Below are 144,179 nucleotides of genomic sequence, written 5' to 3' on the forward strand. Positions count from 1 at the left end.
CGGCGACGGGTCGACGGAGTGATGACTGGTCAACAGAAACACAGCAGCAGCTCGGCGCCGGGGGGCGAGCTTAACGGCAGACAGGTCGGGTCACGGTGCAGCAACTTGATGGCGACTTAGAGACCGACAAGGCGGCTTACAGCAGGGGCTTGATCCGGCGGCGGTTCAAGGGAGCATGCGGCCGGAGTGGAGGTGGCAACGGGGAAGCCGGAGCCGGCCAATCAGGGGCGCGAGCCAGTGCGGTGATCCGGCGATGCGAAGATGGCAAATTAGCGGCAACGCGGCTGACAGGTGACGCAGGGCGTGCGGTAGCTGCAGCAACACCTCGCCTCCTCGCCTGGCAGCGCAACACGGCGGGTTAGTACGCCGGTGAAGGGGACTCCTGGTGCGGCACGAGGCCTTGGCGAATCGAAGACGGGTTGAGCTTTTGAACCGGCGGGTGCGGTTGACGGAGTGAGGCGGCGCTTGGCAGCTCGTCTCACAGTGGTAATTGCAGTAGAGGGCTGGCTCGGGGCTCAACAGCCGGCGGCGACGATGTAGGCGACTCTCCGGCGGTGGCGACTCGCGTCCAAAACCGAGGCGGTGACTCGGCGAAGGCAGGCGAGCGGCGGAAAGCCATGGCGGCTCAACCGCGGTGGAGATCAGGAGGCGACTCAATGGAGGCGGACGAGACGGAGATGGCGGAGATGAGCCGATGCGACGGCTCATAGTAGTTCTGCGAGGACGGCGACTTGAGGCCGGCGGTCTGAGGTTGTGGCGACTTGCGACACAAGCAGGCGGGTCGTGGCACTTGGCGGTTTGGGGACGCATCCAGGATGGCCCCGCGCCGGTTCATTGGCAGCGAGACGAGCAGGGCCGGCTCACGGGGCTCAGGAGCCGGGTCGTCTGAATGGAGGCGCGGCGCAGAGGACCACGGCGGTCTGCGCGTCGAGGGTTAAGAAGCCGGTGCAGAGCAAACCGGCGCCGTGGCAGAACAACAGAGGTCGGCGGCGGTTCAAGGGCGGTTCGTCCGGCCTGCAGGTGACGGCCGGGGCACGTGCACGACCCGCCGGTGTGGTGAAGCGGAGGCGATTCAAGCGCGGAGACCCGGCAGGATGCTGGAGGTCGAGCGCGGAGGCGATTCAGGCGCGGAGACCCGGCAGGGCGCTGGAGGTCGAGCGCGGGGCGGAGGCGCGAGGCCAGCCGCGGCCAGAGACGGCTGCGCGACCGGGCGGCTCACCGGCGGAACGGCTCAGGCGCGGAGAACCGGCAGGGCGCTGGAGGCCGAGCGCGGAGGCGGAGGCGCGAGGCCAGCCGCGGCCAGAGACGGCTGCGCGACCGGGCGGCTCACCGGCGGAACGGCTCAGGCGCGGAGAACCGGCAGGGCGCTGGAGGCCGAGCGCGGAGGCGGAGGCGCGAGGCCAGCCGCGGCCAAAGACGGCTGCGCGACCGGGCGGCTCACCGGCGGAACGGCTCAGGCGCGGAGAACCGGCGACTCACGGCGGCTCACTTGCGGTGGAGACAAGGCCGTCCGACGGCGGGCGGGTCAAGGCGACCCCAGCAGAGGCAAAGCAGCGGCGCAGCAACGACCCGGCGGGTTGGATGCGCGAACCGGCGACGGCGGGGGCGCAGTGGGTCGATGAGCCTGATGTTGGAGGAGTCCAAGCCCGTGGATCACCCGGGTCCGGGTCGCTGACTGATTTTGTTAATAGAGATGATGGTTACTGCCCATAAAATTTCTGATCTCAATCCAGTGAACTCGAAGTTGATGCAGATCCCTCCAAAAAATTGGTCTTTTCTTTATCCAGACGCGAACTTCTCAATCCCTAAGATGAAATCCCTTCAAGGACTCAACACCACCGTGCGCGAGCCCCACGGTGGGCGCCAACTGTCGTGGAATTAACACGTCAGATGTCCTTAGTGTTAGGAATTAGTCGTGAGGCCAATGCATCTATGTGGTAGCTTGAGAGGGGTTGAGCGGAATTGAGAGACGCAACACAAGACAAGGATTTAGACAGCTTCGGGCCCCGGGAAACATCATCCGGTAACAACCCTACATGCTGTTTGAGGCTAGGTCTCATTATGATCACGGGAGAGTCGCCGGGAACCGGCTCTCGGTGTTTAGCCCTATCGATTGTTTTTCGTCCCCTCTTGGGGTGCCCTGCCCCTCCTTATATAAGTTAGAGGGGCGGGTTACATGTGGAGTCCTAGTAGGACTAGGACTAGTCTATCTTCTCTTACAAGTTAATTACAAGTCCGGGTCTTGCTTCCTCATAAAGGAAATATTCGTCATCCCTTTCTTCTTAAGCCGGCCCATCATAAACGTGAGCCGGCCTTCTGGGCCTTGGGCCTTGTCTTCTATCTGACCCGCCGTTGAGGTTATCAGTAAGTCACCAAATACTCGCCGGGTCTCTGTGAGCCGCCAAGTTCGGCCGGGTCATACCGCATGGTATATCCCTGACACCTACTTCAGGGGACCTTGCCAGGCAAGGAGGAAGACACGGAGCGCGTGGCTCGACAGGCCACTGCCTACTGCATTTAGGATAGTGAGCTTTATCGAAAACGGCAAAACGATGTTTCTCTGCGATGCATCTCCAGGGAGGAGGGATACGAGCTGTTAGCCGACGTACACGGCCGGGAGTGCGGGCATCACTCGTCATCGTGCACCCTCGCGGGCAAGGCGTTCCGCAGTGGATTCTACTGGCCCACGGCGCTCAACGATGCCACCGAGCTGATGAGATCCTGTGAAGCCTGCCAGTACCATGCCAAGCAAATCCACCAGCCCGCTCAGGGTCTCTAGACCATCCCGCTCTCATGGCCATTCGCGGTCTGGGGGCTGGACATCTTGGGCCCATTCCTCGAGCGCCCGGGTGTCAGTGTCAAAACCGGCCGATCTCGGGTAGGGTGTCCCGAACTGTGCGTCTGAGGATCGAAGGTATCAAGAGACAATGGGGACACGATGTTTACCCAGGTTTGGGCCCTCTTAATGGAGGTAAAACCCTACTTCTTGCTAGATTGTCTTTGATGAATATAGGGGTTACAAGAGTTGATCTACCTCGAGACCGTAATGGCTAAACCCTAGAAGTCTAGCCTATATGAATTCTGATAGCCTCTATTTTATATAGACAATGGAGGGGCCTAGGGTTGTACAGAGTCGGCTTGCAGAAGAAGGAAATTACATATCCGGACGCCAATCTTGCCATCTGTGACGCCCGGGTAATTAGGCTACAATAATCCCACGCTAATGATGCCACATCACCACGGTTACTGTTGTTAACCTCACGATGATTCAGAACCGTTTAAAAATTCAAATTTAAAATCAAACAAACAATAGAAATTTTTAATTATTAAAACTAAAATGTTCGGAGAGAACCAAATATCCCATAGGTAATTATGGTGGAGAAACGACACTTTTATAGGATGCTTAAATACTCTAAGATGAATAAAACAGAAGAAAAAACTATTATTTAAATACTTTTAAATAATAATTAATTACAAACCTATTTTTCTTTGGGTAGAAAAATAAATGTGGCAATGGCATAATTGGTGACATCCATTTAGGTGCCACTTTGGTATATGGTTAACACTAGAATAAACAACAACTAAAGGAAACAGAAAAGGAATAAAACAAACAAAAGGAAAACGAAAAGGTTAAAAAAAGGAAAAGGAGACATTGTGCACTAGGCCCAGCTGGCCCAACCCCGGGCCATCCCCTTCCTCCCCCTGTTCACCGTCACAGTGGACGCCGCACCCGCATCCATGGCGCGGATGGCCACACGTCGGCCATCCCGCGGTCGTCCCCGTCACCCCCGTCGACCTACAAGGGCACCCATGCCTTGGTTGAACTTAGCTGCCCTCCAGATCCCCCCTTTCTTCGCCCTTCTCCCACATGCCCGAGCTCGTCGGCGCTGCCGTCGCCATACTGCCGATGTAGGCGCGGCCACCGGCCTCTCGGCACCATCGGAGAATGCCCAGGAGCTCCGCCAGCCACGCCTTCTTCTACCTCGCCACTGGATCGGGGTCGGGGAGCTACAACCACGACAACCCCTTCGTCTCCGTCTCCATCGGCCGCCGTGAGCTCCGCCCGGTCCGCCGCCGTTCTGCAGCTTCTAAGCCATCGACGGGCCTCCGTGCGCCTGCTAGGTGAGCCCCGCGCCTTCCCTTCCCTCTCCGGCAACGCTTCCCCCGTAGCTCGCTCGCCGCTGCTGCCGAAGCTTGGCCCGCCGCGGAGCCCTTCTTCATCGCAACCGACGTCGTCGAGCTCAACCGAGCCTCGCGTCGCAGTCAGGGCCTCGCGGCAAAGCCGCCCGCGCCCTTAAATGTCTTGCCGCGCGCTGCATCGTTGACCCCGTTGAACGGCCGAAGGCGCCGCCGCTGCAGCTAGTCGCCGGCGCCCTTCCCCGCCTCTCCAGCTGCTGCCGCGGCCATCCCTAGACGCAGCTCGTCGCCCCCTTTCGAACGCGCCCTTCCGCGCGTCAGATGGACGCTGGGGGGATGAATCCCGCCCGGCTCCGTCGTAGATCCGCCGCGGAAGAGGCTCACCGGAGCTCTCTCCGGCGCCACGCCGACGTGGCACCTGGGGCCACCCCACTGGGTCACTGACCAGTGGGCCCGGCCCTCCTGTTGACCAGTTGACTAAGTCAACTATGATGACTGGGCGGGCCCTGTCTATGACATGTGGGTCCCGCCTATTAAAATGATTTTTCATAAATAACTAAATCTGTTAATTAATTAAATTAATTAGTTGAAACACTTATTACCCACTGACCAGTAGGCCACCCCACTAATTAGATTAATTAGATTAAACTAACTCAGCTAATTAAACCACTGCCAATGACATGTGGGTCCCACTGGACCCACGGGTCAGTTTTGACTCTGGTCAGCGGACTGTTGACCGCTGATGTAACCTCTATGTCATGCTGACGTCACCAGACACTGTTCTGGATAATGCTGATTTGAAATAAATAAATAAATTCCAGAAATGTTTAAAATCTTTAGAAATTAATATAAAATAATCTATAACTTGGATGAAAATGTTTTATACATGAAAGTTGCTCAGAAAAATCCAACGAATCCGAATACGCGGTCTGTTCATCTATCACATGTCCCTAGCATGCTGAACATGGAACCGTCCCCTCTCTTTCGTTTGTCCGGAATCCGTCTAACGTGGGGAAATCATCCTCGGATGTTTCCCCCCTCCATCTACAACGTGTAGCACTACGTTAGGGCACACCCAGCACCGCGTATTGCCATGTTGCTTTGTGATGCTTTGATTGCTCTGTTATTTATTGTGTTCCCCCTCTGTTACTCCTTTCCGGTAGACCCCGAGGCTGCCGACGATCCCCAGTTCGACTACGGTGTTGACGACCCGTCCTTCTTGCCAGAGCAACCAGGCAAGCCTATTCCTTCTCTATACTGCTTGCATTAGAGTAGCGTAGCATGTTACTGCTTTCCGTTAATCCTATTCTGCTGCATAGCCTGTGATTGTTGCTACAGTTGTTACCCTTACCTGCAATCCTAAATGCTTAGTATAGGATGTTAGTATTCCATCAGTGGCCCTACACTCTTGTCCATCTGCCATGCTATACTACTGGGCCGTGATCACTTCGGGAGGTGATCACGGGCATATGATATATACTTTATACTGTTACATTACTTATGATACTGTTCGGAGATGGGGGCTGAAGGGGCAGGTGGTTCCATCCCGGTAGAGGTGGGCCTGGATTCCCGACGGCCCCCGACTGTTACTTTGTGGCGGAGCGACAGGGCAGGTTGAGACCACCTACGAGAGAGGTGGGCCTGGCCCTGGTCGGCGTCCGCGGATACATAAAAATAACACGCTTAACGACTTCTTGGTATTTGATCTGAGTCTGGCCATTTGGTCTATACACACTAACCAACTACGTGGGAAAGATATGGGAACTCGACGTCGTGGTATCAGCCGAAGCCTTTGTGACGTCAGCGAGTGAGCGGCGCGCGCCAGATTGGACCACGTAACGTGACTTCCTTTGTAATGGAGGTTGTTAGGTCTACTTCCGGCCGCCCACGCAACGTGTAGGTGTGCAATGGGCGATGGGCCCAGACCCCTGCGCGCTTAGGATTAGACCGGCGTGCTGACCTCTCCGTTGTGCCTAGGTAGGGCTGCGACGTGTTGATCTTCCGAGGCCGGGCATGACCCAGAAAAGTGTGTCCGGCCAAATGGGATCGAGCGTGTTGGGTTATGTGGTGCACCCCTGCAGGGAAGTTTATCTATTCGAATAGCCGTGTCCCTCGGTAAAAGGACGACCCGGAGTTGTACCTTGACCTTATGACAACTAGAACCGGATACTTAATAAAACACACCCTTCCAAGTGCCAGATATAACCCGGTGATCGCTCTCTAACAGGGCGGCGAGGAGGGGATCGCCGGGTAGGATTATGCTATGCGATGCTACTTGGTGAACTTACCATGTACTCTCTTCTACATGCTGCAAGATGGAGGTGGCCAGAAGCGTAGTCTTCGACAGGACTAGCTATCCCCGTCTTATTCTGGCATTCTACAGTTCAGTCCACCGATATTGCCCCTTTACACAGATACCCATGCATATGTAGTGTAGCTCCTTGCTTGCGAGTACTTTGGATGAGTACTCACGGTTGCTTTTCTCCCTCTTTTCCCCCTTTCCCTTCTACCTGGTTGTCGCAACCAGATGCTGGAGCCCAGGAGCCAGACGCCACCGTCGACGACGACTCCTACTACACCGGAGGTGCCTACTACTATGTTTAGGCCGCTGACGACGACCAAGAGTAGTTTAGGAGGATCCAAGGCAGGAGGCCTGCGCCTCTTTCGATCGGTATCCCAGTTTGTGCTAGCCATCTTATGGCAACTTGTTTAACTTATGTCTGTACTTAGATATTGTTGCTTCTGCTGACTCGTCTATGATCGAGCACTTGTATTCGAGCCCTCGAGGCCCCTGGCTTGTATTATGATGCTTGTATGACTTATTTATGTTTTAGAGTTGTGTTGTGATATCTTCCCGTGAGTCCCTGATCTTGATCGTACACGTTTGCATGCATGATTAGTGTACGATTGAATCGGGGGCGCCACAAGTTGGTATGAGAGCCGACTGCCTGTAGGAATCCCCCTTCCACACTCCTTGGCCGAAGTTGAGTCTAGACATTGAAAAACTTTTACCAACATGGCTGTGCGGCTTATGGGCCCACGTCGCCATTGCGTGGTATTAGGATCTTTTATTCCTTATCTATACTCTTTGACTCTTATCTCTCTTCTACTCGGGTTAAATGACTTTGCTAACTCTAACTCTAGGTTCTCGTAAATATTTTCTGCCGGAGAGCCCCCTTATTACAGATGATCGCCTGCTGCACCAGAAGATTCCGAAGATACTCTCCGATGTTTTTCCGAGACCCTTGTGCCCTTCGCCCTTGCAATCCCTTCCATCGATAAATCCTTATGGATAAATACTTACACCTGTCCTTCTTACTTTCATTCCCAGCTGCTCTTGTTATTACAAGATGCATCGGATTATTCTTCGACTTTTAATAATCTCTTCAGCCACCGCCTTACAGATCTTTCCACATGAATACCCCTACGGATAAATTCCTCGCATTTATCGAGTATTCGCTCATTCCCAGTTGTTCAGGTGTTTCACAAAAGTCTTCGAAATACTACCCGATCTTCCGGTAGTCCTTCTGCAAATACTTGTCTGCTTGCAGTTTGGACAATTCCATTTGACTAACAATAACCATTAAAATCCTTGTGATTGACATTCTGATCGTGTTGATTCAACATGTGTGTAAATGCACACAATCATCAGTTATTCCCTGGAAATTTCCTTCCAGCTCAGACATCATTTTAAACGTGAGCTGGTTCTCAAGCAATCCAATTGCCGTCGATTGTACCCTAAGCCTACTCAACTTATCCATCCTTAATCAGAGTTTTTGCCTCTGAGCCCTTGATTTGGAAATTATGATTCTTTGCCTTTGAGCTTTGAGTTAGTCAGTTGTTTCTATAATCTAAGGCCCTTGCCTTGATTCTTCCTCTGGTTGTGTGCCGATGCTCACATCAGCTCCGTTATGAACCATCAAGTCCTTTGTTGAATTATCATCTGACAGTGTCCTTCGTATACAAAAACCTCGAGAAGTTCTTTTCGGGATACATAACACCATTGGTAAATCCCGTTCTATGATTTGGCCAACCATGCTCTACTTTCGAGCTGGTGTTATTTACTATTGAAGCTTGTGGTATATGTTTCCATGATACCCTGACGGGTTGAACCTATGCCTTCCTTAATATGTGTGAACCGGAAAGTTTTCACAGGTTATACTCCTCTGGTAATTCACCAGGTAGGTTTTGACACTGAAATCATCTTTATCTAGAGCAGTGAATGAAAGGTTATGCATTGAAGAAGTGGGAGTCGACCTTGAACTTTGTGTTCATGCCCATGGACACGATGTAGATCTTATCATGAAAGCTTCTCTTAAATTAATTATTCCCTTGGTATAAGTTCATCTTATATCTGGGATCTGGCCTTTTGCAATAGTGGTTCCGACCATGTTCTCCTTTAAATACCATTTCTCGTGCAAGTGTAAGCACTTGTCTTCTATAGAGCAATACCCCAGTCCAACCTCTACTTTGATCTATCGTCGAGTATTACCCCCTGGTATCTCGAGGTTATCACGGAACATCATATCTTCTTATGAGTTCTTCATCAAGCACTACATTCTCACCAATTTCAATTTTTCCTGGGTTCTGAGTGGTTAGTCACTCGAGTACACCGATAACTAAATTGAGTCCGCATCGCGATTAGACAACTCTTAGTAATCTTCTTTACTTATGAGTTTGTACACGATCATGTTATTCCTAGCCGGATCGGCTATATCATTATCGTGCTGATTTTAACTCTGCTACCTGGTCCTTATTCCCGGAGCATAACTTTCTACGCTGAGCTAAGCTTACGTCGATCTTCCTCGCCTTATCATTCACCTCGAACATCAAGCTTGATTTCGAGTTGGTGTCATATCCATGGATCCAATAATCTATCACTGCATCAGTCCTTAAACTTGATGCCATCGCCGATCGATTACATCTTCATGAAATCTCTCGACAAATGTGTCGTGATCATCTTCAGCATTCGGAGTTCTTCCAGGACACCAATTGAATTCATGAAGAGAAATACCATCCTTGCCCTCGATGAGTTGTCTTATCATCGTCCACTTTATTGCCTTCCCTCCAACACAAAATTGTTTGTGTTTTGTGTTATACCTTGAGTTCCTTGCTACCCAACATTGTTCTTCTTTACCTTGGAGTATTACCACCTTTTATGTCAAGAATGTCATGGGAATTTCACCACCTCTTAAGAATTCTTGGTATAGTGATACTTCTCACCATCACCATTCTTTCTTGGTCCTCGTGTTGATTTCAACCGGGGTACCAACAAGTGAACGATGCTGTTTGGATTTTGCCCTTCTAGCAACCTTATTGCTTTGAAGTTAATGGTCGACATTCCATTCTTAGACCATCGGTTATCAAATCACCATTCTAACATCGGTGATGCTACCTGAGCCCATATTTCGGGTGCACCTTTCAACCAATGTTTAACTGTGTATGTTTTCCTCGAGCATACATCATCATATCATTTGATCTGACTAATGTTATCTCCTTGTTCACATAACTGTGGAAACCCATCTTTTGAAGTCTCGATGAATTGTCGCTGAGTTCATCAGCTACCTCCTTATCTCTTCATTGTTTTAATGATGAGCTTTTGTTTCGGAACTCGCTTCCGTAGTAAATTTCCCGAGAATCTTACAATGTCGTCTCGTCAATTTGTTTTGCACCTTTTCTTCTTAGGCATCCTGAGTCTGAGGTATCCAAACACCGACCAGATCTGAATCTCGGTCATATATGATGGTTGGAACATTTTTCCAAGAGTTATAACACTGATCTTTTATGACCCGGTAAGGTGATGGCATGCCCAGCACACCTGGCGGGATGACCTGTTGTTATAGTTTCCTTATTAGCAAGGTTATCCATTCTTCCATGGGAAAATTGTAAGACTTATTCTACAAGTTTTTCCTGATGGATCCTTCCTGTATCCAAAGTCTCATCTTTGCTTGAAGACCATGTCAATGCTATCTCGAAGCATGTCTGTGGTACTCCGATTTTCAATAAGAGCATTTGAAGAACAATGCTAAATTTTCTTTGTCCATTATCCAAACACCGTTGTATGGGTGATGTCATGAAATTTCTCTCCCCTTACCTAAAGGGTTTTCTACTTCTATCCAATCATGGATATGATGCTCTGCTTACTCTTGGGAAGGACATACCCCTGAAATATGTGTTTAAACACATTTCCTTTCCATTGTTCTATTAATTTGATAAACACCTTTTCCTTTCCATTGTTTTCTTTAACCTTTCTGGTGATCATTATGATCTAAGCAGTATTAATTCCCTCCTTATGTGAACACCTCGGTGTACAACCCTGTCAGTAAGACCCCGTTACTTTTGTTGATGACATTTCGGTAACCGCCGATGGACGAGAACTTTGCCTACTGGTCCGCCTCGTTTCAACGAGCAGGAAAATGGTTCTCTTCGTCCCTCGCCCTTGGTACCGACATTGTTGCCGACATAACTGATAGGCTACCCTCTGACATGTCTTGCTGTCATGACCGTGCAAGATGTCAATGCCCTTCCTACTTTTAACCACATGGTGGGCCCATAACCCACAGTTCCACAGGGTCGAATCCTAACTCTCCTGTACACCCCTGTTCCCAAAGTTATTCCTCCCGCGTGGCCTCGTATGTAATTCACGAGCCACCTTCCGATAAGATCATCAATTCTGGTATTAGACACAACACTTATTTCCATTACTCTGAACCCCTTCACGCCCTTTTTCAGGCATCGAACGATTGCCTATGCGCTTGAAACTTCTACTTTGCACCTTCTTACTTTGCTCCCGATAATTTCTTAAGTTTCAATCCGAGAGTTCCTTTTCGCCACGTTCCCTAATGATTATCTACTGGATAAGCAACCACGTAGAGTTCCATTCTTCCGGTATACCCCCTTATTCTTTCGTAAGTACGATGGAGTTTCCAAAGAGAGGATGCCAACTTCATCATGAGAACCTGAAGTAGAGAAATGAAGACATCAAGGTTATGGATCGGCCTTTTCGAGAAGAGCAACCAAGACCGGGAACACTCACTAGAAATTCGTAACCAGAACCTTCTCCCTCTACTCCGCCTCTTAAATCTCGGGACGAGATTTCTTGTAGTGGAGGAGATTTGTGACGCCCGGGTAATTAAGCTACAGTAATCCCACGCTAATGATGCCACGTCACCACGGTTACTGTTGTCAACCTTGCGATGATTCAGAACCGTTTCAAAATTCAAATTCAAAATCAAGCAAACAATAGAAGTTTTTAAATATTAAAACTAAAATGTTCGGAGAGAACCAAATATCCCATAGGTAATTATGGTGGAGAAACAACACTTTTATAGGATGCTTAAATACTCTAAGATGAATAAAACAGTAGCAAAAACTATTATTTAAATACTTTTAAAAAATAATTAATTACAAAACTATTTTTCTTTGGGTAGAAAAATAAATGTGGCAGTGGCATAATTGGTGACATCCATTTAGGTGCCACTTTGGTATATGGTTAACACTAGAATAAACAGCAACTAAAGGTAACAGAAAAGGAATAAAACAAACAAAGGGAAAACAAAAAGGTTAAAAAAAGGAAAAGGGGACATTGTGCACTAGGCCTAGTGCACAGTGCCGGCCCAACTGGCCCAGCTGGCCCAACCCTGGGCCATCCCCTTCCTCCCCCTGTTCACCGTCGCGGTGGACGCCGCACCCGCGTCCATGGCGCGAATGGCCGCGCGTCGGCCATCCCGCGGCTGTCCACGTCGCCCCCCGTCGACCTACAAGGGCACCCATGCCCTGGTTGAACCCTAGCTGCCCTCCAGATCCCCCCTCTCTTCGCCCCTCTCCCACACGCCCGAGCTCGTCGGCGCTGCCGTCGCCATACCGCCGACGTTGGCGCGGCCACCGGCCTCTCGGCACCATCGGAGAATGCCTAGGAGCTCCGCCAGCCATGCCTTCTTCTACCTCGCCACTTGATCGGGGTCGGGGAGCTACAACCACGACAACCCCTTCGTCTCCGTCTCCGTCGGCCGCCGCGAGCTCCGCCCGGTCCGCCGCCGTTCTGCAGCTTCTAAGCCATCGATGGGCCTCCGTGCGCCTGCTAGGTGAGCCCCGCGCCTTCCCTTCCCTCTCCGGCAACGCTTCCCCCGTAGCTCGCTCGCCGCTGCTGCCGAAGCTTGGCCCCGCCGCGGAGCCCCTCTTCATCGCTACCGACGTCGTCGAGCTCAACCGAGTCTCGCGTCGCACACAGGGCCTCGCGGCGAAGCCCCCCGCGCCCTTAAATGTCTTGCCGCACGCTGCGACGTCGACCCCGTCGAACGGCCGAAGGCGCCGCCGCTGCAGCTAGTCGCCGGCGCCCTTCCCCGCCTCTCCAGCTCCTGCCGCGGCCATCCCTAGACGCGGCTCGTCGCCCCCTTTCGAATGCGCCCTTCCGCGCATTAGATGGACGCTGGGGGGACGAATCCCGCCCGGCTCCGTCGTAGATCCGCCGCGGAAGAGGCTCGCCGGAGCTCTCTCCGGCGCCACGCCGACGTGACCACCTGGGGCCACCCCACTGGGTCACTGACCAGTGGGCCCGGCCCCCCTGTTGACCAGTTGACTAAGTCAACTATGATGACTGGGCGGGCCCTGTCTATGACATGTGGGTCCCGCCTGTTAAAATGATTTTTTCATAAATAACTAAATCTGTTAATTAATTAAATTAATTAGTTGAAACACTAATTACCCACTGACCAGTAGGCCACCCCACTAATTAGATTAATTAGATTAAACTAACTCAGCTAATTAAACCACTGTCAATGACATATGGGTCCCACTGGACCCACGGGTCAGTTTTGACTCCGGTCAGCGGACTGTTGACCGCTGACGTCTCCTCTATGTCATGCTGACGTCACCAGACACTGTTCTGGATAATGCTGATTTGAAATAAATAAATAAATTCTAGAAATGTTTAAAATCTTTAGAAATTAATCCGTATACGCGGTCCGTTCATCTGTCACATGTCCCTAGCATGCTGAACATGGAACCGTCCCCTCTCTTTCGTCTGTCCGGAATCCGTCTAACATGGGGAAATCATCCTCAGATATTTCCCCCCTCCATCTACAACGTGTAGCACTACGTTAGGGCACACGTAGCACCGCGTATTGCCATGTTATGCTTTGTGATGCTTTGATTGCTCTGTTATTTATTGTGTTCCCCCTCCGTTACTTCTTTCCGGTAGACCCCGAGGCTGCTGACGACCCCCAGTTCGACTACGGTGTTGACGACCCGCCCTTCTTGCCAGAGCTACCAGGCAAGCCCCCCCCTTGATCACCAGATATCGCCTATTCCTTCTCTATAATGCTTGCATTAGAGTAGCGTAGCATGTTACTGCTTTTCGTTAATCCTATTATGCTGCATAGCCTGTCATTGTTGCTACAGTTGTTACCCTTACCTGCAACCTTAAATGCTTAGTATAGGACGCTAGTATTCCATCAGTGGCCCTACACTCTTGTCCATCTGCCATGCTATACTACTGGGCCGTGATCACTTCGGGAGGTGATCACGTGCATATGATATATACTTTATACTGTTACATTACTTATGATACTGTTCGGTGATGGGGACTGAAGGGGCAGGTGGATCCGTCCCTGTAGAGGTGGGCCTGGGTTCCCGACGCCCCCCGACTGTTACTTTGTGGCGGAGCGGCAGGGCAGGTTGAGACCACCTAGGAGAGAGGTGGGCCTGGCCCTGGTCGGCGTCCGCGAATACTTAAAAATAACACGCTTAACGAGTTCTTGGTATTTGATCTGAGTCTGGCCATTTGGTCTATACGCACTAACCAACTACGTGGGAAAGATATGGGCACTCGACGTCGTGGTATCAGCCGAAGCCTTCGTGACGTCAGCGACTGAGCGGCGCGCGCCAGATTGGACCGCGTAACGTGACTTCCTTTGTAATGGAGGTTGTTAGGTCTGCTTCCGGCCGCCCACGCAATGTGCAGGTGAGCAATGGGCGATGGGCCTAGACCCCTGCGTGCTTAGGGTTAGACCGGCGTGCTATCCTCTCTGTTGTGCCTAGGTAGGGCTGCGACGTGTTGATCTTCCGAGGCCGGGCATGACCCAGAAAAGTGTGTTCGGCCAAATGGGATCGAGCGTGTTGGGTTATGTGGTGCACCCCTGCAGGGAAGTTTATCTATTCGAATAGCCGTGTCCCTCGGTAAAAGGACGACCCGGAGTTGTACCTTGACCTTATGACAACTAGAACCGGATACTTAATAAAACACACCCTTCCAAGTGCCAGATATAACCCGGTGATCGCTCTCTAACAGGGCGACGAGGAGGGGATCGCCGGGTAGGATTATGCTATGCGATGCTACTTGGTGAACTTACCATCTACTCTCTTCTACATGCTGCAAGATGGAGGTGGCCAGAAGTGTAGTCTTCGACATGACTAGCTATCCCCCTCTTATTCTGGCATTCTGTAGTTCAGTCCACCGATATTGCCCCTTTACACAGATACCCATGCATATGTAGTGTAGCTCCTTGCTTGCGAGTACTTTGGATGAGTACTCACGGTTGCTTTTCTCCCTCTTTTCCCCCTTTCCCTTCTACCTGGTTGTCGCAACCAGATGCTGGAGCCCAGGAGCCAGACGCCACCGTCGATGACGACTCCTACTACACCGGAGGTGCCTACTACTACGTTCAGGCCGCTGACGACGACCAGGAGTAGTTTAGGAGGATCCCAGGCAGGAGGCCTGCGCCTCTTTTGATCGGTATCCCAGTTTGTGCTAGCCATCTTATGGCAACTTGTTGAACTTATGTCTGTACTCAGTTATTGTTGCTTCCGCTGACTCGCCTATGATCGAGCACTTGTATTCGAGCCCTCGAGGCCCCTGGCTTGTATTATGATGCTTGTATGACTTATTTATGTTTTAGAGTTGTGTTGTGATATCTTCCCGTGAGTCCCTGATTTTGATCGTACACATTTGCGTGCATGATTATTGTACGATTGAATCGGGGGCGCCACACCATCCACGCATAGGAGAGTCCTATCCGGACACGGGAAAAGGTCTTCTACCTTGTATCTTCATGGCCCATCAGTCCGGCCCATATCACATAGCCCAGACACCCGAGGACCCCCTAATCTAGGACTCCCTCACCGGGGGCTACCGCTACCTCTACGTCGCCATCGACAAGTTCACCAAGTGGGCGGAGGTGGAGGCTGTCTGCACCATCCCAGCCGGCTCGGCAGTCAAGTTCATCAAGGGCCTTGTTAGCCGGTTCGGGGTCCCTAATCGTATCATCACCGACAACGGCTCGCAGTTCACTAGCAACCTCTTCAAAACATATTGTGCTAACCTTGGAACGCAGATATGCTACGCCTCAGTGGCACACCCCAGGAGCAACGGCCAGGCCGAGTGCACCAACGCGGAGGTCCTTTGAGGCCTCAAGACAAGAACCTTCAAGAAGAAGCTCGAGGCCTGCGGCAGGGGCTGGCTCGATGAGCTCCAGTCTATGCTGTGGTTCATCCGCACCACCACGACCAAGCCGATGGGCGAGACTCCATTCTTCCTCTTCTACGGAGCCGAAGCGGTTCTCCCTCACGAGGTCAAGCATCGCTCCACGCGGGTCTTCGCGTTTGACGAGGCATGCCAGGATGCCACACGGGGGATGGACCTCGTGCTGGGTGAGGAACGCTGCTGTCAAGCCTCGCTCCGAGCGGCAAGGTACGAGCAGGTGCTGCGGCGGTACCACTTCCGCAACATCCGCTCCAGGACGCTCGAGGTGAGTGATCTCGTCCTGAGGTGGGTGCTCTCTAGGGAGGGGCTGCATAAGCTCTCACCCATGTGGGAGGGCCCATTCAGGATAGCCCGTGTCTCCAAGCCCGCGCCGCACGCCTGGAGACGCAGGACGGGGTCCCCATCCAGAACGCCTGGAACATCCAGCACCTCCGGAAGTTCTACCCATGAAGCAAGGCTCCGTGCCTGTGAAGGTCTCCGCTCGTGACACTCTCACGTAATAATGAGTGGGGTTGTACACGCCCCGGAGTCACCTGAGTGTCGCCCGCGGGCCTCACGGGGGCTCCCTCCCACGTCCTAGTGGCAGCACTTAGCTCGACGCTGGTGAGAAGACTAGACTAGGTGCCGGACGCGGCTGTTCATTTGCTTGCTTTCTGTAGCTGGTTTGCAACTTCTTAATGGAATTTGGAGTTCTAGCGTTTCTCGATTGCCAAGTTGGATTTTCTCTTTTTGCTTCGCTCGCCTTTTTGTCCTGGCTCAGGGAGAGCAGTAGTTGCCCGTCGCTCCTCGTCGCGCGCCTCATGCGAGGGCTGGGCAGGTGTGCATGTGTTGGGCTTGCCCGCGCCGCGAACACACCTCGCCAAAGCCCTGTCGCCCTAGAGCTTCGGCTTCCTTGATCTTCGCGAGGCGCCCTCTAATGAGCTCGTGGATATGCGCACCCTCTGAAGTCCGTGCCCCCCCGGGTAGCGCAACGCGGTGCACTAAGCCACGACTAGCCCATGCCTGAGGGCTCGCACAAGGAAGAACAAGGCACCCGTCAAGTTTTCTAACAACTCTGCAGCTTTACGATGTATCCTGAGGCTAATGGCTCCTAAGTCGGCAGCAAGGGGGCTTCACCAGATGCCGAGGGGCGCGCCCTCGCAAGGTGGGAAACTACCGCGAGCGTATCAAGCTAAGTTATCCTACCGCACCTACTCGGAACATGGATATCACGACATAACATCAGAACAATAAGCATAGCATGGTGGCATAAGTACCATGGTTCATTACACGCCCCTGCAGGGCCCTCTACTTTTTTCAAAATGCAGGAGAAAGGAAAGGTTAAACAAAATCAGCCCGCACGACCACAGCAGCTCCCGAGGCCTGGCTCCGGTAGCCCCTGGGCTCAGCCCGAGCCTTCCTCCCGCTTCACTGAAGCGCGGCGACGGGACAACCCGCCACCTTCCCCGATGCGAGCCTGGCGTTGTGGCGGCTGGTCGTAGCCCTTGCTGCTCGTGCTCTCGCCGGAGGAGGAGCCGCCACTGTTGGAGGAAGCGCGACCGTCGCCAAGGGCAACCTCACCCTCAGCGTCGTCGCAATTGTCGTCAAGGCCAAGCTCATCGTCGCCGCTGCCGTCTTCGGGGTAGCATCCTGCATGGCGGCCGTCTTCCCCTAACACCCTCACATAGAGAGTCACGAGGCCATCATACTTGAAGTGGAGGGTGCACCTCCTGCTCAGGCCACACGCGCGGGCAAACGCCTGCCAGCCACAGGCCAAGGACACGTTTCCGGCGGTGGCAACCTTGACCCCAACCCATGAAGCCTTGCTGCAGCAGCCGTCAGCCTGAAGCCAGAGTCCGTTAAGCCCCGCGGCCAGCAGCTCACCCACAAAGAAGAGCGGGAGCGGGGGCCAGGTGCCGGCCGGCCTCTCCGACCACACGACGAACTCCGGGAGCACCTCCGCCGAGTGGAAGCACGACAGGGGAGGCCGGGCAACCATGGCATGCCTCCCCTCGTCGTAGGAGCTGCCTCGCCCTTGGCGGCTCCCACCTCGAGAAGAAGCACCACCGCGGCCGCCCAAAGCGATGCCGCCCCCCAAAGGATTGCGCCCGCGCCCCTGAGGAGCCACCGCAGGGGTCGCAGCGTGCTTGCGGGGGCGGCCTCGCCCTCTCTTGGGCGCGGCAAGCCGGGTCCCTCCTTGGGGTGATAACCCACAAGTATAGGGGATCGCAACAGTTTTCGAGGGTAGAGTATTCAACCCAAATTTATTGATTCGACACAAGGGGAGCCAAAGAATATTCTCAAGTATTAGCAGTTGAGTTGTCAATTCAACCACACCTGGATAACTTAATATCTGCAGCAAAATATTTAGTAGCAAAGTAGTATGATATCAGCTAAGCATTGACTAGCAAACTTAGTAGGAGGGATTTCAGCTTTATCATATCTATAGAGAGAATTTACCTTTACTACCTGTGTCGGGTTATCAAGACCATGTGTTTCTTCAATAGGTGATAAATTAAGACCATGTATTTCTTCAACAGGAGGTAAATTCTTAACATCTTCCGCTTTTATACCCTTTTCTTTCATAGATTTCTTTGCCTCTTGCATATCTTCAGGACTGAGAAATAGAACATCCCTTTTCTTCGGAGTTGGCTTAGGAGTTGGTTCAGGAAGTGTCCAATTATTTTCATTTGTCAACATATTATTCAATAGAATTTCAGCTTCATCAGCTGTTCTTTCCCTGAAAACACAACCAGCACAACTATCTAGGTGGTCTCTGGAAGCATCGGTTAGTCCATTATAAAAGATATCAAGTACTTCATTTTTCTTGAGAGGATGATTAGGAAAAGCATTAAGTAATTGGAGAAGCCTCCCCCAAGCTTGTGGGAGACTCTCTTCTTTAATTTGCACAAAATTATATATTTCCTTTAAAGCAGCTTGTTTCTTATGAGCGGGGAAATATTTAGCAGAGAAGTAATAAATCATATCCTGGGGACTACGCACACAACCAGGATCAAGAGAATTAAGCCATATCTTAGCATCACCCTTTAATGAGAACGGAAATAATTTAAGGATATAATAGTAGCGAGTTTTCTCATCATTAGTGAACAGGGTGTCTATGTCATTTAATTTAGTAAGATGTGCCACAACAGTTTCAGATTCATAGCCATAAAAAGGATCAGATTCAACCAAAGTAATTATCTCAGTATCAACAGAGAAATCAAAATCGTTATCAGTAACAAAAATAGGTGAAGTAGCATAAGCAGGGTCATATTCATTCTAGCATTCAGAGATTTTTCTTTCAGCTTAGCTAATAATTTCTTAAGATCACTTCTATCATTGCAAGCAAGAAAGTCTCTAGCAGTTTCTTCATCCATAACATAACCCTCAGGCACAACAGGCAATTCATATCTAGGGGGAGAATCTTCATCATCACTTTCATCAATATTATCAGTTTCAATAATTTCATTCTCTCTAGCCCTAGCAAGTTGTTCATCAAGAAATTCACCAAGTGGCACAGCAGTATCAAGCATAGAAGTAGTTTCATCATAAGTATCATGCATAGCAGAAGTGGCATCATCAATAACATGCGACATATCAGAATTAATAGCAGAAGCAGGTTTAGATGTCGCAAGCTTACTCAAAACAGAAGGTGAATCAAGTGGCGAGCTAGATGGAAGTTCCTTACCTCCCCTCGTAGTTGAGGATAAATTTTGGTTTTCTCGTCTTTCAAGTTCCTCATAGTGACCAGCAGATATAAATCCCAAGTGACTCAAAGAATAGAGCTATGCTCCCCGACAACGGCGCCAGAAAATAGTCTTGATAACCCACAAGTATAGGGGATCGCAACAGTTTTCGAGGGTAGAGTATTCAACCCAAATTTATTGATTCGACACAAGGGGAGCCAAAGAATATTCTCAAGTATTAGCAGTTGAGTTGTCAATTCAACCACACCTGGATAACTTAATATCTGCAGCAAAATATTTAGTAGCAAAGTAGTATGACAGTAGCGTAACGGTGACAAAAGTAACAGTGATAGTTTTGTAGTGATTGTAACAGTAGCAACGGTAAAGTAACTAAGCGAAGAACAATATGTGAAAAGCTTGTAGGCATTGGATTGGTGATGGAGAATTATGTCGGATACGATTATTCATGCAACAGTTATAACATAGGGTGACACAGAACTAGCTCCAATTCATCAATGTAATGTAGGCATGTATTCCGAATATAGTCATACGTGCTTATGGAAAAGAACTTGCATGACATCTTTTATCCTACCCCCCCCCCCCGGTGGCACCGGGGTCCTATTGGAAACGAAGGGATATTAAGGCCTCCTTTTAATAGAGTACCGGACCAAAGCATTAACACTTAGTGAATACATGAACTCCTCAAACTACGGTCATCACCGGGAGTGGTCCCGATTATTGTCACTTCGGGGTTGCCAGATCATAACACATAGTAGGTGACTATTGACTTGCAAGATATGATCAAGAACTCACATATATTCATGAAAACATAATAGGTTCAGATCTGAAATCATGGCACTCAGGCCCTAGTGACAAGCATTAAGCATGGCAAAGTCATAGCAACATCAATCTCAGAACATAGTGGATACAAGGGATCAAACCCTAACAAAACTAACTCGATTACATGATAAATCTCATCCAACCCATCACCGTCCAGCAAGCCTATGATGGAATTACTCACACACAGCGTGAGCATCATGAAATTGGTGATGGAGGATGGTTGATGATGACGACGGCGACGGATTCCCCTCTCCGGAGCCCCGAACGAGCTCCAGATCAGCGCTCCCGAGAGAGTTTAGGGCTTGGCGGCGGCTCCGTATCGTAAAACGTGATGGATCCTTCCCTCTGATTTTTTCTCCCTGAACGTGAATATAGAGTTGGAGTTGAGGTCGGTGGAGCACCAGGGGGCCCATGAGGTAGGGGACGCGCCTAGGGGGGTAGGCGCGCCCCCACCCTCGTGGACAGGGTGTGGGCCCCCTGGCCTTGATTCTTTCACCAGTATTTTTTATTATTTCCAAAAATAATCTCCATGAAGTTTCAGGTCATTCCGAGAACTTTTGTTTCTGCACAAAAATAACACCATGGCAATTCTGCTGAAAACAGCGTCAGTCCGGGTTAGTTCCATTCAAATCATGCAAGTTAGAGTCCAAAACAAGGGCAAAAGTGTTTGGAAAAGAAGATACGATGGAGACGTATCAGGGGGCCTTCCCCTTCTCGGCGGTGGAGAACTTTCTCGTTGGCGCCATGAGAACTACAACAAGATGGCAAGGCAAAGAGGAAGAAGAAGGAGCGGGTGGCGAGAAGATACAGATGAGCGAAGGGGGCTCCGCCCCTCTCCTCATTTATAGCCGGAGGGAGGCCAACCGCCGGCCTCCATGACCCCGCACAATGATGGTTTTCTTCTGCATGCAGCAGAGTCTCGTCAAGTCAAACAGATGCCGAGGCAGCGTGGGAAAGCGGAGACACCCATGTCCCATCGATCACCACACGTCGACCGAGGCTGCGGGCGGTTAGGACTCGCGGCGCTCCGCACTTGCCCTTTGGTTTGCCTCGAAGCGAAGTCCGAGCGCGCCTTGGGCCCGGGGGCTACTGTCGGCCTTCTGGGAACGGGGGTACCCAGACTTGCCTGCCTGCGGCCCACGGCGTGGCTCCATCGACGGCCTGGTACGGCCCAGCTTCAACATCAACAGCTCAAGACCCTCGCAAGGGGCCAAGCCTCGCGAGGCGGACGACATCAAGACCTCCACGAGGGGCGGCCTACTTAGGCTGGCTCTCGAGTATCGGAGATCTCTATGCAAGGCTCACCTCGTGAGGTCCAGATGACATGAGCCATGACGACCAAGGCTAGGCGGGCACCAGCGAGCGCAGTGTACCAGTTTCCTCTTTGGTGGTAAGGAGGCAAGCGCAGGCGCGGAGTCCCGAGGGATCAGCCAAAGGTTTCCATTCTGGTGCAACAAGACCAAGACCGCCAGGACGGCAGGACGGAGGTCATCGCCGAGCCGACCATGGCGTCACGACCAGAGGCTTTTGTAGGTGAAGACTACTTTTGTCAGGATAGCATGTACTAGCTGTCCCCCTTCGAATTTGGTCGTTGTGGGATCCCTTCCCGTCTACATTTGGGAAGAGGACCAAGGCGACTATAAATAGGACGTAGCCACCACCATGGAGAAGGACGGATCATTCAGATCATCCTCGCACCCACCAGCTCATCCATCACAAGAACACCTCTCCTCCTGAGGTTGTTCTCCCACTGTACTAGTTCACCCTCAGCCCCTCGAGGCCAATCCACCACAAAGCAGGAGTAGGGTTTTACACTGCAAGGTGGGCCGAACTTGGGTAAACTGATGTGTCCCTTTTCCATTCAGTTCGTTGAGCTAGGCCGTGAGATTAGCGAGCAGGCAGACTGGGGACGATGAGTTCTTCGCACGCACCCTAGAGTTCGAACCTCTCAAGGGTTTGCGGAACCCGAAATCCGACAACAAGGCCTGAATCAAGATGGCATGGTTTATCACTGAACTGAATGCTTCAATGGAACTTTGATTCCAGGTGATAACATGAATAAATACTTTTTATGGTTTGGCTAGATGGTCCGTCTAGATTTTGTTTGATTGTGTATAAATAGTTGGGCTATGATTACCAAATTCTTATATTTTCGACCGTGGCAGTTACTACCTTAAACAAAGCTGATTTTTTATAGTACTACAGGTGTTGCCTACTGCCGCCGCGTCCGTTAAGCTAGTGCATCACATCTGCCACTTCTCCTCCATGGTGCTTAGCATAGGTAGCACGGGGGTTGTGCCTACGTGAGCCACGACGGCGCTGCTCACACCCCTGCCTCATTCGTGAGCATTACCTCACCCCTGCCCAATTTGCAAGGTAGACACTTTGTGGGAGGAAGGAGAGCTCTTCCGCTGTGGGAGCCATCGGGAATTGTTCGCTTGCCGGGTGTTGGCCACTTACCCGGTGGCTCCAACTAAGTTGAGGTGAGCAGACTAATCGAGGTTTTCTTCCACTTTTGGCGCATCGGATCTAGAGTCTTCCTTTCCTATTTCAGTTTTCTTGGATGGTAAGATGTCATGCTCGGATTTGAAGAGACTTACCTCCAAAGATTTGAGATCTTATAGAAATTAGAACCGAGGGTCTTTTAAAATGAATTATGCATAATAGTATTGCTCGGTGATGCATAATTTGTTGTTTGTCTCATAAGCTATAGTGCTAATTTACATATTGATTTCATCGTGATATGACTTGATTCTTAGACTAATTTGTTTTGTTTCAGCTGCAGAATATACCATATAGTTACATACAAATGGTTGGTTTAATTCTGGTTAAAAGTGTGAGGCTTTGGTGAAATTTTGGTTCCACCACTAGATGATTTTATTGTTAAGGTAGTGGTGGCCCTGATTATTTTAGCGGCACATGATGTTGTACTTGCTATTCCCTACGAGTTGTTGTTATTGTGTACACTTACAGGCTTCCAGACGCAAGTAACTACAATTCATATAGGAAATTATAGTTGTTGACGCAGTTGGAGCGCTTGGTGCCACGTCGAGTTCATCTTATTATGTATAATTGTTGGCATGCTTAGTTGATCCTATTGTGGTTACCCGATTGTTTTGGGTTGTGGACCCGGAACAAAGTGGAGTTATATTCTGTTTTTTTCCTACAACTCACATGAAAAATTGGAGTTTTGTTCATTTTCTGGATTTTGTTTCCCCATGTTATTTTTCTTACTCTTCTTTCTTTTGTTTTTCTTTGCTTCGCCTTCACCTGATTTATAATGTTGTTTATCTGTTTATTGTTTTGCAGGTGCTGGTTTTCATGTGAGCTGCTGGTGGTGGTTGCGCATTGATAGGTGGATGATCTTTTTGTTCATGCACAACCTTTGTGCCTACTTCCGCTGGTTACGATTTATGTGCCTATTTTGTGTATTTTTGTTTCTAGTAGTAATTATTCAAGTGGAGGTCAGATGTAGTGACATAGATGGCTGAGCAATATACGTGTTGCGCTGCTGCTGAATTAGGAGAAAAATAAATGTTGCTGGTAGTGGAATTATTTGTTTTGCTTTTGGCAACATATCCGATAGTCCCGTGTCCAGGCTATTCATAGAGTGTGGTCTAGGTGGTCTTCTGGGTGCATTTAGAAAGGTGCTCTATCTAAAAATAGGGAATGGTATCTAGATAAGTGTTTCCATAAATAATGTCACATTTCTTTTGCTAAAACACATATAAGAACATATTCACTGTCACATCTTTATAGCATCGATGTTCGTTCGTTAACACAAGTCCTTATTGTCAAATTTGTTGCTTAGTGTAATATTAATCATATTTTGAATCTCGTGAAGCAAGAAGAGTATTTTGGTGGAGCACAATTTATGAAGGTATTTGTGTGATTAAAAAACCTGAAACTTCCTAATAGTTACTCCCTCTGTAAATTAATATAAGATCACCTAAATCATTACTTTAGTGATATAAAAGATTTTATATTAGCTTACAGAGGGAGTACTCAATTATTATGTAACACTTGATTTTCTCCATCTACGACTCTGTTCTGTTTTCTAACACCAGTGTAGTTTTTTTCTTATTCATCCTTGCACAAAATTTAGTCTTTAATGATTTGGTATAACCAATGTGCATACTATTCGATGTAGGCATTTAATTCGTTTTATTTTTTGTTCCATGATGAGATGATGGATTGTAACAGGGTAGCCATTTCCTTCTCTTTATAACTCTTCGAAAACAAAATGGTCTTGGTTATGTGGTTTATATCGATGCACTCTCGAGGATTAAGGATCTTTGCAATGCCAGCCTTTTGAATTCTTGTCTTAGTTTGATATAATTTAATTGCAATTATGTACAGATGTTTCATTTGGTCCGATATAAAAAGTACAATATGAGTGTCCATTGAACAATCCGAACTTAGATATGAGCATTGAGTTGCTGAATATGTCTATCTGAACTATACTTCTATTAAAATTAGAGTACTCTTAAATTATCTCAATGTTTCGTTTGGGTGTTTTTCTTCAGGAGCAACCTGGTTGGGTGGTGACGTTTCTGAGTGGCCAAGCAATAGCTACTTTTTGTCTACTACCTCTGCAGTGGCTACTTCTGCTATAATGCGCATCAACACCAGAACCACGTTCCCTATCATGGTATGAGGCTTAGCATCATCATCTGCTTCCAAAAGTTTGTGTTTTCAAATGCTACCTCATTTTGGGCTGAACGGCTTTCGATCTTCGGAATGCATCACTTTCTATGTACATGACTTGCTCTAATCTTGATCTATTAAACGTTTCTTTTGGTCTATTCCTTTGTGCCGAGCTTGATGTGAGTCAATTGTATTCTGTGATATTTATTTTGATTGGAAAATTCATGAGGTTAAAGATTTGGTGCATTGTTTTTGGTGTTGAACCGTGCATTGATTGCATACTACACTGAGTTGAATTTTACGTCTGGACCAGACAATGCGGCGCACACTTCCTATCTATGTCTACAATTTTGGTTTCAAAGTTCCTATCGAATGGCTGCAATTTTGGTTTAGAAATTCCTGTCGAGTGGCTATTTTTTGTGGTCTTATAAACACATTGAAAGTGATTATGCCTTATAGCCTCATACGGGTATTAAATATCATGATGTCATACTTGTATCACAATTGAATGTTTCTTCTTCATTGTACTATTATTCTGTATGAATGCATATGGAAAACCTGGATTAACACTGACTTAGCATTATTTGCTTTACCAACGTTTGGACCGGCACCCCGCGTGAAGGCGCGATCCTGATCTAGTATATAATGTCTTGCAACAAGATGGCATTGCATCATTCACGTATAGGGTAATTAGACACTAAACAGGTGGCATTCACACAAAGCATGTCTAAACTAAGCAAATGACATAACAATGCAAGACACCATACGCACGATATGAGCAACATAACCCTGCCAAGTTAGAGCATACACCTCGGGGGGGGGGGGGGTAGGACTGGTCATCTGTCTCTGAATCCTTCTCTGAGGAGCTATCCGTAACCAGCAAGATATCCGCTTCGTCAGATAGCATTGTCTGCTCTAGAGACCTTGTTTTCACTCCAGATTTTTCCATCACCGTGTCAAATGGCTAATGCACAGGAAGAGTAGTTGAATGTACTAACATTGTTGACAAATGTAATTTTTAATGAAAAACTGATGGCGTGATATAATTCACATATAAGATGACTGGATAAGCAGGATGGCATTGCAAAATTCACATATATGATGCCTGGCTAAACAAGATGGCATTGCATAATTCACATATACGATATAGAAACTAAACAGATGGCATTCACACGAAGCATGTCTAAACTAACCAGATGACATATTTCATGTATAAAGTAAGGAATATAAGGCACCATATGCATGATATGACCAACATCAACATGCCAAGTTAGAGCAAAGAGCTCAGGGGGTAAATAGGAGTGGCCTGCTCATTCTGAATACCCCTCTGAACAGTTATCTTCCTCTTGATTACAATCTGGAATGGGGGGAGGGGGGCTGCCTTTGCGCACACCATGGAGCGACGTCTGCATGAAATTTTATTGCCACGCAAGGCTCGTCTCTTTTGCTCTACATGTTCAGTACCATTGTGTACAATAACTGACATGCATAGGAATAAAACATAGTGAGATTATGTAAGGAGTGCATACAGAAATCCAAAGTGATGGTAGCAACCTGTGGATAGACCCAAAACCAATGATATCAGGCAGATAATAGCTTCAGTGAAAAAATACAGATAATGGCTCCTTTACTGTTTGTTTCCCACCCACCCGAGATTAACCAGATAGTAGACATGTATTATTCATTGCTTCCCCGTTATGTACCCCACAACCATTTAACATAATCAAGTTTGAGAATTAGTTTGGACCAAACTCAGAGTATAAGAGGTGAACACGACGATAAAGTAGCAGGTAATATTAAGCAATGCATAACGTAAGCAGACACGAAAGAGTGTGTCCTCTCTTGCGGAACCGTGTAGTCCTCAAGGTCATCTGCGCAGTTGATGATGGTAATGCAATTGTGGTGGTTGCCGGCAGCGGGGAAGAAGATCTGAGGCAACAAAAGACAGTCTGGAGGGCGGATCCCTGCAGTGGTGGACCCTTCCGTCATTGGAGCAGCTGAGCTGGGGTGAACGACGGCGCGGCAGGAGCGGGACAAATCACACAAGGTTTTCTTTGACACCTATCTGTAACAGAAGAATTCTGTAAGGGCTCGTTTGAATTGGAGGATTCTAACAACACAGGGATAGGAAATACACAGTAATAGGATAGGAATGCACGTGCAAAACAGAGAATTTAGCAAAATAGAGAATTTATAAAAATGAGATTTCTGTAAATCAGGGTGTTTGGTTCCCAGGAATTGGAAGATCACAGGAATGCAAAGAAGCATAGTGAAGAAAATGTACATTTATAATGCTATTATGCTACTATCACTTAGTCTTGTTCTTCATGAATAGGAATTTGAAAAGGAGGGCCAAGTGGATATTAGAATTCCTACATTTTTTCTTTGAAAGAGACACTAAAGAAACAAATCTTACAGTTTTGCTTTGCTCCTTTCCTTTGAACCAAATGCATGAATAGTAGTACCATAGGAAAGTTTACAATTCCTATGTTTTTCCTTCACTATTCCTTTCAACAAATGGCGATTCTAGTAGGCGGGCTTGAATAGGCAAAAGCCTACACTCCAAAATATTTTTGTGCTACTTCTAATACTTTGGGCCCATGCCACTGCCCTACTAGCTCAACTTCCAGGCCCATCTACACATGCACAGCTCCAACACGTAGAAATAAATAATGATGGCTTTCGAGAGAGTCCATCAGGATAGCTAACTTGCCCAGTACCTCACTGCTTGTCATATAGGAGAAACTAATCGTATTTCTCATTACTACGCGTGCTTAGTGGACAATATATATAACATGTAGAGTAAAAAGTGATGAAGCAAGTGTACAACCTCTTTGGTGAAGCCATGTCGATATCAACATCATTGGGTTGGTCGCTGAGGATGTTGCGGTTGATGTGGCTGTCGGAGGAGGGGAAGAAGATCCTAGGCATCTGGAGATGGAGCCAAGGGTACTGCTCCACTGTCATGGATGGTTTGGTCGTTGGAGCAGCTTCGGTGAGGTGTACGACGGTGAGGCTGAAGCGGGACAAGAGAGACAACGTTAAGCTCATCTCTAAACTTAACTGTCGAAACAGAATTTTACTGTCGAAACTCAATTTTGCTATCGTAACTGAATTTTTCTATCAAAACTGAACGCACTAGTAGCAGAAAAGCAATGCACTAATAGTTTTGGCTGCTCGAGCAATAGTGGCAGAGTAACAGTGATCTAAATCTGTAGCCGCTCCAGCAGGGAACGTACTACCAGAGAGCAGTCGGGGCAGCTAGTCATGCAACAGCAGCTGCGCCCGGAGCAACAACGCGTGCGAGAGCCGGGGCAGCTGGTCGTGTAGCAGCATCTCGGGTAGCAGCAGCAGGGGCTCAAGCGAGAGACGAAGCTGCTACTCGTGCAGCAGTAGGGGCTCGAGCGAGAGCCAGAGCTGCTGCTCATGCAGCAGCAGCGGGAGCAAGAGTAGAGCAGCAGCGCAAGCAAGAGCAAGAGCAAGAGCAAGAGCAGCAGCACGAGCAAGAGCAAGAGCAGACGATGCAGGGGACCGAGAGCAAGAGGAGAGAAGCAGCATGAGCGAGAGCCGAAGCAGCAGCAGGGAAAGCGAGAGCCGGAGCAGCAGCAACGACTCCTACTGATGTGGACGTCGCCGCTGGGGGAGCGACGTCATGAAGGAAGTGGCCTGCCACGCTGCCGTAGATGGAGCCGCGCCATGCCAGCTCGGGACTTAGCGCTGATACATCCATTTTGCATCATGCTTTTATATTGATATTTATTGCATTATGGGCTGTTATTACACATTATGGTACAATACTTATGCCTTTTCTCACTTACTTTACAAGATTTACATGAAGAGGGAGAATGACGGTAGGTGGAATTCTGGACCAGAAAGGAGCAAATCTGAGAGACCTATTCTGCACAACTCCAAAAGTCCTAAAAATTTACGGAGAATTATTTTGGAATAAATAAGAAATATTGGGCGAAGAAGTTACCAGAGGGGACCCACTAGGAGGCCACAAGCCTGGGGGGCACCCTATCCCGTGGGCGTGCCCCTAGGGCTTGTGGGCCCCTTGGCTGGCCTCCGGTGCCCATCTTCTGCTATTGACCTGGAAAAAATCATAAGAAAGCTTTCGGGATGAAGCGCCGCCGTCTCGAGGCGGAACCTGAGCAGAAGCAATCTAGGGCCTTGTTTGGTTATAGGGACTAGACTAGAAAAAGTCCCTTTTAGTCCCTATGTAACCAAACAGGAGGGCTTTTTTAGGGACTAGAAAAAGACTCTACTGGAGGGTCTTTTTCTTTAGTCCGTGGGACTAAAAAAAAGTCTAGTCCCTTGTAACCAAACACCCCCTAGGGCTCCGGCGGAGCTGTTCTGCCGGGGAAACTTCCCTCCTGGAAATGGAAATCGAAGCCATCGTCATCGCCAACGATCCTCTCATCGAGAGGGGGTCAATATCCATCAACATCTTCACCAACACCATCTCCTCTCAAATCCTAGTTCATATCTTGTATCCGATCTTTGTCTCAAAACCTCAGATTGGTATCCGTGGGTTGCTAGTAGTGTTGATTACTCCTTGTAGTTGATGCTAGTTAGTTTATTCGATGGAAGATCATATGTTCAGATCTTTAATGCTATTTAATACCCTCTCTGATAATGAATATGAATATGCTTTGTGAGTAGTTATGTTTGTTCCTGGGGACATGGGAGAAGTCTTGTTATAAGTAATCATGTGAATTTGTTATTCGTTCGATATCTTGATGAGATGCATGTTGTCTTTCCTCTAGTGGTGTTATGTGAATGTCAACTACATGAAACTTCACCATGATTTGGGCCTAGGGGAAGGCATTGGGAAGTAATAAGTTGATGATGGGTTGCTAGAGTGACAGAATCTTAAACCCTAGTTTATGCGTTGCTTCGCAAGGGCTGATTTGGATCCACATGTTTAATGCCATGGTTAGATTTATCTTAATTCTTCTTTCATAGTTGCGGATGCTCGCGAGAGGGGTTAATCATAAGTGGGAGGCTTGTCCAAGTAAGGACATCACCCAAGCACTGGTCCACCAACATATCAAATTATCAAAGTAACGAACGTGAATCATATGAGCATGATGAAAACTAACTTGACAATAATTCACACGTGTCCTCGGGAGCGCTTTGCTTTATATAAGAATTTGTCCAGGCCTGTCCTTTGCTACAAAAAGGATTAGGCAACCTTGCTGCACCGTAGTTACATTTGTTACTTCTTACCCGTTATGAATTATCTTATCACACAACTATCTGTTACCGATAATTTCAGTGCTTGCACAGAATACCATGCCGAAAACCGCTTGTCATTTCCTTCTGCTCCTCGTTGGGTTCGACACTTTTACTTATCGAAAGGACTATGATAGATCCCCTATACTCGTGGGTCATCAAGACTCTTTTCTGGTGCTGTTGCCAGGGAGTGAAGCGCCTTTGGTGAATGGAATTTGGTAAGGAAACATTAATATTACGTGTTGAAATTTACTGTCACTATGGAAAATAATCCTTTGAGGGGCTTGTTCGGGGTATCTTCACCCCGACTAGTAGAGCAAGAAGTTGCTCCTCAACCTACTGAACCTACTGAAAATATTTATTATGAAATTCCTTCGGGTATGATAGAGAAACTGCTAGCTAATCCTTATGCAGGAGATGGAACATTACATCCTGATATGCATCTAATCTATGTGGATGAAGTTTGTGGATTATTTAAGCTTGCAGGTTTGCCCGAGGATGAAGTCAAGAAGAAGGCCTTCCCTTTATCTTTGTAGGAGAAGGCATTGACATGGTATAGGCTATGCGATGATATTGGGACTTGGAATTACAACCGATTGAAATTGGAATTTCATCAGAAGTTTTATCCTATGCATCTGGTTCATCATGATCGGAATTATATATATAAGTTTGGGGGAGGCTTAAGTCAATGCTATATTCATGCCCCAATCATGAGCTCTCAAGATAAATTATTGTTCAGATTTTTTACGCTCGGCTTTCTCGTAATGATCAATCCATGCTCGATACTTCTTGTACTGGTTCTTTTATGAAGAAGACTATTGAATTTAAATGGGATTTATTGGAAAGAATTAAATGCAACTCTAAAGGTTGGGAACTCGACGAAGGTAAGGAGTCAGGTATAAACCTTAAGTTTGACTGTGTTAAATCTTTTATGGACACCGATGCTTTTCGTGAATTTAGCATGAAATATGGGCTTGACTCTGAGATAGTAGCTTCTTTCTTTGCTACTCACGTTGATATCCCTAAGGAGAAGTGGTTTAAATATCATCCTCCCATTGAAGTGAAAGTAGTTGAACCTATTAAAGTTTAAGAAGAAACTATCACTTATAATGTTGATCCTGTTATCCCTACTGCTTACATTGAGAAACCACCATTTCCTGTTAGGATAAAAGATCATGCTAAAGCTTCAACTGTTTTTCGTAAGAGTTATACTAGAACACCTACACCCCTTGAACAAATTTGAGTTGAACCTAGTATTGCTATGGTTAAAGATCTCTTGGTCGATGGGCATGTTATTTATTTCTATGATGAGGCTGCTAGAATTGCTAGACCCGATAATAAAGATAAACATAGACATGTTGTTGGCATGCCTGTTGTTTCCGTTAAAATAGGAGATCTTTGTTATCATGGCTTATGTTATTTGGGTGCTAGTGTGAGTGCAATTCCCTTTACCTTATACCAAGAAATTATGAATGATATTGCACCTGCTGAAATAGAATATATTGATGTTATTATTAAGCTTACCAATAGAGATACTATATCACCAATTGGGATTGTTAGAGATGTTGAAGTCTTGTGTGGGAAAATAAAATACCGTACTGATTTTCTTGTTCTTGGTTCCCCACAAGATGATTTTTGTCCCATTATATTTGGTAGACCTTTCTTGAACACTCTAAATGCTAAGATAGATTGCGAGAAAGAAATTGTTAGTGTAAGTTTTGGGGATGTGTCTCATGAGTTTAATTTCTCCAATTTTCGTAGACAACCCCACGATAAAGAATTGCCTAGTAAAGATGAAATTATTGGTCTTGCTTCTATTGTCGTGCCTCCTATTGATCCTTTAGAACAATATTCACTAGACCATGAAAACGATATGTTCATGAATGAAAGAAGGGAATTAGATGAAATATTCTTTAAACAAATGCCTGTCTTGAAACACAATTTGCCTGTTGAGACTCTTGGAGATCCTCAAACACTCAAGAGTGATGTTGTGTTTGATCTTAAGCAATTACCCGATACTTTGAAATATGCTTATCTTGATGAAAAGAAGATATATCCTGTTATTATTAGTGCTAACCTTTCAGAGCATGAAGAAAAGAAATTATTGAAAACTCTGAAGAAGCACCATGCCGCTATTGGATATACTCTTGATGATCTGAAGGGCATTAGTCCCACTCTATGTCAGCACAAAATTAATATGGATCCTGATGCTAAACCGGCTGTTGATCATCAGCGACGGTTAAATCCTAAGATGAAGGAAGTGGTAAGAAATGAAATATTAAAGCTTCTGGAAGCAGGTATAATTTATCCTATTGCTGATAGTAGATGGGTAAGTCCTGTTCATTGTGTCCCTAAGAAGGGAGGTATTACTGTTGTTCCTAATGATAAGAATGAATTAATCCCACAAAGAATTGTTACAGGTTATAGAATGGTAATTGATTTTCGCAAATTAAACAAAGCTACTAGGAAAGATCATTACCCTCTACCTTATATTGATCAAATGCTAGAAAGACTATCAAAACATACACACTTTTGCTTTCTAGATGCTTATTCTGTTTTTTTCTCAAATACCTGTGTCATAAGAGGATCAAGAACAGACTACCTTTACTTGCCCTTTTGGTACTTTTGCTTATAGACGTATGCCTTTTGGTTTATGCAATGCACCTGCTACCTTTCAAAGATGTATGACTGCTATATTCTCTGACTTCTGTGAAAAGATTGTTGAGGTTTTCATGGATGATTTCTTCGTTTACGAAACTTCTTTTGACGATTGCTTAAGCAACCTTGATCGAGTTTTGCAGAGATGTGAGGAAACTAATCTTGTCTTGAATTGGGAGAAGTGCCACTTTATGGTTAATGAAGGTATTGTCTTGGGGCATAAAATTTCGGAAAGAGGTATTGGAGTTGATAAAGCTAAAGTTGATGCTATTGAAAAGATGTTGTGCCCTTAAGAAATCACACTAGAAAAAAATACACTTCCGTGATGATACGTGTTTGTCACAGTAGGTCACTTTTTTTGTCATGCATGTACATCCATGATGATTTTATGATAGAATCAAGATAGTCATACCTATGCTGTCGTAGAAGTGTTCCATGACAATACCAAAATTATCATCATGGAAGTGTCCACTTCCATGATGAAACATGGCGCGTCATGGAAGTGCTTTCATCAAGGGTAACCGGCATGTGGGATCCACCGTAACGGGTCGCTATTAGGCTATCGGGTCTAGTTTTGGATCCGATAACCCGTTAACAGCCCGGACCAAAGGGGATTTTCCACGTGTAAAATTTTCATTGGCCGAAGGAAACATGTGTCAGCTCATCATTGGGTCAGATAGGCACCTATGATATGTCGACACATGCGACGGCCCAACACTGGCCCATTTAGCTTACAAAGGCAGGCCCATTTGACTTGGTCAAAAACCAGTGGGCCGGCCCATGAAAAGCCTGTTAACGGTCTGTTCGCATATAGCCCATTTTACGGCCCGGTAACTCACGGCCTGTTAGGGCCTTCCCGAAATCGGCCCAACAACATCATGTGAGCCCTCGAATATAACACCAGCCCATTCACTTTTCGCCCATTTATGGCCCACGACATCTTCCGGCCCATATGAGGCCTCTCGTATCTTTAGGCCCTTTAGTGGCCCACGGTGACTCTGGCCCGTAATGAATAGTAAATTTCTTTGTACCCGTTAACGGCCCATGATTCACATGGGCCATTTCCAGCCCGTGTTAGCTTTCGGCCTATTGACGACCAATACATTCTTGGTCTCCTTTCCGGCCCTCGATTACTTCTGGCCCGTTACTAGCCTATTCCCCTAATGGGCCAAATTAGGCTCGTGGTTAGAATCGGCCCATTTGTGGCTTCTTATCCCGTTGTGCCGTTTCCAGCCCGTCCTATATTCTGGCCCATTAACGACCCATTATGCCTGTGATAGAATTAAGCCTTTGCTGTCTTCTGGCCTGTTAACGCCCGTTACCGTGCTAGCCCGATACTAATTACTCTCGTTTATGGCCCATGTGGGCCCATTTATCCGACGACCCGAGACTGATTCTACGGCCCGTTGGAGGCCCATTTATCTGATGGCTCGTAGGAGGCCCATGGATCCTACGGCCTATAGCAGGCTCAAGGTTACCATGGTCCGTATATGGCCCATGGTTGTTGCGACCACTAGCAAACCAAGGAAAAAGAAGACTAGGAAATAAATAAGCCAGAAACTAACGCTAGGCTATTAAGGCGATTGCACAGATTACATTCACTGGGCATCAAAGTGCACCACCAGTGCAAATATAGGGAACACCCTACACTATACAAAAATGGCTTGCTGTTTTCTTCATCCGGTGGCTGCACGTTAAGAACAAATTTTGTATCGAAACAAAACAAATTACAACCATAAAACAAATGGAAGGTTGGCATAAAAGTTAAAAGTCTGGTAGATAAATGCACCACCAGAAGTTCAGAAGCTCAGTTCATTTGACCTGACTATTATCTTTTCATGTTGTACTGTCCGATGGAGCACCGTAACCTTCGCCTTCATTTCTCCTAGGCTTCTGAACAACACAACAAATGTCTAATAGTCTGGTTTCAAAACCATGCATATCTTGACGACATCGAACAATGGCTGTCCTTGTTTCACAAAGGGTCTCTGTTAGGGAATGGACTTGTGTCTGAGCGCAAATATAACATTGTTTTGAGCTTGCATATCTTGATCATGAGGCAGTTTTGACAAGATTGCCTTAACAACCAACCCAGTATTATGCAGAATTGTGCTTTTGGCACTATTAGTGGACAGGTACTGACCCACTGCAGCAAGAGGTGACATTGCGGTTATAGTTGCCTCCTCACCTTCAGAAGCTGGCGGTTCCACCATTTGTTCCATAGCTTGTTGAAAAGTTGAGCTTTTACATTAGTAGTACCAAAACAGAAGATATTAAGGAGGCAGCAAAACCAAACAAAATAGCTTTGGTCTATATACAGAACTTATTCTGGTGAACCCGTGTAAAATATTAGTTGTATTTTACTGCAAAGTACATAATAAAACCAGGTTCCAAACATATGACCATGTACCATGGCTAATGTATTGTCTATTTCTTCACATTGTATTGACAACTAAGGATAAAGAGACAAAGTTTATAATACGGTAAGCATAGTATGACATCATTCATATCACAAAACAACTGAGAATAGACAAACATGCAATTGTAACATTGTGTGGGCAAGTCCAACACGGAACTAGATTACAGATCAAGATCAAGGAACACCACTCCTCTCTTTTAAACCTTGTAAGGTGCAATGATACGCTAAGAATATTGTGTATAAAATTGAAAAGAGTAATAGACATTGGCTGCAAACCATGCAGTTCAATGCACAAGTCAGAGTAAGTAGTAGTTAAAAGGCATGAGGATTAAGGACTTACAACAGAGGCTTTTACTGGTGTAGCCATGCCCTTCGTCTTGCTGGTGTGACAGTCCTTGAAGATTTCCACATCATTTGGTTCAGGTACTTTTTGGTCCTTGCGGGCTTTCCTCTGCATTTGGAACAAGTCAATATAGATCTGATAATATGGCACAACAAAAAGAGTGCAAAAGTAGCTAACTACAAGAGCCTCACGGTGTGCAATATAGCTACGAGATCCCGTCGTCTGTTGGAATTTCACTTTCGTACGGTTGGCATTGTTCTTTGAATGATTCACCTACAAGAAGATAGATTTGTGAGGCACTTGCGTAAATAGGAGTTCAACATGTGATCTGATCAGACCAATGTTTAACGAGGCCTCTCCGGTCTTCATCCGATATATTTCCCACTAGAGATGTTTGGGCAAGTTCACTGTTAGGCTTGCCTTCAAAGTGAGTTTTCCTCAAGTTATACCGATACTGTCGCAGAGCAGACTTGAAAACATGGGTGCAAGCTTGTCTGGTTGCATCATCTTGGCTATCCAACTTGAACCTCATCTGTTGAAAATTATGGGAGTCTCATTATCAACAACCTAGAAAGTATGGGACAGAGCAAGACGATATTACTAGTTTCCATACATAACCATACTTATAGATAAATGGTTGAGCAAGGTGTTGAACTGGGTTTCATCTTTGTCATTCCTGTACTGAATCCATGTTGGGAGGATACGTGCATGACACCTAACGGCAACCGCCGCCTCTAATACTAACTTGGCTCACTCTGTAGCATCACGTGGCCTTTTTAATCCTGCCTCAAAACGGATCTCCATTGTTCCTCCTCTAGATTTAGTTAACCTATTGAGCATTATCCCTGATGTTTGTTTCCTCTTGCGCCTAGGTGCTAGTCCAACAACGAACATAGGAAGTGTTAGTGCACATCAAACTGTGAGACTACATATACATAAGCATGCAACTGTAACTTGACTCCAGCAACTACCTTCTTGCTGTTGAATCTCACAAGGTTCATCTGATCTTGCCAACTCGTCTTGTGTCAAGAGTGCTTCAGAAGTAGTGTCTGGTGGCAAGGGAGCTTGGGAACGTGCTACTAGCTGAGTTGACAAACGAGTAACTCATGCAGCTGGTGGTACTGTGGAAGGTGTTGCAACAACTAGGGCTGTCGCTGCTTGTTTGGTGGCAGCTATTAGTTTCTGTTTGGCTTGTTTTGCAACTCGTGTAGCACGGGATACCGCGTTTGTACAATTTCCCGGTGGACTTTGACCTTCTGTTGCACCATCAGTACCAGCAGAATCTGCATAATTCTTTCGTTTCCATTTCTGTGTGTCCTTGGTACGAACACCATCCCCTGCCATTCTGTGTTCCTTCCTCTTTCTTTGTGTCATGTCAAGTCAAGCCGACAAGAAAAAGGAATAAAAATTTAGTTCTTCAGAACAAATTGATCCGTGATACAGACGTACTGAACTTTGATGTTAGACAACCACATGGTAGGAGGATGTAATATGTACAAAAAACAGGACGGCATGAGATAATCAGAACTATGATGTGTAAACTAAGCAGAAGGCATTTCAATGAATTAGAAGCAATGCAATGGAAGGTAGAAACCATATGAAAGATGCTACAAATATCGCTCTGCCAAGTTAACAGTGTCTCGTCATAGCTGGCATTTAAACAAATGTGAAGCAGTACAAGAAATAAATCATATGCAAGATGCAAACAACATCACACTACCAAGTTAAAGGTCTCTCGTCATTAGTTCCATTGCATATTCACAGCTTTGCATATTCACAGCTTATGATGTGTAAACTAAGCAGAAGGCATTTCAACAAATTAGAAGCAATTAAAGCTAGACACCTGTAACATCCCAAAATTCTAAATTTTGGAATGTTATAATAAATAGATAGATTTGATTGATTGCTGAAAGTGAGTAAATTCGAAACTTTTTGAAAGTTAAATGAGAGGGAATAAAAGGACTTTCCCAAACTTTCATCTTTGCTTTCTGATCTCCATGAATTCAAATTCTTTTCATCACAAAACCCTGGAGAGAAGATGACATGACTTCTTCCATTTATTTAAATGAAAAGGGGTGTTGAAAATATTTGAATATCAGTTGAAAATATTTCCAATTCAGAAACTTCAAGCAACTCAATGATTTTCATGAGAGAAGATAAAATGACTTCTTCAAAACATATGAAATATGAGTTGGAAGTTTAAAAGGATCAAATTTAAAATCCTTTTGAAATTATTTTCAATCTGGAGTTATTTCTTTTTATTCAAATTATTTTTCTCCAAAAATAAAATATATGGAAAATAGGGTAACATGATTCCCTACAATAGAAAATTGGAGATAAATAAATTTGACATCATTTTGGTATTTTTTAAATGATTTTTACTTGATTTTAGTAGGGCAGTAGCACTCTTTGAATTATTTGAATTTTTCTCGATTTTATTTGACTTCACAAAAATGTCCACGTTGTAGAAAATCTTTTTCAGAAAATTTTGATATATTATATACCTATATAATATTTTGTTTTAATTTTCCTTTGTTTTTACTGTGTTTGTCTGTGTTTTAAAAACACAAAAAAAATCTCTCTTCCGCCGACTGGGCCGGCCCAGCTCCAATCGGGCCAGGCCAAGGCCCAGCCCAGCCGCGCCGCTCGTCCGCGAGCTCGGGACGGAGTCCCGAGCCGCCACGCCGCCGCGCCGCCATGAGAGGCCGTGCCGCCTCCGGCCTCCTCCTGTCCCCTTCTTCAAGCCTCGCGCAGGCCCCCCTCATAAAGCCGTCGCCCGGGACCCCCCCTCTACTTTTCGCATCTCCGCCGCGCTCGCCGGAAGCCGCCGCCGCCGGCGAGATCCGTTGCCCTGCCCCGCACTCCACCGCCGCCGGCGCCACCATCGACTCCGCCGCACCGCGCCGCCCCTCCCCGACTGCTCCGCTGCCCTCCTCGACCACCGAAGCCGCCTCCCCGCACGCAGCCCACGCTGTCGCCGCCATCTTCCACGTCGCCGGCGATCGCCGTGGTAACCGCCGCCTCCCGTCCGTTGGATCTGGATCGAACGATCCAGATTTCGTTTTGTTTTTTAAACGTTTTTTTATTTGATGAATGTTCGTTAGTTAGGGTTTGCACCGAACGGTTTTTCGTTCGTTAGCGTTCTTTAGCAAACGTTTGTTAGATAGCCTTTTCGTTTTATTTTATTTCTGCCAGGGACCCATCTATGAATAATTTATTTACAGATTAGCCCCTGATCTTCAAACGTCTACAACTTTTTACTCGTTTATCCAAATCCAACGAAACCAATGCCCACTTCTCCATTATGATCTCCTCTATCCAGTAATCCAACTCAAACATGTTTTTGAAATTTTAAAATTTGAATTAGATCAGATTTGAATTTTAATCTTCTTTTGATCGTAACTTGAGTTTCGTAACTCCGATTTAGTTGATTCTTTTTGCAAATTAAAGATCTTGACCTAAACTTGACAAATTCACATAATTTTGGTACTGTTAGAAATTGTTTTGTGTTGCAAGAGTTATTTTCTTGGTTTTGATGTTTTCCGAAGTATCTTCTTTCTGATCTTTTGAGTGATTGCTTATGTGTGGTTACTATTGCTTGCTCATGATAGATTGAACGGAGTGTGACGAGTAGAACTATCAAGAATCATCTTCATCAACATTGCAGGCAAGTTCACACTTTGATCATACCTCTTTACCACCCAGTTTTATTGCATTAGATCAATCCTCAAACAATTGCATGATTAGGATCTGATTAATATGTGGGTTTTGGGAAGTAGATGAGGTAGTACCTATTGCCCTGTTTATTATCAAACCTTTGGGAGTTACTTCTACGTTTGCTTATATTGCTATGCTATGCTCGTAGACGTGGATTGGGTTTGAGTGAATTTCCATGACAGATGTGAGATTGTTAATTAATAGTTCAACTTAAGGTGGCTACTTAAATAAACATCTGGGTGGATTGAGGCACCTGGAGAACCCAGTGTTGCCTGTATTTTTGGATATCCAAGAGTACCCGTGTGATCATCCTATGGACCGCCACCCAGACTCAAAGGGATCATAAGATTATTCATGCTAGAAACTTCCGTGTGCAGCCACAAGGCATTATGGGCTCTGGCATAGTTGAGTAAGTTGTGTGAGCTCTTGAAGAGGTGGACTAGCAGATGTAGGGGGATTGTAGGTGTAACGGTCTGCCCGGAGTAGAGAGTAAATTCTTCTGAAAGACTGTGTCTCAATCATCCGTTTCTCAAACACCAAGTAGTGCGAGAAATCCAACGGAGGAGATCGAGTCTTGTGGGGAAAAGTGCGCAAACCTCTGCAGAGTGTACAAACTAATCATGATTAGCCGTGTCCCCGGTTATGGACATCTTGAGTATCTAGTTCTTGGATTATCATGTGAATCTCATCATCATGTTACTTTAATTAATTTTGTTGGGTTAATGATGATACTTAATTGGGATTGAGATGCTGTCAACCATCTCAATGTTTCACAACCACCATGATAGTTAAATAAAATTTATTCCTTTGCAGTAGGGAAAAATTGGCTTTTCGCAAAAACATTATAACCATAGAGCTTTTCCACCAGCCATATATGCATGTAGTGATAGCCTTTGTTCATCATTTCTCTATGGTGTGAATTTGCCAGTACATTCAATGTACTGACCCTTTGTGGCTGCAACGTCTCATGTTGCAGGATATCTTACGACGAGTAAGTGATACGTTAGGGTTACGATTTCTACACTCAACTTTGCCGTTGGTGTTGATGGGAATCCACAACCTTGTTACTTCCGCTATTTGGATTGAGGTAATAGTATTTACGTTACTTTATACATGTAATTTACCTCTATTATAAATCCTCGAGTACTGTGTGTGTCAGCATATCGATCCAGGGATGACACTTAAGCATAGAGACTTGACCGTCTGAGGTCGGGTCGCTACAAGATGGTATCAGAGCACATGTTGACTGTAGGACGTGACCCTAGAAACTGGCAAGCCCATAGGAAGGATTTTCTCTAAAACCTTCTTTTTCAAAAAGATCTTTTACCTCTTTTCTTGTCTGAGCTTATTCAAACATTCCCTTTAGTGAGACCATATCCCTTTCCCCTTTTGACCACTCGAAGATTCGACTGATGAGACCACTCCAAGAAGTACCAGATATCGGACAACTAAGATCACTTCGGAATGAAGAGGATTTTACCGTGTATTCTAATAATGGGAACTACAACTGTTGAAGACTCTGAAGACTAGGAGAATTGGAGACTCTGAAGAATTCCCAGATTTTTATGACCTAGGAAGGCTACCCTTATGGAACTTGGCAGACTATGGAAGATGTCAATACCCTAGATCAAGTTGTATCGGAGAAAGACCGGAGCATGGAGAGTTAAAAACTCAAAGTTCTGTCAAGGAAAACCCTAAGGCAGGAGATATCAACTATGGAGAGATATCTCATGGAAATGACAAGAGCAGAAACACAGCTATCCATGATGTTATCGCCCGCTTATGCTATTGCCACCGTGCTGAGTTAAGCATGCAGTTCGTCGTAAGGATTGGATGGTAGAGGGCTGATGGAGCACCTATCAGCAAGATGAAGTTTTAACCTTAGCCGGTGTATCACCAGGATCTGGAGTATTACATCAAGAAGTTAAGATGGACCTGCAGGAAACAGTATTTGATAAGGAAGTGTTTCGTGAAGAACTCAGGACCCAGAAGCTGAAAGTAGCCAAGCTAGAGGAGCAAAACCTTGAGACATCAAAGACTCGTCAGGAACTGAAGGACAGTAGTACCATGGTTCATGCCAAGGATGTTGAGACCCAGAAGTTTGGAACACAATTATTAAAGGACGTCACGAGAGACTTCGCGTCAACAGAGATGATCTGGCAAAAGAACTTGGGAAAGACAAGCATGATCGGAAGAAGCCATCGGAGACATGAACAAGACTTGAAGAGTTTGACGATTTTGAAGATTTATTGACCTTTAGAAGACCAAACCCCTGTTATATACCTACGTTAGATGCGACGATTGTGAGCTGTCACTTGTTTGATGTTTTTCCGACAGCCACAAATAAAACCTGTCTTTTCAAAACTATTGTTTGTATTGTGTGCATCCCTCTCTATCTCTCTTATCCCACCCCAAACCCATGGACCCAATAGAGGATGAATGGAGATGAGCTTATATTTTCTGGACCAATGACTCAATTGGAGACGGACTGATGGATTCAGAACATGGTGGATCACATGGAGAATAACCCTATAGCCGGGAAGGATATGACCCAGCATGCTCTTGAGTGCTTTGAAAGAGGTGCCACTACCTGGTAGAGGATGTACCAAACCATCAATGGATGGCAAGGAGTAACCACTTGGAAAGAATTTAAGTTGAATTTACCAAAGTCTCGAGTTGTGCCCCAGAAATTGAAGCCTTATGGAAGTTCAGTCTACATTGTTGGGAAAGATCCGTGAAGCTCAGAAGGATGACAAAGAGATTGCTGAGATAAAAGTAAAAATGAGCAAAGGAAAGGCCAATGGTTTTCGTAAGGATGAGCACGACACCTTATGGTTCGAGGACCGTGTATATGTTCCCAATAATGCAAAGATCAGGAAGTAAATACTTCAGGAGGCTCATGACTCACCATACTCGATTCGCCCTGGAAACACCAAGATGTATTTGGATTTGAAGGAGCGTGTCTGGTGGACTGGTATGAAGAAGGATATTGCGGAGTATGTAGTCGTAGGTGATGTATGCCAGAGAGTAAAGGCAGAGTATCAGAAGCCAGCCGGATTACTACAGCCTATGCCGATACCCGAATGGAAGTAGGATAAGCTTGGCATGGATTCCATTACCGGATTTTCCAGAACCCGACCGGGATATGATTTTATCTGGGTAGTAGTTGATTCGCTTGACCAAAGTGGCTCCCTTTATCCCAGTGAAAACCACATATACAAGTGCGAAGTTGGCCAAGATATATATGACCAGGACCGTATGTCTGCATGGAGTTCTGAGGACCATCGTATCAGATAGAGGAACACAGTTACCTCAAAGTTTTGGAATTAGCTGCACCAGACTTTGGGTACTAGGCTAGAGTTCAGTACAGCCTTTCATCCGCAGACAGATGGATAGACCGAGAGAGTCAATCAGATTCTGGAGGACATGTTGAGAGCGTGTGCGCTAGATTATGGATCTAGTAGGGATGATAATCCACCTTACGCGGAGTTCTCATACAACAACAGTTACCAAGCCAGTTTGAAGATGGCCCCTTTTGAAGCTTTGTATGGGAGAAGGAGCCAGACACCGTTGATGTGGGATGAGGTTGGAGACCATCAGTTGTTTGGACCAAATGTGATCAAGGAGTCATAAGAGAATGTTAAGTTGATTCAAGATAGACTGAAGGTAGCTCAGTCCAGGCAGAAGAGTTATGCAGACTCAAAAACGCAAGGAGGTAGTCTATGAAATTGGAGACAGAGCATGTCTTCGTGTGTCCCCTCTGCGAGGAATTAAACGATTTGGAGTTAAGGGAAAGTTAGCCCCGAGATTTGTAGGACCATACCGAGTTTTGGGGCGTATGGGAGAAGTGGCCAACAAGTTGGAGTCACCCGAAGGACTGTCAGGAGTTCATGATGTGTTTCATGTTTCCCAGTTGAAGAAGTGCCATGCAGAGATGACCAATATTCCCCTATAAGGACGCTTGACCCTGGAAAGGATAATGATGTTCCACGAAGTGGAGTATGGACTTCATAAGTATAAGTTTTTTATCTCGGTATGTGGGATATTCCCCGAGGATGAAGAGATGAATTACTATTCGATATAAAGGAGGTATGATGTTGGAAATATGGATCAATGGAAATTCCATAATGAGTCTGAGTAATCATGTCCTAGTTTGGTGCCAATAGAAGGAAGGAAGATAGTACAATTGGATGGATTTAAGAATACTAGGAAGTTGGATGTAGGATTAAGGATCAGTTTCCCCAATGATGAGTTCAAGGTTTACCAGTGATGAGATGGGCCATAACCCACAGGCCCCAGGACCTGCCAGGAAGCAAGCACCCTCTTGCTAAAGGAGAAACCTTGGAAGAAGATACGACTTTATCAGCAGACGATTTCATAGGAGTAACGCAAAACCTGAGAGTTGTGAAGGAACGATAGATGTTTGTTTGGCTTGCAGAATCCACGGATTATCCGAACTTGGTTCGTCGACAAGAGAAATTCTGCAATGCTTGTGAGGATGACCGAGTGTTAGAATGCGAGATTCGCTAAACCATATACAAGGTAATGATTTGGGTGCGGGATGGATTGATCACCATACCGACTTACTCTTATTGTTCACCTTGCTATACGGGATGGTAAATCTGAGTGACTTGCCTATAGTGGAGAGACAATGATCAAAACCTTGTTTGAACCTTAGAATGGTATAAGTATTTTTCCCTTGTACAAGGCAGTTTTTGCCAACCGTAGGTTATACGGTGAGGATCAACCAGACCCATTTCCTACAGGAGAAACCATAAATCGTTGACCACCATGAGATATCGATAGTTGTTTAGTTTTGGCGCCAGACCCGTCAGCTATGAAGACCCAGTCTTGGAATAACCTTACCAAGATGAAAGGACAGAAGAATTGAGAAAAAGGTTATGCCACTACCTGAAGAGCCAGAGAAGGAATTATCTCAAGAATCTGAGAAGACCGGCCCTGTCAAGAATCAGGATGGAGTATATGAGTATTGATGGGACCGTAACAATGTTTCTAAGGGTGGTAGCACCCCAGACCCCCTGGGATGATCGATGGATTTTGAGGAGACCCCAAACCTAACCGATTTCTTGCTAGCCTCTCCGAATCTCGAGGACGAGATTCATTTTAAGGGTGGTAGGTTTGTAACATCCCAAAATTCTAAATTTTGGAATGTTATAATAAATAGATAGATTTGATTGATTGTTTGATTGATTGTCTGAAAGTGAGTAAATTCGAAACTTTTTGAAAGTTAAATGAGAGGGAATAAAAGGACTTTCCCAAACTTTCATCTTTGCTTTCTGATATCCATGAATTCAAATTCTTTTCATCACAAAACCCTGGAGAGAAGATGACATGACTTCTTCCATTTATTTAAATGAAAACGGGTGTTGAAAATATTTGTATATCATTTGAAAATATTTCCAACTCAGAAACTTCAAGCAACTCAATGATTTTCATGAGAGAAGATAAAATGACTTCTTCAAAACATATGAAATATGAGTTGGAAGTTAAAAGGATCAAATTTAAAATCCTTTTGAAATTATTTTCAATCTGGAGTTATTTGATTTTTATTCAAATTAGTTTTCTCCAAAAATAAAATATATGGAAAATAGGGTAACATGATTCCCTACAATAGAAAATTGGAGATAAATAAATTTGACATAATTTTGGTATTTTTTTAAAATGATTTTTACTGGATTTTAGTAGGGCAGTAGCACTCTTTGAATTATTTGAATTTTTCTCGATTTTATTTGACTTCACAGAATGTCCACGTTGTAGAAAATCTTTTTCTGAAGATTTTGATATATTATATACCTATATAATATTTTGTTTTAATTTTCCTTTGTTTTTACTGTGTTTGTTTGTGTTTTAGAAAAAAATCTCTCTTCCGCCGACTGGGCCGGCCCAGCTCCAATCGGGCCAGGCCAAGGCCCAGCCCAGCCGCGCCGCTCGTCCCCGAACTCGGGACGGAGTCCCGAGCCGCCACGCCGCCGCGCCGCCATGGGAGGCCGTGCCGCCTCCTCCTGTCCCCTTCTCCAAGCCTCGCGCAGGCCCCCCCTCTCCTTTTCACATCTCCGCCACGCTCGTCGGAAGCCGCCGCCGCCGGCGAGATCCGTTGCCCTGCCCCGCACTCCACCGCCGCCGCCGACCGCCGCCGGTGCCACCATCGACTCCGCCGCACCGCGCCGCCCCTTCCCGACTGCTCCGCTGCCCTCCTCGACTACCGGAGCCGCCTCCCCGCGCGCAGCCGACGTTGTCGCCGCCATCTTCCACGTCGCCGGTGATCGCCGTGGTAACCGCCGCTTCCCGTCCGTTGGATCTGGATCGAACGATCCAGATTTCGTTTTGTTTTTTTAAACGTTTTTTAATTTGATGAACGTTCATTAGTTAGGGTTTGCACCGAACGGTTTTTCATTCGTTTAGATAGCCTTTTCGTTTTATTTTATTTCTGCCAGGGACCCATCTGTGAATAATTTATTTACAGATTAGCCCCTGATCTTCAAACGTCTACAACTTTTTACTCGTTTATCCAAATCCAACGAAACCAACGCCCGCTTCTTCGTTATGATCTCCTCTATCCAGTAATCCAACTCAAACATGTTTTTGAAATTTTAAAATTAGAATTAGATCAGATTTTAATTTGAATCTTCTTTTGATCGTAACTTGAGTTTCGTAACTCCGATTTAGTTGATTCTTTTTGCAAATTAAAGCTCTTGACCTAAACTTTCTGATAAAGCAAAATTCACATAATTTTGGTACTGTTAGAAATTGTTTTATGTTGCAGGAGTTATTTTCTTGGTTTTGATGTTTTGCGAAGTATCTTCTTCATTCTTTCTGATCTTTTGAGTGATTGCTTATGTGTGGTTACTATTGCTTGCTCACGATAGATTGAACGGAGTGTGACGAGTAGAACTATCAAGAGTTTTGAGTGCGAATCATCTTCATCAACATTGCAGGCAAGTTCACACTTTGATCATACCTCTTTACCACCCAGTTTTATTGCATTAGATCAATCCTCAAACAATTGCATGATTAGGATCTGATTAATACGTGGGTTTTGGGAAGTAGATGAGGTAGTACCTATTGCCCTGTTTATTATCAAACCTTTGGGAGTTACTTCTACGTTTGCTTATATTGCTATGCTATGCTCGTAGACGTGGATTGGGTTTGAGTGAATTTCCATGACAGATGTGAGATTGTTAATTAATGGTTCAACTTAAGGTGGCTACTTAAATAAACATCTGGGTGGATTGAGGCACCTGGAGAACCCAGTGTTGCCTGTATTTTTGGATATCCCGGAGTACCCGTGTGATCATCCTATGGACCGCCACCCAGACTATAAGGGGTCATAAGATTATTCATGCTAGAAACTTCCGTGCGCAGCCACAAGCCATTATGGGCTCTGGCATAGTTGAGTAAGTTGTGTGAGCTCTTGAAGAGGTGGACTAGCAGATGTAGGGGGATTGTAGGTGTAACGGTCTGCCCGGAGTAGAGAGTAAATGCTTCTAAAAGACTGTGTCTCGATCATCCGTTTCTCAAACACCAAGTAGTGCGAGAAATCCAACGGAGGAGATCGAGTCTTGTGGGGAAAAGTGCGCAAACCTCTACAGAGTGTACAAACTAGTCATGATTAGCCGTGTCCCCGGTTATGGACATCTTGAGTATCTAGTTCTTGGATTATCATGTGAATCTCATCATCATGTTACTTTAATTAATTTTGTTGGGTTAATGATGATACTTAATTGGGATTGAGATGCTGTCAACCATCTCAATGTTTCACAACCACCATGATAGTTAAATAAAATTTATTCCTTTGCAGTAGGGAAAAATTGGCTTTTCGCAAAAACATTATAACCATAGAGCTTTTCCACCAGCCATATATGCATGTAGCACTACAGGAAACAGCTACTTTGCCGTCTGCCACGGCGGACGGCAAAGGCTCGAAAGGCGGACGGCAAAGACCTTTGCCGTCAGCCGCGGACGGCAAAAGGCTCCGGCAAAGAAGGCTCCGTCATGTCGGTCTCGGGGTGCCGTGTCGGGGTCGGGGTCTCGGGGTCGGGGTGCCGGGTCGGGGTCGGGGTGCCGTGTCGGTGTCGGGGTCGGGGTGTCGGGTCAGGCTCGGGGTCGGGGTGTCGGGGTCGGGGTCGGGGTCGGGGTCGGGGTCTCGAGGTCGGGGTGCCGTGTCGGTGTCGGGGTCGGGGTGTCGGGTCAGGCTCGGGGTCGGGGTGTCGGGGTCGGGGTCGGGGTCGGGGTCTCGGGGTCGGGGTGTCGGGGTGTCGGGGGTGTCGTGTCGGGGGTCGGGGTGTCGTGTCGGTCTCGGGGTGCCGTGTCGGGGTCGGGGTGTCGTGTCGGTCTCGGGGTGCCTTGTCGGGGTCGGGGTCTCGGGGCCGGGGTGTCGGGTCGGGGTGCCGGGTCGGGGTCGGGGTGCCGTGTCGGTGTCGGGGTCGGGGTGTCGGGGTCGGGGTGTCGGGGTCGGGGTCGGGGTGTCGGGGGTGTCGTGTCGGGGGTCGGGGTGTCGTGTCGGTGTCGGGGTGCCGTGTCGGTGTCGGGGTGCCGTGTCGGGGTCGGGGTGCTGTTTCGGGGTCGGGGCTTCGGGGTGTCGTGTCGGGGTCAGGAGGTTAGGGGGTCGGGGGGTCGGGGTGTCGTGTCGGGGTCAGGGGGTTAGGGGGTCGGGTGTCGGGGTGGAGTCGGGGTCTTCTTCTTCTTCTCCTCCTCCTCCTCCTCCTCTTCTTCTTCTTCTTCTTCCCCCTTCTACTTAACCTAAACCTAAACTAAAAACCTAAACTAATTAAAACTAAACTATTTAAACTAATTAAACCTAAACTAATTAAACTAAATAACCTACACTAATTAATTCTAAACTGAAAAAAACTTAAACTAAAAAACCTTATCTAAACAGAAAAAAACAAAAAAACAGGAAAAAAAATGGGATCGAGGGGCTCACCGTGGGGGGCGGCGACGGGTCGGGGAGGGGCCGGCGACGGGGGGCCGGGGCGGGGCGGTGGAGGAGGCGGGGCGGCGGGGGCCCGGGCGGCGGGGGGCCGGGGCGGCGGGGGGCCGGGGCGGGGCGGTGGAGGAGGCGGGGCGGCAGGGGCCCGGCCGGCGGGGGGCCGGGGCGGGGCGGTGGAGGAGGCGGCGGGGGGCGCGGGGCGGCTGTGGGCCGGGGCGGCGGTGGGGCGCGGGGCGGCGGGGGGCCGGGGCGGGGGGGCGACGGGGCGGTGGGGCGGTGGGGCGGCGGGGAGCCGGGGCGGCGGGGAGCCGGGGCGGCGGGGCGACGGGGCGGCGGGGGCGACGGGGTGGCGGGCGGCGGCGGCGGCGGCGGGGTCGGAGGAGAAGGGCGCGCGAGGACGAAGTGAGTAACGGGCGGGGGGGGTACTTGCCGTTAGTCAAGTGCCCTCTTTGCCGTCCGCCAGCCTTTGCCGTCCGCCTTTTTGCCTCTTTGCCGTCTGCTAGCGGACGGCAAAGAGGTGGGCCGTTAACATTTTTTCAAATGAGCGGGGGGTGGGGGCCACCACACTCTTTGCCGTCTGCCAGCGGACGGCAAAGATTCTTTGCCGTCTGCTGGCAGACGGCAAAGAGCTGGCAGATGGCAAAGAGCTTCTTTGCCGTCAGCCTTTTCTTTGCCGTCTGCTTATGCGTAGCTGATGGCAAAGAGCTGCTTTGCCGTCAGCTAGCAGACGGCAAAGAGCTGGCAGATGGCAAATTAGCTGATTCCAGTAGTGTAGTGATAGCCTTTGTTCATCATTTCTCTATGGTGTGAATTTGCCAGTACATTCAATGTACTGACCCTTTGTGGCTGCAACGTCTCATGTTGCAGGATATCTTACGACGAGTAAGTGATACGTTAGGGTTACGATTTCTACACTCAACTTTGCCGTTGGTGTTGATGGGAATCCACAACCTTGTTACTTCCGTTATTTGGATTGAGGTAATAGTATTTACGTTACTTTATACATGTGATTTACCTCTGTTATAAATCCTCGAGTACTGTGTGTGTCAGCATACCGATCCAGGGATGACACTTAAGCACAGAGACTTAACCGTCTGAGGTCGGGTCGCTACAACACCATATGTAAGACGCAACGAATATCACTCTACCAAGTTAAAACTGGCTCGTCATTAGTGCCATTTCAACAAATTAGTAGTACAAGCTAGAAAATAATGCGAGATGTAAATTATATCAGACTCCCAAGTTAAAGGTGTCTTGTGAAAAGTGATTGTTGCAGGTTACACAATAGTAGTACTTTGATGTAAGAACATGGTGTGATAGATAGATATTGTATGTTCTAGAAACAGGAACACGTGTCTTATTCACAAGTATAATGTGTAAAGTAAGTAGATGGAATTCAACAAAATTAGAAGGCATACAAGCTAGACATCATACATAACATGCAACCACATATAACAGTGCCATGTTAGTGGGAGCACATGTGATGGTGGACAAGGGGGGACATGCTCATCATCAACACAACTACGTTGAGTGTCTATGCATGTGTTGTCTTCCAAATCTTGTTGGGGGATGGCAGAGTAGAATGTGTAGAGGCCCTCCGTTTAGAAGAAGCACCTTTATCCACTGCCTTGCTAATTTCCTTCTGCTTTATTGATTTTGCATTGTCAAGTAAAACTGACAAGAAAAAGCAATAAAATTCACTCTTCAGAACTTATTCATGCATGATACTGACAATCACTACCTTGATGTGAGGCAAACACATGATACGAGGATGGAATATGTACGAAAAACTGGACGACATGGCATATTCACAACTATTTGTGTAAACTAAGCAGAAGTAATTTAATCAAATTACAAGCAATACAAGCTAGACACCGTATGCAACATGCAAGATGATACGTCTCCAACGTATCTATAATTTTTGATTGTTCCATGCTATTATATTATCCATCTAGGATGTTTTATATGCATTTATATGCTATTATATATTATTTTTGGGACTAACCTATTAACCTAGAGCCCAGTGCCAGTTTCTGTTTTTTCCTTGTTTTTGAGTTTTACATAAAAGGAATACCAAACGGAGTCCAATTGACGTGCCAATTTTTGATGATTTTTTATGGACCAAAAGAAGCCCCCGGAGTAAAAGAGTTGGGCTAGAAGAGTCCCGAGCCGTCCACGAGAGTGGGGGGCGCGCCCTACCCCCCTGGGCGCGTCCCCCTATCTCGTGGACGACTCAGAGACCCCCCTGATGTGAGACCTACGCCAAAAATTCCTATAAATACAGAAACCTCCAGAAAATAATCTAGATCGGGAGTTCCGCCGCCGCAAGCCTCTATAGCCACCAAAACCAATCGGGACCCTGTTCCGGCACCCTGCCGGAGGGGGGATCCATCACCGGTGGCCATCTTCATCATCCCGACGCTCTCCATGATGAGGAGGGAGTAGTTCACCCTCGGGGCTGAGGGTATGTACCATTAGCTATGGGTTTGATCTCTCTCTCCCGCGTTCTTGATTCGGCACAATCTTGATGTGTCGCGAGCTTTGCTATTATAGTTGGATCTTATGATGTTTCTCCCCCTCTACTCTCTTGTAATGGATTGAGTTGTCCCTTTGAATTATCTTATCGGATTGAGTCTTTAAGGATTTGAGAACACTTGATGTATGTCTTGCATGTGCTTATCTGTGGTACAATGGGATATTCACGTGATCTACTTGATGTATGTTTTGGTGATCAACTTGCGGGTTCAGTGACCTTGTGAACTTATGCATGGGGGTTGGCACACGTTTTCGTCTTGACTCTCCGGTAGAAACTTTGGGGCACTCTTTGAAGTTCTTTGTGTTGGTTGAATAGATGAATCTGAGATTGTGTGATGCATATCGTATAATCATACCCACGGATACTTGAGGTGACATTGGAGTATCTAGGTGACATTAGGGTTTTGGTTGATTTGTGTCTTAAGGTGTTATTCTAGTACGAACTCTAGGATAGATCAAATGGAAAGAATAGCTTCGTGTTATTTTACTACGGACTCTTGAATAGATCGATCAGAAAGAATAACTTTGAGGTGGTTTCGTACCCTACAATAATTTCTTCGTTTGTTCTCCGCTATTAGTGACTTTGGAGTGACTCTTTGTTGCATGTTGAGGGATAGTTATATGATCCAATTATGTTATTATTGTTGAGAGAACTTGCACTAGTGAAAGTATGAACCCTAGGCCTTGTTTCAACTCATTGCAATACCATTTACGCTCACTTTTACCACTTGCTACCTTGCTGTTTTTATATTTTCAGATTACACTTACCCATATCTATCATCCATATTGCACTTGTATCACCATCTCTTCGCCGAACTAGTGCACCTATACAATTTACCATTGTATTGGGTGTGTTGGGGAGACAAGAGACTCTTTGTTATTTGGTTGCAGGGTTGTTTGAGAGATACCATCTTCATCCTACGCCTCCCACGGATTGATAAACCTTAGGTCATCCACTTGAGGGAAATTTGCTACTGTCCTACAAACCTCTGCACTTGGAGGCCCAATAACGTCTATAAGAAGAAGGTTGCGTAGTAGACATCACAAGACAATATCACACGGCTAAGCTAGAGAAAGCACATGGGATGCCGGTTTCGCTGAAAGACCGCCATCAGTCCCTGCCATATTTTTCCTTACTCTTTCTTAATTGTATTGCCTTGTCAAGTCAAACCCATAAGAAAAATGAATAAAAATTCGTTTTTCAGAACTCCTTGATGCAGGATGCTGACGAGCACTACTTTAATGTAAGGCGACCACATGATAGGACGATTGACTGTGTAAGAAAAAAGGACAGCACTGCATATTCACATCTATGATGTGTAAACTAAGCAGAAGGCATTTCAACAAATTAGAAGCAATGAAAGCTAGACACCATATGGAAGATGCAACAAATATCACTCTACCAAGTTAAAACTGTCTCGTCATAAGTGCCATTTCAACAAATTAGAAGTAGTGCAAGCTAGAAAAGAATGCGAGATGTAACCTATATCACACTCCCAAGTTAAATGTGTCTTATGGTAAGTGATTGTTGCAGGTTACACAACAGTAGTACTTTGATGTAAGAACATGGTGCGATAGACAGATAGTGTATGTTCTAGAAACAGGAACACATGTCTTATTCACAAGTATAATGTGTAAATTAAGAAGATGGAATTCAACAAAATTAGAAGCAATACAAGCTAGACATCATACATAACATGCAACCACATATAAAAGTGCCAAGTTAGAGGGAGCACCTGTGATGGTGCACTAGGGGAGACGTGCTCATCATCAACACAACTACGTTGAGTGTCTATGCATGTGTTGTCTTCCAAATCTTCTTAGGGGGTGGCAGAGTAAAATCTGTAGAGGCCCTCCGTTTGAAAGGAGCACCTTTATCCACTGCCTTGCTAATTTCCTTCCGCTTTATTGATTTTGAATTATCAAGTAAAACCAACAAGAAAAAGCAATAAAATTCACTCTTCAGAACTCATTCATGCATGATACTGACAATCACTACCTTGATGTAAGGCAAACACATGATACGAGGATGGAATATGTATGAAAAACAGGATTGCATGGCATATTCACAACTATTTGTGTAAACTAAGTAGAAGTAATTTAATCAAATTATAAGCAATACAAGCTAGACACCTTATGCAACATGCAAGACAATATCACACTGCTAAGCTAGAAAAAGCACCTTGGATGCCGGTTTCGCCGGAAGACCGCCATCAGTCCCTGCCTTATCTTTTTCCTTCCTCTTTCTTAATTGTATTTCCATGTCAAGTGAAACCCACAAGAAAAATGAAAAAGTTTCGCTTTTCAGAACTCATTGATGTAGGATGCTGACGAGCACTACTTTAATGTAAGGCGACCGCATGATAGGACGATTGAATGTGTAAGAAAAAAGGACAACATTGCATATTCACAACTATGATGTGTAAACTAAGCAGAAGGCATTTCAACAAATTAGAAGCAATGAAAGCTAGACACCATATGAAAGATGCAACGAATATCACTCTACCAAGTTAAAACTGTCGGCGTCCTGGGAACGGAGGTCCCCAGACTTGCCTGCCTATGGCCCACGACGCGGCTCCATCAACGGCCTGGTACGGCCCATCTTCATCGGCAACCACTCAAGACCCTCGCTAGGGGCCAAGCCTCGCAAGGCGGACGACACCAAGACCTCCTGGGGGGCGGCCTCACTAGGCTGGCTCCCGAGGAGCGGAGATATCTATGCAAGGGGCACCTCATGAGGTGCGCGTGACGTGAGCCGTGATGATCAAGGCCAGGTGGGCGCCAGCGGGCGCAGAGTAATAGTTGCCTCTTTGGTGCTAAAGGGGCAAGCGCAGGCGAGGAGTCTCATGGCATCCGGCAAAGGTTTCCATATCGGTGCAACGAGACCAAGACCAGCAGGACGGCAGGACGGAGGTCACCGCGGAGCCCACGACGGCGTCACCACCAGAGCCTTTGGCAGGCGAAGACCACCTTTTGTGAGGATAGCTTGTACTAGTTGTCTCCCTTCAAACTTGGCCATTGTGGGATCCCTTCCCGCCTAACATTTGGGAAGAGGACCAGGGCCTCTACAAATAGGACTAGCCACCGCCATGGGGAGGCACCTTATCTTGGATTGGACTCATTCCGCCAAGGCCAACTCAGCAGCTCACCGAGCTCTAGAACACCTCTCCTCAGGAGGCTGTGCTTAGCTTGTACTGTTCATCCTCAGCCTACAAGGCAATTGACCACACCACACTGGAGTAGGGTATTACACCGCAACGGTCGCCTGAACCAGTATAAACCCTCGTGTCTCTTGTTCTTTGGGTTCGTCGAGCTAGGCCTTGAGATTGTTGCGAGAGCGAGCTAGGGACAGAGAGATCTTCGTGCACACCCCTTTGTTCGAACCTCAAGGGTTTGCCGGAACCCGTAATCCAACATTTGGCGCGCCAGGTAGGGGTGCGCTGAAGCCTTTCTTCCGTCAACTGACCCACCAACACCCCGTGGTTCCGATGTCTGGTGACCCAAGGACCAACGGCGACCATTGGGCTGCTTGGCCCATCAGGACGGCACCATCTGCCCAAGGAGACCTCAACTCTGCACTCTAGGTGGTCCGCACACCGCCGAACGCCGCAGGACACGGGCGGCGCGGACCGACGCCTTCCACCCTCACACCGCGGCGCGTGCGGGCCGCCGCAAGATCCTCAAGCTACATAGCGGCGACGGCGCCACACACCCGACGGGAACAAATGAACATGCGAGTCGCGCTCATAGTGGCGCGGGAGCTGCTGCGGTGCCGGCTGGCGGAGAGCGGCCGCGACGCGTTGCTGGAGCGTGTCACTGAGCTGTTGGAAGCTGCATCCAGGGGTATGCCGCCTTTCTGCTCCTTACCTACGTCTCAAGTTGTGGAATGATCGCACGGCGGGCCTCGTCGCACCCGTGTGCTCCCAGGCGCACCAGGAGGGTTCATCGGCGTCAGCACGGCCAACGGTGCCGAACATCGGGCCGTGCCTGCGCTTCCCCCGGGTGGCGCAGGTACGGGCGTTGCCCCATGTGGCCATAATGGGGCGCCACCCTACAGCCACCAGGGGGACGCGCTGGGCCCGGCGGCGCGGGGTGCAGGGCGCCTCGGCGGGGGTTCCGGAGCGACGACTCCGGAAGCCTATGTGCCCCGCATGGTGGATCGGGAGTACACGCCGGAGGATGGCCCCTACTCGTTTCTCGAGCCGGGCTGGGAAGAAGAGATGCTGGAAGTTGAGGCCTTCCACGAGCCACCCAGGAGCCTCGCCGACCCCGCCAACGAAAACAACCGCAGGGTACCACGGATATCTCAGGAGTAGGCTTACGCTAACCATGGGTCGCAGGTGGACCAGGCCACAGCGATGGACGAAGACCCCAGCGCGGCAGCCCTGCTCCAACCAGGGGTAGTGCATTGGGGGCTGCACAGGAGGGGTCTGGAGCTAGGCCCTCCCCCGTGTCACACAGAACAAGGCGTCGTCCGGAAGTCGGTCCTCTGCCGGGGAGACGCCGGCAAGCCCTCCCCCCGGCAGAGGGCCCGTGCGCCGAGGGTGCCGCTAGTGTCCCCTTTGCCCCTTGGCACCGTCCTGGTTTCCGGACGCCCCAATGGTGGTCGAGGGTGGCGCAGGGCGGACCCCTCGTTTGGCGATATGAAGCAAGGCTCACGTCTGTGAAGGTCTCCGCCCGCGACCCTCTCGCGTAACAATGAGTGGGGCTGTACATGCCCCGGAGTCTCCGGAGAGCCGCCCTCGGGCCTCGGGGGCTCCCGCCCACGTCCTAGTGGAAGCACCATGCTCCACGCTGGCCGTCGACACTGTCCCCCAATCTATGCTCACAGCCAGTGAAAGCACTTAGCTCCGCGCTGGTGGGAAGACAAGAAGCCTAGCTAGGTGCTGGACGCGGCCATTTGCCTTCAACCCCTTTTCTGTAGCTCGATTTGCCGCCTTTTGGATTTGAACTTGAAGTTGCATTTTTGTTGGCAAGTGTGGGGGGCATCTTTTCTCGTTCGTGTCAATTTTTCGAGTTTTCTGGTTCCGTGCCTTACTACAAGGCCCACGCCTGCTACCCCTTCCCTTGCGATCACCTCACGAGCAGGGGCTGGGCGTGGTATGTGCGCGCTACGCGCACATCCTGCCATGATCTGGCGCTCGCTTCTCGCGAGGCCCTCTCGAGTGGACTAGCAGGCTCCTCAGAAGCCCAAAACCTCGCGAGCCCGCGAAGGGCTCCCCTCGAGAGAAATGCACATCGGCGACTACAAGACCAGTTCGAGGCCTGCCTGGACTAAGGTAAGTTACAGCAGCAAGCCCGCGAAAGAGCTTGTGGGCTCGCAAAAGTGCGTTTCAAGTATGGCTTGAGGAATAAAACAGTAGTCTGATTACATGAGGGGCTCCCCCTCCCAAAACTGCTCTTACACCTTGAGGGACCGTGCCCAAGCTTTTGCGTGTAGGTTCAAAGCAAAGGAGTGTGGGCTCAATCGGACATGTCGCTCGCAGCATCTTCTGAATCACTCCCAGACATGCTGCTGGCGCTGTCACCGGCGTCGTCTTCACCGTCATCAGTCGCGCCGCCTTCATCCGCCACGACCACCACCGCGTCGTCCTCGGAAGCGAAAGCCCTGACCAGAGCATCTACATTATCGTCCACCCAGCGCGCCAGGTTGTCCTCGATGGCTCCGGGCACTGGGGCGATGGCAGCGTCGAAGTTGAAGTGGGGATCAATGTTCTGAAGATGATTGAAGACACGGGAAAACGCGTGCCCAAGGAGGCCTCGGCGGCCCGGTCCTCCAGGCGCGTCACGACATCGGTGAAGAAGCGGAGATGGCTGGCATAGTCTTCTGCGTGGGGATGAGGGGCGTGTTCGTCGCAGATGGCACCCAGCGCCTGGTTGGCCCTCACCCTAAGGGCCCGGAGCATGGGAGTGTGCTCGCGTAGTAACGTCTGCCGGCGGAGCGCTTCCTCCCTGCTCCGCTGCGCGAGGGACTCAGCATCGGTGACCCGCCGCTAAAGCGGGAGCAATTCGGCATGGGCGGAGGCCAACTCGGCCTAGACAGAGATCAGGGCCACCGCAGCGGCCTTCTCGCACTGCTCCGCTTCATCCAGTCTTGACCTGAGGGCGGTGGTTCTACCCTCAGCTTCGGCTTCCATGAGCTTCAGCTTCAGGTCATGCCTGTTGGCGAGATCTGCACGAGCCTCCACCACTCTGCGGTCAACTTCCTCCTCGATCCTGGCCTCGCGCGCACTGGCGGCATCCTCCACCTAGGCGACCTAACGCTCCCTCGTTTCCAACCGTTCAAGATCGAGGCTGCGCTCCGTGGCCTCCAGCATCAGCACCTCCTCGCGCTTCAAGATCTCCCCCTCTTCGGAAGGCGCCCCCTTCATCGACGCCAAGGCAGCCCTGCGCGCCTCGACCTGCCGCTCCAGGGAGGCGTTCAGAGCTAGGAGCTCCCCTTCGCGCTTCTCTACGGCCTCGTGGCAGTGGTCAGCCTACCTGGCCTCCTCCAAGGCCTGGGCTGGCCTCGCGTGAGGTAGCAAGGGATGCCTCGGCCTTCGTGCTGGCGCGTTCGCGCTAGAGACGCCTGAATTCGATGGCCACCTTTAGCTGATGCCATTCGTCCGCCAGCCAAAGGCCTTCGGTTTCAAGGTGGGCGTCAACATCCACGAGCTTTTCCCCGAGCCGGCTCAGCGCGCCCATTGCCTCCCGAAAGAGCTCATGGCGGACGGCGCCGCACTCGCGTGCAAGCTTGAACGCGCGGCCATGTCCGTCCTCCGCACCAAGGGTTGTTGGAGAAGTTCGAAGTGGCGCGCCCGCTCTCGGCAGGGGGCTGGAGGCCGGCGCCTTTCCGGCCACCCTTCGGGCATCGGCGGAGGCCCGGTGGGGCGGGGCCTTGTTGCTCGAAGGAGAGGCCAGGGCCGAGGTCGCCCAGCCGCGGGCAAGGACCAGTGGTGGGGCCCTTGGCACACTCTCCGCACCCTAGGCAGGACCACGAACGAGGGATGACAAGAGCGCAGGTTCAAGACGCCAGGCCGGCGCGTCCGCCTCCCCGGCAGGCCTTGCACTGCGCGCGACAGGTCGACATGAGGCGCTCAGGGTCAGCGGAGAGCCCGAAGCAGGCGGAGGTTGCTTCTCGGGAGACTTCATCGCCCTAGCGGAAAGGACCCTAAGGAACTGCGGTAAGGAGGAGAAGCTGTGCTCAATAAATTACAAAGATAAGGTACTCACTCGTCAATAGCGATGTACTTCCTCTGCTTCAATGGCCGGAAGGCGTCGCCGCTGTAGCTTGGAGACCCCTTCCTCTTGCGAAGCGCTTCGAAGTTCGGTCAGAGCCGACCGAAGCCCTGGGTGCGGTCACCAATGCCGGGCGCGGCTGGTGTGGGTCCTGAGGAGGCAACCTCACGGGTGCTGGGCTGCGTGGAGTCCTCGGTCTCCGCCTCGTGGCGACTCACCGGGGCCTCGGGGGCTTCAGCCTCAGGAGTATCGGACTGTGTCGTCCCCCCAGCCGCTTCCTCAGGACGGCTCTCTCGGGCCCCGGCGGACGACACTTCAGGAGCCCCGAGTGACGCCGGTTCGTCAGCAGCAGCGCCTCCATTGTTCGACAGCGACCGCCCCCTGCGCCCACTTCTGGGACGAGCATCGCGCTGGCGGCGGGCAAGGGGCCACAAAGACAAGGCCCTCACGAGGCCCTTCAAGGCCAACCGGGCGCAGTCCCCATTCGTCAAAGGGGGGCATCTGCTTCGCAAACTCCACCTTGTTCGAGCAGCAGTACAGAAGGCAGCCCTCCTCTGGCAGGTTGGCTGGCATCGGGTCGCCCGTCAGGAGCTCGAGCACCGTGCGCTGCGCCTCAGGGGGAAGAGCCGGCACCTGAAGCCTCATGCGGTCCCCGTAGCCAGAGAAGGTCCACATCGGCCGGGAGTGGCGCTGAAGCGGAGCAATGCGACACCGGATGTACTCCTTCACCACCTTAGGCGCCGTCACCCCGAGGCCCTTCAGCCTGGCCAGCCGGTGCCAGACATGGGCGAGCCACCGGTCGGTGAGCTTTGCGTGCCCCCGGCCAGAGCTTAGGGCAGCCGGAATCCGCGGGAGCAGCAGCAGGGGGCTATGCACACCAACATCCACAAACACCCACCGCTTCCGAAAATCTCCGACGACCAACGAGAGCTCGAAATCGATCCCCGAGCCGGCCGTCACCGCAACAGCCTGAAGGGATACACACCCAGAGCGCTGGAGAGCATCTGTCAGATGCAGCGAGAAGAAGTGGCGAAGCAAGGCCACGGAAGGAGCAATTCCCACCATGGCTTCGTAGACGAAGGCAAAGACAGCAAGGAGGATGATGGATTGGGGATCGAGGTGCAGTGCATTGATCTGATAATGCGAGAGCAACGCATTGAAGAAGTCGGATAAGGGAGGAATAGGACCAGCCCAGAGGGCATGAAGATGGATGGGGACCTCAGTGGCCGTCCTGTCAATTGCAGTGCGGGAAGCAGGCCAAGCCATGGTCGCCCCCCACTCATTGGAATCAAGGGAGAGCGCTGGGCTCACCTTGCCCATAGCTTCCTAGTTGAGCACCACCGACCGCTTGATGGCGGGCTAGAAGACCGATAGCGTGGGGGCCGAGGTACGAGACTCCTTCTTCCCCTTCTTCTTCTTCTTCCGGCTTGGTGCCATCACGGCGGGGAGAGTTGGTGTCAGATCGGACCGGGGGAAGGGATCCGCTGTCTTCCGAAAGATGAGGGAGCTATGGAGCGCGTTGCCTGTAATGGAGGCATAGCTGTGTAGACGACAGTGGCTGCCTAGCCAGGTGGAAATAGAGGCTGCGTGGGGAAGTGGAGGCGCCCACGTCCCGTCAACCGCCACACGTCAATCAAGGCCGCAGGCTGTTGGGGCCCGTGGCCCTCCGCACATGCCCTTCGGCTTCGCCTCGAAGCCAAGTCCGAGCGCACCTTGGGCCCAGGGGCTACTATCGGTGTCCTGGGAACGGGGTCCCCAGACTTGCCTGCCTGTGGCCCACGACGCGGCTCCATCAATGGCCTAGTACGGCCCATCTTCATCAGCAACCACTCAAGACCCTCGCGAGGGGCCAAGCCTCACAGGGCGGACAACACCAAGACCTCCTGGGGGGGCTCACTAGGCTGGCTCCCGAGGAGCAGAGATATCTATGCAAGGGGCACCTCGTGAGGTGCGCGTGACGTGAGCCGTGACGACCAAGGCCAGGCGGGCGCCAGCAGGCGCAGAGTACCAGTTGCCTCTTTGGTGATAAAGGGGCAAGCGCAGGCGAGGAGTCCCGAGGCATCAGGCAAAGGTTTCCATATCGGTGCAACGAGACCAAGACCAGCAGGACGGCAGGACGGAGGTCACCGCGGAGCCCATGGCGGCGTCACCACGAGATCCTTTGACAGGCGAAGACCACCTTTTGTCAGGACAGCTTGTACTAGTTGTCTGCCTTCAAACTTGGCCGTTGTGGGATCCCTTCCCGCCTAACATTTGGGAAGAGGACCAGGGCCTCCATAAATAGGACTAGCCACCGCCATGGGGAGGCACCTTATCTTGGATTGGACTTATTCCGCCAAGGCCAACTCAGCAGCTCACCGAGCTCTAGAACACCTCTCCTCAGGAGGCTGTTCTTACCTTGTACTGTTCATCCTCAGCCTACAAGGCAATCCGCCACACCACACGGGAGTAGGGTATTACACCGCAACGGTGGCCCGAACTAGTATAAACCCTTGTGTCTCTTGTTCTTTGGATTCGTCGAGCTAGGCCTTGAAATCGTTGCGAGAGCGAGCTAGGGAGAGAGAGAGATCTTCGTGCGCACCCAGTGTTCGAACCTCAATGGTTTGCCGGAACCCGTAATCCGACAAAAACTGTCTCGTCATAAGTGCTATTTCAACAAATTAGAAGTAGTGCAAGCTAGAAAAGAATGTGAGATGTAACCTATATCACACTCCCAAGTTAAATGTGTCTTATGATAATTGATTGTTGCAGGTTACACAATAGTAGTACTGTCGGCGTCCTGGGAACAGGGGTACCCAGACTTGCCTGCCTGCGGCACAGGGCGTGGCTCCACCAACAGCCTGGTACGGCCCATCTTCATCAACAACCACTCAAGACCCTCGTGAGGGGCCAAGCCTCGCGAGGCGGACGATGCAAGACCGCCTCAGGGGCGGCCTCCCTAGGCTGGCTCCCGAGGAGCGGAGATATCTATGCAAGGGGCACCTCGCAAGGGTCGCATGACGTGAGCCATGACGACCAAGGCCAGGCGGGCACCAGCGGGCGCAGTGTACTGGTTGCTCTTTGGTGCTAAAGGGGCAAGCGCAAGCGAGGAGTCTCGAGGCATCAGGAAAAGGTTTCCGTATTGGTGCAACGAGACCGAGACCAGCAGGACAGCAGGATGGAGGTCATCACGGAGCCCACGACGGCGTCACCACCAGAGTCTTTGGCAGGCGAAGACCACCTTTTGTCAGGATAACTTGTACTAGTTGTCCCCCTTCAAATTGGCCGTTGTGGGATCCCTTCCCGCCTAATATTTGGGAAGAGGACCCGGGCCTCTATAAATAGGACTAGCCACCACAGTGGGCATCTCATCTTGGACCGGATCCATTCCACCAAGGCTAGCTCATAGGCTCCCTGCTCAAGAACACCTCTCCTCGGGAGGCTGTTCTTCCCTTGTACTTGTTCATCCTCAGCCTACAAGGCAATCCACCACACCACACTGGAGTAGGGTAATACACCACAACGGTGGCCCGAACCAGTATAAACCCTTGTGTCACTTGTTCTTTGGGTTCGGCGAGTTAGGCCTTGAGATCATTGCAAGAGAGAGATAGAGAGAGATATCTTCATGCGCACCCCAGTGTTCGAACCTCAAGGGTTTGCCGGAACCCATAATCCAACATTTGGCGCGCCAGGTAGGGGTGCGCTGAAGCCTTTCTTCTGTCGATCCGCGCTCCGCTGCTCCGCCGGATCCGTGGCTGACGCTCACCGAGTTCGTGCCGAGCGCCGCGGTGCCCTTGCGCCCGCGTCACTCAGACGGCTCCCGTCGGCGGGCCTCCCCGACGTTCTCCATCATCTGCTACCAACGCCGCTACTGGCTCGACAGGGAATGAGCAGCAAGCTTCATCGCTGCACCCTTCAGTGCGGCGGGATAGACGCACCGCCACCCCGTTCCTGACTCCGGCCGGCTCGTCGTACCACACTCGTCGCGCGCCCACTGACGCGCAGGCTACTCTGCTCATGTCATCGTTGGTTCAGCAAGACCGAAGAAGAGTTCCTCTTAAATCTTACCCGTTCTTCCAAAGATTCATAGTTCTAGCTTATGCCATCCTCTCATAATTATTTTCGATTGTGAGAATTCCTTTCATACCCACCCGAAGCATTTCATGAGTTGTTTTCATTTCTTGATCATCCAAAGGCCATCATTTCAGAAGATTTCTTTGTTCTAAGTTTTCAGCCTCGTTCTCCAATTATTCTAAATTGATGTCTCTTCGTGCATCTCCATATTCTTATCGGTGCATCGTTCAAGTATCCTCTAATCAATTCACGATCTCTTCGTTCTCATGTATCTAAATTCCCTCAAGTATCTTCATTCATTTTCTAATTCTTCCTGGTGTTTCTTTATCTTTTCTTCGTTCATTTTCAATTCTTACGGTGGTTCGTTCAAGAGTTCTCTTCCTTCATTATCATATAGATTCATTCGTTCTTTCCAATCCTACCGGTGGTTCGTTGAAGACCTTCCCAAGTTTGCGCAAGATCTATCTTAATCCTTTCTACGAGAATAAGTAGTATGCAAATCCGTTGCTTGTCATCAATCTAAATTGGTGAAGGCTAAGCATAATGTAATTCTTATTCTTGTTTCATCCAAGTGATTAATTCCTTATTCCGGAGATTCATCAAAATTCTTGATCTCATTTGTTCATTTTTCTTTCCAGAGCTCCAAGTTATTTCAATTATATCATTTCAAAGCTTCATCTAATCACTGCAAGGCTTCTCCCGGAGTTCTTTTCAACTTTCCCTTTCGTTTGATCATTCTTTTATTATCGGAGTTCGTCATGGAGGATCAACATGGTGGCTCATCAAGGATTCCTTTCATTCTTCAATTGTTCTTCAAGAATTCTCTCGAAGTTATGATCCGCCAAGCTATACTCAAAGATAAACATGGTGTTCTACACATGTTTTGTTTTGAGGAGTTCAAGCATTCTTCATCTTGCATTCCGAAGTGCAATTCTTCCTACCTTATCTTTTGAGGTGGTGTTATGTCCTTCTTGACAATTTCCATCCATGTTCCATGTTTCACATGTTGTCAAGAATGAGGTATATTAAATCCTTTAATCTCTTTGTTGGAGTTATGTTGTGTCATATTTCACCTAAAGCCTTCCCTAAGGAATGTTGCTATTATGGTGCTTATCAATGATCCAAGTTTTCTCATAACCTCTTGGTGAAAGAAGTTTTTCATCTCGTAGGTGTTATCAGTTATATTAGTTGTTTCCGTAGTGGCAGAATTTCGCCTCTATCTTGAGAAGTTTTCCATGAGCCCACTACAAGCTTATTCGTTTCGTTGTTGGTTTTCCAACAACTCCGTTCTAACCTTCTTGGAAGGGTGCTTTCCAAGCGCATTTGTGGCAGAATTTGGCATTTTCTTCTCCATTCCTTTATTCCAATGATCTATCTTATATTTTCTTCCGGAGGCATGGTGATGTTGCTATCTTCACTCATCATCTCGATTTGTGAGGATCGTTTTCTTTTCATGCTTACCATTTAACCGGAGTGTTGTGTCATCTCTTCAAGTTCTTTTCATCTTATCAAGTTTTCCTTCTTCTTTCAGTCGGAATGCTGCCCAAATTATATCAATCTTATTCCTTCTCTACCTAATTTTAACTGGAGTCTCATCCAAGTGCTTTCATTTTGCCAAATTCAAATTCTATTCTTTTCATTTCCAATCGGAGCGTTATCGTAATTGATCCTTATCGTTCCTTGTAAATCTCGTTTCAACCGGAGTGCTTGCATGTACTTCTCGTCCATTGTTCTCGTCATTCATAGCTTTGCAAACTCCAAGGTTCACATGGTGTTCCTTGTTTCTCTTTTCTACCGGTGTGCTTTCATATTCCTTTTGATCCGTTAAGCTCTTGTTCCATATTCTTCAACCTACAAAGGTTCTCGCAATGTTCCTTGTTCCTCTTTGATAATGGAGTGTTTTCAACTTTGTTCGTCTTTGTTGTATTCTTTCTTTCAATCTGTTCAATCTCTCAAGGTTCGTGGTTTCACTCGTTTGTCGAAGAAGCAACTTTGTTTTACCTCTTCCTCTTCCGCTTTTCTCCGGTGCCATCCTAGATCTCGGGACGAGATCCTCTTGTAGTGGTGGAGTGTTGTAACGCTCCGAGACCGACGCTCCAGAAGCCTTCAATGTTCTTCGTTGTTGCCGTGTATTTTATTTTATTTGTTGCATTCATCATTGCATCATCCGCATTGCATCCGCATGTTTTCTTAAAACTCTTAGTTCGTTCGTAGTTGCCGCGTCTCTCTGTTGTCCGTTCCGAGACCAACCGGGTTTTTCGAGTCCCTCTTGTTTGGCCGCTTAATCTCTTTGCTCAGTGCTCAAACCCCTCGCGTGCGCGTCCGAAACTTCTCCGAACCCGACCCGAGCTGTCGTTACCGATGTGTCCGGATCATCCCCAAACATCTATAAAAAATCTCTGGTTTCTTATTCGAACTCCCTAGCCTATTTTATCTCGAACATCCGATTTCGATCGGATGATCCAAACCCCCTCTCTTTTCCCTATATATAGTCAAACCTTAATACATTTGAGACCAAACCCTAAAATCTAGGGGAGCTGTCCCATCTTCCCCGTCGTCCGCCGCCACCCCTGTCCAAATCCTCCTCGGAGTCCACATCGAGCCAACCATAGCCACCAACCTTCCTCCTCGTCCAGCCACCACCCAACCTCCAGAACCATCCATCTGGACCCTTGGATAGAGATACAACGTCCAGGAGGTGCTCCCTGCAACTCCCGCAAGCCCCCTCCTTCCATGGTTCCGCTCCACGCCCGAGCTCGTCCTCGAGCACGACGCCGCCCTTGCCGACCCCCGTCGACCAGGCCAGTGCTCCGCCGTCCTGCGCCCTTCCCTCTCCTTCCTTTTCCCCATCTTGTTTCTTCTCCCCCTCTCATGGTCTCTCTCCCGTGGATCACAGGGACCCTGCCGCCACCGTTCGAGCTCTCCCGCCGGATCTCCCTCTCTACCGCCGGGAACGAGCTCCCCACGCCCGGATTCGCTCCTCCTTCGCCGCGCCAAGTACTGGAGCTGCACGTTGCCACCAGGGAGCTGTCGCCCCGCCAAGTTCGCTGCCGTCCTCTGCTTCGCCCGCACGATCCCGCTGTTGCCTGCTTTGCTCCATCGAGCAGTGCCACCACCGGAGTTCCTCGTCGCCGGGAACCGCCTCCCCGACCCTCGGACTGCCCGGATCCGCCGCGCCCGTGGGTCCCCTGCCTCTGCATCGCGCCTCTGCCCGTCTTCTGCATCGCCGTGTTCTGCTGCTGCTTCAGTTGGAAACGAGCAGTGCCAGCTCGCACGTTCGCCCGCGCCTTGCGTTGACCGCGACCACCTCCGCGCGCCTGGGCCATCTCCGCTTCACCCGGCCCCTCCAGCCTCTGCACCGAACTGGGCCTGGCCCATGGTGAGCGCCCCAGCAACCTGCAGATTCGGCCCGATGCATTTTTTTTCCTCTGGACGATTTTAGCTATTAATCCAGAGAACGTCGGTTTTACAGAAAAGTCCCTGGTCTTCATGCATATAATAACTCATTAACCGTGCATCGGTTTGAAAAACTTCATATATGAAAAATGTTAAGAAATCTGTCTAGTTTCATAATATGCTGCTTGCATCCTTGTTTAAAATGTTTAAATTGCTGCTTGCATTTAATTTGCTAAATGCCATGTTAAAATGATTTATTTCTTAACTAAATAACCGTAGCTCGGATTTAAATGAACTTTAGATGTAAATGGGGTGGAAAAATGCATAGATTAACATGGTGCGCTTTCTTATACTGTTTAATAACATTAAAATTGTGTTTATGGCAGAACAGTACCAAATCTAAAATATGCACATGGGGATTTCCCGGAATTGTCGCTTGTTGTTTCCGGCCTCATTTAAACTTGCATAGATAGATAGTTTATATATGTTTCACCTCTTGCCATGTTAATCAACATTTAATATTGTTGGGTACATAACCGAGAGAGAACTAAATAATTGATGTGGTGTCTCGTCAATATGCAACTCGTTGCATATTGAGCTCCATTTAATTTGTAGTGTTGTTTGTTGCACTTTGCCATGCCATGCTCATTAAAACGGACATGCATCATACTTGTTTGTGCATCATGCCATGTGTATGTGATGGTTGTTTACTATGTAGTTTGTTTCTTTCCGGGTTGCTTCTCTCATTAGCTTCGGTTTCGTTCCGGAGTTGTGAGGATTCGTTCGACTACATCCGTTTGTCTTCTTCATGGACTCGTTCTTCTTCCTTGCGGGATCTCAGGCAAGATGATCATACCCTCGAAATCACTTCTATCTTTTCTTGCTAGTTGTTCGCTCTGTCACTATGCTTGCGCTACCTACCACTTGTTTATCAAGCCTCCCAAATTGCCATGATAGCCTCTAACCTTTTTCACCCTTCCTAGCAAACCGTTGTTTGGCTATGTTACCGCTTTTGCTCAGCCCCTCTTATAGCGTTGCTAGTTGCAGGTGAAGATGAAGTTTGTTCCATGTTGGAACATGGATATGTTGGGATATCACAATATCTCTTATTTAATTAATGCATCTATATACTTGGAAAAGGGTGGAAGGCTCGGCCTTATGCCTGGTGTTTTGTTCCACTCTTGCCGCCCTAGTTTCCATCATACCGGTGTTATGTTCCTTGATTTTGCATTCCTTACGCGGTTGGGTGATTTATGGGACTCCCTTGACAGTTCGCTTTGAATAAAACTCCTCCAGCAAGGCCCAACCTTGGTTTTAACATTTGCCACCTAAGCCTTTTTCCCTTGGGTTCTGCAGACTCAAGGGTCATCTTTATTTTAAACCCCCGGGCCAGTGCTCCTTCGAGTGTTGGTCCAACCTGTCAGCCGCCGGTGGCCACCAGGGGCAACTCTGGGCTCGCCTACCGGAAGTTTGGACAATCCGATGTGCCCTGAGAACGAGATATGTGCAGCTCCTATCAGGATTTGTCGGCACATTCGGGCGGCTTTGTTGGTCTTGTTTTACCATTGTCGAAATGTCTTGTAAACCGGGATTCCAAGACTGATCGGGTCTTCCCGGGAGAAGGAATATCCTTCGTTGACCGTGAGAGCTTATAATGGGCTAAGTTGGGACACCCCTGCAAGGTATAAACTTTCGAGAGCCGTGCCCGCGGTTATGTGGTAGATGGGAATTTGTTAATATCCGGTTGTAGAGAACTTGACACTTGACTTAATTAAAATACATCAACCGCGTGTGTAGCCGTGATGGTCTCTTTTCGGCGGAGTCCGGGAAGAGAACACGGCTTTTGGGTTATGTTTGACGTAAGTAGGAGTTCAGGATCACTTCTTGATCATTACTAGTTGACGATCGTTCCGTTGCTCCTCTTCTCGCTCTTATTTGCGTATGTTAGCCACCATATATGCTAGTGCTTGCTGCAGCTCCAATACTTGGCGCGGCGAAGGAGGAGCGGATCCGGGCGTGGGGAGCTCGTTCCTGGCGGCAGAGAGGGAGATCCGGCGGGAGAGCTCGAACGGTGGCGGCGGGGTCCCTGTGATCCACGGGAAAGAGACCATGAGAGGGGGAGAAGAAACGAGATGGGGAAAAGGAAGGAGAGGGAAGGGCGCGGGACGGCGGAGCACTGGACTAGTCGACGGGGGTCGGCAAGGGCGGCGTCGTGCTCGAGGACGAGCTCGGGCGTGGAGCGGAACCATGGAAGGAGGGGGCTTGCGGGAGTTGCAGGGAGCACCTCCTGGACGTTGGATCTCTATCCAAGGGTCCAGATGGATGGATCTGGAGGTTGGGTGGTGGCTGGACGAGGAGGAAGGTTGGTGGCTGTGGTTGGCTCGATGTGGACTCCGAGGAGGATTTGGACAGGGGTGGCGGCGGACGACGGGGAAGATGGGACAGCTCCCCTAGATTTTAGGGTTTGGTCTCAAATGGATTAAGGTTTGACTATATGTAGGGAAAAGAGAGGGGGTTTGGATCATCCGATCGAAATCGGATGTTCGAGATAAAATAGGCTAGGGAGTTCAAATAAGAAACCGGAGATGTTTTATAGATGTTTGGGGATGATCCGGACACATCGATAACGACAGCTCGGGTCGGGTTCGGAGAAGTTTCGGACGCGCACGCGAGGGGTTTGAGCACTGAGAAAAGAGATTAAGCGGCCAAACAAGAGGGACTCGAAAAACCCGGTTGGTCTCGGAACGGACAACAGAGAGACGCGGCAACTACGAACGAACTAAGAGTTTTAAGAAAACATGCGGATGCAATGCGGATGATGCAATGATGAATGCAACAAATAAAATAAAACACACGGCGACAACGAAGAACATTGAAGGCTTCTGGAGCGTCGGTCTCGGGGCGTTACACGCAGTGTCGTCTGGCCCGGCAAGTTCAAGCCGGACCTGCCTCCGCACTACGACGGCACCCCCGACCCCACAGAGTTCCTACAGCTCTATGAGCTAAGTATCGAGGCGGCCAATGACGGCGAGAAGGTCATGGCGAATTGGTTCCCTATGGCCCTCAAGGATGGCGCGCACTCGTGGCTCCTGAACCTGCCTGCGGGATCGATCTCCTCCTAGGGCGAGATGCACGAGCATTTCGTCGCCAACTTCCAGGGCACTCGCGACCGCCCGCCAGCCGCGGGTGACTTGCTGCGCATCAAGCAGCAGCCAGGGGAAACCCTGCAGAAGTACATCCAACGCTTCAACAATGTCCGCCTCAAGATCCCCAAGGTGACGGACGAAGCAATCATCTCCGCGTTCTTCGATGGCGTCCGCGACGTCAAGATGAAGGAGGAGCTCGCCATCCACGAGGAGCTATGCACGGCCCTGGAAATGTTTAACATGGCGACCAAGTGCGCGAGAGCTGAGGAGGGGCGCCTTTCCCTCCTCGAGCTCCCAGCTACCGACTAGGAGGACAAGAAGGCCAAGATCAAGGATGTGAAGCGCAAGGGGGTTGCCGTGCTTACGGAAGAGCCAAAGATGAAGCGCGACGGCGACCACCCCGAGTCGTCCAAGACCAACTGTGACAGCCTGGTTTTTGCCCTCTCTTCTTTTCCTGATTTTATTTGGTTTTGATTTGAATTTGGAGTTTTGAATCTCTTCAGTTGGACTTAAACACTTGGGCACCAACTTGACTTTCACCCAAGTGACTCATTTCTCTCTCTAGCCATCATTTCTTCTCTGTTCAACCTCAAAATAATATTATGAATATATTTCTTAAATGGAGAATATTCATTTTTCCCCTCTAAAACCCTAACCAGCCACTTGTGCTCCAAAGCAACCCCAATTTTTCTTGCCCACAAAAATCTGGGAAAATTCCCAAATATTCTTTGAACCCTAGGACACCTTCCTGAGAAAAAATATTGCATCACTTTTTGGAATATTTTTGGTACAGAAAATATTTTCTGCTCTGGACTGAAATGGTAGTTTCTACAGCAACTACCATTTTACTTGCTCCAATGCTGCTGAATTTTCTTGTGCATCACTACTCTCCTAGATGATTGCTAACCTCCAAAGCTCAGCTCCCAACTCTTAGTATTTTGACCACAGTAAGCTCTCAAACTTACTGTCGAGAAACTTACCTTGTAGTGAAACTCCATCTTACTGCACCTGAGCTCGACTCCAAGCATTAGCTCTACCCAAAACACTAAGGACTACACGCCAGACATGAAATTAGGGCCAGTCGTGGCTCTATGCCGAAGTTCATGCGGTGACCACGCGTGTGCACGGTGCCAACCTGCTTGTCGCCATGCTCTGGGTGCCGCCGAGCGCCCTGTTCGGTGCATGCTCGCTTCCCCGCCTGCCGCACCTCGCCAAACCTCGCCACCATCCCCGTCTCTACTCACTTGACTCTCTCCTAGCGCTCGCTGATGCCGGAGCACGCTGCAACGAGCACGGGTGCGGTCCGGCCAACCCAACAGTGCGCCGCGCACTATGTTCGTCGCCACCCTCTCGCTCCTGTGCTCGTCTCCGCCCGCCCACAGTGCTTGCGTGAGCTGCGTCGCCTTCCCCCTCGCTCACTGACGCCGTTCGTCGCCGGGCGCCGTGTCCAGGTGTCCTCCGGCGGAGCCCGAACCCCTCACCTCGCTCGGCTATAAATACAGCCCTCCCCAGCCCTCTCGAGCATCACCAAGCCCTCTCGCGCACTCCATAAACTAGTAGGAAGCCGTAGCCCAGCCGGGCAGGCGTCGGGCCACCGTCCCCGAGCTCGAGCTCGCCGGTGATCCCCTCGGGTTGTCCCCGCAGCTCTAGCCCTTCCCAAGCTCGGGCCACTCTTCCAGAGCCTTTGTCGTGTGTTAGTGGTACTGTCCGACCCGGTTGGGGCCACTGGTGCAGCCTCTGGTCGCCGTCATCTCCAACTCCGGCGACCTTCGCCCTCTGTCACCGCTAGAGAGGCCCGTTCTGACGCCGTCCGACCACCCCTAGCTAATCTACGGGTACGGGTAGGTGCGCCTTCATCTTCTCTTTCGATCCATCCCTTTAGCTTGGGCCAAGACGCCCTCCTCGCCGGCGTGAGCTCCGGAGAAGCTCCGCCAAGCGATATTTCGCTCTCACCTGACTAGCAGGGCCCGCTAGTCAGCCACTCTAGCCGCGCCCGAAGCGGTACGAGTGGAGGCGCCCCGTGGGTTGACGCCTTCGACGTCACCCCCCCAGTTCTTGTGACCGTTATACAAGAAGTATTATCGGATGCCTTCGTCAGAATTAGTGGAGCTAAAGAAACAGCTTGATGAGATGCTCCAGAAAGGGTATATCCGTCCCAGCTCTTCACCATGGGGATCACCTGCTATATTCGTGGATACGAAAGATGGTAGTCTCCGTATGTGTGTGGATTACCGTCAGCTGAATGATGTCACCATCAAAAACAAATATCCACCGCCCAGGATCGATGACTTATTTGATCAACTCAGTGGGGCAAAGGTATTCTCCAAAATTGACTTAAGGACAGGGTACCACCAACTCAAAATTAAAAAGGAGGATATTCCTAAGACCGCGTTCACTACCCGGTACGGTCTTTATGAATATACCGTTATGTCCTTCGGCCTCACCAATGCCCCTGCTTTCTTCATGCATATGATGAACAAGGTGTTCATGGACTTCCTAGATAAATTTGTGGTGGTCTTCATCGATGACATTCTCATATACTCAAAAGGTGAAGAAGAGCACAAAGGACACCTCAGAGCTATACTGCAACGACTCTGCGACCATCAGCTGTACGCCAAATTCAGTAAATGCGAGTTCTGCATCAAGCGAGTTGGATTTCTTGGGCATGTGCTGTCCGCAGAAGGCATAGCCGTGGACCCGAGCAAAGTAAAGGACGTGCTCGATTGGTTGGCACCCACAACAGTACCCAATTCCAGAGTTTCCTTGGATTAGCTGGATACTACTGTCGTTTCATTGAAGGTTTCTCAAAGATTGCCAAACCAATGACGGAATTTCTCAAGAAAGATAAGAAGTTTGAATGGACTGAGGACTGTGAGAAAAATTTCAATGAGCTAAAAATCCGGCTGACAACAACACCTATGTTGACTCTTCCAGACATCTACCGCGGCTTTGATGTGTATTGTGACGCTTCCAGACAGGGCCTTGGATGCGTACTTATGCAAGATGGCAAGGTGGTAGCATATGCATCGTGACAGCTACGACCCCACGAAGGAAACTATCATACTCATGATCTAGAGTTAGCCGCGGTGGTTCATGCTCAAAAAATTTGGAGGCACTACCTCATTGGGAAGAGGTGCCAAATATTTACTGACCACAAAAGTCTCAAGTACATATTTACTCAGCCAGATTTAAATCTCCGCCAACGAAGATGGCTTGAGTTAGTCAAGGACTATGATCTTGGAATTAATTACCACCCGGGTAAGGCCAACATGGTTGCCGATGCACTCAGCCGAAAGCCTGTCAGCCTGAATATATTAATGGAATCCTTGCCTCCTGAACTTCAAGAAGAGATTGCTCAGCTCAACCTGGTCATAGTTGGTGCTGGTCTTGCTAATATTATTGAAGTTACTCCTACCCTCGAGGAAGAGATCCGCAAGGCCCAGCCACATGACACAGTCCTACAGAAACATGCCAGGAGTATGTTAGCAGGACAGACCTCAGATTTTTCTAAGGATCAACAAGGTACACTGCGATTCCGTGGAAGGATTTGTGTACCCAGGCAAGAATATTTAAGGAAGAGAATACTGTCAGAAGCACATGAATCTTCATATTCTATTCACCCCGGAGGTACTAAAATGTACGAAGACCTTCGACAAATATTCTGGTGGGATGGAATGAAGAAGGACATTGCCTCCTTTGTGGCCTGTTGCGACATATGCAACAAAGTGAAGGCAGAACACCAGAAACCAGCCGGACTCCTCCAACCATTGCTTGTTCCACAATGGAAGTGGGATGATGTTTGCATGGATTTTGTCACAGGGCTACCAAAGACTCAGCGAGGCAATGACGCAGTATGGGTCATAGTGGACACCTTAACCAAGGTAGCTCACTTTAGCCCCATCAAAACCACATACCGATCCGATCAGCTCACACAACTGTATGTGTCCAGAATAGTCAGTCTGCATGGAGTACCACGAACAATCACTTCCGACCGGGGGTCACTTTTTACCTCCACTTTCTGGTCACATCTCCACCAAGCCTTGGGGACATCACTAAAATATAGTACCGCTTATCATCCTCAGAACGATGGACAGACTGAGCATGTAAACCAAATACTCGAATATATGCTTCGGCCATGTGCCTTGGCCCAAGGACCTAAATGGGAAGACTGTCTGCCGTATGCCGAGTTCTCCTACAACAACAGTTTCCAGACCAGTCTAAAGATGTCACCCTATGAGGCTTTGTATGGCCGTAAGTGCCGCACTCCGTTGAATTGGTCTCAAACTGGAGATAGCCGTATTTTCGGAACGGATCTCATGATGGAAGCTGAAAAGCAAGCCAAGGAAATCCGAGACAGATTGCAATTGGCTAAATCTCGACAGAAGAGTTATTATGATGCAAAGCACCGACAGATCGGTTTTGAACCCGGAGAACATGTATACCTGCGAGTCACTCCTGTGAAAGGAGTCAAGAGATTCCAAACTCGCGGAAAATTGGCACCCAGGTTTATTGGTCCATTCCTAGTTATGTCCAGGGTGGGTACTGTTGCATATTAGTTGGAACTGCCCCCAGAATTGTCAGAAGTGCACAATGTGTTCCATGTCTCACAGTTGAGGCGATGTATATCGCCGCCCGAGAAAAAGACTGCTATGACAGAAATAGAGTTGGCTAAGGATTTAACATATGAAGAGAGACCGTTCAGAATTTTGGATGTGATGGAAAGGGTCACTCGTAGTAAAACAAGAAAGTTTTACAAGGTTCAGTGGGGGCATCACACACAGGCAGAAGCCACTTGGGAACGAGAAGAATTTCTAAAGGCACATTATCCAGAATTGTTTTCCCGAGCAACCGAATCTCGAGGACGAGATTCATCCTAAGTGGGGGAGGTTTGTGATAGCCTGGTTTTTGCCCTCTCTTCTTTTTCTGATTTTATTTGGTTTTGATTTGAATTTGGAGTTTTGAATCTCTTCAGTTGGACTTAAACACTTGGGCACCACCTTGACTTTCACCCAAGTGACTCATTTCTCTCAGTAGCCACCATTTCTTCTCTGTTCAACCTCAAAATAATATTATGAATATTTTTCTTAAATGGAAAATATTCATTTTCCCCTCTAAAACCCTAACCAGCCACTTGTGCTCCAAAGCAACCCCAATTTTTCCTGCCCACAAAAATCTGGGAAAATTCCCAAATATTCTTTGAACCCTAGGACACCTTCCTGCGCAAAAATATTGCATCACTTTTTGGAATATTTTTTCTACAGAAAATATTTTATGTTCTTGACAGAAATGGTAGTTTCTACAGCAACTACCATTTTACTTGCTCCAATGCTGCTGAATTTTCTTGTGCATCACGACCCTCCTAGATGATTGCTAACCTCCAAAGCTCAACTCCCAACTCTTAGTATTTTGACCATAGTAAGCTCTCAAAGTTACTGTCCAGAAACTTACCATGTAGTGAAACTCCATCTTACTGCACCTGAGCTCGACTCCATGCATTGGCTCTACCCAAAACACTAAGGACTACACGCCAGACATGAAATTAGGGCCAGCCGTGGCTCTATGCCGAAGTTCACGTGGTGACCACGCGTGTGCACGGTGCGAACCTGCTTGTCGCCGCGCTCTGAGTGCCGCCGAGCGCTCTGTTCGGTGCGTGCTCGCTTCCCCGCCTGCCACACCTCGCCACCATCCCCGTCTCTACTCACTTAACTCTCTCCTGGTGCTCGCCGACGCCGGAGCTCGCCGCAGCGAGCACAGGCGCGGTCCGGCCAACCCAACAGTGCGCCGCGCACTGTGTTCGTCGCCACCCCCTCGCTCCTGTGCTCGTCTCCGCCCGCCCATAGTGCTCGAGTGAGCTGCGTCGCCTTCCCCCTCGCTCACTGACGCCGTTCGTCGCTGGGCGCCGTGTCCAGGTGTCCTCCGGCGGAGCCCGAACCCCTCACCTCGCTCTACTATAAATACAGCCCTCCCCAGCCCTCTCGAGCATCACCAAGCCTTCTCGCACACTCCACAGACCAGTAGGAAGCCGCAGCCCGGCCGGGTAGGCCTCGGGCCGCCGTCACCGAGCTCGAGCTCGCCGGCGATCCCATCGGGTCGTCCCCGCAACTCCAGCCCTTTCCAAGCTCGGGCCACTCTTCCAGAGCCTCTGCCGTGTGTTAGTGGTGTCGTCCGACCCGGTTGGGGCCACTGGTGCAGCCTCTGGTCGCCGTCATCTCCAACTCCGGCAACCTCCGGCCCCTGTCGCCACTAGAGAGGCTCATTCCGACGCCGTCCGACCACCCATAGCTAATCTACGGGTACGGGCAGGTGCGCCTTCGTCTTCTCTTTTGATCCATCCCTTTAGCTCGGGCCAAGACGGGCTCCTCGCCGGCGTGAGCTCCGGCGAAGCTCCGCCATGCTCTGTTTCCCTCTCCCCCTCCCTCTCACCTGACTAGCGGGGCCCGCTAGTCAGCCACTCTGGCCGCGCCCGAAGCGGTACGAGTGGAGGCGCCCCGCGGGTTGACGCCTTCGACGTCACCCCCCCAGTTCTGTTTTTTTATTTAATTCAAATTCAAATTATTCAGAGAGCTTCAAACAATCACAACTTTTTAACCATAAGTCCAAATGAATTGATTCTTTTTGCATTGTGTTCTTAATGAAAAGATCCAGCAGCTCACCAAAACTGAGATTTTTCTATGATGTCTAGATTTTCTGGTGAATTTTAGAGTGGTTCTTGATATTTTCTTTTTGTATTTATAATTGTTTTCAGAAGATGAAGCTTGTCTTGAGGATCACCAGGAGGAGTGTGAACCTCATCTGCACTAAGGCAAGCTAAAGGAACATTTTCGTGGTGTCATTGCAATATTTGTGATTTTTCAACTTGAAAAAATGATTTAATACATGCATTTAAATCACTAAAATATATATATATATTCTGTTGGATGCTTGTTTAAGTTGAAATGGTTAGGTTACAGAAGTGTAAAACTAACTAAGCTAGTTTAAGACATTAGAAGTAATATTTGCTTATGAAGAAGTAATTTGTTTATGAAAAAGAATTAGTTGGCTTAATATTTTCTTGAGTAAGGAAAGAATTTTGCTAAGATATTGTCATGGTTAATTTGCTAAGTAAACATAACCAGAGAGGTGTTATGAGTTATTGATATCTATGCTTAGTACTTGATGAGGTTGACCCAGTTATTTCCGATGATGTGTGGTGCATATTTTGTTAGTGTTGCATTCTCATGGCATATCATGACACCGATTACTTTCACTTTAAGTTGAACGTGACATTAACTCAACTTGAACATATCGTTGATCGGTTCATGGTGCCACTGAATCGAGTTTTCCCCCAGTGCAACCACATTTGCCTTTGTGGGAAGGCCTTTATTCGGTCCGTTGTCATGCCTCTGGTCGGTGCCTCCAACGAGGGAAGGTTATGGGCGTGCGTTACCCTGGCCCGATAAGCAGACATAACCTTGTGTGCCCGTTGTTGTTATGGTACCTTATCCCCGTTTGGGACGGTTTATGTTTTGCCATGACGATGGTCGTTGGTGTCTTTGGTAGGCACGGGGCCACCTAGGACTTAGCCCAGTGGGGAGTGAGTCGGAGTGGCCGGGAGAGTGTCATGGCAATGGAGGGGTTCTGTCGGAATGCCGTTGGTCCACCCGAATGGGAGTGCGAGGCCGTGGGTTCCATGGTGTGGGTACCGTGCGCTACCTCTGCAGAGTGTATTAAATCTATCGATAGCCGAGTCCACGGTTACGGACACACTCGAAAGTAGGTCACACCATGGGTCAACATTTAAATAAATTTTGCACACTAAGATAATAACTTTGCACTGTTGGAAGGGATGGTTGAGAAATCATCTTGAAGTTGGAGGCCAAGTTTTTTGTCAGATTGTGATCCAAGTAAGATCACCGTTTGGTTACGAGGTAACCCGATTAAAGACCAAGATGTTGGTCCGTTTGTGATCAAAGAGAGATCACCATTTGGTAAGCAAGTCCGAGAGACTTAAGGCACGAGATTATGAGCACTGCATCCCTAGTATGATTTTGCATTAATGAGTTAATTGGTTAATTATCATGATATTGTTTGTCATTATGTTTATGCTTGTTGTGAGCTTGCAAGTACATTCAATGTACTGACCTGGCGTGTCATGCCAGCTTTCAGGAAAGTCTCGTTGGAAAGGAGTGTTGTCCGAGTCTAGATCGTGTCCACATCGGTGTCCCTGTGCTATGGAGTTCCGCTTCGTCGCCGTTCCGCTGCCGCGTAGTTGTCACGATCGAGGCCCCTTTATGTTCACTAAATAATGTACATATTGTTCACCCGCACCTTGTGTGCCGCTTGGCCTTGCAACTCGTTGTAATATGAACCATGTTCCGCTAGTATCAATAAAGCGGTTGCTTTCTGTACCAAGATGTTGTGTGTTGCCAGAAGACATGGTCTCTGGGCTGGCAATACAAGGTAAACCGGTTGCTCTGAGCCGGGGTGCCACACCAACTGCCCGTTCTGCGCCTTCCACAATGTTCACAGCCACAACACCAGCGACTGTCAGGAGCTCAGGGCCATTCGTGATGGACGCTTCGGTCGACGCCCTGAGCACAACGACCGGGGCTACGACCGGGAGGAGGACGAAGTGGGGGACGCTAGGACGACCGCGGCCCTCACCAAGAATGGCGCGACCGGCATCGTGAGGACCACTGGCAGGACCAGCCTCACGAGGGCGCCTGGAGAGACCAGCCTCGTGAGGACCGCCCTCAGGGCAACACCGGGCTCCCTCCACTGCCGCCACCGCCAAGGAGGAACGACGACCATCACGAGGGCGAGGGGGCTGGGGGCTTCCAAGAGCCTCGTGCCATCGCATGCATCTTGGGTGGCGCACAAGCCCCAGCCTCTCAGCGTATCTTCAAGCAGTTTGCTCGAGCGGTGAACGCGGCCATTCCCAGGCTCGAAGCCACGCGCCCACTCAGGTGGTCCAAATGCGCCATCACCTTCAGCTCATCAGAGCAGCTCAAGTGCGTGGCAACAACTGGCGCCCTCCCGATGCTCTGCTCACCCGTCATCAGCAACGTCCAAGTCACCAAGACCCTCATCGACGGCGGCACAGGGATCAATGTCCTATTCGTCGAGACATTCGACAGTCTTCAAGTGCCATACGATCAACTGCAGCCTACCAAGCCCTTCTCAGGAGTGACCGATGGCTCCACCACCCCAATAGGGCGGGTCCGCCTCCCTGTCACCTTCGGCCAGCGTGACAACTACCGCACCAAACTCATCGACTTCGACGTCGCCCACATCCGCCTGCCGTACAACGCCATCCTTGGGTATCCAGCCTTGGCCAAGTTTATGGCAGTGAACCACCACGCTACAACGTCCTCAAGATGCCTGGTAGCGGCGGCATCATCACGGTTCCATGTGAAGAAAGAGATGTGGTGTGCTCCCTTGCGCGCGCCTACCAGGCTGCGGCATTCGAAAACCCCGACAACGAAGACATCATGTACCCTCCTGAGGCCATTCCCAAGAAGAAGAAGAAGTTGTTCCACCCAGGACCTCATGAGAATGGCGTTTCCAGCGGCACCATCTCAGGATCTGCGCCTGCTGCCTGGGCGCCTCCCTCCCTCGCATAGGAAGGCGCGCCCAGCGCCCTCCTCAGGCTGGGATCGGGGGCTCTCTTCTGGAGGGCCTCAGACCTAGCCAACGTCACGAGGGAGGCGCTCAGGCACCACGTGGAGGCGTGCTTCGCTGCACGTTTCCCTCAATAGGGCACGAGGCGTGGAGCGCCTAGTGCTTGGGAGTTCATCACCAAGGCGATCCAGGAGCTTCAAGAAGCAAGGACCATACGCAGCGACCGCCGCCCACCACCCGGTGCAGCTCCCCATCCTGACAATGACGGCGGGCTGCGCGTCTACATCGATATTCCAGGGCTCAACAGGGTTGCATCTCAGGGACGTTTCTGGCCTTCGCGCATTGGACGGTGCGTGGGTCCACCTCACAACTATGGTCGCATGCCATTCGACTTGCCGAACCCGACTGTCACCTTCCAGCGCCATCTGCGGAGCATCCTAGCGGCTCAGGAGGCCAGACATCACACCATCCTGGAGGAGATCATGACGGTTCTCCAGGAGCCACCAGGGTCCGCGGAGCCTCCCGAGGCTCAGGACCCTGGTAGCTCGTGAGGAACAACTCTTCGGCATGCATCTTCGGCTACTCCAACGTCGATTCGGCTACGGTATCAGGTGACTCTTTCCAGTTCATTCAGTTGGGGGCGCCCCTCGGGCAACATTATCCCCAAGTCGCACGGGTCTGTCCCTGCAACGTGTATCCTTTTGCATCTTTAGCTTATTCTGCTGGGAGCGCCCCTCGGGCTGCATCTTCCCCAAGCCGGTCGGGTCCGTCCCAGTGGCATATATCGTTCTTGCATCTATCTGAGCTAACCTGCCTCTTTGCTTAAGTCATTTCACGGTTGTCACCTGCTTGATTGTTACCCATCACGGCCACCCGCGTTGCCGATCGGCCTCCTGCTCATCCCGCAACGAGGGCTACTCATGCTGGCACGGCGCTTGTGCTCGGGTCCATCCCCGCAACACTGACAAATCTAAGCGGTCGAGGTCTGGCTCGCGGCACGCCCCGCGCACGTCACCTCACCAGGCCCTTAGTGCCATCATCTTCTTGCGGAACGACCAACAGCACACCGGCAAGTGCGGTGGAGACCCGCATTTCTCCCTCGCGCTAACCTGCAGGAACCTTTGGAGGCTGGTGACGGGCGGCACCGCAGGCTCCTTATTTTTTCACGCAATTCGCTTGCGCGTTAAAGGGGGGCTCCTGAGCATCGCGACTCAGGAGATCTTACTGGCTCTCCAGCCCTCACCCCTTGGCCTTGACCATGGCATCGCGACCTGGCATACCAGCGGCGGCTGAGCTCGCTTAGGGGCCAGGACCCGAGGACGTAGAGGACACAGAAGAGCGTGAAGAAGAGGGGGAGGCTCACCTGGGCCTAACCCGGCTACGCCATGGCTATTGGCGCGCGAATCTGGCGCTGCACAAGGGATCGACTCAGGATCGCTAAGATAAGTCTCGCACTCGAATCGGCCAAGCGCTGCGACAGCACAGGATTCCCATCTCTTGCAGCCTTGCCACGGCGATGCCACCTTCCTTTCCTAGCTTCAGGTAGTTGCTTGCACGCTAAAGGGGACCTCTTGAGCATCGTGCCTCAGGAGCTCTTACTGGAACACGGGCCGCTCACCTCCAGGCCTTGACCATGGCATCGCGACGTGGCATACTAGCAACGGCCGCAGCCTGCCTGGGGACCGGGACCTGTGGGCGTAGAGCACCAAGCTACCGCGAGGTTGGAAAGGGGGGACTGAGCCGAAGCAAGACACACAATCGTAAATCTTCTTAATAAGGATAATATTAACAAAATACACTACAGATCCTTTACACGCCCCCACAGGGTTCATCTCGACTCCTCGCGGGGAACGAAAGAAGAAGGTTTCTAGGAGCCTTATCTACAAGCATCACTGCCGGCGCCATCATCAACAGTGGGCCACCGAGGGCCGGCGCCAACCCCATCGAGATCAACGGCGGCGACGGGTGGGCGCCGCTTCTACGCTCCGGGCACGGCGAGAGCTCGGGGGCACGTAGCTGTCGTCGCTCGTCTCCGGAGTCTCGTAGGGCTTGGGAGAGTCGTTGGACTCCCAAGCGCCGTCGCTGTTGTCGGTGGAGCTGCCAACGAAGCCAGTGGCGGGCCCGGCTCCTGCCGCTGCACCGTCCCGACGGCCCTTCCAGGGCAGCACGCCAGGCGGCGGCCTTCCCCGTCGAAGGCCTTGAAGAACATCGTGGAGGCGCCGTCATATTCGAAGTGGATGGCGAGGGCACCCTCCGTGCGGCAAGCTCGGGCGACCTCGCCCCATCCGCGGGTCATGAAGATCTTGCCCGGGGAGACGACCTCGACCTCCACCCATGTTGCCTGAGCGTCACACTCGGCGTGCTGCAGCTACAGCTCGAGTGGCCCCCTCGGCGGCATCTCGGCGGAGAAGAACTGCGGGAAGCGGATCCAAGAGCGTGGTGGCATCGCCGCCCACACCACAAGCTCACGAGAAGAGCCCTCGGCGTGGGTTCCCGGGGCGGCAACGTGCACCGCCGCGGCACGGCCACCGCGGCCACGGCGTGGTCGGCGCCGGTTGTCGCCTCCTCCTCCGGAGCCCTCTGCCTGGGCGTACAGAGGCAGCGGATAGCCGGGGGGAGGCTGTTCATGCCAAGGCCTTGTCACCTCCTGCCTCACGACGACATCGCGGGAGCGGGCCAGCCTCTTCTTCGGCGGGAGTGGCACCGGCTCTTCGCGGGGGGCTTTCCCCTTTTCAGCGGCAGAGAACCTCCGTATCGGCACCATGAGTGTCGTGGCAAGAACGAAGAAGAAGAAGCAGGTGGAATGGAGGAAGAGATGAGCGACGGGGGCTCTGCCCCTCTCCTCATTTATAGCCACAGGGAGGCCAACCGCCGGCCTCCACGATCGCAGGTAATGATGGTTTTTCTACATGCAGCAGGGACTCATCAAGTCGGGCAGTTGCCGAGGCAGCGTGGGGAAGCGGAGACGCCAACTTCCTGTTGATTGCCACGTGTCAATCAAGGCCACAGGCTATTGGGGCCCGCGGCGCTCCGCACCTGACCTTTGGCTTCGCCTCGAAGCCAAGTCTGAGCGCGCCTTGGGCCCGGGGGCTACTGTTGGCGTCCTGGGAATGGGGGTAGCCAGACTTTCCTACCTGTGGCCCAGGGCATAGCTCCACCAGCGGCCTAGTACGGCCCATCTTCATCAACAACCACTCAAGACCCTCGCAAGGGGCCAAGCCTCGCGAGGCGGACGACACAAGACCCCCTCAGGGGCGGCCTCCCTAGGCTGGCTCCCGAGGAGCGAAGATATCTATGCAAGGGGCACCTCGCGAGGCTCGCGTGACGTGAGCCATGACGACCAAGGCCAGGCGGGCGCCAGTGGGCACAGTGTACTGGTTGCCTCTTTGGTGCTAAACGGGCAAGCGCAGGTGACGAGTCCCGAGGCATCAGGCAAAGGTTTCCATATTGGTGCAACGAGACCGAGACCAGCAGGACGGCAGGACAGAGGTCATCACGGAGCCCACGACGGCGTCACCACCAGAGTCTTTGCAGGCGAAGACCACCTTTTGTCGGGATAACTTGTACTAGTTGTGCCCCTTCAAATTGGCCATTGCGGGATCACTTCCCGCCTAATATTTGGGAAGAGGACCCGGGCCTCTATAAATAGGACTAGCCACCACCCAGTGGGCATCTCATCTTGGACCGGATCCATTCCACCAAGGCTAGCTCATAGGCTCCCCGAGCTCAAGAACACCTCTCCTCGGGAGGTTGTTCTTCCCTTGTACTTGTTCATCCTCAGCCTACAAGGCAATCCACCACACCACACTGGAGTAGGGTATTACACCACAACAGTGGCCCGAACCAGTATAAACCCTTGTGTCACTTATTCTTTGGGTTCGGCGAGTTAGGCATTGGGATCATTGCGAGAGCGAGCTAGAGAGAGAGATCTTCATGCGCACCCCAGTGTTCGAACCTCAAGGGTTTGCCGGAACCCATAATCCGACAAGTACTTTGATGTAAGAACATGGTGTGATAGACATATACTGTATGTTCTAGAAACAGGAACACGTGTCTTATTCACAAGTATAATGTGTAAATTAAGCAGATGGAATTCAACAAAATTAGAAGCAATAGAAGCTATACATCATACATAACATGCAACCGCATATAACAGTGCCAAGTTAGAGGGAGCACCTGTGATGGTGCATTAGGGAAGACGTGCTCATCATCAACACAGCTACATTGAGTGTCTATGCATGTGTTTTCCTGCAAATCTTCTTGGGGTGGTGGAGTAGAATCTGCAGAGGCCCTCCGTTCGGAAGGAGCACCTTTATCCACTGCCTTGCTAATTTCCTTCTGCTTTATTGATTTTGAATTGTCAAGTAAAACCGACAAGAAAAAGCAATAAAATTCACTCTTCAGAACTCATTCATGCATGATATTGACAATCACTACTTTTATGTAAGGCAAACACATGATACCATGATGGAATATGTACGAAAAACAGGACATCATGGCATATTCACAACTATTTGTGTAAACTAAGCAGAAGCCATTTCAACAAATAAGAAGAATGCAAGCTAGACACCACATGAAAGATGCAACCAATATGACTCTGCCAAGTTAAAAGCGTCCCAACATAAATGGCGTTTCAACAAATTAGAAGTTGCGCATGCTATAAATCATATGAAAGATGCAACCAATATCACACAGCATACACTAAAGGTGTCTCGTCATATTGATTGATGCGGGATACAAAAATAGTAGTTTTATGTAAGGACATGCTTAATAGACAGATGTACTATGTACTAAAAACAGGAAAGCATGTCACGTTAACAGGTATAATGTATAAACTAAGCAGAATAGCACATGCTATTTGACCAGATTGGAAGAATTACAATCTACACACCATATGCAACATGCAACCACATATGACGCTGCCAAGTTAGAGCAAGAACCTGCGATGGTGGTGTAGGGGAAATGCGGTCATCAACTATAGAGCTACATTCACTATCTTAATCTAGCCTTGCTGATTCTTGAGAATCATGTGGGGAGGCTGACACGGCATTCTTTAAAAGAGGATCTTTTCTCACAGTAACCCACTGGGTGACTGTCTCATCATAAGTGATTGATGTGGGATACACAAGAACATTAGTTTGATGTAAGAACATGGTTAATAGACAGATGTACTAGTATGTACCAAAAACATGAAGGCATATAATATTCGAAAGTATAATGTGTAAGCTAAGCAGATGCAATTTAACCAAATTGGAAGCAATACAAGCTAGACATCCAGCTGGAGTGGGGAGCATGATCATCGAGGACCTAAGAGCCTGGTGGGAGGCGGGCTGCTTCACCACCATCGTGGCTTTTTAGTTGGCTTCCAGGTGATGCCTGTCTGTGCTGGGCTTGTCACTAGCTCGGCCAGTCCACTGACTAGCTATTTGTCTTCTGGTGCTCCCGGGATGGAGGTTCATGTAAAAAATATCTTTCCTTATCTTAATAAAGACCGACTTTGGCCTTTCGAATATAAGATAGACACCATATGCAGCATGCAACCACATATGACATCGCAAAGTTAAAGCAAGCACCTGGGATGGTGGTTCATGGCGAGCGAGATCATCAACTCTAGAGCTAACTTTACCATCTCCATCTGCTGACACTGCACCCTTTATAGCAAAGAAATGTGTCTTGCCTAAGCCCAAAGAAAGCTGGAGCTGCTTCTCTCTTTTATTTTGTGCTTCTATCAACCGGTTGGCAGAGGCTGAAACAACTATGCATAAAAAACAATAGTGAGAGTATGAGTGAAGTGTGTGCAGAACTAGTGCGCTGTAAAAGTAGCAGATAGCAGGTGGCTGAAAAATAAATGACAGGAGACATATGATAGCTATACAACATTACATGGCAAACAAAATTAGATTCTACTCCGCATGATTTCGTAATATATGAGCACAGGGATGGCTGGGAAATGCAGGTACTCCTCCAGCACACCACCACATGTGGTCCTATCAAAATAACAGTCGACTGAAAATAAATAGGCCAGTCAATTTTTTTATGAACCGTCCGATCTACAAGGAATGGGCAGATGGCCTTCGTCTACCTCCCGCCAGTCACTGTTGACGATCTTCCTCGAACCACCAATGACCACCGGCCCAGACCCCTGCCTCCGCCACCCCGCCCTCCCCTCGACCTCACACCACCGCCGTGCTTGGCAGCGCCCCCCGACCATCCCTTTAAGCCCGGCCGACATCCAGATCGGGCGCCAGCAGCCCCTAGGCCCCACACACCCCTAAGATAAACACCGAGGTGTTGCTTCCCTGGCGTAATAGGTGGACTAGCGCCTGTTATGCTGGGGAATGCTTCCTTTAATTGGCAATCAACTGACCAGGAATTGAAATCCAAGGAGGCGACAAACCTCTAGTTAAGGTGAAATAGTATATGAGGAGAAACCTTGTGCATCCTGAGTTACTAAGAACATCTAATATCAGGAAGAAGGTGTAGGAAGAAGTGGTCAACTAGTGGCTTCTGTGGGATGAATACCGTGCAAGCAGACACGTAAGATTTGCACGAATAATGGAATAGGAGTACCATTTCCGGTTGCTAGTGCTGTGTCCTCATGATATCGCGGCGATGTTCTTCTTTTTATCGGGGGAACCAATGTTTTGGAGGAGGGTGGAGCCTTGGATGAACCCATGGCCAAATTGTTGACTGTGTTGCGGTGGCCGTCTGTTGGCGGAGGGGAAGCAGATCCGAGGTGGCGAAGGACAGCGTAGCAGGGAGAACTCTGGTGCGGTGGACGGTGGCGACGTTGGAGCGGCAGCGGTGAGGTGCAGGACGGCATGGTGGAACTGGCTCGGGTATGGCGCACGTCGGCGTCCTGGAGGTAGCTCGGCCTCGACTTCAACTACTAGCAGTGGAGGGCGTTGTGGTTGCGGTTGTGGTGGACAACGACGTCGGGGTATCGGCTCCGGCGTGATGGAGGAGGGCGGCGGTTGATGGGTGGGATGGGGTGGCGGACGGAGGACGCCGGGGTTTCACGGCTGGTGTTGAGGTAGTTTTGGCGCCCACGGAGTACGAATGGGGAATCGGACGGGGGGGAGCTAAGGGGGAACCATGTTTCGGTCTAGGACGCGCTTGTTTTTTTTCAACAGATGGGACGCGCTTGTTTGAAATTTGGGGAAAGTACAAACTTTGCCCCCTCTTAAATTTCGGACCTACTGCGTGTCATGCCCAATATGCGATACTATCCTAAAGAGACTCGAAGGTCCCACCAAGGATAGAACCGCATATTGACATGCTTTTGCGAGGTGGATATCATTACATTGATCCATTACATAAATAGTTGGGGATACATACAAGGCATACGAATGCCGCAAGAATACATCAATACATCATACATAGAACAACATCCGGCTACGGATGAAACACAAACAGAAACTCAAACGACATCCACCCTGCTAGCCCAGGCTGCCGACCAGGAACCTAATCCAAGATCGACGAAGAAGGACTCCAAAACAATTAAACATCGCCCTCACGTCATGACCATCACATTACCTGTACCTGCAACTGTTGTTGTAGTAATCTGTGAGCCACGAGGGCTCAGCAATCCCATTACCATGGGTATCAAGACTAGCAAAGCTTAATGGGTATGGAAAGGATAAGTGGTGAGGTTGGAGCAACGGCTAAGCAAAGTATGATGGCTAACTTACGAGTACAAGAGTAAGATGAGAATCTACGCAAGCGGTCCCAGTCTAGTAATGATCACTAAGTGACCCTGAACTACTTACGTTCAAACATAACCCGACTGTGTTCTCCTCTCGAACTTCCCCGAAAAGAGACAATCACTGCTACGCAACGCGGTTGGTGTATTTTAATTAAGTTTACTTCAAGTCCTCTACAACCGGATATTAACAAATTCCCATCTGCCACATAACCGTGGGCACGGCTTTCGAAAGATTAAACCCTGCAGGGGTGTCCCAACTTAGCCCATGACAAGCTCACGATCCGCGGAGACAATCCTCCATCGCGGGAACCTCCGATCATACTCGGAATCCCGGTGCACAAGACATTTCGACAATGGTAAAACAAGTCCAACAAGACCTTCTGGCGTGCCGACACCCTGATAGTAGCCGCGCGTATCTCGTCTCAGGCCACGACCGGATGAGCACAGCGTACAGCAACTGAGACCCGAGTTTCCCCGGGGGAAGCCACACACGACTCTAGTTTGGACCAGCACCATCAGCACTGCCCCCCTGTATGTAGAAAAGAAACCTCGGGGACGCGACCCCCTATGCTAATTAATTAATTATCAGGTTTAGTTATTATGTTGAGCAAATGGTAAAACAAATGTTGGGCCTTGCTGGAAAAGTTTGATTCAAAGCGAAATGTCGAGAGGGTCCCATACCCCTCATCGTGTTAGGGACGCAAAATCAAGGAACATAACACCGGTATGATGGAAACTAGGGCGGCAAGTGGAACAAAACACCAGGCGTCAGGCCGAGCCTTCCACCCTTTACCAAATATATATGATGCATTAATTAAATAAAAGATATTGTGATATCCCATGATATCCATGAAATCCATGTCCCAACATGGAACAACCTGCAACCGCACCTGCAACTAGCAATGCTATAAGAGGGGCTGAGCAAAGCGGTAACATAGCCAAACAATGGTTTGCTATGAAGTGTGAAAAGGTTAGAGGCTATCATGGCAATTTGGGAGGCTTGATAAACAAGTGGTAGGTAGCGTGACATAGCGATAGCATCGAGACAACTAGCATAGCAATGATAGTAGTGAGATCCAAGGTGACGGTCATCTTGCCTGAAATCCCGCTATGAAGAAGATCGGGTCCTTGAAGAAGACAAACCAACATAATCGAACGAATCCTCACAATCGCAACGTTACCGGAACTATCCAGAAGAAGCAACACCGGAAAGAAGCAAACAACATGGTAAACAACCATCACATAAACATGGCATGATGCACAATCAAGTATGATGCATGTCCGGTTCAATGATTCATGGCATGGCAAAGTGCAACAAACAATACTACAAAATAAGTGGAGCTCAATATGCAATGAGTTGCATATCGACGGAACCCCACATTCCAAATATTTATTTCTCTCCCATTTATGTAACCAACAATATTAAATGTTGTTAACCATGGCAAGAGGTGAAACATAAGTAAACTAACTATTTAGGCAAGTTTAAATGAGGCTGGAACAACAACAACAATCCGGAAAATCCCCATATGAAATTTAGCAATTTTAATGCAACCAACAATTTTAAACATTTTAAATGTTGTTATCATGATGCGGATGCCATACACAAGTTTTATGCAATATTTATGAAAATGTTGACATGAGCATGATATGAGTCATTCATCGCCATGGCGGAAGGAAAAAGGGTGCCACAGCAACATATTAGTTCCGATAACTCGATTGAGATACCGATGCAAAAGAGAAGTGTGCGGATGTGCGGAACATGCTAGAAATGGTGGGGTGATCCCGGTTACCGGGTGTCCCACATGACGGTGGCAAGGAAACGAGTGACAACGTGCAACGAACAAGTCGGGCACGGTGCAAACGCGAGCAACTCATACAACACATGCATTCGTTCACGGGCGGTCGTTCTCGACCGTTATACCTTTGAAGTGTGCATTTTGGGGGGAGGGGGGTCGAGTTCGGCGGTAGAGGTACACGTGTCGAAGGGGAAGTAGTTGTTCACAGGGTCGTCGTGGGAAGTAGTCGTTCTTGCGACGGTAGTGGTACACGGTCGTCGTGGAAGTAGTTGTACACATTGTCTTGTCGAATCCACGGCGACGGTAGTGGTTCACTCGACGGTCTTTGGCAACGGCCGCCGTACACGGTTCGTAGACGTTCGGGTGACGCATCCCGGATGTGTAGTCGTACACGCGCGTAGATGAATTTGACGGCTCCCGTGAGTAGTCATACTCGGCGAATCCGCGTAGTTATACATATCTTTGTGTTGTTGCCGACTTTATGAAAAACCCACGACGACGGTAGATGTACACGGTCGGCTTGATGGAGCTTGGCGAAACCAAAACGTTTGGTCTTGGCGTACAGTGGCAGCAGCAGGCATCCCAGGAGTCAACGGGCGCGGTCGTCACTGGACTTGCGAAACAGGGAAGGAGCTGGGGGCTGCAGCGGGAGCGGCTGAAGATGGTTGCGGGTGCGGGTGCTCGCGGAGGTCGGGGCGACGCTTGGGGCTCGAGGTGGCGCTGGGAACGGACCCGAAGAGGAGAAGGGAGGGGCGGAGCAGAGCAGCTCGGACGCGGAGGCAGCGCACGCCGGAGTTGATGGCCAGCGCGGCGGCAAGTGAAGGAGGAGTGGGAGAGGAGGTGGCTGTGGTGTGGAGGAGGAGCAGCGACTCGGGGCTGGAGGAAGGCCATGGCAGAGGCGGTCCGGCGAAGTAGGCATGGCTCCGGCGGAGCTGCTCGCTGGCGGCGGTCGGAGGCAGAGGCGGGGGCGATCCAGCGATGGGGTGCAGGAGAGGGAGGCGCGAGGAAGGAGGGGCCGGCGCGGGATCCGGGCAGCAGAGGGAGGAGGGCCATGGAGGAGGCACAGGGGTCCTACCAGCGAGGAGAAGCAGAGGCGGCAAGGCGACGCAAGGGGGCCATGGATCGGGAGGCGCGGGCGTGCGGTCCTCTTCGTCTCTCCTCCTGGCGGCGCGAGGAGGAACGAGAGGATAGAGACGAGGGGGGTGGAGAGGCTGCAAGGTTTGCTAGGGTTAGAATATGAGGGGGGGTCGGCTGGGCCTTGGCCTTGGGTCGTGAAGAAAGATGGGCCGGCCTGGCTGTTGGCCTTTCTACTCTTCTAAAAACCTCTTCCAAAAACAGAAAAACAAAGAAAGAAAAGAGAGAGAAAGAAATGAGTGGACAAGAATTTGGGCATGGGGATGATTTTCCCAGACTCAGAAAAATATGAGGAATTTGACAAAATGGCCTGAGGACTTTTAGAGGAAGTAAAATCCACACGCATTGGATTTAACTCGGCAAGTTTGAATTTTGAAACCCATTCAAATGAGCTCTAAATGGGTTGAAACTATAGGAGGTGACCCTACACAGCAGATGTGATTTATGGGAAGATTTGGAACATTTATGGAGAAGTAAAATTGCAACTCAATTTTACTAAAAAGGCCCCAAAGGAAGAATTGAAGTTGAGTTGGATAATGAAATTTGAAGAACAGAGCAAATGTGTTATGGGTGATTCCAAGCCAATGGAATGGTTTAGTATAGCTCCCTAAGTATTGGGAGGATATGTAATAAAGAGAAATCACCATGTGAATTCCCTCGATTTAAATGGATCGAAGATCCATACGGTTTATTTAGTTGAGCTTTCAAAAGGGGTTGCATGATGGCATGATGCAATGCAAATGATGCAATGATGAAAGCAACGAACAAAACAAATCACACGACGAATCTCGGAATCCATGGAAGGCATCTGGAGCGCCGGTCTTGGGGCGTCACAACTCTCCTCCACTTATAAGAGATCCCGACCTGAGATCTTAAGATGGCACCGGGGAGAAACGGAAGAGGAAGAGGTAAGACAAAGTTGCTTCTTTGACAAACAAGTGAAACCAATGAACCTTGAGAGGTTGAAAACTTGAAAGAAGAACACAACAGAGTTGAACGCAATTGAGAGCACTCCGGTAGAAAAGAGAAACAAGGAACAAATGTTATTCACAATGCCTCCGGAACAAATGTTAGATTGGAATCAAAAGAATGGAGAAGAAAACAACATGTTCTTCCTCAGATAAATTTGAGAGAGCATCCTTAAAAAGAAGGATTGAACGGAGTTGTTTGAAGATCAATACGAAAGGATATGATCCTCGTGGGCTTATGGAGACATCTCAAAATTTATGAGGTGACAACCAGCCACTACCAAAAGATTGATTAGCTGAGAGGAACGAAGAGATGGAGAAACTTCTTTCAGCGCGAGAATAGGAGGAAACTTGGATCATTGATAAACACCATAAATAGCAACATTCCCAATGGAAGGCTTTAGGTGAAATCTATACCAAGATAGCTCCAAGGAAGAAAATGATGGGTCTAAATATCTCATTCCTGACAACTTTTGAAATCATGAAACATGAAGGAAATTGTCAAAAATGACATAACACCACCTCCAAAGATAATGTAAAAGAATTGCACTTTGGAATGCAAGTTGAAGAATGCTTGAACTCCTCAAAACAAAACATGTGTTGAACACCATGTTTATTTTTTTAGTATAGCTTGGCGGTTCTTAACTCCGAGAGAAATCTTGAAGAACAATTGAAGAATGAAATGAATCTTGACGAACCACCATGTTGAGCCTTCGTGAGAACTCCGGTAATAAAAGAATGATAGAAAGGAAGAGAAGTTGAAAGAACAAGGTGAGCCTTGCAATGATTTAGATGGAGCTTCGCGCGAGTTAAGTGAGAGAGATTGGAACCCCGGAAACAAAAGATGAACAACCTAGCACTGACAAATTGATATCACGAATGAACTCCAAAAGAGGGGATTAAACACTTGGATGAAAGAAGAAATAAGAATTATGTTATGCTTATCCTTGATCAACTTAAATTGATGACTAATAATGGATTTTTGCACACCACTTATTCTCGTCGAAAAGGGTTAAGGAGAGATATAGCGCGAACTTGGGAAGGTCTTCAACAAACCACCGGTAGGATTTGGAAACAACGAATGAATGAATTGATATGAAAACAAAGGAATAGGAATCTTGAACGAACCACCGTAAGAATTAAAAAGAACGGACGAATATCCATAAGGGAATTCAGATACGGGAGAACGAAGAGATCATGAACTGATTAGAGGATACTTGAGCGAAGCAAGAGGCATCAATTTCGAATAATTGGAGAACGAAGCCGAATGAGAAGGGAGAGAAATCTTAAATGCAACACTAGAAGAATTGGAGAACAAGAGCTAAAAGCTGAGAATGGGTAATATTCAGAAATGATGGCCTTCGGATGATCGAGAAAGGAAAGCAACTCCTGAAATGCGTCGGATGGGTGAAAATAATTCTCACAATCGAAAACAATTATGAGAGGATGGCATCAATCTTGAACTACGCATCTTTGGAAGAACGGGTAAGGATTTAAGAGGAACTCTTCTTCGGTCTTCAAAATCCGAGAATGACGACGAGAAACACCACCATGATTTATTGAGACACTCCGGAATGAAGAATAGAAAGGTTGAACCAACGATGAAAAGAATTTGGAAGCGATCTTGGAGAAGGCATATGACTGATGGAATCCATTCTTACGTCACATTTTTTAAAAGAATTTGGGAATCGCTCCGGATAAATTAGAAGAGTCAGGTAAGATCCTGGAAAAGACCTGTGGGTTAGGGCCCACACAAGAGAAACAGCGTTGAAATTATTTTGAAAAGAGATGCACCGGTTGAATTAAGTGACTTGAATGAGATAATAATCTCCAAATGGCTTGAACGGATTAAGAATGGAAACGCGAATCTTCTGAGATATCTTGAGCACTCCGGAATAATTGAATAGCAAGCGGGAAATGATTAAGAGGTGCACCAGCATGAAAAAGCATTTGAAACAATGAAAGGAATGTGATCAACACTGAAGGCTTGAATTTGAATCCGCCGAAGAAGAAACAAGAACGAAGGACGATGAACTTGAAACTGTTGCGCATCTTCACGAGAAATCACCGGATAAGAGCATTGAAAGAAAAGAATGAAGAGACTTCTCACAAATAAAAGGATACATGATTAAGAAATCTGAGTCCTTGAAGAAAAAGGGTGGGAGGGCAGGAAAAACAAAGGCAACTTGGGGCGGATGAAACAGACCACGTTGAGAAAACTTAAAATTGATCTTGCAGATGTTGAAATGATCAGATCCACTTGAAGAGAAGCACGCCGATTGGAAAAGAATTAACATGACCATTCTGCATGATCAAAAGGATTAGTATTCCCATAGAAATATGGGAACACCGCTTAGGAAAAGTATGGATTCAACACTTGACATCAAAGCAACTCGAATACCACAACAAAAACAAAACAAGGATTTGGCTTGCAGAATAAGCGGGAAACAAACATATGATAGAGATTTCGCCCAAAGTGTTCCGATGAGGCCCCATGGGCACGACGTACAGCGGACGTCATGAATGACAAACAAGACGTCCCCGAATCAGCATAGCCAAGGATTCTTTAAGACGCCTCGTGACCACTGTAAATCGACCGTGAAAAACTAACCACTAGACGTTGGACCCCAATCTCAAATCATGCATCTGTCGGAAAGATATCCTAGGTAACTACTTGAATTCTCACCTATTAACTCCTGAAACTTTCTGGTTATGCAATCTGGTGTTGGGGATACAGGGGAAGCACAATATCTCACCCAACTAACAATCCCTACATCCAGCTGTATCCATCCGTCAACACATAACCAAGAAAACTCCGAAAATCATGTACCTCAACCTTCGAAAAGCATCCGATATACGAGTTGTGGCAATACCCCCGAACTCCCGCCCCAGCACTGGGTGGCGTCGAGGTTATCTCACCACTAACTGCATATAAGAGATTTTCGATGTCGGTAAAAGCTCAGGTATACCGGAACTGCAACGATAAAATTGTGACGACAATACCTCGGAGCTCAACTCCCGGGGACACTGCCACAACCCCTAAATGTCAGGGGGCACCAAGAACAATGTTCTCTTTACAAGAATATCGGAATGATCCCAAGATACCCGCGTGATCCTAATTTTTTTTAGTGAAAATGAGGAGAGGAAAGAATAAACATCTACGTGAGGAGACCTCACCAGAGCGACGAAGGGGACTGAGGAGTAAAAAGAATCCTACTCTCCGATATATATATTCCTAAGACTCAAAATAGTTTTGTTCTAGACTCAACAACGCCAGCGATCAATCAAGGGGGCTCCTATGGTCAGTCGAGGCTCTGATACCAACTTGTCACGTCCAATATGCGATACTATCCTAAAGAGACTCGAAGGTCCCACCAAGGATAGAACCGCATATTGACACGCTTTTGCAAGGTGGATATCATTACATCGATTCATTATATAAATAGTTGGGGATACATACAAGGCATACAAATGCCGCAAGAATACATCAATACATCATACATGGAAAAACATCCGGCTACGTATGAAACACAAACATAAACTCAAACGACATCCACCCTGCTAGCCCAGGCTGCTGACCAGGAACCTAACCCAAGATCGACGACGAAGAAGGACTCCAAAACAAGTAAACATCACCCTCACGTCATGATCATCACATTACCTGTACCTGCAACTGTTGTTGTAGTAATCTGTGAGCCACGAGGACTCAGCAATCCCATTACCATGGGTATCAAGACTAACAAAGCTTAATGGGTATGGAAAGGATAAGTGGTGAGGTTGCAGCAGCGGCTAAGCAAAGTATGATGGCTAACTTACGAGTACAAGAGTAAGATGAGAATCTATGCAAGCGGTCGCAGTCTAGTAATTATCACTAAGTGACCCTGAACTACTTACGTTCAAACATAACCCAATCGTGTTCTCCTCTTGAACTTCCCCGAAAAGAGACAATCATGGCTACGCAACGCGGTTGGTGTATTTTAATTAAGTTTACTTCAAGTCCTCTACAACCAGATATTAACAAATTCCCATGTGCCACATAACCGCGGGCACGGCTTTCGAAAGATTAAACCCTGCAGGGGTGTCCCAACTTAGCCCATGACAAGCTCACGATCCGCGGAGACAATCCTCCATCGCGGGAATCTCCACTCAGACTCGGAATCTCGGTGCACAAGACATTTCGACAATGGTAAAACAAGTCCAGCAAGACCTCCCGGCGTGCCAACACCCTGATAGTAGCCGCGCGTATCTCGTCTCAGGCCACGACCGGATGAGCACAGCGTACAGCAACTGAGACCCGAGTTTCCCCGGGGGAAGCTGCACACGACTCTAGTTTGGACCAGCACTGGCCCCCCTGTATGTAGAAAAGAAACCTCGGGGACGCGACCCCCTATTCTAATTAATTAATTATCAGGTTTAGTTATTATGTTGAGCAAATGGTAAAACCAATGTTGGGCCTTGCTGGAAAAGTTTTATTCAAAGCGAAACGTCAAGAGGCTCCCATACCCCTCATCGTGTTAGGGACGCAAAATCAAGGAACATAACACCGGTATGACGAAAACTAGGGCGACAAGAGTGGAACAAAACACCAGGCATAAGGCCGAGCCTTCCACCCTTTGCCAAGTATATATGATGTATTAATTAAATAAGAGATATTGTGATATCCCATGATATCCATGAAATCCATGTCCCAACATGGAACAACCTGCAACTGCACCTGCAACTAGCAATGCTATAAGAGGGGCTGAGCAAACCGGTAACATAGCCAAACAACGGTTTGCTAGGAAATGTGAAAAGGTTAGAGGCTATCTGTAACGCCCGGATAATCATGCTACAGTAATCTCACGTTAATGATGGCACGTCACCTCTGTCACTGAAATTAATCTCGGGTTAATTCAAAACCGTTTCAAATTTAAATCCTAAATAAGTCAAACGACAAAAGTTTTCAAATATTATAATAAAAATGTTCGGGCCATGTCAATTATTGCATCGGTAATTATGGTGAAGTAATCACATTTTTATAAAATGCCTAAATGCTTTTAAATGAATTAAAACAGAAAAGAAAATAAATAAATAAAGAGAAAACAGAACAAAAAGAAAAAGAAAACAAACAAGAAAAGGAACCCCCCTTCCCCCACTGGACCCTGGCCCAACTGGGCCGACCCCAGGCCCAGCCGGCCTGGCCCACCTCGCTCGACCGTGCCCTCCCCTTCCCTGTTCCCCCGACCGGGGTCGGAACAGGGGCAGGTCCCCGCCGCACCCCCTCGCCGGCGACGGGGGAGGATAAGGCCGCCCCGACGCCTCGGCCTCCGCCCATCCCTCCCACTTGCCCCTCTCGCTCGCCTCTGCGCCTCCCCTCCCCCAGATCCACCTCTCCCCTCACCCTCTCCTTCGTTCTGGAGAGGAGACCGACGCGGTCGCCGCCGTTCTCCGTCGTTCACGCGACCACCGTGCTTTCCTCGCGACCTCGACGTGTCCACGAGCTCCGCCGCGTCGAGCCCGTCCTCCCCGACCACCTGCTCGAGCCGGGACCCCCTACATCACCCCCAACGCCGTCGCCTTCTTCCTCGGGTCGCCGCCGTCTTCTTCGACTCCGGCGACTGCTGCTGCTACTAAGCCTCCCACGGGCCTTTCTTGCGCCGCGCGGTGAGCCCCTCATCCTCTCCCCTCGCTCTCCTGGCCTCTTGAGCTCTCGTAGCCGCCGCTCTGCTTGCGTCTGAACGCGTCGCCGCGGAGCTCGCCGCCGGCAAGGCTCCGGTGACCTTTTGGTCACGGGCTCAAGCCCGTTGCACTCCCCACAGCGCGTAGATACTCCCCAGCCCCTCCGTTTGCTCGATAGCACGCCGTAGCTCCGTTTTCGTCGAGCACCCGTGCACGCCGCCACCTCCGCCGCTCGCCGGCGCCGATTCCGGCCAAGTCCGGCGAAGCTACGGCCACCACTGGATGCGGCGCTGCGAGCTCGTTCGAATGAGACTAGCCCCGCTCCTCCCCGAGCCCCGTAGGCGAAATCCGGCGAGATCCGAGCCGCGCCGCCGCGTTTGGCGTCGCCGGCGTTGAGCCGCCGGCCGCGCTGAGCTGGCACACCTGGGGCCACCCCCTGGGTCGCTGCCAGTGGGTCCTGGTGGCCCAGTTGACTGGGTTGACCCTAGTCAACTGCTGACTGGGCAGGCCCCAGCCACTGACATGCGGGCCCCGCCGCATAATTAACAAAAAAATGTTTTTATAAATAAAACTAATTAATTAATCTAAATAGGCACTGACAGGTGGGGCCTACCTGCTAATAACCTTGTTTAAGTTAATTATAAAACTCTGTTAGTGCCCTGTCAATGACATGTGGGTCCCACTGGACCCACCTGTCTGGTTTGACTGGTCAGCCGACCTGTTGACCTGCTGACGTCAGCATTACCTCATGCTGACGTCATAATTCATTTTGCTTAATTCAAATAATTCCAGAAATTCAAATAATCTTTGAAAATTCATATCTTTTAAACCGTAACTCGGATGAAAATGTTTTCTACATGAAAGTTGCTCAGAACGACGAGACGAATCCGAATACGCAGTCCGTTCGTCCACCACACCTCCCTAACCTATCGAACTAGCAACTTTCCCCCTCCGGTCCGTCTGTCCGAAAACGCAAACATCGGGAATACTTCCCGGATGTTCCCCCCCTTCGCCGGTACCACCTACTGTCGCGTTAGGACACACCTAGCACTGCTCATTGTCATGTCACGCATCGTCATGTTTATGTTTGCATTGTATTTACTGTTTCTTCCCCCTCTTCTCTCCGGTAGACTACGAGACCGACACTGCTGCTGCCCAGTTCGACTACGGAGTTGACGACCCCTCCTACTTGCCAGAGCAACCAGGCAAGCCCCCCCCTTGATCACCAGATATCGCCTATTCTTCTCTATACTGCTTGCATTAGAGTAGTGTAGCATGTTACTGCTTTCCGATATCCTATCCTGATGCATAGCCTATCCTTGCTACTACTGTTGTTACCTTTACCTGCAATCCTACATGCTTAGTATAGGATGCTAGTTTTCCATCAGTGGCCCTACATTCTTGTCCGTCTGCTGTGCTATACTATCGGGCCGTGATCACCTGGGCGGTGATCACGGGTATATACTTATATACTATATACATGACACATGTGATGACTAAAGTCGGGTCGGCTCGTAGGAGTACCCGCGAGTGGATCTTTGTGGCGGAGCGACAGGGCAGGTTGAGACCGCCTAGGTGAGAGGTGGGCCTGGCCCTGGTCGGCGTTCGCGGTTACTTAACACGCTTAACGAGATCTTGGTATTTGATCTGAGTCTGGCCATTTGGTCTATACGCACTAACCATCTACGTGGGAGTAGTTATGGGTATCCCGACGTCGTGGTATCAGCCGAAGCTCTTTTGACGTCAGCAACTGAGTGGCGCGCGCCGCATTGGACCGTAAGCTCGCGCTTGTATTAAGGGGGCTAGGTCTGCTTCCGGCCGCGTACGCAACGTGCAGGTGTGCATAGGGCGATGGGCCCAGACCCCTGCGCGCATAGGTTTAGACCGGCGTGCTGACCTCTCTGTTGAGCCTAGGTGGGGCTGCGACGTGTTGATCTTACGAGGCCGGGCATGACCCAGAAAAGTGTGTCCGGCCAAATGGGATCGAGCGTGTTGGGTTATGTGGTGCACCCCTGCAGGGAAGTTTATCTATTCGAATAGCCGTGTCCCTCGGTAAAAGGACGACCCGGAGTTGTACCTTGACCTTATGACAACTAGAACTGGATACTGAATAAAATACACCCTTCCAAGTGCCAGATACAACCCGGTGATCGCTCTCTAACAGGGCGACGAGGAGGGGATCGCCGGGTAGGATTATGCTATGCGATGCTACTTGGAGGACTTCAATCTACTCTCTTCTACATGCTGCAAGATGGAGATGACCAGAAGCGTAGTCTTCGACAGGACTAGCTATCCCCCTTTTATTCTGGCATTCTGCAGTTCAGTCCACTGATATGCCCCTTTACACATATACCCATGCATATGTAGTGTAGCTCCTTGCTTGCGAGTACTTTGGATGAGTACTCACGGTTGCTTCTCTCCCTCTTTTCCCCCTTTCCTTTCTATCTGGTTGTCGCAACCAGATGTTGGAGTCCAGGAGCCAGACGCCACCGTCGACGACGACACCTACGACACTGGAGGTGCCTACTACTACGTGCAGGCCGCTGACGACGACCAGGAGTAGTTAGGAGGATCCCAGGCAGGAGGCCTGCGCCTCGTTCGATCTGTATCCCAGTTTGTGCTAGCCTTCTTAAGGCAAACTTGTTTAACTTATGTCTGTACTCAGATATTGTTGCTTCCGCTGACTCGTCTGTGATCGAGCACTTGTATTCGAGCCCTCGAGGCCCCTGGCTTGTATTATGATGCTTGTATGACTTATTTATGTTTTAGAGTTGTGTTGTGATATCTTCCCGTGAGTCCCTGATCTTGATCGTACACATTTGCGTGCATGATTAGTGTACGGTCAAATCGGGGGCGTCACAAGTTGGTATCAGAGCCGACTGCCTGTAGGAATCCCCCTTTCCACACTCCTTGGCCGAAGTCGAGTCTAGACATTACAAAACTTTTACTAACATGGCTGTGTGTCTTACGGGCCCACGTCGCCATTGGGTGGTACTAGGATCTTTTACTCCTCGACCTTTACTCTGGGACTCTGAACTCTCTTCTACTCGGGTTAAACGAATTTACTAACTCTAACACTAGGATCCCGTGACCGCATTCACCCCAAAGTTGGATAAGCCATAGTTGTTTCTTAGAATAGTATTTTGAACAATTCACACACTGTCATTTGACTCCTTTGAAACGTCTTTGCTTTCAGATGGAACCCACGAGGCAGGTCGTGCGCCACACGACGGCCATTGGTGCCTCGGGATCACCTGCGGTGCTAGCTGAGATGATGACCTATCTGGGTTATCGCTGGCACCCTGAGTACACCGTCTACGAGGAGTACCAGGACTTTAACCAGGAGCAGTACCGTGCCATCGTCCACCTCTACTCTCGGGAGTATGACTCCACTACTGTGCTGCACACCGCACATGGTGTTGGTGTGACCATCGATATGGCTGTCCACGATGCTGCCTATGCTGCTCTGACACGTCTTCGTGGAGAGTATCGGGAGTTGGACACCTCCCCTTTCAGGCACATTGCTATCGCATCTGATGTTGGTGCGGAGGGATACTATACTGCTGCCTACTCCACTGTCACCCGAGAGCCCTTCTACCATCAGAACCTGGTTCTGCATGCTGATGGGCTGGATCGAGCTAACCGAGCTCTTCGCCACGAGATGTACACCACCCGTCAGCACCTTTACCGTGCTCTGACGCTGCTGCACCCCTTTGTCCGATCTGGACAGGTACCGCGTACTGCGATCTACCCAGCCAGGACCGTGATGCCCCACGGTGTCGGTTGGCCAGAGGTGGGAGGCTACTCCCCGCACTTGGTCCTCTTCTGCCACCTGAGCGTCGGGCTCTACACCTGAGTATCCGCGGCCCCCAGTCTGCTGACGTGGAGGGCTATCCGTTGCCTCACTACCAGCTGTCGGGCTACGATTACCTCCACAGTACCTCTTGGGACTGATGTAGGCTTGCTTGTAGTGTTAGATGCATTCGCCGCGAGCCTGTGTGCCGCCTATGTTGTTTTAGTCTATGTACTGAACTCTGTGTACTGAACTCTATGCATGACCCCTTTTGTAAGTTATGCCGACTACTATGTAGTAGCTATCGTGCTCCTTTCATTATGCATGTTTCATCATGAATGATTCTTGTCTTTGCAAATTTCTCAATGCTGAACTACCCCTGTTATATATTAGCAGGATGGTTAGACCAGGTGGTCGTGGTCGTGGTGGCGATGCCCCACCACCACCTGAGTACATGGCTGGTATGATCCAACAGTTTGAACTGAACCGCCAGTTCATGGAAAATATGATGGCTCAGTTTCCTCGCCCCAATATGAACCAGCAGCCAGCCCAAGTGACTCTTCAAGATTTCATACGCCTCAACCCAACCATCTACCGCAGCTCAACTCAGCCTCTGGATGCTGATGACTGGCTCCGTGACATCACCTATGAGATGGAGTCTGCTGATGTAGCCCCTGCCAGCTATGTCACCTTTGCTTCCTTCTTCTTGAAGGGACCCGCAGCTCAATGGTGGGACAGCCACAGGCGTACTCTGCCAGCTGGAACAATCATCACATGGCCAGACTTCCAAGCAGCTTTCCGTGCCCGCTTCATTCCTCAGGGAGTCATGGACCGGAAGAAGCGTGAGTTCCGCAACCTCACCCAAGGCAACAAAACTGTTGAAGCTTATCAGCGGGAGTTTCTGGACTTGTCTCGCTATGCTGAAGAGGACATTGCAACTGATGCACGCAGACAGGAGAAGTTCCGTGATGGCCTTCAAGCTGACATCAAGCTCGCACTTCTAGTGCATGACTTTGCTGATTTCGCCACCTTGGTGAACAAGGCCATCAATGTCGAAACTGGTCTGCAGGAATACCAGAGCTCTCACAGGCGCAACCGTGACACGGGCTCATCTTCGGGCTCGCCCTCACAGAAGCGTAAGATATGGATCCCGAACAGCATGTACCGTCCAAATGCATCTGCCCCAAGGCAGACCTATGCTGCACCTCGTCTGCCTCCACCACCATCTAGGCAGTCAAGACTTCCAGCTCCACCATCCCAAGCTCCTGTTCCCACTCCCAATAATGGTCTGTGCTACAAGTGTGGTCAACCAGGTCACCGTGCCAGGGACTGCAATCAGAATCAGAATCAACTGGCCCTTCCAGCAACTGGCCGTGGTAACAACCAGCCCCGCAACAACAATGCTAAGTCTTATGGTCGTGCTCATGCCAACCACGTTGATCTCAACGAAGCTCAAGACCAGCCTGCTACTGTGATGGGTACACTCCTCGTAAATTCAGTACCAGCATCCGTTTTATTTGATACAGGTGCATCGCATTCATTCATGTCAGAAGATTTTGCATACAAGCACGACGTTAAATGTGAGGAGATGAACACCTCTGTATTGGTCAAAACCCCCGTGGGACAGTGTCAAACCTCCTTGGTTGGCATCGATGTCCCCGTGGAAATCGAAGGGCTGGAATTCTATGCCTCTCCCATTATCCTGAAGTCGTCTAACATCGACCTCATTTTGGGTATGGATTGGTTGAAAGCGCATACTGCTTCTATAGTTTGCGCCACTAAGACCGTCCATCTGCTACACCCTTCAGATGAGATAGTTACTTACCAAGCCCATCTGGTGCAAAATGCCGAGGCAAGGCTCTATGCATTGAATGCATTGAATGCTGCACCACTCGAGGGCATTGAAAACATTCCCGTCGTGCGTGAATTCCTCGACGTCTTCCCTGAAGAACTTCCAGGGATTCCCCCTGCTAGAGCTGTCGAATTCATCATCGACTTGAAACCAGGCACCACTCCTATAGCCAAGCGACCCTACAAAATGCCGCCGCATGAACTCCTTGAGCTTAAGGAAGAAATCGACAAATCTCTTCGCAAAGGATTCATTCGCCCAAGTTGCTCTCCTTGGGGAGCACCTTCTCTCTTTGTCAAGAAGAAGGATGGGACAAACCGGTTAGTTCAAGACTACCGTCCTATAAACCAAGCTACCATTCAGAATAAATACCCTCTTCCTCGGATCAATGATCTGTATGATCAACTGGCGGGTTCGTCAGTGTTCTCTAAGCTCGACTTGAGGTTGGGTTACCACCAGATCCGTGTTCGCGAAGAGGATATCCCAAAGACCGCCTTCGTGACTCGCTATGGTTCATACGAGTACACCGTCATGTCTTTCGGTTTAACCAATGCTCCAGCCACCTTCTCTCGACTGATGAACTATATATTCATGGATTACCTCGACAAGTTCGTTGTGGTTTATCTGGATGATATCCTGGTATTTTCCAAGAACGAAGAAGAACATGCTGAACATCTTCGACTTGTGCTGGAAAAGCTACGAGAACATCAACTATATGCCAAGTTCTCCAAATGTGAATTCTGGCTACCGGAAGTAACCTATCTTGGGCATGTCATCTCTAAGGATGGTATTGCCGTCAACCCCGAGCGAGTTCAGGCTATTCTTGATTGGACTCCTCCCAAGAACGTTAAGCAAGTCAGAAGTTTTCTCGGTCTCGCCAGCTATTGCCGTCGATTCGTCGAGAACTTCTCCAAGATCGCCAGACCTCTGACTAACCTGTTGCATAAGGGCGTCAAGTTCCAATGGACAGACAAATGTCAGGAAAGTTTCCAGGCACTCAAAGACAAGTTGACTTCTGCCCCAGTTCTAGCTCCACCGGATACTAAGAAGGACTTTGTCATTTACTGCGACGCTTCCCGTCAAGGATTAGGCTGTGTCCTAATGCAAGACCGCAAAGTGATTGCTTATGCCTCTCGGCAATTGCGCCCTCACGAAGAGAACTACCCAGTTCACGACCTCAAACTTGCTGCTGTCATTCATGCGCTGAAGCAGTGGCGACATTACCTTCTCGGTAATCGTTGCGAGATCTTCCCTGACCACCAAAGTCTGAAGTGTCTGTTTACTCAGCTAGATCTGAACCTCCGTCAACAGAGATGGATGGAGCTTGTTGCAGACTTTGACTTGGGTATTTCCTATACGCCAGGCAAGGCTAATGTAATGGCTGATGCCTTGAGCCGCAAGTCTTACTGCAACCACCTCCAGGTTCACAAAGTTCAGCCCTCGCTTGTTGAAGAATTCAGGAAGCTGAACCTCCATATTGTCCCTCCGGGTGCACTCGCTCCCCCTCCTAAGGAGTTTCGCAAGATGAACCTCCGTGTTTTTCCCCAGGGTTCCCTCAACACCCTGGCCGTCGAACCAGATCACCTGGACTCCATCAAGAGAATACAGGGATATGACTCTGAAGCCCACAAGATTAAGTGCTATCTCGCAGAAGGAAAGCCCTCATTCTTCACTATTGCTGAAGATGGCACCTTATACTTCAAGGGCCGCCTAGTGGTGCCATGTGCAGAGAAAAACCTGGATATGACATAGGAAGTTATGAAAGAAGCTCATGATACGCCTCTATGTATCCATCCTGGTAGTACAAAGATGTACCAAGATATCCGTCAGAGATTCTGGTGGTCTAATATGAAGCAAGACATTGCTCGTTATGTTGCTGAGTGTGACGTTTGCCGTCGTATCAAAGCAGAACATCAATGGCCTGCTGGAACTCTGCAACCTATCTCTATTCCTGAATGGAAATGGGACCATGTTGAGATGGACTTCGTCACTGGATTTCCCAAATCACAGAAAGGTAATGATGCTATTCTTGTCGTCATTGACCGGCTTTCCAAAGTTGCAAATTTTCTGGCAGTCAAAGAAACAATCACTGCTAGTCAGCTGGCAACGCTCTATATGTCCAGGATTGTTTCACTCCACGGTATTCCATTGGTTATCAGCTCAGACCGTGGTAGCTTATTCACTTCAAGATTCTGGGCAAGTTTCCAAGAAGCCATGGGAACTCATCTGTCATTCAGTACTGCGTTTCATCCTCAGTCGCAAGGGCAAGTCGAACGCGTCAACCAAGTTCTCAAAGATATGCTTCGAGCTTGTGTTATTTCCTTCGGCAAGAAATGGGAGGAATCTCTCCCGTATGCTGAGTTCTCTTATAATAATAGCTATCAAGCTAGTCTGAAGATGGCCCCCTTCGAAGTGTTATATGGACGAATGTGCCGAACCCCTCTGAACTGGTCAGAAACTAGGGAACGTCCACTCTTTAGTCCGGATATTATCCATCATGCCAAAGAACAAGTCCGCATTATTCGCGAGAATCTCAAGACTGCTCAGTCACGTCAGAAGAGTCAGTATGACCGTCATCATAAAGACATGGTCTATCAACCAGGCGAAAAGGCTTATCTTCGAGTCACACCAATGAAGGGTGCTCACCGCTTCGGAATCAAGGGCAAACTAGCTCCTCGCTATATTGGCCCATTCACTATTCTCGAAAGGCGTGGAAGGTGGCATACCAACTGGAACTACCGCCGAACCTTTCTCAGGTACACGATGTGTTCCATGTGTCACAGCTCCGCCGTTGCTTCAAGGACCCAATCCGAGCTGTGGATCATGAAGTGCTTGAATTGCAGCAAGACCTCTCCTATAAGGAGCATCCAGTCCGCATTCTCGACCAAGCTGAACGCCGCACACGTCAGAAAGCAATCAAGTTTCTCAAAGTCCAGTGGTCGCACCATTCTGAAGATGAGGCCACTTGGGAACGAGAGGATCGTCTGTGCGAAGAATACCCCGCACTGTTTCCTTCTAACTCCTAAATCTCGGGACGAGATTTCTTGTAGTGGAGGAGATTTGTAACGCCCGGATAATCATGCTACAGTAATCTCACGTTAATGATGGCACGTCACCTCTGTCACTGAAATTAATCTCGGGTTAATTCAAAACCGTTTCAAATTTAAATCCTAAATAAGTCAAACGACAAAAGTTTTCAAATATTATAATAAAAATGTTCGGGCCATGTCAATTATTGCATCGGTAATTATGGTGAAGTAATCACATTTTTATAAAATGCCTAAATGCTTTTAAATGAATTAAAACAGAAAAGAAATAAATAAATAAAGAGAAAACAGAACAAAAAGAAAAAGAAAACAAACAAGAAAAGGAACCCCCCCTTCCGCCACTGGACCCTGGCCCAACTGGGCCGACCCCAGGCCCAGCCGGCCTGGCCCACCTCGCTCGACCGTGCCCTCCCCTTCCCTGTTCCCCCGACCGGGGTCGGAACAGGGGCAGGTCCCCGCCGCACCCCCTCGCCGGCGACGGGGGAGGATAAGGCCGCCCGACGCCCCGGCCTCCGCCCATCCCTCCCACTTGCCCCTCTCGCTCGCCTCTGCGCCTCCCCTCCCCCAGATCCACCTCTCCCCTCACCCTCTCCTTCGTTCTGGAGAGGAGACCGACGCGGTCGCCGCCGTTCTCCGTCGTTCACGCGACCACCGTGCTTTCCTCGTGACCTCGACGTGTCCACGAGCTCCGCCGCGTCGAGCCCGTCCTCCCCGACCACCTGCTCGAGCCGGGACCCCCTACATCACCCCCAACGCCATCGCCTTCTTCCTCGGGTCGCCGCCGTCTTCTTCGACTCCGGCGACTGCTGCTGCTACTAAGCCTCCCACGGGCCTTTCTTGCGCCGCGCGGTGAGCCCCTCATCCTCTCCCCTCGCTCTCCTGGCCTCTTGAGCTCTCGTAGCTGCCGCTCTGCTTGCGTCTGAACGCGTCGCCGCGGAGCTCGCCGCCGGCAATGCTCCGGTGACCTTTTGGTCACGGGCTCAAGCCCGTTGCACTCCCCACAGCGCGTAGATACTCCCCAGCCCCTCCGTTTGCTCGATAGCACGCCGTAGCTCCGTTTTCGTCGAGCACCCGTGCACGCCGCCACCTCCGCCGCTCGCCGGCGCCGATTCCGGCCAAGTCCGGCGAAGCTACGGCCACCACTGGATGCGGCACTGCGAGCTCGTTCGAATGAGACTAGCCCCGCTCCTCCCCGAGCCCCGTAGGCGAAATCTGGCGAGATCCGAGCCGCGCCGCCGCGTTTGGCGTCGCCGGCGTTGAGCCGCCGGCCGCGCTGAGCTGGCACACCTGGGGCCACCCCCTGGGTCGCTGCCAGTGGGTCCTGGTGGCCCAGTTGACTGGGTTGACCCCAGTCAACTGCTGACTGGGCAGGCCCCAGCCACTGACATGCAGGCCCCGCCGCATAATTAACAAAAAAATGTTTTTATAAATAAAACTAATTAATTAATCTAAATAGGCACTGACAGGTGGGGCCTACCTGCTAATAACCTTGTTTAAGTTAATTATAAAACTCTGTTAGTGCCCTGTCAATGACATGTGGGTCCCACTGGACCCACCTGTCTGGTTTGACTGGTCAGCCGACCCGTTGACCTGCTGACGTCAGCATTACCTCATGCTGACGTCATAATTCATTTTTGCTTAATTCAAATAATTCCAGAAATTCAAATAATCTTTGAAAATTCATATCTTTTAAACCGTAACTCGGATGAAAATGTTTTCTACATGAAAGTTGCTCAGAACGACGAGACAAATCCGAATACGCAGTCCGTTCGTCCACCACACCTCCCTAACCTATCGAACTAGCAACTTTCCCCCTCCGGTTCGTCTGTCCGAAAACGCGAAACATCGGGAATACTTACCGGATGTTCCCCCCTTCGCCGGTACCACCTACTGTCGCGTTAGGACACACCTAGCACTGCTCAGTGTCATGTCACGCATCGTCATGTTTATGTTTGCATTGTATTTACTGTTTCTTCCCCCTCTTCTCTCCGGTAGACTACGAGACCGACACTGCTGCTGCCCAGTTCGACTACGGAGTTGACGACCCCTCCTACTTGCCAGAGCAACCAGGCAAGCCCCCCCCTTGATCACCAGATATCGCCTATTCTTCTCTATACTGCTTGCATTAGAGTAGTGTAGCATGTTACTGCTTTCGATATCCTATCCTGATGCATAGCCTATCCTTGCTACTACTGTTGTTACCTTTACCTGCAATCCTACATGCTTAGTATAGGATGCTAGTTTTCCATCAGTGGCCCTACATTCTTGTCCGTTTTCTGTGCTATACTATCGGGCCGTGATCACCTGGGCGGTGATCACGGGTATATACTTATATACTATATACATGACACATGTGATGACTAAAGTCGGGTCGGCTCGTAGGAGTACCCGCGAGTGGATCTTTGTGGCGGAGCGACAAGGCAGGATGAGACCGCCTAGGTGAGAGGTGGGCCTGGCCCTGGTCGGCGTTCGTGGTTACTTAACACGCTTAACGACATCTTGGTATTTGATCTGAGTCTGGCCATTTGGTCTATACGCACTAACCATCTACGTGGGAGTAGTTATGGGTATCCCGACATCGTGGTACCAGCCGAAGCTCTTTTGACGTCAGCAACTGAGTGGCGCGCGCCGCATTGGACCGTAAGCTCGCGCTTGTATTAAGGGGGCTAGGTCTGCTTCCGGCCGCGTACGCAACGTGCAGGTGTGCATAGGGTGATGGGCCCAGACCCCTGCGCGCATAGGTTTAGACCGGCGTGCTGACCTCTCTGTTGAGCCTAGGTGGGGCTGCGACGTGTTGATCTTACGAGGCCGGGCATGACCCAGAAAAGTGTGTCCGGCCAAATGGGATCGAGCGTGTTGGGTTATGTGGTGCACCCCTGCAGGGAAGTTTATCTATTCGAATAACCGTGTCCCTCGGTAAAAGGACGGCCCGGAGTTGTACCTGGACCTTATGACAACTAGAACTGGATACTGAATAAAATACACCCTTCCAAGTGCCAGATACAACCCTGTGATCGCTCTCTAACAGGGCGACGAGGAGGGGATCGCTGGGTAGGATTATGCTATGCGATGCTACTTGGAGGACTTCAATCTACTCTCTTCTACATGCTGCAAAATGGAGATGGCCAGAAGCGTAGTCTTCGACAGGACTAGCTATCCCCCTTTTATTCTGGCATTCTGCAGTTCAGTCCACTGATATGCCCCTTTACACATATACCCATGCATATGTAGTATAGCTCCTTGCTTGCGAGTACTTTGGATGAGTACTCACGGTTGCTTCTCTCCCTCTTTCCCCCTTTCCTTTCTATCTGGTTGTCGTAATCAGATGTTGGAGTCCAGGAGCCAGACTCCACCGTCGACAACGACACCTACGACACTGGAGGTGCCTACTACTACGTGCAGGCCGCTGACGACGACCAGGAGTAGTTAGGGGGATCCCAGGCAGGAGGCCTGCGCCTCGTTCGATCTGTATCCCAGTTTGTGCTAGTCTTCTTAAGGCAAACTTGTTTAACTTATTTCTGTACTCAGATATTGTTGCTTCCGCTGACTCGTCTGTGATCGAGCACTTGTATTCGAGCCCTCGAGTCCCCTGGCTTGTATTATGATGCTTGTATGACTTATTTATGTTTTAGAGTTGTGTTGTGATATCTTCCCGTGAGTCCCTGATCCTGATCGTACACATTTGCGTGCATGATTAGTGTACGGTCAAAATGGGGGCGTCACACTATCATGGCAATTTGGGAGGCTTGATAAACAAGTGGTAGTTAGCACGACATAGCGATAGCATCGAGACAACTAGCATAGCAATGATAGTAGTGAGATCCAAGGTGACGGTCATCTTGCCTGAAATCTCGCTAGGAAGAAGATCGGGTCCTTGAAAAAGACGAACCAACATAGTCGAACGAATCCTCACAATCGCAACGTTAACGGAACTATCAAGAAGAAGCAACACCAGAAAGAAGCAAACAACATGGTAAACAACCATCACATAAACATGGCATGATGCACAATCAAGTATGATGCATGTCCGGTTCAATGATTCATGGCATGGCAAAGTGCAACAAACAATACTACAAATTAAGTGGAGCTCAATATGCAATGAGTTGCATATCGATGGAACCCCACATTCCAAATATTTAGTTCTCTCTCGTTTATGTACCCAACAATATTAAATGTTGTTAAACATGGCAAGAGGTGAAACATAAGTAAACTAACTATTTAGGCAAGTTTAAATGAGGCCGGAACAACAACAACAATCCGGAAAATCCCCATATGAAATTTAGCAATTTTAATGCAAGCAACAATTTTAAACATTTTAAATGTTGTTATCATGCGGATGACATACACAAGTTTTATGCAATTTTTATGAAAATGTTGACATGAGCATGATATGAGGCATTCGTCGCCATGGCGGAAGGAAAAAGGGTGCCACGGCAACATATCGGTTCCGGTAACTCGACTGAGATACCGATGCAAAAGAGAAGTGTGCGTATGTGCGGAATATGCTAGAGATGGTGGGGTGATCCCGATTACCGGGTGTCCCACATGACGGTGGCAAGGAAACGAGTGACAACGTGCGACGAACAAGTCGGGCACGGTGCAAACGCGAGCAACTCTTACAACAGACATGCATTCGTTCACGGGCGGTCATTCTCGGCAGTTATACCTTTGAAGCATGCATTTCGGGGGGATGGGGGTTGAGTTTAGCGGTGGAGGCACACGTGTCGAAGGGGAAGTAGTTGTTCAAAGGGTCATCGTGGGAAGTAGTCGTTCTCGCGACGGTAGTGGTACACGGTCATTGTGGAAGTAGTTGTACACATTGTCTTGTCGAATCCACGGCGACGGTAGTGGTTCACTCGACGGTCTTTGGCAACGGTCGCCGTACACGGTTCCTAGACATTCGGGTCTTCTGTAGGGGAACTTGACGCATCCCGGATGTGTAGTCGTACACGCGCGTAGATGAACTTAACGGGTCCCGTGAGTAGTCATACTCGGCGAATCCGCATAGTTATACATATCTTTGTGCTGTAGCTGAACTTGATGAAAAACCCACGACGATGGTAGACGTACACGGTCGGCTTGATGGAGCTTGGCGAAACCAAAACGTTTGGTCTTGGCGTACAGTGGCAGCAGCAGGCATCCCAGGAGTCAACGGGCGCGGTCGTCGCTGGACTTCAAAACAGGGAAGGAGCTGGGGCTGCAGCGGGAGCGGCTGAAGATGGTTGCGGGCGCGGGTGCTCGCGGAGGACGGGGCGACGCTTGGGGCTCGAGGTGGCGATGGGAACGAACCCGAAGAGGAGAAGGGAGATGCGGAGCAGAGCAGCTCGGATGCGGAGGTAGCGCACGCCGGAGTTGATGGCCAGCGCGGCGACAAGCGAAGGAGGAGCGGGAGAGGAGGTGGCTGTGGCGTGGAGGAGGAGCAGCGACTCGGGGCTGGAGGAAGGCCATGGCAGAGGCGGTCCGGCGAGTAGGCATGGCTCTGGCGGAGCTGCTCGCTGGCGGCGGCCGGAGGCAGAGGCGGGGGCGATCCAGCGATGGGGTGCAGGAGAGGGAGGCGCGAGGAAGGAGGGGCTGGCGCGGGATCCAGGCAGCAGAGGGAGGAGGGCCATGGAGGAGGCACAGGGGTCCTGCCGGCGAGGAGAAGCAGAGGCGGCAATGCGACGCAAGGGGGGCCACGGATGGGGAGGCGCGGGCGTGCGCTCCTCTCCGGCATTTCCTATTTAGCACCACAGGCGCCGGTGTTAGTTCATTCCGCAAAACCGCGCCTGCAGCGGTGCTAGGCAGGCCACCCCGTTTAGAATCTGATTCGCCCCCGTCCCGTGGTCGTCTAAGTCTTTCCCCCGACCCCCTGTTTCTTCTGTTTTCCCGTGGCGTCCTCTGTTTCCTCCTCTGCTTCTCCATCGACGACTTCTCTTCTTCCCCGAAGACTGAGTTCGAATCTCAGGCGAATCAGGCGGATCGACGAGGGAGCGCATCGACGAACCCTAATCCGTCTGCTTCGTTTGTGTTCTTCTTCCTCCGTCGCGTGATGGATTCATCTGGTTCGTTCTTCTTCTAACCCTAATCCCCCTCAAGTCTTTGGTTAGGGTTTGTGTTTTTCATGGTGCTCGTTCTTTCTGTTGCTGTTTGTTTAAGCATGGATCTGGACGTGTGCAATGATGGATGGTGTGTGTGGTATCTAGGGTTTGGGGTAGAAAATTTCGCCCCTTATTTTAGATCTTCTGTTTGCATGTGTATAAATGTATCCTGTTCATGCGTGTAAATCCATCTCATGTGACGGATGGCATCTCCCGTGTGTTGGTGCGTGTCCCTCTGCCATCTGTGTAACTGAATCTGTTGTATGATTTTATTGTCTTGTTGCGTCTGAATTCATCTCCCCTTTTGTTGTTCTGTCTGTTTTTGTGCCCATCGGCATGCATAACACAGTTGAAATTTACTAGGGGTTTTGTGATTATTAGGAAGATGTTGGCTCTGAGTATTAATCTTGTGGGATTGGAGAGTGGTTCTACATGTATTGGAGTATAAATCAATAGTAGATTGTGGAGTGTATTGTAATAATTTCGAGGGTATAGTGCATTTGTTTTTAGTTAGTGAACTTCAACTTGAGACATTTAGTTTGTCATGGTTTGTTGAAAAATTCTCCTTAGCACGTTTCTATTTGTTAGTTCACGTTTATGTCTGGTTCTAATCCTAGTTTTAGCACATCTGTATGCGACAGTCTCCTATATTTTCATTCGTTCTTTTTGTTGACACTTGTCCAGTAATATTTCATATGTTCCCCATTCTGTCATAAGTTAGTTTATTCACATAGTCCATACCATGAGGTATTTGGTAATGCCCATAGCTATGTCTTCATCTAATACTAATAAGCTATGCCTAATTTAACTGGACATATATCCCATTGTGAATGCCTAGGTGCTGTATTTGGCGTGATTTTGTTTACTCAAGTTATGATGTTTGATTGTTCCAGAAAGGGTTCTTGTATAATAATATAATGTTTTATAGTACTATATATATATACCAATTTGTAGTTAGTGCATGGTGCGTGTAAAGTTGTCAAGTTGCAACATGTTAGGTTACGAGAGAATGATCAGCTAATTTCTAGAAGAAGCAATTGTCAATTTCAATTTCTGTAGTGGTACTATAGTACCTTATATAGCAAAAAGAACATAGAAAAAGATAACATAAACTGCCCGCTCAAATCTTCACATATAGAATCAGTGACCTAGGAATTAGAATGTGCTGTAGTTATGGCACATGTAGATGAGCTTTAACACAAATATTTTTGTTTTTCAACTAGGTTATTGAATTTGAAGGAAATTTCCTCTTAGTATTTTATGGTTTTCTTGTCCAATCCCTTTAGTATGTTATGGTTTTTTATATTATCTGCAATGTCATATATTCATAAGTAGTGCTCATTTGTTAATAGTTGTTGTTAATCTGTATTTGCAGCACACGAAGGAGGTGGGGTTGGCCAAGTTCATGAACCAGAAGGGGACGAACCAACTGAATACCCTCCACGAGATCTCCGAAATGTCTCAGGTGGTATGTTAGTTCTTCTCTTTTCAGTTTGTAGCTTTCAAATTTGCTATAGTACAAAACTAGATCAAATTGCTGGAAAAATTATTCTTATGTCAGCTTTTGGTCTTACCAGATGTTTTTGGCTATTTTACTTGTTAGTTTGTGCTGTTTGAATGTTAAGTCTGTGCCTTCTCTTAATTTATCTGTGGATCACATATTTTTCCTATGTAGTAACATGGTTTCTTTTCATATTTTTCTTGAAGTACATGCTCAACTAATCATTTTTATGTAAGTGCTTTTTTTCGTGTGTGTACTCAAATCTAAGGCTAGAGGGTAGGGACATATTTATACTCAGTTTCCTGAAAATTCAAATATGTATCCGGATAGAATTCAGTTAGACTCCTAAACGAATTAACCAACCACAATCATAACCGACTAGTTTCGGAGTCAAATTCCTTCTTATCCCTTTGCACGTATGTGTGAGTCATACGCCATGTTTAAACTGTATCAATACATGTTCAAACATTTAGGCTTCTCAATACGTAGAGCTGATCCTACGCATAGCCCAGCTTCCCCAGTTTATACTGTTCCCGCGAATATTCCAACATGTATAAGAACATGAAGTGTTCCAGTATAACCGTGACCAGCACCTTGAGTTTAATTCCTCAAGTACAACGAATGAATGCAAACCCTTGATCAATTCCAATCAAACATAATTTCCACAATGAGGTATTGATAAAAATAAAACTGTAGTATCATGTTTGAAAGACACATAAATTCCTACAGATTTTGCTTTTCAAAGCTACTAAGTACACCACACGTGCACTATCTAATTCTAATCTCCTTTTTGTGTTCTTTGATTTGATTTATTCATGCTAACTAATCGCTTGTCCATCCAAATAGTGATGCCTCCCGCATCTAGCTACACGGAGATCTAATTCATGTGATAGTTTATTAGGCTACGCTTTTTTCATATTCCATCTTTATTGGTTAATTCTCTAGTTTTTCCACCGTCTTATCAGCTGTTATATTTTTTTTGTAGCCTGAGTGTTCCCTAGGAAATTATGCAAGCCAACATACATTACCAGACTGTCTTTCAAGCGTTGGAACAAAACTGTAAAGAAGTTTAGTGATATTCAGTTAGGCCATCTGAGAAAGTACAAATTGGAACCTCTGCTTATATGCCAGAGAAACTTAAAATACCAATGAATCTGCTTGAATGGATAGATCAACATATGTTTGGAAGTAAAGAGCCATGTTTCAAGCACAAGAATAAAACTATCAAGATTACTAAAGATATGGTCAACAAAATCTTTGATTTTCCTGGTGGCACCGAGCCTTTTGTATTCAGTAGCGATGATCCCCAAGTGAAGGCAGAGGTTACAGAGTTAAGGAACAAGTATGTAGATTATCGGAACAAAATGCCGATCAACAAAATAGAGGAGGTGATGCTTAGTGACGAGACAAAAGATGGATTTATCAGGAGCTTTACATTTTATTTCCTATCATCTATTCTGTGCACTGCCTCATACTGCTTTGGTAACATGAAGTTCTTATACTCTCTAAGAGATGTTTCTGTTATACCTTCACTTGACTTTGGGCAATTGGCACTGGATTTCATGCGTGAGGAGTCAGAGCGTCATTTTGAAATGATTATGAACAGACCAAGTGTTGAGGAAATGAACAAGCCTTCATATATTGGTGGATGTCTTCCTATTTGGGGAGTAAGTTCAATCTTCACTTCCAGTATTTTTTTATCTCTCTACTTTTTACTTTACTGACCTGATTATTTTTTAAATGGAAGATCATTTATCTAGATTTTGTTGATTTTGATTTTATTGATAATCATCAGTGAACTGTGGATTATTCTCTTCCTCGGATATCTCATGTTAAGACTGAAGATTTCAAGTATCTCGCATTAGTTGATAGGAATTATGAGTCTAGAAAAGTTTTTGGGGTTTTACCAGTAAGCATCATATACTGTATATCGTTTCTTGAGTTATCTTCTTAGTTCCAGTAGTTTGTTTTCATCATTTGTTTAACTGTAATTTGTAGCTCCGAGACATATCATGCACACCATATTCCAATGTGGTCCCAGTTAACAGTGCTCCTGATGCTCCTGGTGTGTTTAATTCAGTTCCTTCTGTGGAGGTATTTCTTATGAGTAGAATCATTCATTTCTATTTGTTTTATTCTTTGTTGTCATTTTTTATCTTATATAGATAAACATTTATTCGTAATGTCAATTGTAGGTCAACAATGGTAATACTGTTCCTGAAGCTCTCAATGAAAACAAGTCAATTGATTCAAAAAGTCCAGATATCATTTCGGCAGTTACCAGTTGCAGTGCAAAAGTTGAACCAGATATAAAATTTAAACCAGAGTCACATTTGAAATCAGAGGTATTTTTTTGTGTGTTGTGCCTTTTTGTAGTTCCTATCTAAGTGTTTTCTTGAAAGGAGTGTCCTGTTAGTAATTTTTTTATAATCCAGGCCCCCTCCAATGATGTAGTTAAGAACGAGCCAATCAGACCAAAATATGAGGTTTGCAAACGCACTTCAGAGCTTACATATTTGTCTCCTTTTCTTCATCTTGACTTCAGAGCTTAACAGTAACTCTAGTGCTTAGCATATTGTGTGATATGGATATTCAGTCAAGTAGCGATGTTTCTAAGTCTATTATATTCGCTCATCATTCGCAGTGCGTTTTCTAAATGGCCATTTTGAATGCAGCAGGAGTAATTTGATAATACCATTCAATTTTGTTTGTTATCACTTATCACGAGCAGCACTTATAATACTGGTTTTGCAAGTAAACTTAAGTGCAACATTTCTATTTTTGAGACAAATATTCCATGTAGCTTACTTTCGTTTGCTTTGTTCTTTGCCTGAATTCTGTGTGCTTCCTTTTCTCCAGAACATTTCTGTCCTGAATTCAGTGTACCAAACACCAATTTTTCCAGTCAAGGGTACACCTCTGAACACCAACCCTGTTGAGCATCCTACCACTTCACTACCTAAGGTCTGCTTGAAGTTTTTCAATTTTTTTTCCAATCATAATTTTGATTGAACTTACAACATCATTTCAATTTCCTTTCTCAGGATGAAGAAATTTTTCTATCGACTAAAGCACCTGATATCAATTTTTCTAGTGGAGTTGATGCAAAAAGAAGTTTTATATTGATTAGTTCTGCTTCTCCAAACGAAAGAGTGAAACACTTCGAAGGTAGTCCAATCATTATTCACGATGATTCCCCTATCACTCCTGCTGGTGTGACTAATGAAGACATACCAGCCTCTCACTGTGATACAAGTGTAGGAATGTCAATGAACATGGACTTTGCTGTCCAACAAGGCTATAATTCTTGCCTATTATGTTGTTTTCCCTTTATATGTTCGCCATTTTCTTGTATTATGAGTCTAGGCGCATTGCAACATTTAATGTTCAAACTTTTTACATATGTCTATATGGAGACTTTTCTACAATGAGTAATGCAGAAGCTGGACCGAGTACAGGAACTAACACAATGGAAAAGAAGAACAGAAAGAAAAAAGAAGCTAAAGTTCAATCCCCCGAACCACCAAAGAAACTCAAAATCTCTCACGAAGTGGATATCTTCTTTTCCAAATATCTGAGGAAGCCTATATTCCAAGAATAGTTAATTCGCTTATTCCTTTAGTTATTTTATCATTTCTTTTTTCATTAAATTATGAGAACTTTTTTAGTCTACACATCTACCTAGAAAAATAATTGTAGGCATTTTCTAATCTGCAAGCAATTTTATGGACTAAATTGGTTGATAGACATTTTTCATCATATTTGTATTATGAAATCCGAACAAATTTATGGATCACCTCAAAGGTAGTTCAGATCAAAAACTTTGTAGTTCATACAATTTTAGACTAAAAAGAAATCATATGGATACCAAACTAATTTAGTTTACAGCTCAATGTTCATACCCCTATAAAAGGATGTTTAACTTTTTGTTTTGACCACCATAGCATTGAACTATATTTTTTTAATTGTTAAACTATATTTTTTAAGATCCTTTTTCTCAATTTAACGTTAGTTATGCTTGTTTATTCTGTCCAGCACTCTTTTTGTTGACATAGAGGGTTTTCCTGTAAGCTATGAGAATTACTTAAATTCATTTAAAAAGAGGGGTGAGATTGGAGATGAAGTGATGAACTCATTTATTCAAGTTCTTAACTATGAATCAAAGATGTCATCTGAAGTAAAGCCTTACGTGAAGAAGTACTGTTTCACTTCGTACTTCAGTGTGAGTTTTCCTTCTAACCTGCCTATTTGGTTCTCTTTTGACCAAATTTTCTTTTTACTTACATTCAATGTGAGATATTTACTAATTTTCATTTTGTTGTTCACAGAATAAATTGTTGGTTCCCCCTGAGTTATTTGATCCAGTTTTGTGCATACGAGATTTGACAGGATTAATTCAGAAGAAAGCCTTTGGAAGCCAGACTTGGTAAATCTTTTTCAACGCATCCAATATTAACCGAGATCTATTCTATTTGTTTTTTATACTCATTCTGGTTTTTCTTGTTGAACAGTTATACTTCCCTACTATAAAATCAAATCACTGGGTTGTACTTTCCATCATCTCTCTCTTTGAGATATCTCACTTTTTTGATCCCTGTGACACCATTCTGGGAACTACCCAGCAAGAACTTGTCTACAACTTGGTAAGTAATTATTGAGTCATAATATCCTTTGTTTTCAATGCAAACAAAATTCTTTTCTGATCTACCATTTGTGAATCTCTTTAACTGTGTTTATATTTATATTAAACAACTTTCCAACTACAACATGCTTTGCAAGCTGAGTAAAAAGCCATTCAAGAATGTATTCTCTTTCAAGCTTGAACCTGTGGAACCTTACCCAACAAACTGTCTAATGTAAGTCCTTTCTTCTTCTTTGTTTTTGTATATTTATTCAATTTTTCCAATTGCAACTTTATTCAACATACTTTTCTATAGTTATTACATTTTTTTCATCCTACTTGTTTGTTATCACAGTCGATACTCATTCTCATTTATTCCCATATTTGTTTTTCTTTATGCAGGCATGACTCAGGCCACTATCTGCCTCTGTACATCGAAAATTTCGAAGGCAAAGCTATGAAGACTTTCAGTGCGGTATATCTTGAAAAGTCTTTGCCTTATTATTATTTTTTCTGTTTATGCAAAACTGAATCCAAAGCAAACTAGTGAGCTAGGCCATTTGATATGTTCAAAGCCGGAAACAGCTGTTGGTTCTTTTTTTCTGCCAAATGAACACCATGAAGTCCGTTAAATTTCATGTGCTTTCTCCTTTTAGCTTACTAGGGAATGACCTGACTTATTGCATGCATGGTTGGAATTGATATTTATTCATTTTTTAAAGTGTTAGTTCGTTTTCTATCGATACTTCTTTTGCCGACAATATTTTAGGTCTTGTTATGCTCATATGACTTAGTCAAGCTTTTTTCAGCGTTTACTATCTCTGCAGCTTCCTGTAATAAATCAGTGATCTAGTACTGTATAGTACTTTTTTTCTAGTACTTTAAAAAGTTTTCTCAAGTTCTGTACTTCTATCTCTCACATTTTGTCTATATTGTCTTTATACCCAGGTGAACATTCCGAAGTACAGAATAATATCTGCGTTCAAGTTATTCAAAAGCACTTTGACCAAGCTCAAGGAAGAAGATCTGCCAATAGGAAATTGAGTTTCCCGCAACATCCATCTACAAACATTTTGAATGTGTAATTGATCGGGAGAAAAGGATGCATTTTCATGTCTACAATAGTTTCATCTGTAATCATATGGTAGTACATAGTACTACTAGTTTAAACATATGTCACCCTTGAGCAACTGCTATACTCTTGGATATGTACTTTTTCTTTGAATCCAGATGGCGTACTATATTTTCCATGAACTATATAGTATCTATGTTGGTGTACTGAGCATATTTTTTTGCTAAAAGTGCAACTATAGTTTCTTCGTGACCTATAGTATCTTTGTCGCAATCTCTGTTTATACTAAGGGCCATTTCTTTTGGGCGGCTTAAGCTACCGCTCCCCGTCTTAAAAAATAAGCCGCCCTTTAAATTTGTTGAGACTTCTAAATTAGTTATCCCATAACTAGTTTAGAAGCCCCAATGAACAAAAGAGGAGGTTTATGGGAAAAGTTGGGGAGAAGGCGGCTTATTTTTTAAGCTGCCAAAAGAACTGGCCGAGTATCTCTGCGATGATACAGGAACTATATTTCCTGTATTAAAATTAGTTCACATGGATTCAAGTTTTTAGTTCACGCAAATCTAATTCAGTTCATGATTTCTGTATTGAAAACCAGGCCAGTTGTTTTTTTAATTTTAGTTAACTTTTTTAAAAATCCACTTTATAGTTCATGGAAAATAAAATTAGTTCAATCGAATTCAAAAATAGTTCATCAACAGTCAAGTTATAATGTACAAAAATCCATATTCGGTTCTACAACATTCAAAGTCCAGTTCACCAAGTTCAAATTCGGTTCATCAAATCACAATTCTAGTTCAGTAGATACATATATAGTTCACTTGAATACTCATCATAATCTCAAAGTTTAGTTCACTAAAAAACACCATCTAATTCAGTACATTAAAATTAGTTCACCTGGATTCAAGTTTTCAATTCACGCAAACCTAATTCAGTTCATGAATTCTGCAATGAAAACCAGGTCAGATGTTTTTTATTTTAGTTAACTTTTAAAAAAAATCCAAATTATAGTTGATGGAAAATACAATTAGTTCATTTGAATTCAAAAATAGTTCATCAACAACCAAATTATAATGAACCAAAATCCTTATTCAGTTCTCCAACATTCAAAGTCTAGTTCAACAAGTTCAAATTCGGTTCATCAAATCATAATTTTAATTCACTAGATTCACATTCAGTTCACTTCAATACTCATCATAATCTCAAAGATTAGTTCACTGAATTCAAATTCAGGTCATTATAATTAGTTCACTTGGATTCAAGTTGTTTTTTGTATTCAGTTCACTTGAATACTCATGATAATCTCAAAGTTTAGTTCAATGAATTCAAATTCATCTAAATTAGTTCATGGAAAATAAAATTAGTTCAATTGAATTCAAAAATAGTTCATCAACAGTGAAATTATAATGAACCAAAATCCTTATTAAGTTCTCCAACAAGCAAAGTCTACTTCACCTAGTTAAAAATCGATTCATCAAATCGTAATTTTAGTTCACAAGATTCACATTCAGTTCACTTCAATACTCATCATAATCTCAAAGTTTAGTTCACTGAATTTAAATTCCGTTCATTAAAATTAGGTCACCTGGATTCAAGTTTTTAGTTCACACAAACCTAATTCAGTTCATGATTTCTGTATTGAAAACCAGGTCAGTTGTTTTTTATTTTAGTCAACTTTTTTTAAAAATCCAAAATATAGTTCATGGAAAATAAAATTAGTTCAATCGAATTCAAAAATAGTTCATCAATAGTCCAATTATAATGTACCAAAATCCATATTCGGTTCTACAACATTCAAAGTCCAGTTCACCAAGTTCAAATTCTGTTCATCAAATCACAATTTTAGTTCACTAGATTCATATTCAGTTCACTTGAATACTCATCATAATCTCGAAGTTTAGTTCCCTAAAAAACACCATCTAATTTAGTTCATTAAAATTAGTTCATCTGGATTCAAGTTTTTAGTTCACGCAAATCTAACTCAGTTCATGAAAATTGCAACGAAAACCATGTAAGTTGTTTTTTATTTTAATTAGATTTTTTTAAAATACAAATTATAGTTCATGGGAAATAAAAGTTGTTCAATCGAATTAAAAAATAGTTCATCAATAGTCAAATTATAATGAACCAAAATCCATATTCGGTTCTACAACACTGATAATCTAGTCCGCCAAGTTCAAATTCGGTTCATCAAATCATAATTTTAGCTCACTAGACTCATATTTAGTTCACTACAATACTCATCATAATCTCAAAGTTCAGTTCACTGAATTCAAATTCAGTTCATTAAAATTAGTTCACCTGGATTCAAGTTTTTAGTTCACGCAAGTTTTCAGTTCATGATTTCTGCAATGAAAACCAGGCCAGTTGTTTTTTTTTTATTTTAGTTAGCTTTTTTAAAAAATCCAAATTATACATAGATAATCTAGTTCAGTTCATGATTTCTGTATTGAAAACCAGGTCAGTTGTTTTTTATTTTAGTTAACTTTTTTAAAAATCCAAATTATACTTCATCAAAAATAAAATTAGTTCAATCGAAATCAAAAATAGTTCATCAACAGTAAAATTATAATGTACCAAAATCCATATTCGGTTCTACAACATTCAAAGTCCTGTTCACAAGTTCAAATTTGGGTCATAAAATCACAAGTATAGTTCACTAGATTCATATTCAATTCAATTGAATACTCATCATAATTTCAAAATTTATTTCACTGAATTCAAATTCAGTTCAACCAAACTAGTTCATTTAGATTCAAATTTTTAGGTCACGCAATTCTAATTCAGTTCATGATATATACAATGAAAACCAGGCCAGTTGTTTTTTATTTTAGTGATATTTTTTAAAAAATCCAAATTATACATTGATAATCTAGTTCACCAAGTTCAAATTCGATTCATTAAATCATAATTTTAGTTCACTAGATTCACATTCAGTTCACTTCAATACTCATCATAATCTCAAAGTCTAGTTCACTGAATTCAAATTCAGTTCATTAAAATTAGTTCACCTGGATTCAAGTTTTCAGTTCACGCAAACCTAATTCAGTTCATGAATTCTGCAATGAAAACCAGGTCAGTTGTTTTTTTTATTTCAGTTAACTTTTTTAAAAATCCAAATTATAGTTCATGGAAAATACAATTAGTTCATTTGAATTCAAAGTCTACTTCACCAAGTTCAAATTCGTTTCATCAAATCATAATTTTAGTTCACTAGATTCACATTTAATTCACTTCAATACTCATCATAATCTCAAAGTTTAGTTCACTGAATTCAAATTCAGTTCATTAAAATTAGTTCACCTGGATTCAAGTTTTGAGTTCACGCAAATCTAATTCAGTTCATGATTTCTATATTGAAAACCAGGTAAGTTATTTTTTATTTTAGTTAACTTTTTTTAAAATCGAAATTATACATTGATAATCTAGTTCACCATGTTCAAATTCAGTTCATTAAATCATAATTTTAGTTCACTAGATTCACATTCAGTTCAGTTCAATACTCATCATAATCTCAAAGTTTAGTTCACTGAATTCAAATTCAGTTCATTAAAATTAGTTCACCTGGATTCAAGTTTTTAGTTCACGCAAATCTAATTCAGTTCATGATTTCTATATTGAAAACCAGGTAAGTTGTTTTTTATTTTAGTTAAATTTTTGTAAAATCGAAATTATACATTGATAATCTAGTTCACCATGTTCAAATTCAGTTCATTAAATCATAATTTTAGTTCACTAGATTCACATTCAGTTCAGTTCAATACTCATCATAATCTCAAAGTTTAGTTCAGTGAATTCAAATTCAGTTCATTAAAATTAGTTCACCTGGATTCAAGTTTTTAGTTCACGCAAATCTAATTCAATTCATGATTTCCGTATTCAAAACCAGGCCAGTTGTTTTTTTATTTTAGTTAACTTTTTAAAAATCCAAATTATATATTGATAATCTAGTTCAACAAGTTCAAATTCGGTTCATTAAATCATAATTTTAGTTCACTAGATTCACATTCAGTTCACTTCAATACTCATCATAATCTCAAAGTTTAGTTCACTGATTTCAAATTCAGTTCATTAAAATTAGTTCACCTGGATTCAAGTTTTTAGTTCACGCAAACCTTATTCAGATCATGAATTCTGCAATGAAAACCAGGTCAGTTGTTTTTTATTTTAGTTAACTTTTTAAAAAATCCAAATTATAGTTCATGGAAAATACAATTAGTTCATTTGTATTCAAAGTCTACTTCACCAAGTTCAAATTCGGTTCATCAAATCACAAGTATAGTTCACTAGATTTATATTCAATTCAATTGAATACTCATCATAACTTCAAAATTTATTTCACTAAATTCAAATTCAGTTCATTAAAATTAGTTCACGTGGATTCAAGTTTTTAGTTCACGCAAACCTAATTCAGTTCATGATATCTACAATGAAAACCAGGCCAGTTGTTTTTTTATTTTAGTTAACTTTTTTAAAAAATCCAAATTATACATTGATAATCTAGTTCACCAAGTTCAAATTTGGTTCATTAAATCATAATTTTAGTTTACTAGATTCACATTCAGTTCACTTCAATACTCATCATAATCTCAAAGTTTAGTTCACTAAATTCAAATTCAGTTCATTAAAATTAGTTCACCTGGATTCAAGTTTTCAATTCACGCAAACCTAATTGAGTTCATGAACTCTGCAATGAAAACCAGGTCAGTTGTTTTTTTTTTAGTTAACTTTTTTAAAAATTCAAATTATACATTCATAATCTAGTTCACCAAGTTCAAATTCGGTTCATTAAATCATAATTTTAGTTCACTAGATTCACATTCAGTTCACTTCATTACTCGTCATAATCTCAAAGTTTAGTTCACTGAATTCAAATTCAGTTCATTAAAATTAGTTCACCTAGATTCAAGTTTTTAGTTCACGCAAACCTTATTCAGTTCATGTTTTCTGTATTGAAAACCAGGTCAGTTGTTTTTATTTTAGTTAACTTTTTAAAAAATCCAAATTATACATTGATAATCTAGTTCACCAAGTTCGAATTCGGTTCATTAAATCATAATTTTAGTTCACTAGATTCACATTCAGTTCACTTCAATACTCATCATAATGTCAAAGTTTAGTTCACTGAATTCAAATTCAGTTCATTAAAATTAGTTCACCTAGATTCAAGTTTTTTGTTCACGCAAACCTTATTCAGTTCATGTTTTCTGTATTGAAAACCAGCTCAATTGTTTTTTTATTTTAGTTCATCTGGATTCAAGTTTTTAGTTCACGCAAATCTAACTCAGTTCATGAAATTTGCAATGAAAACCTTGTCAGTTGTTTTTTATTTTAGTTAACTTTTTAAAAAATCCATTTTATATTTCATGGAAAATAATAGTTGAACAATCGAATTCTAAAATAGTTCATCAAGAGTCAAATTATAATGAACCAAAATCCATATTCGGTTCTACAACACTCATAATCTAGTTCACCAAGTTCAAATTTGGGTCATCAAATCACAAGTTTAGTTCACAAGATTCACATTCAATTCAATTGAATACTCATCATAATTTCATAATTTATTTCACTGAATTCAAATTCAGTTCATTAAAATTAGTTCATCTGGATTCAAGTTTTTAGTTCACGCAAATCTAACTCAGTTCATGAAATTTGCAATGAAAACCATGTCGGTTGTTTTTTATTTTAGTTCACTATTTTAAAAATCCATTTTGTAGTTCATGGAAAATAAAAGTTGTACAATAGAATTCAAAAATAGTTCATCAATAGTCAAATTACAATGAACTAAAATCCATATTCGGTTCTACAACACTGATAATCTAGTTCAGAAAGTTCAAATTTGGTTCATCAAATCATAATTTTAGTTCACTAGACTCATATTTAGTTCACTTCAATACTCATCATAATCTCAAAGTTTAGTTCACTGAAATCAAATTCAGTTCATTAAAATTAGTTCACCTGGATTCAAGTTTTCAGTTCACGCAAACCTAATTCAGTTCATGAATTTTGCAATGAAAACCAGGTCAGATGTTTTTTATTTTAGTTAAATTTTTTAAAAATCCAAATTATAGTTCATGGAAAATACAATTAGTTCATTTGAATTCAAAAATAGTTCATCAACAACCAAATTATAATGAACCAAAATCCTTATTCAGCTCTCCAACACTCAAAGTCTAGTTCAACAAGTTCAAATTCGGTTCATCAAATCATAATTTTAGTTCACTAGATTCACATTCAGTTCACTTCAATACTCATCGTAATCTCAAAGTTTAGTTCACTGAATTCAAATTCAGTTCATTATGATTAGTTCACCTGGATTCAAGTTTTTAGTTCATGCAAATCTATTTCAGTTCATGATTTTCTGTATTGAAAACCAGGTCAGCTGTTTTTTATTTTAGTTAATTTTTTAAAAAAAATCCAAATTATAGTTCATGGAAAATAAAATTAGTTCAATCGAATTCAAAAATAGTTCATCAACAGTCAAATTATAATGTACCAAAATGCATATTCGGTTCTACAACATTCAAAGTCGAATTCACCAAGTTCAAATTCGGTTCATCAAAGCACAATTTTAGTTCGCTACATTCATATTCAATTCACTTGAATACTCATCATAATCTCAAAGTTTAGTTCACTAAAGAGCACCATGTAATTCAGTTCATTAAAATTAGTTCATCTAGATTCAAATTTTTAGTTCACGCAATTCTAATTCAGTTCATGATTTTTGCAATGAAAACCAGGTCAGTTGCTTTTTATTTTAGCTATTTTTTTAAAATCCAAATTATAGTTCATGGAAAATAAAAGTTGTACAATCGAATTCAATACTCATCATAATCTCAAAGTTTAGTTCACTGAATCCAAATTCATCTAAATTAGTTCATGGACAATAAAATTAGTTTAATCGAATCCAAAAATTGTTCATCAATAGTCAAATTATAATGAACGAAATACATATTCATTTCTCCAACATTCAAAGTCTAGTTCCCCAAGTTCAAATTTGGGTCGCCAAATCACAAGTTTAGTTCACTAGATTCATAATACAAGCCAGGGGCCTCGAGGGCTCAAATACAAGTGCTCGATCATAGACGAGTCAGCGGAAGCAATAATATCTGAGTACAGACATAAGTTAAACAAGTTTGCCTTAAGAATGCTAGCACAAACTGGGATACAGATCGAAAGAGGCGCAGGCCTACTGCCTGGGATCCTCCTAACTACTCCTGGTCGTCGTCAGCGGGCTGCACGTAGTAGTAGGCACCTCCGGTGTAGTAGGAGTCGTCGCGGACGGTGGCGTCTGGCTCCTGGGCTCCGACATCTGGTTGCGAGAACCAGGTAGAAGGGAAAGGGGGAAAAGAGGGAGAAAAGCAACCCTGAGTACTCATCCAAAGTACTCGCAAGCAAGGAGCTACACTACATATGCAAGGGTATATGTGTAAAGGGCCATATCGGTGGACTGAACTGCAGAATGCCAGAATAAGAGGGGGATAGCTAATCCTGTCGAAGACTACGCTTCTGGCCACCTCCATCTTGCAGCATGTAGGAGAGAGTAGATGGTAAGTTCACCAAGTAGCATCGTATAGCATAATCCTACCCGGCGATCCCCTCCTCGTCGCCCTGTTAGAGAGCGATCACCGGGTTATATCTAGCACTTGGAAGGGTGTGTTTTATTAAGTATCCAGTTCTAGTTGTCATAAGGTCAAAGTACAACTCCGGGTCGTCCTTTTACCGAGGGACACACGGCTATTCGAATAGATAAACTTCACTGCAGGGGTGCACGACATAACCCAACACGCTCGATCCCATTTGGCCGGACACACTTTTCTGGGTCATGCCTGGCCTCGGAAGATCAACACGTCGCAGCCCCACCTAGGTTCAACAGAGAGGTCAGCACGCCGGTCTAAATCCTATGCGCGCAGGGGTCTGGGCCCATCGCCCATTGCACACCTGCACGTTGCGTACGCGGCCGGAAGCAGACCTAGCCCCTTAATACAAGCGCGAGCTTACGGTCCAATGCGGCGCGCGCCACTCAGTCGCTGACGTCAAAAAGAGCTTCGGCTGATACCACGACGCCGAGTGCCCATAAATCTTCCCGCGTAGTTGGTTAGTGCGTATAGACCAAATGGCCAGACTCAGATCAAATACCAAGAACTCGTTAAGCGTGTTATTTTTGAGTATCCGCGGACGCCGACCAGGGCCAGGCCCACCTCTCTCCTAGGTGGTCTCAACCTGCCCTGTCGCTCCGCCACAAAGTAACAGTCGGGGGCCGTCAGGAACCCAGGCCAACCTCTACCGGGATGGAGCCACCTGTCCTTTCAGCCCCCTCATCAGAATCACTTGCGGGTACTCAACGAGCTGACCCGACTTTAGTCACCACATGTGTCATGTATATAAAGTATATAGTATATACCCGCGATCACCTCCCGAAGTGATCACGGCCCAGTAGTATAGCATGGCAGACGGACAAGGGTGTAGGGCCACTGATTGAACACTAGCATCCTATACTAAGCAGTAGGATAGCAGGTAAGGGTAACAACTGTAGAAACAATGACAGGCTATGCAACAGAATAGGATTAACCGAAATCAGTAACATGCTACACTACTCTAATGCAAGCAGTATAGAGAAGAATAGGCGATATCTGGTGATCAAGGGGGGGCTTGCCTGGTTGCTCTGGCAAGGAGGGGTCGTCGACACCGTAATCGAACTGGGGGTCGCCGGCAGTCTTGGGTCTACCGGAAAGAAGTAACGGAGGGGGAACACAATAAATAACAAAGCAATCAGAGCATCACAAAACGTAACATGGCAATACGCGGTGCTAGAGGTGACCTAACGCAGTAGGAGGTGATACCGGCAAGCGGGGGAAACAGCCGGGAAAGTATCCCCGGTGTTCCGCGTTTTCGGGTAGATGAACCGGAGGAAGAAAGTTGTGTGTTTGCTATGCTAGGAATGTGTGGCGGACGAACGGGCTGTGTATTCGGATTCGTCTCGTCGTTCTGAGCAACTTTCATGTACAAAGTATTTTCATCCGAGTTATGGATTATTTTATATTAATTTTTTGAAGTTTTAATTCACTTTCTAAACTCCCTGAATTAACTTAAATCCAAAATAAAATGTGTAAAATGCTATGGGTACACAAAGAGTGTACCCAGAAGTTCATCTATGAGGCTGACTGGTGGGGTCTAGTTGACTGCCTAGTCAGCAGTCAACATGGACCAGTTGACTAGTCAATGGTCCTGCTAGGACCCACACGTCATACACTGATTGTCTAATAGTATTTAAATTAACCTAATTAAGTTTAATTAGGATGCGGGCCTGCAGTGACTTAGTTTAGTTAACAATTTTAATTAACAGGTTAATTATTTATAAAAACATTTTATTCGTGTGGTGTCCACATGTCAGTGGCTGGGGCTGCCCAGTCAGCTTAGTTGACTGGGTCAACTCAGTCAACTGGGGCCAGGGGACCCACTGGCAGCGACCTAGGGTGGGCCCCAGGGCCAGCCACGTCAGCGGCGTCGGCGTTTAGCCGCCGGCGGCCACAAACGCAGCGGCGGCGCACGGGAGGCCGCGGGATTTGGCTACAGGCCACCAAATTTGACGCAGGGGGTCATGTTCGAATGGGGAGTCGATGCCGCGTCGAGTGGTGCTGCCGGCCGGAGTTGGGGCCAACGGAGACGGCGTCGGCAATGAGCCCAGGCAACGGCCGAAGCACGGGCAGGTCGGAGCCGGTGCTAGGAGGCACGGGAGGGGAGCTGGGGGTCGCGTTGAGCTCCGGTGAGGCCCGGAAGCTCGAGGCACTGCTCGGGCGCGAGCTTGGAGGCCATTGGCCGCGATGGCGAGGCAAGCGACGGCGGTGAGGTTCGGCTACGAAGGCTTGGGCGTCTAGGGGCGATTAGGAGGGGAGGAGCGCAACTGGCGCGTCGGCTCACAGTGGGGGTCGAGGAGCAGCTCGGGGAGGCCGGGGAGGTCGCGGTGGCGCGGATCGACGGCGACTCAGGGGAGGAGCGGCGATGGTGTCCGACGTGGTCGTCCCGGTTGGCGGCGACGGTCGATCCGGGCGGCGTGGCTTGACGTAGGCCGACGAGGGAGAGGCGGGGACGGAGGAGCACGGCGTCGGGGGCGGCGGCCGATGACGGGGCTTGAGGCGGCGGTGGCGTCCGGCGAGGGCCACAGGAGACGACGGTGGGGCGGGCGTGAGCACCCCGATCCCGATCTGGATCGGGGGAGGGAGGGAGAGAGACATGGGAGAGAGTGGGGGGATCGTGCGGAGTGAGTGGGGGCTGTGCGCTAGGGTTCCTGGGGATGGGGGCATGTAGGCCAGGCGCGGGGTGGGCCGGCTGGTCAGTTGGGCCGGCCGACTGGGCCGAGGTCCAGTTGACCATAGGGGGTTGTTGTTTCTTTCCTTTTTTTACTTTGCTTTTACTTTTCAATTTACTTTTCCTTATTTTCCTTTTACTGGTTTAATTTTATTTTGGTTTAGTAAAATATGATGATAGCTCCTAGAATAATGTTTCAGAATAACCCACTACCTTAAAACGTTTTACCCCGATATAAAACAATTTAGTATTTTATAAAATACCAAAGGCGTTTAAATAGTTGTTTTGCTACTGTTCAAATCATACTAGTGCATTTAAATATTTTATTTAAATGTGGGTTCTTCACCATAATTCTTTATGCATTATTTTTCACCTCTAGAACATTTTAGTTTTAAAGTTCAAAAACCTCTATCGTTAGACTTGATTTTGAATTTGGATTTGAATCGGTTTTGAACTAATGCGAGATTAGCAATAGTAATCGAGGTGACGTGGCATCATTAGTAGAGGGTTACTGTAGCTTAATTATCCAGGCGTCACAATTCTCCTCCACTACAAGAAATCTCGTCCCGAGATTTAAGAGGGGTGCAAGGGGGAAAGTTCTGGTTACGAAATTCTAATGGATCTTCTCGTCTTTGGTTGCTCTTCTCGAAGAGGTCGATCCATTACATTGACATCTTCATTTCTCTGCTTCAGGTCATCGTGGTGAAGTCGTGCTTTCCTTCGGGAACTCCATCGTACTTACTAATAGGTAAGGGGCAACATGACAATGATAGAATGCTATAGGGGTAATCATCTGTGGTTATCCCATGAATGAACACATGAGTATCTCTCGAGTTGAACAAATAAAACAAATCGAGAGCAAGGTAAGAAGGTGCAACAAGAATTTTCAAGTGGATAGGCAATCGTTCGTTGCCTGAAACAGAGTGTGAAAGGGGTACAGGGCAACGAGAATAAGTATTGCATCTGATACCAGAATAGATCACTAGGAAGGTGGCTCGCGAATTACACATGAAGCCAAGCGTGAGGATTAACCTTGGAAACGGGGTGTACACGAGAGTCAGGTTTCGATCCTGTGGAACTGTGGGTTATGGGCCCACCATGTGGTTAAAAGTAGGAAGGGCGTTGACACCTTGCACGGTCATGATAGCAAGACATGTCAGAGGCTAGCCTATCAGTTATGTCGGCAACAATGTTGGTACCAAGGGCGAGGGACGAAGAGAACCATTTTCCTGCTCGTTGAACGAGGCGGACCAATAGGCAAAGTTCTCGTCCATCGGTGGTTACCGGAATGTCATCAACAATAGTAACAGGATCTTACAGACAGAATGGTACAACAAGGTGCCTACCTAAGTAGGGAATTATCTCCGCTAGTTAAGTCAGATTCAGGAAAGGTTAAACAAAAGAATGGAAAGGAAAACGTGATTACCAGATTAAACAGAACAATGGAAAGGAAAATTGTGATTACACACAATTATTAGGAGTATATCCTTCCCATGTACAAGCAGAACATGGCATACAGGGTAGGAGAGCAAGTACCAAACCATTCAGATAAGAGGCAAGGATTAATCAAGATGTTACACATACAACGGTGTTTGGATAACTGACCAAGAAACATTTAGCATCGCACCTCCAATGTTCTTGTTGAAGAGCGGGGGGTATCATAGTCATGCTTCGAGGTAGCAATGATATGGTGTTTCAATCAAGGGCCAGACTTTGGATACACAAATGATCCATTAGGAGCAACTTATAAAATAAGTCTTACAATTTCCTCCAGGAAGAATGGTTATCCTTGCAAAAGAAATTATAATGATAGGTCCTCCAGCTAGGGGGGGGGTGCTAGGCATGACATCATATTACCGGGTCATCTAAGAACCAACATCATAACTCCTGGAAAGTTGTCCCAACCAATATATCTGACCGAGATTCAGATCCGATTGGTGTCATGATACCTCAGACTCAGGATGTCCGAGAAGAAAAGGTGCAACACAAACAAACGAAATGACATTGTAAGATTCTCGGGAAATGAACTATGGGAGCGGGTTCCTGAAACAATAGTTCATCATTAAACCAAGGAGAGGATGAGGAAGTGGTTGATGGACTCAGCGATAATTCAACGAGGTATCCAAAAAGATGCATCTCCACAATTATGTGGATAAGGAGATAGCATTTGTCAGATCAAATGATATAATGATGTATGCTCGAGGAAAACACACACAATTAAACATTGGTTGAAAGGTGCGCCCAAAATATGGGTTGGGTTGCACAACCAATGTTAGAATGGTGACTTAATGAACAAAAGAATTAGAAGGAAACTATCGACCATTCACTTCAAAGCAATAGGGTTGCTAGAAGTTTTGAACTCACACATCAAAGTTCAATTGCCGGTATTCCGATTAGAAACAACACGGGGACTAAGAAATGAACAGAGATGGCGAGAAGTATTACTATATCAAGTATTCTTAAGAGGTGGTGAAATTCCCATGACATTCTTGACATAAAAGATGGTAATACTCCAAGGTAAAGAAGAACAGATGCTGGGTAGCAAGGAACTCAAGGTATAACACAAAACACGAACAAGTTTGTGTTGGAGGGAAGTCAATAAGTGGTCGATGACAACACAAATCATCGAGGGCAAGGATGGTATTTCTCATCATGAACTCAATTGATATACAGGAAGAGCTCCGAATGCCGATGATGATCACGACACATTTGTCGAGAGATTTCATGAAGATGTAATCGATTGGCGCTCACATCAAGTCAAAGGAATGATGAAGCGAAAGGATATTGGAACCACGGGTATGACAGAAATTCGAAATCAAGCTTGCTGCTCAAGGTGAAATGGTATTATGGGGAAGATCAACGTAAGCTTTGCTCACCGTCGAAAGTTGTGCTCCGGGAAGAAGGACCGGGTGGCACAGTTTAAAATTTAGCACGATAATGATATAGCCAATCTGGCTAGGAATGACGTGTTTGGGTACAAACTCGTAAGTAAAGAATATTACTAAAGTTGTTGAACCATAGTGCGGACTCGGTTCAGTTATCGGTGTCCTTGAGTGTTTAATAACTGAGAGCCTGTGAAAAATTGGAATCAGTGAGAATGTAGTACTTGATGAAGAACTCATAAGAAGTTATGATGTTTTGTGTTTATCTCGAGATACCAGGGGGTAATACTCGATGATAGATCAAAGTAAAGGTTGGAAAGGTGCAATGATCTGCAGAGGACAAGTGGTTTAACTTGTCTGAGAAATTGAATCAAGGGGAACAGTATGGTCAGAACCACATTTGTAAATTATCAAACCACGGATACAAGAACTTATAACAAGGGGGTAACTATTTTACGAGAAGCTTCCATGATAAGATTCGTGTCCATTGGCATGAACACAAAGTTCAAGGTCGACTCCCACTTCTTTAATGCATAACCTTTCATTCACTTCTCGCCTTCAACGAAGTTGTGTGTTGAAATTTTATCTGACATAACACCAGTAGAGTATGACCCGTAGTAGTTTCCGGGTTCACACAGATTAGAGAAAGCATATGTCCAACCCATCGGGGCCTCTTAGGAACATATACCACAAACTTCGAGAGTAATATAACTCAAGCTTGAATGCAGAGCATGGTTAACAAAAACAGAGGATACAATTTACAAAAGGCATTATATACCAGGGGAAGAACAGACAAGGTTATTGGATATGAAGGACACCGTCGGATAATAACCAAGCAATTGGTCTCGCGGACCACAAGGAATCTGATGTGAGTATCGATACTCAATCAGAAGGAATTAACAATGCAAAGGCATTGGATTATAGAAACAACTGACTAATCCAGAGCTCAAATGCAAAGGAATTATGATTTTCAAATCAAGGGATCAGAAGCAATGTTCTGATTAGGGATGGATAAGTTGAATAGTCTTAGGGGTACAATCAACGGTAATTGGATTGGTTGAGAACCAGCTCATGTTCAAAATGACATCTGAGCCGGATAGATAATTTAAAAGGATCAACCGATGATTGCGTGCATTCGCACTCATGTTTAATCAACAGGATCAAAATGACGGTGTCAAAGGAGACTAATGAATATTGCCAGATATATGGGAAGCATCCATAATGCAAGTAGACAAGTATTTGCAGAGCAATAAAGCTGCTAAGGATTTTTTGGAGCATTGAATAGTATTTCAAAGACTTTTGTGAAACACCTGAACAACTGGGGATGAGCGGATACTCGGAAGTGCGAGAAATTATTCTTAGGGGTATTCAGGTGGCAAAAACTGCAAGGCAGTAGGCACAAAATATTCTCGGGGTATCTTGTAATAACAAGATCGACTGGGAATAAAAGTAAGCACGACAGGTGTAAGTATTTATCCATAGGGATATTTCGGTGGAAGGGAATTGCAAAAGCAACGGGCACAAGGTCTCGAGAGAATATCACAGAGTATCTTCGAAATCTTCTGGTGCAGCCGGCGATCATCTGGACTGAAGGGGCTCTCCGGGAGAAAGTATTTTCGAGAACCTAAAGTTAGATTTTAGTAAAAATCATTTAACCCGAATAGAAGAGAGTTCAGAATCCCAGAGTAAAGATCGAGGAGTAAAAGATCCTAATACCACCCAATGGCGACGTGGGCCCATGGGCCGCACAGCCATGTTAGTAAAAGTTTTGCAATGTCTAGACTCGACTTCGGCCAAGGAGTATGGAAGGGGGATTCCTACAGGCAGTCGGCTCTGATACCAACTTGTGACGCCCCCGATTCAATCATACACTAATCATGCACGCAAATGTGTACGATCAAGATCTGGGACTCACGGGAAGATATCACAACACAACTCTAAAACATAAATAAGTCATACAAGCATCATAATACAAGCCAGGGGCCTCGAGGGCTCGAATACAAGTGCTCGATCATAGACGAGTCAGCGGAAGCAACAATATCTGAGTATAGACATAAGTTAAACAAGTTTGCCTTAAGAAGGCTAGCACAAACTGGGATACAGATCGAAAGAGGCACAAGCCTCCTGCCTGGGATCCTCCTAACTACTCCTGGTCGTCGTCAGCATGCTGCACGTAGTAGTAGGCACCTCCGGTGTAGTAGGAGTCGTCGTCAACGGTGGCGTCTGGCTCCTGGGCTCCGACATCTGGTTGCGACAACCAGGTAGAAGGGAAAGGGGGAAAAGAGGGAGAAAATCAACCATGAATACTCATCCAAAGTACTCGCAAGCAAGGAGCTACACCACATATGCAAGGGTATATGTGTAAAGGGCCATATCGGTGGACTGAACTGTAGAATGCCAGAATAAGAGGGGGATAGCTAATCCTGTCGAAGACTATGCTTCTGGCCACCTCCATCTTGCAGCATGTAGGAGAGAGTAGATGGTAAGTTCACCAAGTAGCATCGTATAGCATAATCCTACCCGGCGATCCCCTCCTCGTCGCCCTGTTAGAGAGCGATCACCGGGTTATATCTCGGACTTGGAAGGGTGTGTTTTATTAAGTATCCAGTTCTAGTTGTCATAAGGTCAAGGTACAACTCCGGTTCGTCCTTTTACCGAGGGACACGTCTATTCGAATAGATAAACTTCCCTGCAGGGGTGCACCACATAACCCAACACGCTCGATCCCATTTGGCCGGACACACTTTTCTGGGTCATGCCCAGCCTCGGAAGATCAACACGTCGCAGCCCCACCTAGGCTCAACAGAGAGGTCAGCACGCCGGTCTAAATCCTATGCGCGCAGGGGTTTGGGCCCATCGCCCATTGCACACCTGCACGTTGCGTACGCGGCCGGAAGCAGACCTAGCCCCCTTAATACAAGCGCGAGCTTACGGTCCAATGCGGCACGCGCCACTCAATCGCTGACGTCAAAAAGAGCTTCGGCTGATACCACGATGCTGAGTGCCCATAACTATTCCCCCGTAGTTGGTTAGTGCGTATAGACCAAATGGCCAGACTCAGATCAAATACCAAGAACTCGTTAAGCGTGTTATTTTTAAGTATCCGCGGACACCGACCAGGGCCAGGCCCACCTCTCTCCTAGGTGGTCTCAACCTGCCCTGTCGCTCCGCCACAAAGTAACAGTCGGGGGCCGTCAGGAACCCAGGCCACCTCTACTGGGATGGAGCCACCTGTCCTTTCAGCCCCCTCAGCAGAATCACTTGCGGGTACTCAACGAGCTGACCCGACTTTAGTCACCACATGTATCATGTATATAAAGTATATAGTATATACCCGTGATCACCTCCCGAAGTGATCACGGCCTAGTAGTATAGCAGGGCAGATGGACAAGAGTGTAGGGCCACTGATGGAACGCTAGCATCCTATACTAAGCAGTTGGATAGCAGGTAAGGGTAACAACTATAGCAACAATGACATGCTATGCAACAAAATAGGATTAACCGAAATCAGTAACATGCTACACTACTCTAATGCAAGCAGTATAGAGAAGAATAGGCGATATCTGGTGATCAAGGGGGGGGGGCTTGCCTGGTTGCTCTGGCAAGAAGGAGGGGTCGTCGACACCGTAGTCGAACTGGGGGTCGCCGGCAGTCTTGGGGTCTATCGGAAAGAAGTAACGGAGGGGGAACACAATAAATAACAAAGCAATCAAAGCATCACAAAACGTAACATCGCAATACGCGGGGCTAGAGGTGACCTAACACAGTAGGAGGTGATACCGGCGAAGGGGGGGAAACATCCGGGAAAGTATCCCCGGTGTTCCGCGTTTTCGGATAGATGAACCGGAGGAAGAAAGTTGCGTGTTTGCTATGCTAGGAATGTGTGGTGGACGAACGGGCTGCATATTTGCTATGCTAGGAATGTTTTATTAAGTATTTTCATCCGAGTTATGGATTATTTTATATTAATTTTTTGAAGTTTTAATTCACTTTCTAAACTCCCTGAATTAACTTAAATCCAAAATAAAATGTGTAAAATGCTATGGGTACACAGAGAGTGTACCCAGAAGTTCATCTATGAGGCTGACTGATGGGGTCTAGTTGACTGCCTAGTCAGCAGTCAACATGGACCAGTTGACTAGTCAATGGTCCTGCTGGGATGTGACACCCAAAATTTTGGCCTTGTTTTTTTTATTTATTAAAATGTTGCCAGGAAATAAAACTTTTCCATTTGTCCAGTTTTATCTTTTATGATTTTTGGATTTTTGCTTCAAGTGGGAAAAAACCTTCAAAGAGTATTTTTGGACTTGTGTGCCCTCTTTATAAAATCCATCCTTTATCAGTGGATTTATTTGCATAATTATTTTTCATGAGTTTTAATTCTTTTAAAATGATCTTTCATAAATTTGGAGCTCCTTTTTGCACGGCAACCATTTGATAAATGCTTCTAAAAATTTCACCAAAATTTGGGGATGTCATGTGAGTTTTCCCCATCACTTTTATGCAAAAACATTTTTTTGGTCATTGGAGATTTTGAGCTCTACATCAATTTTTTCAAATCTGGTCCAGTAGGTATTTTACACTACAACCCATTTAAATATTTCTTTAAAATTTCTTCCAAGGGTTTGAAGATGTCAATGGATGCATACAATTCATCTTCAAGCAAAAACCCAGTAATGTTCTTTGAAAAATTTAAGTGAATCATCTTCATTTCCATTCTGGTCCAGTTTGGTGATTTGTACTGCAACCCATTTTTTATTTTGCTCTAATACCTTTGAGCTTTTTCCTACCTATAGTCCTCCCTACCAAACTCTTAAGTCCAGGAGATTGGACCCTTTGGCATATTTTTGGTGCATGCAATGTCAGCCTTTAGTTTCTGCCCAAAACTGGTTTTCTAAAATTCTTGCACTATCAACTTTCCGTTTTTGCCAAACTAATCTTACCACCATCTCCTGCATCTAAAGAGACACTGATCTGGAGATTTTGGCCACTCCAAGAGTTGCCGTAGTGCATATGACATTCTGTCGAACACCTGGTGTGCACAGTCATTTTTGGCAAGCTCTCGGGTTTGCATTGTGGACTTGAACCCCTGACCTACCCACCTTGTCCACTGAGTGCCTTGTTACCCCTACCTCCATCCTGTGCAGTGCCAGCTCCACCCTCGAGCTCTAGAGCGCGCTGGCATTTCGTCGAGCGGGTGCCGTGCGTGCTCTGGGCGCGCCCAGAGCGCACGTTTTGCACGCGCGCGCACTACGCCGACACGCCGCACTGCCGCCCTCGTCGCGTCCCATCTCTGACCCCTGCTCGCCTGCCGAACCCCGCCAGGCACTCGCCCTCTCTCCAGTACCCTCCAAGCTCCCCCTGGCACTCTGCAGCGCCGCCTTGGCAGCACGCCGGCGTCGGCAGCAGATTCCGCCGCGGGCGGCGCCGCCCAAACCACCAGCGCACGCCAGCTGCCCCGGAGCACAGGCCGTGCTTATCCTCCCGCTTGCCGGAACGCGTTCGTCGCCGCCACGATACCCTGCAACTACAGGAAAGTGGTCGCCGGCGATCTTATCTTCTGCCGCCGCGGAGCCAGCCTCGTCACGTTATAAAAGGGAACCCCGAGCTCGTTCAAGGCTTTAGGCGACATCAGACACTCCCCGTAGAGCTTCCCACGCAGTAGATCGACCCGTAGTGGCCATCTTCCTCAACTCCGGCAAGTTCGGTCGCCGCCGCAATCCAGTGCCGTTCGTCGCAGCCAAGCCCTCCCCCACCAATCCAACACCACCAGTCGCTCCCTCTGGTCCTTGCGGAGCTGCCCAGCTACTCAACTTCGATCGGAGACCACCGGAGCACCAAAGTCACTTCACCACCGTAGCTTTTCTCCGCCGCGGAGCTCGCCGCCGGCGATTCCTTCCACCTCCGACGACCCATCAACTACCCAAAGGACCGCCTCGGTCTAGCCATTCCATCCCCGCCCTTGGATGCCCGTGAGGCGCTGCCGTTCGTCGACGACGATCGCCGGAGCCCCGCTCCCGTCGGGCAGAAGAGAGGAGGAGGGAAGAAACGGTCAAACCTGACCAGTGGGCCCTCTGGACCCACTGTCAGCGACCCGCGTGACTGCTCCCTCTGTCTAAGTGAAGGCGCAAACTCCCGAGTGCGTCTCCTCTACTGCGAAAGCATATTTTCTTCTGAATCGTTTTCTTTTCTGGTTTTATTTAAAAACAGAGATTTGACCAAACTTTGACTGGCTATAACTTTTAAAATAAAACTCCAAATGAGTTGATTCTTTTTCCTACCTCTCTCAATTTTCATCTAGTTTATTTTAAGATTTATTTCAAAAATATTTGAGACAACTTTTGGTACTGTGTTTGAAATATTTGTTATTTGTATATTTGCAAAATAGGATTTTGGAGGAAAAGGGAAGCTTCCAAAAAGTGCATCCTATGCATACTCTTGAAGGCAAGCATTTCTGAACTCTGGCATAATATTTTGTTGTGGTGTTTGGATGCGATCACAACACCTTTTGACTTGGAGTATGTGATAGCTTTATGTATCGATATGGTCTCGTGCAGGAGTGCACTTTGGAGTTGTTTTGTGGTCAGCAATGGATACACTAGTGATTTGGGTCATCCTCGTGAGCTTCTCTTGCACACCGGTAGGAAGCCGGGAAAGTCGTGGTCTTGGGTAGACACGAGCTTGTCCCTAATCCCTCGTCGAGACGAGTATGCCCGGCATAGCATGGTGAGGCTCGAGGAGTGGTGATTTATTTCACTAGTGGTAATATTGTTGGTGGATACTTGGACCACCTGAGTCGGTTGTAGACCGAGTCTTGATCAATAGCTTCCTTCTTTGTCGGTACCACCACTTGTCCCTGCAGGGGACAGGGTATGGTTCAGTAGGTTGTCAACCCCTTTCCAAAGCACACACCGTACAGAGAGGCCGTGATGAGGGTCCCATGGCCATGGATTAAAGCCAGTCATCCGGTCCGGGGGCATGGGTGTTTCGGTTGTAGCCGAAGGGGTAGCTCCCCAGTTTGCGCGCGGTATAAATTTTGTGATCCCATGCTACGTCGAGGTTGTAGCCTCCCCACTTAGAGTTTTGCGTGGCAGGTGTCGTGGGTGATTCCAGACACTGGTGAGTTAAGCTGGTGTGTGCAGGTCAGGCGTGTTTTCAATCAAAAGACCGTAGACGGAATTAGTCCTAAGGGACTGAGTAATCCCGTTACTCATGGAAAATGGTACTCCCTCTGCAGAGGATATATCCTGTTGGATAGTCATGTCCTTGAGTAAAAACCACAGTCTGAGTTGAGTCTCAGTAACGGTATTCGGATGGAGAACGATTTAACTATAACTCAGTAACGGTATTCGGATGGAGAACGATTTAACTGGAACGTAGTAACGGTGTTCGGATGGAGATACGGCTTGACTAAATTGTCGGTTTTTTTGGGATGGAGAAACGACTCTACTATATATTGTTTATGATTGTGGCACATGTGGATTTTGATCCTTATTTATTTTTGGACTAACCATTTATATTACGTATATTATTGAGTATCCCTGGGATGGTTCTACCTCCTGGATATTCACTGTGATTATTCTCTTATAAGCCCTTTATGTGGTGTCGCCCCGACGCCCGACTGCGGCATTATTATTTCTGCATTTTCCGCTCGAGGAGTCATTCAGACACTCGTTTGGCACTAGTATTACTATTCTGCATTTTCCGCTCGAGGAGTCATTCAGACACTCGTTTGGCACCCAGTATTTTGTTTTGGTATATTTTTAACCATATGTGTGCATCTTGGTCTTTCGTATATTTCGTGACAGACGTGTGATCATCTAATTAACCCGGAGCATGTTTGATATATTATACCCGTGTTCTTAATGTTTGCGAGTACATTCAAACGTACTCACTGGCTTGTCCCTGGCTATTGTCTTGGCCAGATTCCTTGCTTGGAGATGAGCATCGCGGTGACAACCTCGGAACCTACGCGTTGACGTTTGCAGCCTCGCGAAGATAGGAGTTATCCTGGTCAGCTGTTCTTGTGGGAAATGGAGTCCCATAGACGCAGATGTATCCAACCGCTTCCGCCCTCAACCACTAGTAACCAAGTGTTGTACTCTTAAGCCTAAATGGTCTTGTACTACATATTTTTTGTACTTGCTTGGAATTCTTGTATCAAGTTGGTACCTCATCAGCTAACAGTAATTTTAGGGCTGATGAGCGCACAGGCCGTTTTTCTGGGAATTTATATCCCAGAAATCCGGTCGTGACATGGGACCCACACATCATACACTGATTGTCTAACAATATTTAAATTAACCTAATTAAGTTTAATTAGGATGCGGGCCTGGGCTATCAGTGACTTAGTTTAGTTATCAATTTTAATTAACAGGTTAATTATTTATAAAAACATTTTATTCGTGTGGTGTCCACATGTCAGTGGCTGGGGCTGCCCAGTCAGCTTAGTTGACTGGGTCAACTCAGTCAACTGGGCCAGGGGACCCACTGGCAGCGACCCAGGGTGGGTCCCAGGGCCAGCCATGTCAGCGGCGTCGGCGTTTAGCCGCCGGCGGCCACAAACGCGGCGGCGACGCACGGGAGGCCGCGGGATTTGGCTACAGGCCACCAAATTTGACGCGGGGGGTCGTGTTCGAATGGGGAGTCGATGCCGCGTCGAGTGGTGCTGCCGGCCGGAGTTGGGGCCACCAGAGACGGCGTCGGCAATGAGCCCAAGCACGGGCAGTTCAGAGCCGGCGCTAGGAGGCACGGGAGGGGAGCTGGGGGTCGCGTTGAGCTCCGGTGAGGCCCGGAAGCTCGAGGAACTGCTCGGGCGCGAGCTCGGAGGTCAGTGGCCGCTATGGCGAGGCAAGTGACGGCGGTGAGGTTCGGCTACGATGGCTTGGGCGTCTAGGGGCGTTTAAGAGGGGAGAAGCGCAACCGGCGCGGCAGCTCACAGTGGGGGTCGAGGAGCAGCTCGGGGAGGCCGGGGAGGTCGCGGTGGCGCGGATCGATGGTGAGGCAGGGGAGGAGCGGCGATGGCGTCCGGCGTGGTCGTCCCGGTCGGCGGCGACGATCGATCCGGGCGGCGTGGCTTGACGTAGGCCGACGAGGGAGAGGCGGGGACGGAGGAGCGCGGCGGACGATGACGGGGCTCGAGGCGGCGGTGGCGTCCGGCGAGGGCCATGGGAGACGACGGTGGGGCGGGCGTGAGCACCCCGATCCCGATCTGGATCGGGGGAGGGAGGGAGAGAGACGTGGGAGAGAGTGGGGGGATCGTGCGGAGTGAGTGGGGGGTGTGCGCTAGGGTTCCTGGGGGTGGAGGGCATGTAGGCCAGGCGCTGGGTGGGCCGGCTGGTCAGTTGGGCCGCCGACTGGGCCGAGGTCCAGTTGACCATAGGCCGCCGACTGTTGTTTCTTTCCTTTTTTTTACTTTGCTTTTACTTTTCAATTTACTGTTCCTTATTTTCCTTTTACTGGTTTAATTTTATTTTGGTTTAGTAAAATATGATGATAGCTCCTAGAATAATGTTTCAGAATGACCCACTACCTTAAAACGTTTTACCCCGATATAAAAAAATTTAGTATTTTATAAAATACCAAAGGCGTTTAAATAATTGTTTTGCTACTGTTCAAATCATACTAGTGCATTTAAATATTTTATTTAAATGTGGGTTCTTCACCATAATTCTTTATGCATTATTTTTCACCTCTAGAACATTTTAGTTTTAAAGTTCGAAAACCTTTATCGTTAGACTTGATTTTGAATTTGGATTTGAATCGGCTTTGAACTAACGCGAGATTAGCAATAGTAATCGAGGTGACGTGGCATCATTAGTAGAGGGTTACTATAGCTTAATTATCCGGGCGTCACTTCATATTCAATTCAATTGAATACTCATCATAATTTCAAAATTTATTTTACTGAATTTAAATTCAGTTCATCAAAATTAGTTCATCTAGATTCAAGTTTTCAGTTAAATATTTAGTTAAATTTTTGTGAAATCCAAATTATACATTGATAATCTAGTTCAACAAGTTCAAATTCGGTTCATTAAATCATAATTTTAGTTTACTAGATTCACATTCAGTTCACTTCAATACTCATCATAATCTCAAAGTTTAGTTCACTGAATTCGAATTCAGTTCATTAAAATTAGTTCACCTGGATTCAAGTTTTTAGTTCACGCAAATCAAATTCCATTCATGATTTCTGTATTCAAAACCAGGCCAGTTGTTTTTTATTTTAGTTAACTTTTTTAAAAATCCAAATTATACATTGATAATCTAGTTCACCAAGGTCAAATTCGGTTCATTAAATCATAATTTTAGTTCACTAGATTCACATTCAGTTCACTTCAATACTCATCATAATCTTAAAGTTTAGTTCACTGAATTCAAATTCAGTTCATTAAAATTAGTTCACCTGGATTCAAGTTTTCAGTTCACGCAAACCTAATTCAGTTCATGATTTCTGCAATGAAAACCAGGTCAGTTGTTTTTATTTTATTTTGGTTAACTTTTTAAAAAATCCAAATTATAGTTCATGGAAAATACAACTTGTTCAATCGAATTCAAAAATAGTTCATCAACAGTCAAGTTATAATGTACCAAAATCCATATTCGGTTCTACAACATTCAAAGTAGAGTTCACCAAGTTCAAATTCGGTTAATCAAATCACAAGTATAGTTCACTAGATTCGTATTCAATTCAATTGAATACTCATCATAATTTCAAAATTTATTTCACTGAATTCAAATTCAGTTCATTAAATTAGTTCACCTGGATTCAAGCTTTTAGTTCACGCTAACCTAATTCAGTTCATGATATCTACAATGAGAACCAGGCCAGTTGTTTTTTATTTTAGTTAACTTTTTAAAAAAATCCAAATTATACATTGATAATCTAGTTCACCAGTTCAAATTCGGTTCATTAAATCATAATTTTTGTTTACTAGATTCACATTTAGTTCACTTCAATACGCATCATAATCTCAAAGTTTAGTTCACTGAATTCAAATTCAGTTCATTAAAATTAGTTCACCTGGATTCAAGTTTTCAGTTCACGCAAACCTAATTCAGTTCATGAATTCTGCAATGAAAACCAGGTCAGTTGTTTTTTATTTTAGTTAAGTTTTTTAAAAATCCAAATTATACATTGATAATCTAGTTCACCAAGTTCAAATTCGGTTCCTTAAATCATAATTTTAGTTCACTAGATTCACATTCAGTTCACTTCTATACTCATCATAATTTCAAAGTTTAGTTCACTGAATTCAAATTTAGTTCATTAAAATTAGGTCACCTAGATTCAAGTTTTTAGTTCACACAAACCTTCAGTTCATGTTTTCTGTATTGAAAACCAGGTCAGTTGTTTTTTATTTTAGTTAACTTTTTAAAAAATCCAAATTATACATTGATAATCTAGTTCACCAAGTTCAAATTCGGTTCATTAAATCGTAATTTTAGTTCACTAGATTCACATTCAGTTCACTTCAATACTCATCATAATCTCAAAGTTTAGTTCACTGAATTCAAATTCAGTTCATTAAAATTAGTTCACCTAGATTCAAGTTTTTAGTTCACGCAAACCTTATTCAGTTCATGTTTTCTGTATTGAAAACCAGGTCAATTGTTTTTTATATTAGTTCATCTGGATTCAAGTTTTTGGTTCACGTAAATCTAACTCAGTTCATGAAATTTGCAATGAAAACCTTGTCAGTTGTTTTTTATTTTAGTTAACTTTTATAGCACTTTTTTGCTCATGAAATTTACTCAGCTGAAAATCCACTTTCATATTTTTCCTCCAAACAAAAACAGATGAAGCACATAACAGCAACTCCATTCGCTGATTCCATCAATGAGTCACCTATGCAATTACCTGAATCAATTTTGCACTACATCAATAGCAAACTGCCATCGATTCACAACATACAGGTTTGCATATCTAATTCAGAAGCAAGAATACTTGTCTTTTACATACAAACTAGTAGGTTCATCTATTTTTTTATGGTTTCTTCGAGCTCATTTTATTCTTTTTCAATTCTCATTTTCTTCAAATCAGTAAAGGATTAAGCTTCAGAGTTCCAGTCAGAAACTTTGGCAGACAGTTTTAACAAACTTTATTCCAACGCTGCAATCTTATGTTGACGATGTTCTCAGTTTATTATCCTCAAGTTATCCTTCAAAAGATCAACCTCAGTATCAACCTTCTACAGTTACAGCTCTTTCAAGAGTGCACTTGGGTAATGTTGTATCTAATGTTGATTCAACTCATTCCCTGATACCCATTAGTGTAATGCAGAAACATCCACACTTGGACTCATTCATGTATTCAATTGATTTCTTGGATTTTCCTGGCCCTCATTCATTTCCTCCAAGATTTGATTCAGAAAATACTTGAGAACTAATTGATTCAATGATTCTAAATTTCTCTGAACGCCTGCTTATTGATGAGCAAATAAATTTCGCTCCTCCAATATCTATTGGATCTCCAAGTTCCACAGATTTAGCGCTTCTAGAAGTTTTCAGCAGAGATGAAATTAATGAAAACTTTACCTATACAGTCATTTCTCCTAAAGAAGGTAATACAAACTTTTTATACAATAAAGCTTTTGTTCTGTCCAATTTTTCTTTATTTTGCAGTCCATAAATATTTTTCTTCATATTTAAACTACTTACAATATCTCCATTACTTTCTTATTATTAGTCAATAAATTTTCCTTTTTCTTTTTATTCGTTGTATAAATACCAGTTATTCTGGATTCGCTTAGAAACAAACCAACATGGGAAGACTTGAATTCAACAGTAAATCGTAATTGGAGGCAAGAGAAATTTAGCTCTACTCACTGGAACTTTATCTCTGCTCATTCATCTGCCACAGGTACTTTTAATTTATTTTTCGTCTTCCTTAATTTTTATTTTCTCTTCCTTTTTATATTTTAATGTTCATACTAACATAATTTTTTTTCATCTTGTCTTAATGCCAGGAGACTCTTTTTACTGTGCACCAGATCATGTCAAACTAGAAGCATTAGAAGACAAGTCAATTATAATTAATTCACATCCCTACCATGAAACACTTCCAGAAAAATTTGAAACCAATCTACTGTCTCAACCAGCACCTCCACCTAATTCTTTCCCAGCAAACTACACTGAAGATGACATACCAAGTTTCAATGCAATAACCGATGCACTACAAGATACAGTCCCACCCTGTATGACTTCTTATCAAACAAGCATCTACTCTCATTTGGGTTCTTTGTCCAAACTTGACAAACCTGAGACTCATACATATCCTAGGTTCTTCAATGCTAATACTCCATTCTTGTATAGCAATAGTCCACTAAGGCCTTTCAAGATTAATTCTCCGCAGCAAGAAATTTCCTTTGGAACTCAACTTAACAATCTAGCATTGCTCAAACTGATGGAAGAATTTGAAGCTAAATCCAAAAGGAATCAGATAGAGGCAGGAAAGAAGCAGTTTCAAAACTTCTCTTCTGCAAAAATTATTCAGCAGCCCAACTTTTTGCAGTTCCAACAAGTTATCTTCTCAACACCAGTGCAAGTAGAATTCTACAAGACAATGAATGCAGCTCTTCCAGTTCTGGACTCAAGGTAATTTCTTTCCTAAGTCCATTCCTTTTAGTTGTACAAAACAGTCATAGTTTTCATCAAACTATACCATACAAACCATTTCTTCATTCGCACTTTTTTTACAAACTTATAGTTGAAAGTTTCTAACATTA

The 144,179-nt window shown here is 46.9% G+C and overlaps 1 long non-coding RNA gene across 1 annotated transcript; it reads left to right on the forward strand.

Annotated features, from left to right (window-relative positions):
- Window positions 1-22,411: 22,411 nt before the first annotated feature.
- LOC123170162 (uncharacterized) lies at window positions 22,412-24,838 on the forward strand. Its single transcript, XR_006485062.1, has 3 exons — window positions 22,412-22,604; window positions 23,431-23,476; window positions 24,648-24,838. It is a non-coding gene; the product is annotated as an uncharacterized lncRNA (long non-coding RNA).
- The last annotated feature ends 119,341 nt before the right edge of the window (window positions 24,839-144,179 follow it).

The sequence above is a fragment of the Triticum aestivum genome, chromosome 7D (genome assembly GCF_018294505.1).
Source record: "Triticum aestivum cultivar Chinese Spring chromosome 7D, IWGSC CS RefSeq v2.1, whole genome shotgun sequence".
NCBI lineage: Eukaryota > Viridiplantae > Streptophyta > Magnoliopsida > Poales > Poaceae > Triticum > Triticum aestivum.